The 141,704-nt window shown below is 52.5% G+C and overlaps 2 protein-coding genes across 2 annotated transcripts; one reads left to right on the top strand and one right to left on the bottom strand.

Annotated features, from left to right (window-relative positions):
• Positions 1 to 31,544: 31,544 nt before the first annotated feature.
• Positions 31,545 to 120,315, bottom strand: LOC136993786 (scavenger receptor cysteine-rich type 1 protein M130-like). Its single transcript, XM_067308732.1, has 18 exons — positions 120,260 to 120,315; positions 118,618 to 119,000; positions 116,897 to 117,205; positions 41,074 to 41,397; positions 39,569 to 39,877; positions 38,504 to 38,815; positions 38,008 to 38,013; positions 37,192 to 37,509; positions 36,797 to 37,111; positions 36,046 to 36,360; positions 35,290 to 35,352; positions 34,892 to 35,206; positions 34,490 to 34,525; positions 34,059 to 34,196; positions 33,235 to 33,330; positions 32,723 to 32,806; positions 32,056 to 32,208; positions 31,545 to 31,801 (listed from the first exon to the last, which is right to left on the bottom strand). The coding sequence occupies exons 1-18, from the start codon at positions 120,313 to 120,315 to the stop codon at positions 31,545 to 31,547; spliced, it is 3,789 nt and encodes a 1,262-aa protein (XP_067164833.1).
• On the top strand, positions 89,504 to 97,353 carry LOC136993741 (olfactory receptor 6C3-like). Its single transcript, XM_067308683.1, has 2 exons — positions 89,504 to 89,992; positions 97,180 to 97,353. The coding sequence occupies exons 1-2, from the start codon at positions 89,504 to 89,506 to the stop codon at positions 97,351 to 97,353; spliced, it is 663 nt and encodes a 220-aa protein (XP_067164784.1).
• Positions 120,316 to 141,704: the final 21,389 nt, after the last annotated feature.

Genomic DNA, 141,704 nt, shown 5'->3' with positions numbered 1-141,704 from the left:
TTTCTTTGCAGTTAAAAGAAAATCCTTCTGTGTCTGTTTGCAGCTAGTTGTCTAAGGAAAGCAGGTGGGAATTGGGGCATATGAGCTGTAACATTCAGCTGCAGACTTCAGTGGAATAAGGGTAGTGTTTAACCAGAGTGATGTAAGGCCCAGGTGGCTGATGAGAGAAATGGCAGGGTTGGGGAGATAGATGGGGAGGAAGATTGTCCATACAGTGTCTGACCTCTGGGACATTGCTTTTTCTACATGTCTATTCTTCATTAGGAGACACTCTGGATTGCTATCAGTTGGAGAATGTTGCTGTCACTTATTCTGAAAGCTGAATGATAATAATAAAAAACCTTTAAAAGCAGAAGTACTTGTATATTATTGAAGTCTCCACCTTTTGGCTACACTCCTGAAACCTCTCCAATTAGCCATGCAAGACTTGAAGAAAATTACAGGGAGAGATGTGTTTCATCAGGGCTTTTTGCATTTTAATGAGCCCCATGGTATATTTGGTGCTGAGTCCATGAATCTCAGCTACTGAGAGGAGACTGAACAAAACATCGAAGATATCAAAGTCAGAACTAAACCCCAAAGTTTCACAGAGCATGACTGAGTCCCACTGAGGGCCATTAGCAACAAAGGCTCCCCAGGGGCTAATTAGAGCAGAAAATTGTAATCACTGATTACAGGTAGGCATAGAAAATACTCAGGTGGCTCTGATGCCACATAAACCCTTCATGTGTTTTATCAAGGAAAACGGGCAAGCATGGACAGCGAACCCCTGGAAAGGGAGATCCTTTCCTTTGCACATTGCCCAGGGCTCTTCCTGGTGTCAGTGTGTGGCTGGGGGTGTGTAATGCTGAGTGCAGAGCAATGATGTGACACCTGTCAGGGTCCCCTGAAGGGGAAGGGGGAGAAAGGCCCTGGTGTCTCCTGGTAGGCCTTGGCGGCAGAAAAAACAGCCATAGCCAAAGGGACAAAGACCTCAGTTCTGTCGGAGCCCTTCAGCCTTGGCAGCACCCTCAGCCATCTCCACCACAGGCCGTCCTGTGCTGTCCCAAACCTGCTCCTGTGTCCCTGCAGACTGTAGGCCCCCAACCTGCTTCCCCACCTTGCTCTCACCCTGAGATCTCCCTCCTTTCACTGATTTCTCTCCATCCTCACTGGCTATTCCTTGAAACACAAAGCCAAGGGCTGATCACAGACTCCCTCTGGGTGGCCTGCTCCACCACAGCACTACCCTTCAAGTGATAGTTCTTCATCCCAATGTCCAGTCTGAACTTCCCAAGCTACAGTTTGGGGCTGTTTCCTCTTTTCATGCAGGTTCCCAGTACCAAGAAAAGCTCCTGGCAGCCCCCAAATAGGACACACTAGTGTTGAGTTGAGGGGGATAAGAACTCCCCTTGTCTGGGTGGCCACCTTCCTCCTAATGCAGCCCCATAGGCATCTGGCCTTATTTGCAGTGAGCATGTACCACTGGCTCATATGGCATCCCTCGTAACACCCAGGCCCTTCTCCTCAGGCCACTCCTGAGCTGGTCAGGTCCCAACCTGTCCTGATGCACAGGGTTATTCTTCCCCATGGGCAGGACTTGCCACTTCTCTTTGTAAAACTTCCTGAGGTTTCTGTTGGCTGAATCCCCAGGTTTCTCTAGGTCCCCCACAGTGAAGCTCATTGTGGCAGCTGTTAATGTGTGCATGGAGATGGCTCACCCTGACTTGCGATGCCTTTAACAAGACAACAGCATGAGGCATTGCAGGTCACCTCAAGTACTAAAAGGAGGTACTAGTTGAATGGAATTGCTGACCTAGGTAGGAATTACCATGGCAACCATCTCAGAAATGCCAGGTGAGGGTACAAAGCAAGCACAACCAGGTCCTATGAGGAAAGGGTAAAGAGAGGTGGGCTGTTTGTATGGAGGGTATGAGGATAGTAAGAGAGCAGAACTTGGAAGGAGTAAAGGGGAGAAAAAGTGAATAAAAGGTGAAGCAAAGGAGTGATCAGGGCTGTTCAGGGGAACCTGAGAAGCAGCCCTGCATCTGCACATCTCTGACTGGAGCAAGATAGGAAAGCTACTTGATCTGATCATACATGTGTGTGACTTACTTCCATGGTCAGCAGAACCGAGTGCTTTCCCTACCATCAGAGAGAGAAGACCCTTGGTGGAAGGAATGCAACAATGTTTGAGGCTGGATGGGACTTCATGTGACCTCTAGCACAACCTTGTGTTCCCTGCAGGGTCAGCTTTGGGGTGAGGCCACGTTGCTGAGGGCTTGATCCAGTCTTGAAAACCTCCAGGGATGGAAATGGCACAGCTCTCCCAGGCAACAGAGGCCCTGCAGTATCCAAGGCCAGAGAGAAACAGGGCTGGGCCGTGGAGCTATGGCAGGAGAGGTGTTTGGCTCCTGAGCTGACTCTGCAGCACCTTAGGGCCTGTGACAGAGATGACTGGATCTCCAGGAAAGACAAGTTGCCCCTGAGAAAGTCCCTGGGCCTGAACAGCCTGTGATCCTGCCACACTGTGGGTGAGCAAAGGTTTCGGGAGAGGAGAGCTAGTGGGGTTTGAAAGTGCAGGCATATGTGTGGAGACCTTGGTGTGATGTGCCTTCCATCTTGGCAGCATGCTCAAATGTAGATGGGATAGACTTTGCCTAAAGGCATTGGTGGGAATCCCTTGTTTGGGAACAGGTGGGAAACCCGAGATGCCCTGGGGTGTTTGTTCACCAGCCACTCCAAGAGGGCATGGTTTTCTTATTGATCCCATGCTCCATCTGCTAGAAAAATGGTGGTTGTGTCAGACGCCCCATGCATCTGACACGACCCTGCAGGCCTATTGTCATTGCATGAAATCAAGTGTCTGCACTGAATTACATAAACTATTTGCAGTGTCTGGATTTGCATAGGTCTGAGCTTCTTAGTGAGTGGAGCTCTAGGGGTGGTAGGCATCGAGGGTCATTTCAGATGGCCAAGGAGATTCTCCACCTGGTCCCCACCTGATGCTCTAGAAGGATGTGGGTCATAGTTGCTTCATCAGAGCAGGCAGACATTTGCACATGTGTTGGACCACCTCTGTCCCTTCTAAAGTCCCAAGGAGTGTGTATGTGTACAGCTGATTCCTTCCCTCCATCTCCACTGATTACAGTGGGAGCTTGGACAAGAAGCCCACATGCAGAAACCCATCCTGTGCACCCCAGAAGTTGGGCAAGAGGAAACCTCCTCTGAGTTTGTGGAGCGCACAGGAGGGAACTGAATCCCACTCCATCCCAGGAGCTTCTCAATGGGCATTAAATGTTTTGATTAACTCCTCTAAGTCAGTTTCTCAAGCACAAGTAAATGAACTCCCTTCTTGGCCCTGTCCAGGTGTCCTGTCTTCTTAAGAGATGGGAGCAGGACATTCCAGAGTGGGACATTTCCATCTCTCTTAGATAACTGTCCTCTGATGAGACCAACTGCAATGGTGGACTCAGTCGCTCTCCACTGTTTAGAGAGGGACCATCAGTGATTATTTTAGTCTACTTCAATGGACATTTCCCAGGGGTGACCCTGCTGCCTTTCAGGAACTGTCAGCCCTGGAGCCCTGGGAACACCTTGAGGGTGCAGAGGGGAAAGAAAATGTCATATCTTCAGCTGGGCCTCTGCTCCTGAGCTGGGCCTGGCTCCTGGGACTGCAGGAGCCCATGGCAACCTGGCAGGTGCTGCAGGGAGACAGCTCTGTCCAGGAGCAGCTCCTCTTAAAGGAGCAGCAAGAGTCGGGGCACTTCCTGCAGGCTCCAGGATGAGATGAGCGACTCAGAAGTTAAAGACAGTTGGGAGTGGGAGGACAGCTGAGAGCTCACTGCAGGGAGAAATCTTCACAGCCCTTCACACAGTAAGTCTCCGGCTGCAGGGCAACACTGCTGTGGTTCCTGGCGGGTTCTTCTAAGGCTGACACCTTCCACAGCTGATAGGGTCTGTCAGGGTGGCTCTCCCATGTTCTCCTGTTTGGAGCAGGTAGTGCTTAGAGCAGGGATTCCCAGCCACACCATCACAGGGACAGGGCATCATGGCTACCTTCTCCCAGGGATGGTGGAGGGGTGTGAAGCCAGGGAGTGCACCCAGGTCTGCATGGGCTGTAATTCAGAGCAGTGTCCCTGTGCCCCAGGGTGCTGTGTGCCTGGGACAGTGACTCTGTTGCCTGTGAAGTTCAGCACTCAGCCTGCCTGGGGAACTCCCCATGGTGCGGTGGGGAGAATCTCTGGGTGGAAGGAGTGACCCCCAGCAGGGCAGGTTCATTCTCCTGTTGAGAGGGTGCTGCATGGGGCAGAGCTGCTCTCAGCTCTAGTTCTCTCCCAGGACATTTTCTGAAGGGGACTTTTCAAGAGGAAGGTGTAGGCCGGTCGTACTTGCAAAGAGCAGAGCTTTCCTTCCTGAATCTGTGCCTAATCTACCCATCCTTTGACAGGGTTGGAATGGAAACAGTTGTTTACTTTAGACAAGTAACTGAGACCCCTAAACAGTTACACTGAGAGATCAAAATGTCTGCAAGGAACCTCAGCAAATCCCTTTAGCCATCCCTCAGCCTACACGCAGCACTAACAAAATGTTTATTAGCCTCCTCAGGGTTGGTCTTACCTGCTCCTTAGCACCTGCAAACATGGAGATAGTTGCCCCTGGCACAGTCCCAGGCAACAGTGGTATGATGCATGAAAGAGAGGAAACTTCTAACAAAAAAGGCTATGGGAGGGTGGTGGATTTGGGCAATTCCTTGACGGTTTCTGCAATGCAGATGCCTTCCTCTGAGCAAACCCCTGTGTCTCGTCTCCCAGCTAGCAGAGCCTCTGCCCTCAAGGCCACAGGATCCAGGGCATGAGACACCTCTGCAGTCCAACCTCCAGCAGAGCAGATGTGGGTCTCTCCTGTATGTGCCCATTTTACCACTGCCTGACAGAGTGGCTGAGAGCAAAACCTCATCTGTAGGGTGGTGTGCACAGCTGAGTAAGATGAAGGCTTTCCTGAGTGCCCATCTGGAGGTGTTTGCATGGGAGCAAGGGGTCCAAGCTCTCTTCTAGCCTGTGAGTCTTTGGGGAATGCATTCTGTAGGGCTGGGGAATGGGCCAAGTCTCGTGTTGCTGTTTGCTATCTCCATGTACCCAGTGTGGTACATGAGTTACACATGAGTTTCAAACATGAAAACTCCGTTTTGTTCTTTAGTCATGATTATGGTTTGGCTGGGTATCAGGGCTACGCCTGTGTGCACACCCAGAGCACTTAGGTCATTAGCTCCTTGCATAGTCCGAGAATTTCCTGGCCAGTCATCTGCACAGATGAGAAAATAGGTCGTCGTGAGACAATGGAGCAACTTGAAACTAGGTGATTGACTGGACCTAGGCAATTAGGTATTTGACTGATAGTTATGGCACCCCTCCAGGTGGCAATTTCTGAAGGTTCCAGAAATTCCCCAGTGACAAATCCTGCTGTGTCTAGTCCAATTTGTATGCTTAAAGGTGTTCATAACCATCCTGGCTGGAGTGTCCCAAAGTGTCCTTGCTGCTAAAGTGATCAGACTGTGCATAGGTTAGACATTTGTAAATAGTCAATACCAAGCATTCCTGCAATAATTGTCACATCCTATGAGGTTAAGCTGTATCCATTGCAATGAATTATGCATCTGCTGGGTGGTCATGTGGGCCTGGAGCCACCTGGATTACAACTCAGCAAAAGAGTGGTTCAGGAGTCTCACCTAACCTAGCTGACACCATTGCAAGGGCATTTTGTCACTGCACAATGACTGACCATCCTGTTTTGGAGATTTGATTCTGAGTGTCTGTGTAACAAGCTGCGCTGACTCCTCTGGAGCCCATGGACAGAGGACACTGCTCCTCATGGCAGACTCAGAAAGCACAAACTAGAGTACAAGTAAAGGAGCTGCAGGAAGGTCCTCCCAGTTAGGAGAAAGGAAATGTGGGGAGTTGCTAGGAGAAATGCTGTTGTGGGGTTTGTTCAAAGTAAGTCCTAACTCATAAATGTCTTTTCCTCCTTGGACAGTCCTCACAGCCCAGAGGAAGCAAATGTTCAACAGCAGCTCCCTCAATGAGTTCCTCCTCCTGGCATTCGCAGACACGCGACAGCTTCAGCTCTTGCACTTCTCCCTCTTCCTGGGCATCTACCTGGCTGCCCTCCTGGCCAACAGCCTCATCATCATAGCTGTAGCCTGTGACCACCGCCTCCACACCCCCATGTACTTCTTCCTCCTCAACCTCTCCCTCCTCGACCTTGGCTCCATCTCCACCACTGTCCCCAAATCCATGGCCAATTCCCTCTGGAACACCAGGGCCATTTCCTACTCAGGATGTGCTGCCCAGGTCTTTCTGTTTCTCTTCTTCTTCTCAGCAGAGTATTATCTTCTCACAGTCATGGCCTATGACCGCTACATTGCCATCCGCAAACCCCTGCACTATGGGACCCTCATGGGGAGCAGAGCTTGTGTCAAAATGGCAGCAGCTGCCTGGGGCACTGGTTTTCTCTATGCTGTTCTGCACTCTGCAAACACATTTTCAATACCACTCTGCCAAGGCAATGTCGTGGAGCAGTTCTTCTGTGAAATTCCCCAGATCCTCAGGCTCTCCTGTTCAGACTCCTACCTCAGGGTAGCTGGGGGTTTTTTGGTTAGTATTTGTTTAGCTTTTGGGTGTTTCATTTTCATTGTGCTGTCCTATGTGCAGATCTTCACAATTGTGCTGAGGATGCCCTCTGAGCAGGGCAGGCACAAAGCCTTTTCCATGTGCCTCCCTCACCTGACTGTCATCTCCTTGCTTGTAAGCACTATAGTGTTTGCCTACTTGAAGCCCCCCTCCATCTCCTCCCCAGCTCTGGATCTGGTGGTGGCAGTTCTGTACTCGGTGGTGCCTCCAGCAGTGAACCCCCTCATCTACAGCATGAGGAACACGGAGCTCAAGGATGCACTGAAGGAACTGATTCATTTGGTAAAAGTTCAGCATCAATAAGCTGCCCATCCCTCTTCACAAGCAATTTTTAATTTATCACAGATAACTCCTGTGCTTTGGACATTCTCTCTGTCATAATAATGCTTGTCAGAAGCATTTGATTTCATACCACTTCTCCAGAGGTGTTAACCCTGTCTTTCTGACCCACATGCCTTCTGTAAATGTTTCTATCACTGTGTCAGAGCTGGCATCTCTCTAATAAAAGGAGATTTCCTCAATGCTGTGCTTGAAAGTTGGTTTTTCCTTCTGAAGCTGGAGCCAAGATTGCACTCAAGGACTTTCACCCTGAAAGGGCCTTTTCCAGAGTTCTCTATGGGCTCAAGGCAATGAGTTCATGATGTGATGTGTTAGGGCATGACGGCTGGATTCAGCTCTCACTTGTGGGTGCCCAGTACTCCTGGAGATGGTGAATGGTCAAGCAGTATCTGCCTGGGACCATCTCATGTATGACAGGGTTGGTGACAGATGCCTGCAGTGTGGACCCTGCAGGCACAGGGAAGGGAGCCTGGAGAGTGATTCATGTCACTTCAATGGAAAACCGTGGTCTGGATCTGGCGACACACCTGAACAGAGCCTGAGCCATTTGAAATGCCCTGTGATTGCTCAGAGCATCGTCCACAGCCACAACCCCCTTGCTCGGGGCAATGATGTGCATCCAGCTGGGTCTGCTCCCCACCCCAACCACTATGGCCAGTGGGGAGTCACCTCAGGGCCCCGGGGCCCCACAGCCTGCTCGCTCCGCAGAGCAGCACCACCAGTTCAGGGCCCCGTGGGAAGCAGAGCGGAGGGTCCAGGAACGGCCAGCAGGCCAGCACTGATGCACTCACCATGGGGAAGGGCTCTCTGGGGAGCAGGGATGTCCCTGGAGAAGAGGAAAGGAGCAATTTTGTGCTTCCAAGGAGGAAAAAAATAGAAACATAAATCTGTTTCTCTGCATGTCAACTAAGGGCAGGCTGCTGTGTCCCTGGGGCAGCAGGAGCTGCCTGAGGAACCTCAGGGCAGGGACTCTTGTGCTGTCCTGGAGAGACAAGTGGCACAGGGGGCTGCAGGCAGTCTGGGGGTAGGGAATCTCCTGGACACAAGACCAAGGGACACAGAGTGTCACTGTCCTCTGTGTCCTGGTGCCACAGGGGCCAGTTCCAGCTTGGAGGCTGATGGGGCAGCTGACACACATCCCTGCATGCCGGAGCTGCTGTGCCCACAGTGGGACTTGGGTTGTGGTGTGAATGCCCAGAGTTCTGCAGCACCCTGTGGTGGCCACTGCTGCGGGGCGACCCCAGCCTGGGCTGCTGTGGTGGGTGGGCTGGGGAGAGGACGGGGGAGGTGGGGAGAGCCAGGGAGGGGCTGTTCTGGTCTGGAAAGGGCCCGGGAGAGGAAAATGCCAATATTAGCTAAGCTGTGTGAAGAGGCAGGGTGAGGACACAAACCAGTGGGTTTGTGGTGCAGAGCCAGGTCTCGTGGAGGGGAACCAAGACATGCCAGGCACAGAAGAGAGGAGACCAGTCTGTGCCCTTGGTTGCATGGACCATCTGGGAAGGTGTCCCAGGACATTCATCGTGGACCAGCTTCTCACATTGGCTGTTTCCAGCACTGGCTGTCCACCCCAGGTTTGTGGTGAATTTTGCTGCATGGCCAGCTCTGTCCTGCCAGGCTCAGGGCCTGTATCAAGGGGAACAGCCAGCCCTGCCCGACCTCTCTCCCAGCCCAAACCCTGGAGGACGGCAGTGTGCTCACCCCTGCCTGGGACACAGCTGGGGTTGGGCAGGCACCGTGCGCTGGGGGAGGCTGCCAAAGCAGGAGGGCTGTGGAGGGATGGGGCACCGAGGGCCCCATCATGGGGACCGCACTGGGGGGACGTTTCCCCAACCCAGAATGCACCTTGACCTATGCGGTGCCTGCACAGTCAGGCCATGGGCTGTATGTGGGGCAGGAAGGTTGAGTGGGCACAGGGACAGGACACAGATGGGAGCCATGATGCTCTTCACTGCTCCACTGCAAAAGAGAAAATCCCACGAGAGCTCTCCCAGCCCTGCCTGACAAGCTCTTGTCCCTGCACCAGCCATGCCAAAGCAGAGGCGAAGCACCAAGAGGTCCCTCAAGCAAAGCTGCGCCAGCCTTGGGGAGCTGCCCTGAGCACCAGGACAGACAGAGCACCCTCCTCGTATGTCTCTGTCCTGCTGGGAGGGTGGCACGGGCTCCAGGGAAATGGCCTGTTCCTGCCTGGGGTCAGTGCGGGACTTTTGCATGTGAGGTGAACACAACAGCTGCTGCACTGCAGAAACGCTGGCCATGACCCCTCATTGCAGCCCCTACTGCCCCCTGCCCCTCCCCTGCTGACCTGCTGCCACCCCTGTGCTGCCTTGCCCCCTGCCCCTCTCCCCACACTGCATGGACCAGCGGTGCAGCAGGAGCTGGCACAGCACCATAGCTGTTGCCTGGCCGCTCGCCCTCCCCACTTCCCTCCCAGACCTGGCCCTACAGGATGCAGCAGATTCTCTGGGAGGTGATGAGATGTCAAGGAAAAACAGGCAAATGGCAATCCAAACCTCAGTCACAGGGACAAGCACAGGAAGCTGTACAGCGCCTTTTTAGCCTGTAGGCTAACCACCCTGCCCAAGCAAACATCATTCCTTTGTGCATGAGGAACAACAAGATTTAGTAACTGAGGAGCAAATCACAACAGATTACAAGCTGGTTGTGCCTATGCGATGGAAGGCATCAGGCAGTCTTTTAGCGTATTTCAACCTCAGCCATCATTTTGATAAGTTTTAGAGTGAAAGAACAAGTCCTCAAACAGCTGTTTGTAAACAGCGTCCATTCAAATAATCACAAAAAGGCAATTCAGAGAATGCAGCATAAGATGCATACAACTTCTGACTGCTATTTCACATTTTCTGAGGAAGAAGATAGGTCCTCCTGCTCAGAGGATGCCTCTAGTATGGTCATACTTATCAATTTATAAGATATAATTAGAGAGGAAAAATAAAAGTTCTCTCAGACTGTGGCATTCTTTGGAAGTTATTTCAGTGAAATTAGCACTATTAATTTGCTGGGTGAAATATATTACTTACACAGAAAGAGTAAGATAAATAAATACTTACTTTCTCTGAATCACTGAACACCCCAAGATCTTCCCTCACCTTCATGTCATGCGCTGGTTTGCACTTAGCCAGGTTCTGAAAACCTTTTTAAAAAAAAAAAGTTCAAATGTTCCCTTTTGATAGAGATTTAAGAACAAGTGCTTGAGAATTCACAATCACACACTGCATTTAGGTTCATTCTTCCCTCCTGCTGAATGCAGTCAAAAATCCACTTTTGTAGGAGAAAAAGAGAAATTCTAAAGATCATAGTCAGATATTAGAAAGAAATTATGGTAGATTTTAACAGTACTTCAATTGCTCTGCATGATAGCAGTAAATCATTTACCGCTAACAGCCTTCCTCAGGTCCTTCCTCCTCTGCAGGGCCAATACAAAGTGGCACATGTAAGAGCAAGGAAAAGCAAGTGTGAAAAAAAGCTTTGAAACACTTGTCTGCTGGCAACACTGGAGCAGGCAGCTGCCCGAGAGAACTCCAGTTGCAGCTTTTGTTCCCAGACTTTTGTGCATGGTTACTTTCTACAGAGTTTCCTAGAAACACTTGTCACCCGCTCCAATTAATCTGGGCTTAAGTATGACCAACTCTGGGAAGCAGCACCAGACAAGAAGTGCAGGTGCTTTCAGAAAAACTGCGCCCTTCAAGGCTGAAAATCAGAGCCCAAACACAGACACTTCTGAGATGTGCAGCGCAGAGTCAGCAAAGAATTTGAAAAGGAAACTCACATACACTGTCAAGAGGTATTTTTCAACACACACTGCATGATGACACCACTATGCTGCAGCAAATGTTACCTCCTCCCAGAGCCAGCAAAGCTTCCTTAGCGCCTGGACGTCCTTAGGGGTGGCAGTGAAGTTAAAAGCACTGCTCATGGTCTCCTCCACCTTGCCTTCCTCAAATGCAGCAAGGACCCCTCTCACCATGGCCTGAAAAAACACAGTTACAGCGGAAAGGGCTCATGAGACATGGGAATGAGCACACGAACCTTTAAGCAGCAGGTAGCTAAACAAGGCTTGTCAAAGCCTGTTAAGTTAGAGCCCGGAAACAGCAGGAGTGTTTCAGAGCCCAGGATCACTGGCTCCCTCCGTTTGCTGCTCAGTGAGCCACAACAGCCTGGTTCCTTGTTTCAGAGTCCTAACTTTGAAGGGCAGGGTTGTTTCAATCTGCTCGCCCTTCAGAGGTAACAGGGGAAAGAGAGGAAGCGGACAGAAAACCCGAGGACTAGCAAACACAAGAAAGCAGCTCAGAAACGAACACAAGAACAGCAAACGCCTCCTGTGCCGCACCAGGCTGCAGCCCTCACAACGCTGAGGTTTCAGCCAGCCACAGCAGGCATTGCCCACACCAAGGCACCTAGGACAGGAGCCTGGAAGGCCTTGAAGGTGCTGAGCTTCAAAGGGAGCTGAGCTGACAACACAAGGGGAAACAGAGGACAACACTGGAGTCAGGCAATCGGAACACCGTGGTGTGCGTTTGACTGGCTGCAATATGGCTGTTGGCATCCAAGTGTGCTCAAGGAAGGCAAAGCGTTAAGAGAAAAAGCACGAGTCAACTTTCAAGGACAATTACATGTAGGGGGCTGACAGTTTATGGGGGACAGTGCAGACAGCTTCCTAACACTGACTGCTGAGCAGGAAGCCCAACTCTGACAAACAGGCCTTGCGAATATCATGTGAAAGTTCATGAGCACGGAAGCAAGGCAGCTACTAGGGGTTTAATGTCCAGACTCCACACCGGACCAAATTAGGCCCCTAATTCCAGCACCTGCTCAAAAATAATTACAAAACTCATATGTCTGCATAATCATGTCAGACATGCAAAAAGAAGTACACGTGAACTATTATTTAAATAACAAACAGGATAAAAAAACCCACAACTCTTTGGGGCAATAGTAAATATGTACACATGACATTCTTACAAACTGCAGGATACAGAAGAAAATGGTTTGTCAGCAAACCAGTTTAACCTGACCTCTCTGCAGGGCACAGTTCAGGACACCTTCCGAAGTTACATATCTCCAATTTTCTAGAGAAGGTCCAGAAAAGAAGCTGCCTTGATATAAGCAATGGAATGGGGCTTGTCCAGAAAAGATGTGATCTGCTTGCTTGGTTTGGAAGCTCTGCCATCATAAAACAAACAACCCCCCCCAAAAAAAACAAAGAAAAAAAATCATACACACCCCCCAAACCGTTATAAAGGGATTATTTAAGAATCTTGTCTAAACTCTACCTTAATTCAAGGAAAGGGCTCCTAAGGCTGCACAAGGAATTTATCTTCCACCATTACTGCAAATGGCAGGACACTACAAAGGTCACCCCTATTCCAACAGAGCTCAGTCTACCCCTCAGAAAGTCACTGACACACTGAAGGCTCTCATTCACTTTCAACATACATTTTCCCTTTCACAAAAACCTTACAAAGCCAATTCAGCCAGTAACTAGCCAGGAGGGCTTTTTCCCTCCTGTTTTTTTTCCCCTCTTCTTTCCAGAGAGAGCTTGTTTTCTTCCATAGCTTCCGACAGAAGCTATATTAGCACAAGTGCTCATTAAGACTTCCTCGACCAAAAGATCTTAGACTTTCAGCTGAAATGCTCTTGCCGCTGCCCATGGGGAGAGGCAAAGAATCAGAAAACATAAAACCCAAGAGCAAGAAGGCATATTCATTACCTGAATAAGGTGTAATTCCTGATTTTCTCTTCCCTGCTCGAGTCTGGCCAGGGTCCTCCACACGTGGCTCAATGCTGAGGAAAGAACAGGCACAACAGGGTTGGGCAGCCACAGGCAAGTCTCTCACAGACCGAGTGCCCTGCACAGGGCCCTGACTCCCAACATTACCTTTCAGCTCCCAAAGTTCTCCCCTCCAAGCACCTCGCGGATCATCTCCCACAGAAACATGGGAAGGTCTCTCCAGCAGCAGCTACTGCCACCGCTGCAGCATCTCAGCAACCCCACACACCTCGCCCAGGCAACAGCCCGCTCACACACAGCTACTTCTCCCACCACAGCGTCTTCAGCCTCTCTCTCACAGGCCTTCCAGTAACATCCCCTTCCAGCACCCAAGGTTGCTGGTGTTACTAGCAACAGCATACTGCCCCAGCCTAGACGTAAAGCTTGCTGCCTTCCTCAAGGAAAGCAACACACTAAAGATCACCAAGCCATCTCAGATCTGTAAGCTCCAGAAAAAGAAGATTCCACCTAGGACAGCAAATAAAAGACAGAAAAGCAACTCAGACACTCACTGAAATAACATCCTGCTAAAGCAGGGCTCAGGATCTAGGTCTTTCAGTAAGTTGCAGCTGCACACTTCCTCACCAGGCACAAGGCAACAGTCAGGTGAAAGATTTCGTCAGCTGATGCAAAGATGGAGTCTTGCAAGTAGTTCTGCTTCACAAACAGAGACTGAAAGCGGTTTCTAAGGTTTCTTCTAGTTGCTTTCAAAAAGACTAGGCAACACTGTAAGGATTCTGCAATCTGTGTTCAACAAAAAATCACTTCTTGTCAAATCTTTTGCTCCCAAACCCAGCCGGTACCATCACTACTGGACCATCTCCCTTTTGTGTCAGGTGCACAAAAACTTCCTACAACAGAACTGAGATCCTTCACTGCACCTTTCACTGAACACATTCTCCTTCAGCATGGTCTGGAATTTCAGAAGGTTAAACTCAAGCAGGCAAAACATTTCTGTATCCTCCAGTTCAACTTTTAGCAAGACAGAAGTTTCCGCCAAGCTGTCTTCACTCACAGCTTGCCAGCACCAACCTTCCAGCAGAGAGAAAGAACAAGTCAACATTCCCAATGTGACATTCAGAGAGAACTACAGTTTAAATACCTGGCTACAGTAACAATACCTGCTCTTAAACAGAAGCACATCCTGCTCCAGCTGCAGGAGAGTGCTCACCATCCATGAGGCTCTTCTTCTGTCCGTCTTTATCAAGCACTTGAGGGGTCAGAAGTAGTCTGATCACACAGGAAGATCCATTTTCTCTTCATAATTCAGAAATGAATGGGGAAAGCTTGGATTTGCTAAAGCAGCCAGAGCCAGGGAACATGAATGGACAGAAGGCAGAAGCAAGGAAAAAAAAATCAATTTATGCTTAGATACCTCCGTTCTCAACAGCAATGCACACCTCCATGAGAGGGTTACGTTCTGGCTTTACAATTTAGCTTCAGCCAAGGGCCTGCAAGAAAGCAATAAGGATGCTGGTGTCGAGGAATATTGGAAACAAACTGAAAAAGTGGGCCCTAACCTGTAAATCCTTTGAAAATGCTTCTAGCAAGGACAGTGCCCATCTGTGGCATCCTTTTACTTTCCTCCTTAGCAACTGCAGGAAGAAAGGAAGCTATCAAAAAAGCACCCGAACTCTGCAAAGACTTACCTAAGCTCAGGCCCTGCTTTTTTCACAGCCCTCGTTTCTCCCCATCCCTGGACCTGACACCTTGCTAATGTTCATAACTGAAAGCTGAAGAAAACAAGTCCAATTTCCACAGGTTAATCAAGAAAACTGAATGCTGCAATTCCCCGGCACAGCACAACAGCAGCTCAGGCCTATCGACTTCCCCCACCGCTTTCCCCACCCACACCCAGAGCGTTGCAGCTTCCCACCGCGGGAGGACACCAGGGGCAGCAGGAGCACAGAAAGCAGCTTCTCTGCTCCTCTCCCTCCTCACCTGCTGCCTGCGGTTTCACTAGTGATGGAGCTCGCACAGCTCAGGGCTCCTCTGCACCTGCCAGGCGGCAGCGCGGGCTGAAAACACCCCTGTGTCCCCAGGGTGCTCACAGGCAGCACCTGCCCCCACCTGCAGTGCAGAGCTTTCTCTCCCAGCCCGGCCCAGCCCGGCCCATCCTGTCCTGTCCCCTGGTGCAGACTCACCCAGGCCCCAGGGCAGAGCGGGGCCCTGTGGCAGCAGCGCCCCGGCAGCAGCGTTTCCCCGCCGACGCTCCCCTGCAGCACAACTCCCGCAGCCCAGGGCCAGCCCGGCGCCGCTCCCCCTCGCTCCCCGCCCTCCGCCCCGGCCCCGGCCGGCAGCAGCAGCCGCCGCAGGCTCCGCGCACACGAGCACACGCCGGGCCGCAGCGTCGCTCTGGGCTCCCTGCACAGCAGCCGCCAACACCCGCCGCTGCCGCAGCTGCTTCTCCGCGGCCTCGAGAGCGGCGCCGCAGTGGGGCCCGGCGGGGGCGGGGCCGGCGGCACCAGGGGCGGTGGCCATGGACACACAGGCCCCGCCCCCCACAGGGCCGGAAGTGCCGCCTCCTCCCTCGGAGCATGCGCACTGGCGCAGAGGAGGGCAGTGAGGGGCGGGGCAGGGGCGGGGCCGGGACTGCCCGGGCCCTGCAGGGAGGGAGGGAGGAGGCGAGAGGCGGCTGGTGCCGCGTGGGGCAGCGTCTCCCGGTGCGGGGCCGCCCGGAGCCTCGAGCCGCAGCGCCGGGAGCTGCCACGCCGGGGCCGAGGGCCGAGGGCCGCGGGCTGGGCAGAGCGAGCGGCTGTGCGTGCGGGGGCAGCCAGACGCGCCGCGGCCCGGTGTGTGCGAGCAGCTGCTGGGGAAGGCGCGGTGCGGCCTGGGCCGCCTCTGGCCCCGCGGGAGCCCCCGGCTCTTGTGCCCCTTCTCCTGTCAGGCCGGTGACGGCGCCAGCTGGGTTTGGGAGCATAACAGTGGCAAAGGAATGATTTTTTCGAAAAAAGACCAAAGTACCCTTCCAGTGTCTCCTATTCTTTTTGAAAGGACATAGAAAAAACCCTTAGAAAGTGCTTTTGCTCTCTGTTCCCGAAGTAGAGTTTTCCCAAGACTTTCTCTTTGCCTTAGCTGATCTAATACTTTGCCTCTTGCCTTCTGCTGAGTGGGGAAGTGTGCGGCTGAGAAGTTTTTACAGACCTAGTTGGTGAGCCCTCCTTTAGCAATAAGTTATTTAAGTGGGTGTATGAGTTGCTTTTCCATCTTTTATTTCCTCACCCCCTTAGACATTTCTACCCTAGATTTGAGTGTGTTCAGAGCAGAGGTCTGCGCAACACCTCTGAGTGTCTCTTGTTTCTTGGAGATGGTTCTTGCGGCATCTTTGTGAAATCTTCAGAGCTTGCGTTTAACCTGCTGCCAAGTGCCTGCAGCTGCTGCCTGCCTCTGCGAGGATCAGCCCCACATGTGGCTTCAGGGTCCCTGCGCTCCTCCAGTTCTGCTGGTTTAAGTGTTTGTGGGCTGGTGTGAGGAGGCCAATAGCTGGTGCAGGTGTGAGAGCAGTGCAGGCAGAGCAGTCTGTGATCCCTGTGTGTTTAGTGAGCTGGTGCCTGCAGCTCTGCTGGCGCTGCCTCTTCCCCTGTTCAGTCCCCATCCACGCCAGGCCCTGAGGTGCCGCAGTCACTAGGTCTCAAACACGTCTGCAGGTTAACAGTGCTGAACATTGGTTCCCTGCAAGTTTTCTGGAGAAGCTCACTGGCAAGGGAAGGACGCGCTGGTTCAAGCACCCAGAAGAAGGTTTTGGACGCTGCCAAGTCATTGCTGGGCGTTTTGGTGTGCTCAGATGTCAGCGCTTCCTCCCCTGGCGGCAGCAGCTGCCTGCGCTGTGTCGCCGTGGGGCGAGTGCGGTGCAGTGCCCGCTGCCCTCCCTCGCAGCCAGGTTTCACGCGCGGGAGCTGTGGCTGGGTGAGTGCAGCTGCAACACCCAGTCCGGCCGGAAACCCTGGCAGGGTTCTCCCTGTGGCCTGGCCTGCGTGGGGGCAGGGGCAGCCCCCAACCGCTCCGTGCAGTCCCTGCCCGCTGCAGGGCTGGCCCTGGCCGAGGCCCTGGGGGCGAGGGGGTCCGTGCCCCCTCTGTGACACAGGCTGTGGTCTCAGGGGACATCCCGTGTCACGGTGACAGCTGCCCTCTCCCACGTGGCCCTGGCCTCTCCGCACACGTCGTGGTGAGGCTGGGGGAGCCCAAGCACTGGGGCTGCTCTTGGCACCACTCTGCTGTGAGGAGCCGCCAACCCCGAGCGGGAGCCTGCGAGGGGAGGCTGGGCCAGATCGGGGCTGCAGTGACGTGTGGAGGAGGAGGAGGAGAGGAGCTGTTTCCTCATCACCTCCTGCTGCGGGGTGACCCAGGGCGAGGAGGACAAAGATGGAGCTCTGGGACACTGGCCACGGGACGCGGCATGGGCAGGTGGTGCCAATGCTCCCCACCCATGGTAAGGCTTTCAGGATCTCCTTCCCGGGAGCTGTCACAGAGACCATTAACTCTGAACATGGCTGTGGAAACCCTGGGTCGGGGGGAGGCTGGCTGGGGCTGGGGGCTGCAGCCAGATCCCCCACTGATGGTCCCCTCTGGCTCAGGTGCCATTGTGGCCAGCAGAACTCCTGGGTGCTGGCCCTGATGCCTGAAAAAGGCTGAGGGATCCTGCAGCTCCTGCTGGGCTCTGAAGAAGCAGATAGAATCACATGTGCTGGAAAGGAATCCTTAGACTTTTCTTCAGCTCAGCAAGACTTTCTGTCTGGGACCCCAAGCACTGCCTGTAATTCCTTCCCGCAGGCTTTGAGCTCCGGGACACATTGTGGATGTCCCGTGGTAGGATCTGCATGTCCTAATGCCTCTGTTTCAGCTGCAGACCCCTCGTGGGGGCAGATAAAGGTTGTAGCCTCAAGGCAGTGCCCACCTCAGCTGCTGAGCCCCTGTCAGGGATGGGGTGTGTTTGGGGAGGGGGATGCAGTTTGAATATGCTTGCACTTGTCATCTCCTTGGCTAGGCATGTGCTGAACAGCTGTGAGCTGGCCCCCCCAGAGCATGACGTGTCTTTCCCTTATTTTCCAGAGACCCTTGCTGTCTGGGAAGGTGTGTCTGACTACACTGTACGGCAGCTGATGCTGAACCAGGTGGGTCTGCCATCGTGGGCCTCCCCAGGAAAGCCTTCTTCTGGATCTGAGGGATCTGAGGGATGATTTCTCTGCTTTGACTTGTATTTTTGAGAGGGTGAAGGGGAGGGGGATGAAAACATCTGGAAAGTTCTTCAGAAGAACTTCTCCAAGGCTTCTCCAAAGCTTTTCTGAGTGCTTCGTCTGTCCCTTTTGTACAGCAGGATTGGGCAGGGCACTGAGCACCATCCCCATGCGCTGACAAGTCACCAGCCTGTTCACCTACCAGTCTCATAATTCTTCTTTTCCTTTGTGTTTTCAGGAAGTGAGAGTTATTCGACTTGAGACCTTTGGTGTTGTAACTGAACGAGCATGGTTTCCTGGCTGTTCGCAGACCCATGTTCCGTCTTTCGAAGACTATTGCAGAGGTTCACGGCCTCACCTATGATAAGGCCTATGCTCCTGGTAAGAAGACAGGCTGAAACTTTTGCTTTGCCTTAGGACATCTTTGGGGTGTGCATAACTGCTGTTCAGCAGTGACTGTTAGAAACCTAGAATTGCTTCCCCAGGTCCTGAGAACAGCTTCAATTTTTAGTTATCATGACATCGTAATGCGCATTACAATTATACTCCCTCTCTCCGTGACTTGTTTAACAGCTGGCTACATGCCAGATGTATTGGTGCTGCTGCTTCTCATCAGATTGATTTAAAACCTTTGGTCCATGTTTATGCCACACTGGAGCTTGTAAAGGTGAATAAGGGCATTCATGCTGGCTCTTCTATTCTCCTTCTACTTTGAAGTAGGTCAAAGGCATCTGTAGAGAGCTTTGAAATGGAGATCGGGACCATAGTATGTATGAAAACCCATCAGAGGCCATCTTTGCTGCGATTGCTGGTCATTCCTGTGAGCCCTGCATCTGTAGTGGACATCAGTGATGCCTGTGGGGCAGCAGGAGCTCCGAGTTGTGTTTGCAGTGGGTCTTTCCTTTCAAAGGACTCCACATGTTCTCTGTGATGTCAACATCCGTCTGGCACTTCTTAGAGCTGAGCCTCTGGCACCAAAAGCAGGGATGTTTGCTGTGCAGTTCTGAGGGTGCTGGGGGTGGCTGGAAGGATCTGAAGGGGAGTAGTGCAATGCTTGTGTTTGCCTTCTTTCTTTCATCCATGTGATGTGGCACAGCTAAATGTCTCCCAACCTGGAATGCACAGAGTGTGAGCACAAGTACCTGGCACCCACTCCGCCCTCTTGGGAACTGGCCCCCTTTCTCCTCTCCTTGTCCTGCCATCGTGCCTCATGTTCATAGGGGATGGCCAGGCCCTTTCTTTCAGTCTCTGTAGGGAAGAAAGCATTGCTGTACACTTGGCACATCCGGTTGTAGAGTGCTTTGAACTTCTCCTAGGGAGAGATGACATGAGATTCCTTCGGGAGCTTTACCAGATGTTAAAGAAGACAGCTCTATAGCAGTGTCTTGCTTGAAGACCTCAAAGCTGCCGATGCTCTGTTTTAGCCTGCTCCACTAGTGACTTTGTTCCTCTTTTTCTGCTTCCTAGGTCATAAGCTCTCTGAGCCCCTGAAGTATGCTTGCATAACCTCGGACATCTCTGTTCCTCGGAAAACAGTGGAGGCTTGCATGGAAGAGACCATGCGTCTTTTCTCCCGCTGCCTGGAGAGTGGGAAGAATGTTGCCCTTGTGTTGAAGGACATTGGCATGCTTGTTATTCAAGGAGTAGATGTGAAAATGAGATTTTACAGAGACTTTCTGAGAAGGCTGAATGGGACAGAGCAGCTGGTAGAAGTTCTTCTTGGGGTAAGTTTTCCATTTCTCCAGCACTACTTGTAGTCCTTTTCTAACTCACAAGTGACTGCAGTTCTATTAGCCTGCCATGACCTGTTTAAGCACATGGACAATCCTGGCCTAGAGTAATGCCAACTCCCTGGACAGTTTGTCTTGAGCATTCAGAGGATTTGGCAACAAAGACGACCCTGGGAATAGCTGTGCTGGGTCCACCCAAAGATTCATCCAGCCCAGGAGCCCTTTCCCATGTGCTCAGGGAAAAAAGTCCAAGGAAAGGGCAGGTCTTGTGTGTTTTTTCCAGGTAGACTTCCCTCCTTCCAGAAAGCCATGGTTTAGTGCCCTTTAGTGATGACATTTGAACCCATGCATCCTTTGGCTGTGCCTGGGATGGTAAGGCAGTGAGTTCAGCATTTTGCCCTTAAGCTGTGTAACAATATTTCTGTGTGTCCCTTTGGAAGCTTGGCCTGATCCCTTCATGGGATGCCCTTGAGCTCTGGTGTGGTGAGGAATAGTAATGGATCCCTCCTCCCCTTGCCTGGATCAGTGGAGATGTCAGACATCGCTGTGAAATCTCTGTTGACCTCAGTCCTCTCTCTTTGAAGCTGGAGGGCCTGAGTGTGTTTCATCTCTCCCAAATGGCAGCTGGTCAGAATATTTATCACTCTCATGCTCTTGCTCTGTAGCGTTTCTAGGTCTGTGTCTGTGTAGGTTTGTTTTTGCAGGGATCATTGCTGACCCCAGTCTCTGGGCAGGAAGCAGAGGCCCAGGCAGACCAAGGCCCATATGGGACCAGCCCCCTGTTGCTGCTGTTGCTGTGTTGGTCTAGTTGTGCTGACCAGCTCTTCCCAGTGCCCTGGAGTGTCACCAGCATGAAAGGGGTCTTTCTGTCCTAATGTGTGCATCTGCTCGCAGCGAGTGTGTCCCAGAGAGAATCGTTTGAGCCCAATGCCCTTCCCCAGGTCTCTAGTGCAGCTCTGTCCTTCATGCTGGTCTTTCAGGTGCTGCTGGAAAGGTGAGATGTGAAAGCAGGCTGAGGTGAGCCCCTCGAGGGTTAAGGCAGAGATGCAAGCAGGCTGTAGGCCAGCCCTGCTTCCCAGCTCTGTCTCTTCCTTCTGTCCTAGTGCGTGGTGTCTTTTCAGTCCATTCTCTGGGCCAGGGCCTTTTCTCCAGCCTTTGTTGCAGTGGGTCCCAGAGCAGCTGCCCCTTGAACACACCCCAGAGGTTTGTCCTTCCCAGTTGTTACCCGCTTTGCCTCTCCATTCCTCTATGGTGCAGAGGCAGTTGTCTGAATGTTAGGAGAGACTGTGGGGTTAACCCCACATCAAGCCGGCAGGGAAAATGCAGCCGCCAGGAATCCCAACTAGTGCAATGCCTTCTCGTGTGCTTGCCTCCATCAGCTTCTGCATTAGGAAAGACCTAGTCTCCTGACTGAGTCTCTGGATTCTCAGCCTTGCAAAAAGCCTGACAGTGTTCATACCCTCTCTCATTAATTTCTCTCCAGCTTCTGTGCTTCATAACTGAGGGACTGTTGAGAGGAGTGGAGAAATTCAGCATTTCAGTGAGGCAGCTTCTTCTCTGAGCAGTGGAAAAGTTTGCTGCCCTTGTGAGCACTGAGATAATTTTCTTGGCATCACCTCACACATGTCTGTCACTTTGCAGATGCCAGAGATGAGGGATTCAGTCCTCTCAGGCACCAAAACTGCTGCTTCTCAGACCCATTCTGGTCAGGTCATCATCTTTTCTGAGTGAGTATGTTTGCTTCTTAGCCCCTGGGTGGCCAAGCGAGCAGCTTCTCACGGCATGTTTGGTAGCATTGTGTTGCCAGTGCTTGTGAAGGCTGCTCAGAAACTCATCTGAGAGTAACTCTTTGAAATGTGCATCAAAGTGCAGGTCCGTACTAGTTGCTGGCTTGGGACATTTTCATATCTTCTGTGAGACCTGCATGAATCAAATGTGTCCTGAATGTGTTTTCTGGGGTCAAAAGTTTTTTTGTGGGAGGCCTATCTAGGCCAAAGTGAAGGCTGTGCCCAGGGGGGTTTGGCGAGCTTTGTCCTGGCTCCCATCATGCTCAGTGTTTTGTTCCATTACTTGTCTGGGAGATGGAGGTTCCTTTTTACAGATGGATGGACATGAGCTTGGGAGGGCCTGCAAGTGATTTGGAGGGTGAGACGGGAATTAGAAATGGTGCTGGAAAGCTGTAGGAAAGGAGATTATTGTGTTCTGCCTGGACATGAACATTGAACGGGAGATGGGAGATGGTCCCAACAGCAGCACAGAGGATCTGGGTTAAAATGAGCTTTCTCATAGGAAGGCTAGGAAAGCTCTCAAAGGGCCTGATGAGGAAGCTCATGCCCCTCTAGGTTCTCGAGGTCTTCACGATGTCACTCAGCTTGCTACTGCACTCCTCCAGCATCTGGCGTATTCTTCATATTCTGCTTTGGAAAAAGATGGACTTCCCAGTAGCTCCCAAATGCCCCTGTGTCCTCATTATTCACCCAAGGGGCAAAGGAAGTGTGGTGCCCTCCCTTTAGACTGGTGTCTTTTTCCTATTTCCAGGTACAAGTTTGAGAGTACAGCTAGAAAACCACCCGTGGCACCTGTGAAGCCGACCCGGGAAGAAGAGATGGGAAAAGATGGGTCCAGTGTCAAGAAAGGTAATGAAGCAGCTGGTTCCTGGCAGGGGTTTGTGTCTTCTCCCTCTGTCCTCTTTGGCAGGGCATTGGAGCCAAGGTGACAGTGGGATGGCTCAGGTAGCATGAGGCACTAGAGGTGATGCTGCTTACCCAATCTGGGAAATCTCAAGTGAGTCCTGCGGGAACAAGACCTCGGGGCAGCCCAACACTCCCACCTGCAGCTGATACCTCCAAGTTAAACTTTCCCCCATTTCCACAGGACTCAGTGCCCTGGCGTGCACTGCAAACTGCTCTTATTTTGAGGCGTTGGTGCAGAAGGGAGGCAAACTTGAGAACTGTCCTTGGGCAATGTGAATCCTAAATTGTGCCTGGAGCTGTATGTAATGGAGGGGCTGAGCTCTTTCATGGAATCAGTGTGTTTTCAAGTGGTGGGAAGAGTCACCTTGAGTAGATGGTACAAAGTCTGGTAACCTATGTCAAGACTTCCTTTCATTTTCAAAGCAAGGAGTTCTTACCTTTCTTTCCGAATTTCTCATAAACATCCCCAAAACAGTGCCTTTGGGTTGACTGTGTCACCAGAGGAACTGCAGGCATATGAGATCAGTAGACAGATCCAAGGATGTGCTCCCCTTGTGTGAAATTGTTGCCCCCAGAGAGACTCTGATCATTCACCAGTACATCCCAGCAAGCCTCCTTTTTCATAATGTGACTAGGATAGAATGTGAAAGAACAGAAAAAACAGTACCACAAGAAATGATGTTGCACAGTAAAAACTAAAAGAAAGAGAGAAGCCAGTGTCTGGAAGGGCTAAAGACCACCCAGGAAAGAAGACATAAAAGGAATCAGCTGGAGGCCTCACAGTTTTATCACAGGCTTGATCAGATCTGCATATCCTTCCTTTTCAAAAGGTCTCTGCAATTCTATCCTGAGGTGTTTTCTTGTCTCCTGCTTATAGGAAATCTTCCTGCCCAGCGCCTCCTCTTGAGAGAGAGACATCCTCCACCCAAAATTACAGCTCCGACTATGCAGAAAGGAAAGGGGAAGAAAGCTGAGGGCAAAGCGCCTCATGGCAGGTGAGACACTTGGAGGAATGGATGAGGGTGACCCTGGACCCTTGTGCTTGTTTGGGTGAGATGCTTCCTCTGGACACAAGATTCATAGCAGCTCTGAATGTCTTTTATCACATGTCACAGTGACTCCTGATCCCTTGATGGCAGGAATGCCTTTACACCCCTGACCACTTTCTCCTTCTTTGACACTGGGTGTCCAGGAACAATCAGTTTTCCATACCAAAACACACGGTAGCTGGGACCATCGAGCAGTGTTTAATACATTAGCCAGGACGTGTGTCTTAGAGGCTGTCTTTGTAAAGGACCCTACTCCTCTCCTTGCCGCATCAAGACAGAGCCTGTATCTGGGCATGCTGAGCATTCCTGCGGGCACATCATGCAGCCCTGGGCATTTCAGCTGGGGGTGATCTCTGTCTCTGCCCAGCTTGTGAGTACAGGACGGAGACCAAACTCCCCCTGTGCTCACACCACCTCCCCACAATGTGTATTTTCAGCGTGCTGCCACGCATCCAAGGGAGCTGCTCAAGGAAGGTGGAGCGAGGCAGGAGGAAGGGCAGTGCTGAAGTCATGCCGCCACCTGAGAAACTGGTTACAAGAATCCAGAGGTGGCCAGGAGAGGTACGTGCTACTGACTGAGGTCCTCCTTGTGCCATATGGACTTGTGGAAAAGCGCAGTTCTATGGGCAGTGAGTATGAAAGACTCCTTCCTGCGTGTTCATTTGGCCATTGACCGACCTTGTCTGAGCCTTGCTTTAAAAGGTGCGGGTCATGCTCTAGTTTTGCAATCCATTTGTCACTATTGCATTCTCAGGAATCACCTCAGAAGAACACCTCCCCTTTGGCCCTGTTTCTAGGGGGAATGTACCTGCTGGGCCTTTCAGGGATAGAAGATGGACGGTTTCTGTTTAGCTCAGTGATCATTTAGCTCATTGGTCCGAGCAAATGTGCGATTTGCAGACCTGCCAGTATTAGCTTAGGGGCATAAGAGCACTGACAGGAAGGCTCAAGACAAGGGGCAGAAGGGAGGATGAGAAATGACCTTTGCGCACTGGAAAATACCAGATGCCAGTAATAATCTTTGCTGTTTCTTTTCTGTGGCCCTCCAGGTGGAATATCACTTCAGAGTAATGGGGGAGGGGATTCTTGTCTTTCCTCCAATCTGAACCCCTGGGAAGATTTCCCTTTCCTGTGCCTTTTGCTGAAGAGACAAGCAAAGCAAGTGAAGAGAGAAGAGTACTTTTGGAGAACTCATCTGAAGAAACCCCAGTGCTTCCTCTGGAGCTGTTTTCCAGAAGCATCCGTAAGAGGCAAGGAACCATGAGAAAGGGGGCTTGTGGTCCAAGCGAAGTCCCGGTGTTTATTAAAGGCCCATAGTTGGGCTGCCAGCTGTTGGGGAAGCTCAAGTGAGGCCATGAACACTGATGCTGAGAGTAAAAGCTGAGGTCCTAAGGGGTGTTTGGGGTCATTTGATCTGACCTGCCAAACCTCCCAGTAGGGTTGCATTAAAAGTTCCTGCTCTGCCCATGGCAATTTCTTGCCCTCATTTGCGATGCTATGGGAGATGTCTGACTGAGATGGAGGGGTGAGTAGGCAGCCTGGCCCTTGCCCTCTGAGGGGCAGTGGGCCTGCGAGGGAGAAAGATTGGATTTGTGGAAAAGGGTGGGATTTGTAATGCAAGAGACAAAGCAGAGTGCAGAGTGGGGTCTGTCCTTGGCGTCCTGGCCCAGCAGATGTAGAGGGAGAAGCGCTGAATGCGAGTGGCAGGGAGGGGGCTGTTTAACCAGCTGCTCAGGGAGCAGGGACTTCAGTGTGAGGAAGAGCACAGAGGGACCTGTCTGGGACCCCTACTGAACATCCCTCTGCATCAGCTCCTTCCTGCTGAAAGGGCTCAAGGCAGGGCAGAAAGGCAGTGACTCCCCTGGGGTCTAGCAGGGAGGCTAAAAGCTGCCTGTAAAACCATGACTTCACAGCAGCCCCAGATCAAAGACTGGCAGTCAGTTTTGCTCTCCAAATTTACTTTATTATTATTATTTTTTTAAATATCTCCTGAACATTGCACACAGACTTGCTTTTGTGTTCTCTATCCCCTCAGGACCAGCTCACGGCACAAAAAACCCCCTTTCCTTACCCAAATGTACTCACCCATGAGGCTGCCCTGCCCAGCCCAGCTGCAGCACTTTGCAGCCCCCTGTCCCCGCAGAGAGGGAGAAGCCCTGCTCCTGCAGCCCCACATGCTGCGTTGGCCATCTTGGCAGCTCTTGCTGCTGCTGAACCCTGCTCTCCCATCAGGAGCTCAGCTGCGACTGCAACCCAGGACATCCCTCTCTGTCTCCAGACTCAGCCTCTCTCCAGCCAACAAGTCAGGCTAAGGATCAAGCACAGCCTGGATGGAGAGTGCTGTCCTCTACCCTGATGTTGTGCTTGGGGTAGATGAAGGACTGACCCTGCCACAGGGTGGGGGATCTCTGGCAGAGCTGTCTGCACTTCAGGCAGATGTGTGAATCACTCCCACGTCCCCACACAGTCTCTGGAGCGGGCACTCAGCTGGTCTCTTTCCCTGCCCCGTGGCACTTCACCCTCCCTTCTCCCCATTCAGCAATGAAATGTACAGACACAACCACCTGGCACTGACACACACTCTTCCCTCTTCTGTCCTTCCCATCAGGCAAGGGGATGGGACAAGTCAGCTCAGCTCAGGGTCAACAGGACACATGTATATCACATCCTCCGTGCTGCTCTCCAGCCTCTCTGGCCATCCCACATGGTCTAGAAAGGATGTCCCACTGCAAGATGCATGTCCCAGCCAGCAGCAGATCTGCTGTCCCAGAGCTGGGACATGGTGACTGTGAGCAAAACCCAGGGTGCTGGGCAGCACAATCCCCCAGGCACCCCACCAACAGGGCAACGTCCCTGGGTGGGGTTGAACCACCAACCTTTCAGTTAACAGCCGAATGCGCTACCTGCTGCGCCACAGAGACCCCCACCTGGTGCTCTCCTGGGGCAGCTCCAGTGTCCAGTTCCCGGTGCTGTGGGAATGGGAATGTTCCTGATCCCAGGCACATCCCCAGCCCCAGGGAAGGGGACACTGCCATTTGCCCACTGCCAGGTGCTGGTGGGCAGAGCGGTGCAGAGGGAGGCCTAATATGTGGGTGAGGGGCTGTGGGCAGCTCCCTGCCCAGGATCGGCTCTGCCTGCTTTCATGGCCCTTCCAATGCACAGCCCAGGGGGCAACTGGAGCTGTGGGCACATCACCCTGGGGAGGGCATTTCCCTCACCCCATTTGCTCCTGCTGCTGGCATCGAAGACAGGTGTGACACACACAGCAGTGCTGCACGGGGTGGCAGAGGTGACTCGGGGAAGGGGTTTGCTCCTCTCCATTGACCCTCCCTGGGAGGGCCAGAGTGTGGGAGCAGCACCTGCAGCAAGAGTCTCCTCCTGCCCCCATCAACTGCAGAGATGTTGAAGGGGCAGCAATCTATGGTGCAGCCCTGGTCCAGGACCAGCCCCAGCTGAGAGGGAATCTCAACTTCCCCCATCCCAGCCTGTGGCCCAGCAGGAGGGTTCAAATGCTGCTTTCTGCTGAGGCTCTCAGGGCACCAGGGGCCAACAGGGCTGTGCTTGTCAGGGGCACATCATGGGAGAAGAGTATGTCCCACCCCTCAGCAGGCTCTTAGGGGATGTAGCTCAGTGAAGAGCATCTACTTTGCATGCAGGAGGTCCTGGGTTCAATCCCCAGCATCTGCAGGGGAAGTTTTTGTCCTGAATCTCCATTCCCCCGCAACAAGGGTGAGGGCTGGGAACAGGATGCATTGCTCCTCTCCAGATTTTGCAGGCTTGTCCTCTGACAGACTGTCCTGTGGGAAGTGGAGCTCCCCATGTGGGAAGAGCCCAGGCAGATCATCAGAAAGCCTGCCCAGGTGAAATGACATCATTATGTTGCTACTATTGCAACAACCTGATTGGCCAGCAGTAGGCAAACAGGTGGGAGCTGAGAGGTCATCAAGTGCATTTCAGGAGAGATGGCAGCCCTGTGAGATAAGGATCAGTAGCATGCATGATGGTGAGAGGACTGGATGCTGGCTGGGAGGTTATTTCAGCTGCAGCAGCAGGATTGCCCTGGGCAGGCAGACAGGCACTGTGAGGACATCAGGCGCACCTGACCATGGGAGGTGAGAGCTCAGCAGGAGGGGAGAGAGGAGGCAGGTGGAGGTGATCACTGGGACATCACTGGTGAATCACTGCTGTCCCTGCACCTCCTAACCAGCAGCAGGTGAGCAGGCACTGGGGTCACCGCAGGCAACAGGAGCTGTGGGCAGGCATGTGAGGTCATCAAGGGCATGACAAAGCCCAGAAGGCAGCCATGAGAGCCTGGAGGGAGGAATGAGGGAGGGCAGGTGACTGTGACACCACTGGAATATTGATTGTGAGGTCACTTCTATGACTACAGCCTGATTGGCCAGCAGCAGGCAGGCAGGCACTGTGAGGTCATCAAGGGCAGGAGATAGCCCCCAGGAGAGAGGAGAGCTCCTGAAGAGGGGAGAGGCAGAGGCGGATAAAGGTGACATGGCTGGGACCTTCTTTGCAAGGTCACTCTATTGCAGCAATCTGATTGGGCAGCAAGCTGGCACTGTGAGGTCAGGAATCAGGTCAGAAAACATTCCCCATGGAGAGGAGATCTCGGGGGAGGGGAGAGGGAGAGGTGGGTCAGGGTGACGTGTCTGGGATGTTGACTGTGGAGTCAATTCCTTGCCTCAGCTGGATTGGCCATTAGCCCATAGGTCAGCAGGGAGGTGTAGTGAGGTCATCAAGAACAAAAGAAAACTCCCACCATCAGAAAGGAGAGCTCAGGGGGAGGGGAGAGGGACAGGCAGGTAAGGAGGGACAATGCTGGAATGAGGATGTCACTTCTTTTGCACTGTGGTAAGATCTTTGGAATTAAAGTTACAGCTATGATACAAGGATGATGTTCAGATTTGTCCGATATAGTCCTATATCAACAGAAATGGATCATGCATGCTCTGGAGTGGTCACATACGACCATGGGCCAGCCAGATTATAAGGATTCACTGGAAAAATCCCATTCAGGGATTCTCACCCAGTTTAGCTGAAGATACTGTTGCAAGGGCACCTGTGATAGAGACTACCATCAACATCTGGACAGCGACCAGCAATCCTCTTCAAGAGGTTTGGTTTCCGCACATGGGCATCACCCTAAGCAAAAGATCCCGAAGAATTAGACTTCTGTTTTAGACCAACACTCTGACCATGGATGTCTGTGAAGCACATGGATTGTTTTGATCCATCACCTTTTGGTTATGGACCCGGGCTCTTGTGCTGTGCCCCTCTACTCCTCTTGCAGGCTCTGCATGGAGCATCAGAGCAGGCACACAGTTTCCTATAGCCAAGGCAAGAGATTCGGTTGCAGGTCTGGTCTTGAGCCTGGCAAACATCTCCTGGGGATGCCGAAGACATCATCCTGACGATGGAACAGGGCCATGTCTTCAAGTTTTCACTCTTTGTCCATCTCTGGCCCATGTCCACGTGTGTCTGTGTGGTGACATTTCTGCAGCTGAGCAGAGGGGGTCCCTGTGCCAGACCTCGAGTTGAGCGTGTCCTTCAGGTGGGGGCTGAGCCTGGCCCCAGAGCCCCCAGGGTCACCCCATCCCTGCCCCACTGCTTCAGGGATGTACTGGTGACACCATCGTTGTCACCATCAGCAGCATTGGTTTTTTGTCCTCACGTCCACACTGGGGATCGAGTCCCTTCCCACAATTGCTTCCCAGCTCTGCATGCACAGCCCAGCCATCCTGCAAGGTCCCCAGCACCAGCGCTCTGGCCGGGAGAGGAGCAGAGATGTCCCCAGCCCCGGGCCATGCTGCTGCCCATGGAGGAGCTCCCAGTGGGGCACAGGGAAACACTGCCATGGGAGAGGGTGCTGGTGATAGCTGCTGGATCCCTCCTCTCCTCGAGGGCAGGATCCTGCTGTTTGCAGCACTACCGAGCTGTGGCTGTTCCCAGCAGGGAGCCCGGCTTTGCCCTGGCCCGGCTGGGGGGATGGAGGGGGCTCACACAGCCCCACTGCTGGGCTGCGGCTTGGCTCCTGGGACCCAGAGCTGAAAGCCTCCTGCGAAGCAGAGCCAGCGCTGGGCAGCACTGGGGCTGGGGATGTTATCCTCTGCCTCCCTGAGAGAGGCACCAGACCCTGGGCAGAGACATCTGATTTTGTCTCCCGGCCTGATGGTGCCTGTTGCAGGGGAGAGGCGAGCTGTGCTGGGGCAGCTGGGCAGGGAGAGCTGACAGCAGTCGCGTGGCCCCGTGCTTTCCTGTGTCTGCCAAGGCTGAAATCAGTAAATGAGTGGAAGATGGATGCGTAAGTGGTGGGGTGGGGGGATGACAAAAGGAAGGAAAGAGAAAAATGCAAGGGAAAAAGTAGGGAACATAAATAATTTCAGTGTAGGAAAGGAAAATTAAAGCAGGCAAAAAATGCTACTCTCAGAAACTGCCAGTTTAGTCACAGAATCCCAATGTTTTTTACATATAGGTATAGATCATATAGATTCAGACACAGGTACAGACACAGATGCATTTGGTGACTCCTCCCCATTCCAGGAGATCTCTCCGAGTAGCTCAGGTGTCAGCTCAGTGCAGGAAAGGAAATGAGCCAGGGCAAAGGCAGAATGTGTTTTTGTGCGCTTGGCCTTAGCCCCACTGCCTGTCAGTGTGTGGCATGGGGAACCCATCAGGAAGAGCCAGTGGAGTGTGGAGACCCCCCCTGGCTGGAGGAGGGAGGGCAGTTTGGGTGCCAGATGCTGCACAGCTGCTGAACCCTCCTCCCCACTCAGCTCCTGTGTGAGAAGTTTCTCACCTGTGGGTGCTGGGGCACAGTTGGTTAAAACCCGGCCTGGGACCAGGGATCTTCTCTCAGCTCCAATCAGCAACTGCTTTAGGAGTGGACATGAAATCTTCTCTCCATGGAAATATGCCCTTATGAGCATCCTCAGGGATGGGCCTGTCCCAAGGCCGGGGGCTGAACTGTGACTTTGGGCTGGAGGGCACATATTGTGGTGGACCCTTCTCCAGCCCACTGCCCTCTCCCTCTTCTGCCTCCCACCCTGCTGAAGGAAATGTCCTCTCCTGTCACTGACTGCTCCCGTCCCCTGCGTCTGCACACAGATATTCCCCTGCACAGAGCCAAACTGGTGCCCCAGCTGAGGTGGCTCCTTCTTCTGCCCTTGCAGCCCATCAGCGGGAGGGCAGAGGGGTGGGGGTGGATGGGAGCAGGAGAGGGGTCCCAGCACTGCCCGCAGCCCTGGTGCCTCACAGCCCCTTGCCAGGAAGGAGCCAGCTCTGGGCTGTGCCAGGAGTGCTCGGGGGTCCGTGAGGGCCATGGGAGCCAGGAGCAGCCCCTGGAAATGGGAGACCCTGTGGAGCCAGAGGAGGGGAAATCCCAGCCCCTGGCACCCCAACAAGCTGCTCTGCACCATGTGCAGGGTCAGTGGGAAGCAGAGCTGCCTCTCAAGCGCTGTGGGGAGGTGATCCCCAGGCAATGAGCCCCTCTGGGGCTGGCTGGGGTGTTCAGGGCTCTGCCGTCACCTCCAGGCTCTCTGCTGTGGGGCCACAGCCCAGGACCAACCCTGTCACTGCCTCTTGGTGGTGGCCTCCGTGCCTGGGACCAGGGTGGTCCAGGCAGAGGCCCTGGCAAAAGACCAAGCAGGGGCACTCCCGGGGTGAGGAGACTGGACCTCCCTGCCCAGAGGGGCATTACGGGACCCTGCAGAGAGACCCAGTTTGGCTGGAAGCTCTGCGTGTGGTTTGCAGGATGGAAATGTCTCTGCCAGCAGGAATATCCTCCAGCTGGACTGTTCACTATTCCCACACTCCAGGGTCTATGGGCACTTGCAGGCGCACAGCCTGTCTCAGAGCCCGCTGGTCCTGAGACATGCCCCTTCCCCACTGCTGGTTCTTAGTGCTTCGCCCTCCCTGATCAGCCTCGGGGAGACACCCCGACACCTGGGGAGGGAAGCACCAGCTCTGGATCAGACTCCCAAATGCTTTTAATCAGAACAAATACCAATGCATGGCATAGAAGTAGACGAATAAAAATAGACAAAATGCCCAGCTCTTTCTGCTACCAGTGGGAGAAGGGAGACTGGTCTCTGGCACTCACGGCTCTCCCAGCTGCACAGACCTCTCTTCCATCCCAGGTGCACCCAACCACATGGCAGGGGTGGGCTCTCCTGGCCCTGGGCTCAGGGACCTTTGGGCACCAGGGTCCAGTCTCTCAGCCTTGGTGTCCTCATGGGGATGTGTCAGAGACACCTCTTCAGCATCATCGTACCCCGTGTCTGTGGGGAGCGGGGATGGGGCGTCTCTCTTGGCTCCTGGGGCCCCATCACTTCCCCAGGAGTGCAGGCTCCCCTCTGGAAGCAGCAAGGCCGGTGCATTGCAGTTGGCCCCATGCACGTGCCCCTCCTGGGCTGTAAATCCCCTTCCTCTCCCTCCTCTTTCTGTCCCGAGATGTCCAGCCCCTTATCCCACCCCAGTTTCCCCACCAGGAAAACTCCTGGCGCAGGTTCCCTCCCTGTCCCGGGAGGTCGGGCTCTCAGTATGCAGTGACTCTCTGGGCACTGGGGACGGCACCCCAGGAGCCGGCAGCAATGCACTTCCCCCTCACCTCTCTGAGCCTCCCCAGGCCTGTTTCCCTCCTCTGCTTCCCTGGGCACTTCCCAGTCTCGCTGCCCAGGAACAACATCCTCCCCGGGGTCAGAGACTTCTCTGGCATCATCATAGCCATCTGCTGGGTCACCTCTGGGCAGGACAGGGACATCTGAAAGGAGAGGGGAGCTGGTGGCAATGAGAAGAGCCCTCCCGCAGAGCGGAGGAAGGAAGGACATGCAGGAATGAGGGGCTGAGACACTGGTGTTGGCAGGGCCACAGGAGACTCAGCATCTGTCCCACCTCCCCCAGGGTTGTGGGAGTGTGCATATGGCAGCGGGGATCCCTCTTGCCCAGCCACAGGGTCAGCAGTGCTGGGATCTGCACCGGAGCTGGCTGTGGAGACGCTGGTGCCTTGAGGCATGGCTCCTTGAGGTAAGCTCAGGGCCTGCTGGAGGCAGGGACAGGTTGAGCCTGGGAAGTCCCCCTGCGACCCCCCAGGGCACAGGGCTGCAGGCACCCAGCTCAGACGGGCATGTGTGACCCTCACATGCTCTGCATGGCTCTGGAGTCACTCCCGAGGGTGATTCCTCCCCACCCCAATGGCGACACTTAGTGACACCGCTGTTGGTCACACAGCTACAGGGAGGAGAGAGCAACCCTTCCTCTGCCTCACCCTCCATTACCTGGTGCTGACCCAGGACCGTCCTCCTCCTCGCCGTCCCCAGGCTCGGGCTGCAGCTTGGTCAGAGACCCCTCCAAAGAGGAGCCTGGCGAGAGGAGCAGCGGGTGTTATTGGGGTGAGCCCTGCTGACCCTGCTCACGGCCAGCACTGCTGGGGACGGGGACCCACACAGCAGGGACTGCGTGGGGAGGAGGGCTCGGGGCTCGTCCTGCTCCCATGGGACAAACCCCATCTCAAAGGGCCTTTCGGAGCTGCCCTGGGACAGCCCCTTCCCTCACCCACCAGGTACAACCCTGGACAGGCAGCCCGGCAGGCAGGGAGGAGCTGTGCCCTGGGCTGGGATGGGCAGAGCTGGTGGGGAGGAAGCTCCTTACTGGGCTGCTCTCCCCACAGATCCCGTGGCCCAGTGCTATGGGGACCACTGGCCTGGGGGCTGCCAAGGCCCTGTCCTGGGTCAGGGCTGGGGGAAAGGGCCCTGCAGACGTGCTCCCTCCAAAGTGGACCCACACCGACCTGAGCGACTGAACATCGCTTGCTTCTCCCATGTCAAGCTGTAGTCGATCTCCTGGTACACGGCCTCAGAGAAGGGCTCCAGAGACCTCCTGGAGCCTGGCGACAGAGGCAGGGTTGGCACAGGGACATGGAGACAGGAGACCTGACTCCGATGTGGTCACCCAGCCCTTCCCCCCAGACCACACCAGCACTGACCCCACAGCCCAGCCCCACTGCTCTGGCCAGGCACCACTGCCACGTCCCCAGTGACAGCAACATCCCTGTGGAGATGGTCTGGGACAATGTCACCCTCACCCTGTCCCTTCAGAGACAACCCCATGCCCCTTTTGGTCCCAAGTCTTGTCCCTGGTCTGACCCTGGAGCAGTTCCCGCAGCTTCTCTCCCAGGGGAGCTCCCCGCTCTCTGCCAGATGGGTCCATAACACGGCCCTGCCTTGCCATGGGTGGAAAGGGCTGGGCAGAGAGAGCAGCCTGGGGACCGGACACCCACACTGAGAGACCCCCTGCCCTGGGCTCCTCCCGGCACCGCTCCTGCCCCACAGCCTCCCCTCCAGCGCTGCCTAGAGCACAGCCAGCTGCTGCTCCCATCTCCGCCAGCCCCTCGCTGCCATTTCTCTCTTCACCCACCACCATCTCCTCCTGCATCTGAACTCTCTTCTCCCCTGGTTGCTGCTGTCCCACAGCCTAACAGTGGAGGGGCAGGGAATAGGGCAGGAGGCAGCACCCCCACCCCAGCTCCATCTGTGCCCCTCACAGACACCCCACAGCACCCGCGGGGCTGCCAAGAGGCATCACCCACCCTGGGACCGATGGGGAAGGACCCACCTCTGCGCTGAGCCCTGGCACTTCGCACTTGCCCCACCAGGAGGGCCAGCAGCAGGCAGAGCAGGGCCCCCAGGATGATGCAGATGACGACAGGCACCGAGATTCTCCCACTGTCCCTCGCACGGACCTGGGTGAGATCTGCATGGGCAGGGACATGGACAAGGCAGCCCCTGGCCTGGGGGAGGTGGGGGTCCAGGGACATCCCAGTCCTGACCCCCCAGACACATGGCAGCAGGGGGTGGGGGCGCAGGGTTGGGTCACCCGGCAGTTCCCACCCTGCTGGCTGAATCACAGCCCTCCCCAAAGACACCCACTCCCACCCCAGGGCCTCCTATCTGGGGCTTCACACCCCAGCACAGAGCCCCTTCCCTCGGGCTGCAGGTCACAACCTGGCCCCAGAGAGATCAACCCCAGGGAGGAGGGGAGGTTACCTGCTCGAGGAGGTGACGTTGTCGTCCTCGGTGCAGCTGCAGAGCAGAGAGAGAGATAGAGGGGTGTGTGTGTGTGTGTGTGTGTTTGTGCGCGCGCACGGACATCCCCTTAAAGTCCCATCTGAACTGTCCTTCTCTGGGTCCCCATGACAGGCCCAGGGTCCTCTGCTCTGGGCCATGGGGAGGACAGCACCAGCAGACCAGGGGATGCACTTACAGGGGTTGCAGGAGACCCACGGGCAGAGGCCTGAGGACACCCAGCCCCACAACAGCTGCTCCCCACCTGACACCAGACACCTGACCTCCCCAGGGGCATCCTTGCTCTGAGGAGCTCTGGGGCCTTGTGAGGACACAGCTGGGGAAACATGTCCTGGAACAAGGGGACGAAGCACTGCCACTCACCGGAGCAATTCACAGCAGCATCTTCCTTGTGCTGGCAGGCACCGCTGTCCCCAGGCTGGGCGCAGCAGTCCCAGAGAGATCGCTCCATCCCTCTGCACTCCACCCGCTCCAGCCAGATGGGACCTGTCCCCTTCCCAAATGCAGCCTCCCCCAGGGCAGACACAGCAGGGCCACAGCCCAGCTGCCTGCAGGCGACCTCGGCATCCTTCATGTCCCAGAAGTCATCGCACACCGTCCCCCAGGAGCCGCGGTGCCAAACCTCCACTCTGCCTGAGCACCCGTCCTCTCCTCCCACAGCACGAATCTTCTCCATCTCTGGAAAACGCAGAACCCCCCATGTCACTGGGGCAGCTGGGAGAGCCTGGCCAAGCGAGAAGGGCACATGGAGGAGCAGCTACCTGTGCAGCTCGTAGAGTTGGGGCATTCGGCCACCGGGGCTGGAGTGGCTTCTGGTCGTCTCCCTGCAGAAGGAAATGCTGCGGTGAAGGGGCTGCTTCATGGGAGTCATGTGGACAGGAGCAGGACTGACCTGTGCTTGAACCTCCCAGTGCCTCCTTGCTCATGGACACAGCTGGATCCCTGGTAATTCAGGGTAGAACAGCACAGCACTGAAGGCTTACCCCCGTCTGCTCACCCCCAAAGGTTCCCTGGTTAGCAGAGGAGCAGAAGGATGTTCCCAGAGGGGAGGCTTCTCTGAGCTCTGCTGCCAGCAGTGCCCTGCACGCTGCCTGTTTCCTACATAACCCTCAGCCACCAGGACTGGTTTCACTCTCCCCCTTCCCGTTCCCTCAGCAAACCACAGCCATGAGCAGGATGTTCTGCATGGACTTCCCAAGCTAAAAGGTGCTTGTCTGGGCCCTCTCTATGGGCAACAGAGAGCAACAGGCACCTCCAAGAGGTGTCCAAGGGGAGCTGGAGGAGACCCTGCCTGGAGGTGCTTCTGCCCCTCCTTGGGCTACGCAGGGAACTCAGGACAGCTATTGCTGATGGATATGTGTCACTCTGAGAGATGAAATCTTGTTTGTGTCACTGACAGCACAGTGGTCTGAAATGGAACATAAAAGCCACTCCAAGCTCTTTCTCTGCATTGCACCTCGCTGAACAGGGAGCAAGACCTGCTGTGAGCCTTTGTGCCAAGGTGGCTCCAGCCTTACCACTGCAGGTGATGTGAGTCTCTTCTCGTTGGTAATCACATGACTGCAGCTTCCAGGGAGCAGAGGGACACTGCCAAAAGGAGCTGTTCATCTTCCCACACTCAACACGATCCAGCCATGTGGAGCCAGATATCCTGCCATACGGCAGGTCTGCTTCAAGGAACCCTTCATCTCCACAGCCCAGCTCTTTGCACACCAGGGACATGGTGTCAGGAGTCATCGAGTTGGAGCAAACACTCCCCCACGTCCCATTGTAGAAAACCTGCAGGCGCCCAGAGCAGCTGTCGTTCTTCTCCAGCCTCAGGGCCGTGAACTCTGGAAGGAAAGGCACAAAGTGGGGGGGAACAAGCTGGTCCTGGGGTGAGGAGAGAGAAACCTGGAGCATCCCTGAAAATCCCCCAGGTTATTCTATGGCATCCATGGGCAGGAAGGCTTACTGCAAGGAGCAGGGACTCTTCTGGACACCCCAGGGCTCAGACAGGCAGAGGGCACTGCCAGCAAGTCACTGTTTCACCAAGGGAGCAGAGAGAAGTCCCCAACGTGCAGCACTACCCTCCCCTCTAAGCCCTGGGGACGTCTGTGCTCTCCCTATAACCCTGACTAGCTCCAGTGAGGACTGTGCACGGATGTCCCCAGGATGGGGGCAGGAAGGGGGCTCAGGGCAGCCAGGGGCAGGCTCGGCCATGCCCTGCTCTCCCTGCATCCCTATCTTCCTGGGCACCAGGCTCCCACCACTGCTCCCCACACAGACCTGAGCAGACGACTCCTGCGTCCTCTTTGTGCATGCAGTCGTGCTGCCCCCAGGCCTCGGCAGGGCAGTCCCAGAGAGCAGCTTCACCCCCGGAGCAGTTCACATCATCCAGCCAGATCTGCCCGGAGCCTTCCCCGTAACGAGCAGAGCCGGTCACCTCCACAGCCACCCCACAGCCCAGCTGGCGGCAAACAACGGTGGCGTCGGACAGGTCCCAGGAGTCGTCGCAGACGGTCCCCCAGGTGCCCTTGTAGTAGATCTCCACTCTCCCGGCACAGCGCCCTGCCCCGTTCACCAGCCGGACCCGCCGGCTCCCTGCAGCCGGGAGAAACCCCAGCTGTCAGCGGCTCCCGGCCCTGGGGAGTACAGTGTGTTGGGGACTGTCAGCGACTCACCTGAGCAAACCACTCCCACATCCTCCGCAATTCCTTCCGGCACTGCCTCAGGCAGGGAGGTGTTGCAGAGGGTCAGGCGAGTCTCCTTCCCTGCACACTGGACCCTTCTCAGCCCCACGGGGCCCGTCCCTCGCTCAGACTTTGGCGGGTTGTAGGCTCGCTCTGCCTCTCCGCACTGGAGCTGCCGGCACACCACGCTGGCATCGTTCACATCCCACTGGTCATCCAGGACTCTGCCCCATGTCCCGTGCAGCAGCATCTCCACTCGCCCGTCACAGCGGCTCCCTCCGCCCACCAGCCACAGGGATTCAGAGGATCCTGCTCGGAGACAGGCAAAGTGCCCTGGACCCTCTGTGACACCGGGGACACCTGCACCCTGCCATGTGTCTCCCATTTCTGATGCCCTGGGACACCCAGGCACTCACCCATCTGTAGCCGGCTCACAGTGAGGAACTTGAGGATGGAAGTTTTCCAAGTTTTTTTTTTTTCTTTTTTCCTCCAGTCACTAAACCCTGCTGACTACAAATGTCATTTCTCAGGAAGGGACAGGGATGGGGAAGCATGGGAGGTGAGGGCAAATCCCAGAGCCACCAGATATGTCCTTAATGATGAATGTGGAGCAGCTTCAGCAGGAGGAAGCACTGGCCTGTGCAATGGCCTGGGTGACGGACAGGATGAGCACAAGCCTTGCTCCATCTCAACGCTGGGACTGACCCCTGCTGAGACACCCAGGGGAGAGCCCACACGTCTCTACCCCTCTGCATCCCTAGGGATCAGGGATGTGGAGCTTGTGTCCTTGGCAGGAAGCAGAAGCACGAGGGCCTTTCTTACAAAACAGGATGAGTTTGGGGTTCATACTGACAAGAAGCAAGGGCAAATCCCAGCCCCGCTCTGCAGCTCGGCCTCAGGGATTGCTCCTGCTGGATGCGCCCACAGCAGCCCCTGCAGGCGGTGGGATCAGGGTCTGCAGGGCTCTCCGTGGTCTGGGACGGGGCTGTGTGCTGCAGGAGGGAGCGGGGGGTCCTTCACAGCTGCACTGAGTGGAGCTGTGTCCCACAGCCCCGTCCTGTGCCTGTGCTGCAGGAGGGCAGCAGAGGAGCCCAGGCCTGGCGGTGGTCTCCAAGACCTGAACCAGCTGCCCTGGGGAGGCAGAGACCTGAGCAGGCAAAGCCCTTTGAATCCCTCCATGGGAAGCCAGGGTTTCTCCAGGAAGAACATTCAGTTTGTCATTGCCATGGGCTCCCCAGTTTTGGGTTGCCGTGTCATACACAAGGGGCAAGTTTATTTAATCCTCCATTTTCCCTGAACTCACCTGAGCAAAAAACACCAGCAACGTTGTCATGTGAGCATGGGGAGGCCCCCAGGGCAGTCACAGGGCACTGTACCAAATGGGATTCGGTCCCATCACAGTGGAAGGTGTCTTTCCAGACAGGGCCGGTTCCTCTCCCAAAATGCCCTCCTCCAGGAACAGACTCGGCAAATCCACAGTTGAGGTGATGACAGAGAACATGGGCGTCGGAGATGTCCCAGTGAGAGTCACAGAGGGTTCCCCAGGTCCCCAGCACCTGGATCTCCACCCGCCCCGAACACCTGCTGCCATTCACCAGCCTGAATCCTGTGTACTCTGGGGAAAGAGGAGGAAAAGTGAAGATGGTGTTAAGAAAATTTTCACTATACTCCACTTTTGCAGAGAAAGAACATGCAAGGTCAGGGTGCCTTCCAAGCAGAACATCTTATCTGATCTTGCCTTAGCCCTGGTTTTTGTACAAAGTTGAAGATCTGCAAAGAAGCCACTAAAATCCAGCCAGCAGTACAAAAGTTGTTCAAAGGTAACACCAGAAGAGGCGCAAATAAGCTAATGAATAATTATAGGATAGACCATATAAGGCTGGCACAGAACTACCTTGTACTGTAACATGGGAAGGGGATTGGTAGACCTAAGAATCGTGGATAGATCTGGTTGGTTATGTAAACTGAAGTATTGAAAATGTAACAACTTACTATCGCTTAAAAGTTGTAATGAAAAGCTGCTCGGGTCCCTTCTTGGCCTCCCAGCCAAGAGGCACCTTATTGCTAGCAATAAAACTTTAAAAACTTTGAAATCTGACTCCTACTGCTCGTTACTGGTGCCCGTGAATGAACAAATGAGAACAGATAATTTTAACGTTGGCTTTGTGCTCTTGCACCCTCAGGTGTTGAAGGAGACCCCAAAGGGATAGCAGCCCTTTCTGCTCCTTCCACATCATTTTAAGATTACAGACAACAACTCCACCCCTCCTGCACTCACACCATGCTCAGCACGGTCACTTCCCTGCTCCCCTACCCCACAGTGCACAGCTCAGGGGAGGCATTTCACACCTCCTCCCTGAATGCTCACGTGTGCAGGTGACACCAGCGTCGTTCGCGTGGGTGCAGGTCTGGTTGCTGAGGGACATCCTGGGGCAGGAGGAGAGGAGGGATTCATTCCCCACACACTGCAGCTCTTTGTCCCAGATGGCACCAACTCCCTCTCCAAAGTGAGCTGCCCCGGGGATGGACAGGACTGTGCCACACTGCAGCTCCCTGCAGATAACCTCAGCAGCTTCGAGACCAAAGTGTGAGTCACAGACTGTTCTCCACTGGTCTCCATCTCTGATCTCCACACGTCCTGAGCAGGGGCTGGCCCCTCCAACCAGCTGGACAAATCCTGGAGAAAACACCAATGACAGGCAGTTCCCAGAGGCTTCCAGCAGTTACATACCTGCATCCCACATGATTCCCAAGGCAGCCACATCCAAAATGACCCATGAACACCCCAGCAGCAGCCGTCCGTGGGTGTTGATGACACAAACCCTTCAGGGCCCCTTGCACCTCCTCTCACACCTGCACTGCACTCCAGGGCTTGTGTCTATCCTGGACCCACAGCCACAGGCACTGCTCAGGGAAATGCTGCTGCCCCAGGAGCCCAGCGCTGCCCGGCACAGGCCCCCAGCACCACAGTACCTGGACCAGGGAAATGGGCCCAGGTGCTGCAGAGCTCAGAGCCAGGCTGGGGAATCGCCTCAGAGCAGCACAAAATGCTCCCTGTTCCTGGGGGTGTCCTGGGGTGTTGGGGTGTCTGTGAGGGGAGACACGTCCCAGGCACAGAAATGGTGCAGCTGTAACCAGGTCGGTGTCTGGGCCAGCTGTCTCCTCCGACACGTGCCTGGGGAGAGGTGTCCCCAGGCAGGGCCACAGAGCACTGCTGGGGCTGTGCACGTTGTGGCCAGCGACCGGGCAGAGGAACAGGAGATCCGCGTGCAGCCCTGGGCTGACACCGGCGCACGCTGCAAAAGCAGGCGCAGACGAGGGTCAGCAAGTGCTGGCAAAGCCCTGTGACACGGGGCAGCGTGGGGAGCCGAGGGCCGGCAGGAGCGGCTGGACAGCGGGACAGTGCTGCCTGCACAGGCCGCGTTCCCCGCGGGGCTGTGACAGCCCCAAGGACCCTGCAGGGCCTGTGCGTGCCGTGATGTGGGAGGGAGCAGCCAGGGGCCTTGCAGCCGCCAGGCCCCGAGCTTGCGTGAGGCTGGTCCTCATGGGGCGGTCCTGGGCACGGGGTGCAAGGTGCTGCCCGTCACCTTGCTCCTCTGCCCCAGGCCCTGCTCTTCTCCTCTCTGAAAAGCCCCTTCGGTTCAGCCTGAGGGTGGGCTGAGCCCCCGAGACCCTGATGGGGTCTGCACACCCGCGGTGGGCTCACCCGGGGCTTTCCCCAGGGACAGCAGCAGCAACAGTCCCAGCTCGGCAGCAAGAGCAGCCATGTCAGGGCCTGCTCCGGTACCCACGCATTTCTCCTTCAGGGCACAGCCCGGTTAGTCCCCGATCCCAGGACCCACCCCAATGGTGAGGAACTGGCTGACTCCTTACCTGAACAAACCACTCCAGCATCCCTAGCATGACTGCAGTAACGTTTACTCCAGTCAGCATGTTCGCACTCAGACAGGGCAGTCTCGGTGCCTTTACACTGAAGATAGCTCAGCCAAATCTGGCCAGATCCTGGCCCAAAAGGTGCACCTGAAAGAGCTTGGAGAGCAGATCCACAGTCCAGCTGCTTACAGACTACAGCAGCGTCTTTCATGTCCCAGCGATCATCACACACCGTCCCCCACTGGCCCTGGTGTTTCACCTCCACTCTCCCAGCACAGGGACTGCCTCCAGCCTCCAGCCTCACCTCTGCAGCACCTTCAAACACAGACATGGGGCTGGTTAGGAGAGTGCCGAGGCCCCGCGCTGCAGCTTTGCAGGGTCCTCTGCCCAGGGCCAAGTCCCAGGCATCGGGGGTGAGAGCCCTCTCCCCACTGGGCTGTCCCAGGGGCAGTGTCGGGGTCCCTTCTCTCTCTGCGGGCTGCACTGGGCTGGGCTGGGAGACGCCCAGCTCCAGCCCTTCTGGGTCATTCCCACCCCTGAGCCCTCAGCACCTCCTTGCACCCCGCATCCTGCCCATGTCCACCCAGACACCACACCAGGCTCTGCACAGGGCACCCGCTCCTCCCCAGCAAGGCACCTCAGGAGCAGCTCCAAACCCCCAGGCCTCCCCACACTCCTGCGTCCCCCACAACCCCAGCCCCCTGCCCACCACCCGCCCTGGGCACCACTCAAACCCACCCACCTCCCGCAGGGTTTCCAGGTCCCCAGGGAGCACCAAGATGACCCCACAATCCTTCCAACGCTCATTCCCTCCTTGCCCATGGTGATGAGCCCAGGGCCTGCTATTGGCCAGAACCCCTGGGAAGGACACCTCTCTGCCAGGCTGTGGATGAGATGGCCTCTTCCCTTCTCTCTGCAGGGAACAAACTGCCCCTCCTTGGGCCAGGCACACGCTGACAGCACAGCCAGGCACCAACTGCCATAAGCACACGAGCCCTGGAAGCACCAATACCCTTCTCCCACCCAGAGCAGCACAGGGTCAATGGACTTGAGAACCTTCTGACCCTTGTCTCACTGCTTTCTGGGATGAAACCCCTTTTCCAGAGGGATCCCCATGACTCCCCTGGTACCCATTGGCCCCAGGGCTGTGGAACAAGAAAGCAGGCACTTACCCCAGCAGAGCTGCACCCAGAGAAGCAGCCACAGCACCTGAGGGACAAGGAGTCCCTCTGCCTCCATCTGCAGCCTCCTGCCCTGACGGCACTGCCCTGATGCACCCCACTCCTTGCCACAGCCCCTGGGGACTCGCACAGGACAACAAAATGGGAGGCCAATATATATCTGCAGGTGCTGGCTCAGCTGCAGGAGGAGCCAATCGAAGCAGCAGGCACCTTTTTAGACATTATCAGGGCTTATCTCCCTTCTGACACAGCCCAGCCCTCCAATGAACTTCTCCAGCGCTCTTCATGACCATATATGAGGCACGGCTCCACTGCGGATGTCACGGTTGCTGCTCTGGGGCATCATCGTGGGGCCCATCCCAGTGGGACAGGGCAGATCATGGTGGGGAAATGGGTCTGTTGCCCCTTGTACCCCACTGCGGGGGACTGGGAGCTTTGGGCATGTCGTACGCTGTGTTTGCCCGAGTGCCCAAGGTGCGAGTGTCCAGCTGTCCCCGCACCATGGGAACCGTGGAGCTGGGATTGCCCCTGGGACGGGCTGTGTCAGGAAGGGAAGGAAACAGAAACAGCCCCTCACCCTGCTACAGCCCTGCTGTGCCGGGAGCAGCAGCGGTGAAAGGCCTCTTTGCCATGGCCAGAGCCCCATCCTGTGAGTGCGGGCTTGTCGATCCCTTCCTGGACAGCCCTGCGGTGGGTGCCCTGGTCAGGAGCAGGGAGCTGGGCCGTTTCACTCCTCTGACAGCACACAGGGCAGCCCAGGCATTCAGACCCCCCCGACTCTCAGCATGTTCACCCCACAGCCCGTTATTCCCTCGCAGGGGCTGATCGGGAGATCAAAGCCTCGCCTGCAGGTGCACAAACCACAGCCCACGTGACCTCGGCAGCCTGCGCCGCGCTCTCCCTGCAGCAGCACCTGAGCCAGGAAGACGGTGGTTTCTCTCTGGGCTTGCTTCCCCAAGCACTGTCACTGCATGGAGCCGCTGTGCCAGCTCCAGCCCCAAACCTGCTCCCAGGGATGGCGCTGCAGGGGCTGCTCCTGCTGCCTTTGCAGACACGGCTGCTGGGCACAGCTCCTAGAGGGGGATTTTTCCTCGCAAGTGACCAAACCACCCCCCGGGCCCTGCACTCAAGGCTGGGCAGGGGGACGGGTGTCCCCTGTGCAGCAGGGTCTCAGTGCTCACAGCTCACAGCACTACCACAGCCCAGGGCCATCGGCACTTGGCACCTCGCCATCTCTCTGTAACTCCCGTCCATCGCACACCACCACTTATGCAAAACAGCACACACATTTCACTGCAGTTTCTCATTAGTGATGCTGCATCTCACCCCACCCCACCATGCTGCTATTGCACACCTTCATGCATTTCAGTGCCATTAGACTTTCACGTACGGTCACGTATTTTACTTTTCCACTTACTCAGTGGTTTTCTATTCAGAAATGCTGGGGCATTGTATTAGGCTCTTTGAATATCATTGTGCCTTTCTTTTCTCACATTACTGCATTATGTTCCCCTTCCATGGGATGCTTCAGGAGCACTCTGCATTTAACTTATTCACCTTCCCTTCCCTTCCCAACAGGCACACGGCTTGGATACTGATTGTGAGGTCACTGCTGCCGGAGTGCCTGTTAGGCCAGCAGCAGGCACATGGGTGGGACATGTGCTTTTGAGGTCATTCCTGCTGCAGTAACTGATAGGCCAGCAGCAGGCACAGGGCTTGAATGTCGACTGTCAGGTCAGTGCTCCCTGAATAGCTCATAGGCCAGCGGCAGACACAGCGCTTGGATGTTGATTGTGAGGTCACTTCTCCCAGAGCCCCTGATAGGCCAGCAGCAGGCACGTAGCTTTGATGCTGCTTGTGAGGTCACTGCAGCTTGAATGCCTGATAGGCCAGCAGCAGGCACTTGGCTTGCATGGTGATGGTGAGGTCACTACTGACTGAGTCCCTCATAGGCAAGGAGCAAGCACATGGCTTGGTTGTTGACTGTGACATCACTTCTTCCCGAGTACCTGATTGGCCGGTAGAAGGCACATGGCTTGGATCTGGATTCTGAGGTCACTGCTGCCTTAGCGTGGTGCATCAGGGACACAGAGGGGACACGACTGAACATGGCAGCAGGCAGAGCTCCCCAAGGGCCTGAAAACACAGCAAGGCCAACTCTCCATCCCTGGAAGTTGCTTTTATTCCACCAAAGGCTTTGAAAATGGACTTTCTGGGAACATCCATTTTCAGCCCTGGTCATGTTCACTTCCCACCTCAAGGAAGCAGATGAAGTGGTTCCAAGGGGCTTCACTTGGCCAAATCTGTCCTCTCTCTTGTGCCTAATCTGCTGCCAAAAAGAGGCCTCTGTGGGGATTTTTCCTGTGCCCCTCTTCTGAGGTGACATTACCTCTGTCTCCCCCAAGAGCCTTTGCACCCAGTCTCCAATCAGAACATACATTCAGTACTACAGTTCCAAAGGTGATATTAAAGCAAATATTAAAACATGAAGAACAGAGACCCAGTACGGACCTTGCAGAAAAATCTCACAAGCTCCCTGCTGTTGGACAGGGGGAATTTCTACAGCACACAGACCCTGGAAATCAGAGATTACCAATGCTGCAGGTCTGTATGCTGCTGGGAAAGGAGCGACCTCAAAGTAGATTCCCAGCCATGCGCTTGCTGCTGGCCTATCAGGGACTCAGAAAGACATGACCTTACACTCACCTTCACAGCCATGTGCTTCTTACTGGCCTATAAGTCTCTGAGACAGACGTTACCTCACCATAACTTCCCCAGCCATGCACCAAATGCTGACCTATCAGCTGTGCAGGGAGAAGTGATCTCAAAAGCACAGATCCCAGCTGTGGACCTCCTGCTGCCCTATCAACCGCTCAGGCAGAAATGACCTCACAATCACCTTTCCAGACACATCTCTGCTGCTATCCAATCAGTTCATCACTCACAAGTGACCTCACAAGCAACAGAGAAGCCTTCTTCCTCCAGATGGCCTATCAGGTACTCAGGCAGAAGTGACCTCAGAATCAATAGCCGAGCCGTGTGCCTCCTGCTGGCCTGACAGCTACTTACAAAGAATTGATTTGACACTGCTGATTTTCTGGCATAGCTCTCATAGACAGTGGTGACTTCACTACCCACATCGCGGCCACACAGCTATTGCCACCTGCAGCTCCCCCTGCCTTCTCCCAAGACTGAGCCAGCTCCTGAACAGCCTCCTTGATTCACCTTGTGGCTCCACAATGCTCATAGTGAGCAAAACACCCATTACGTACCAGTTGCTACCCCAAAAAAGGATTAGTTTCTGCTCAGGTATTACCTACACCTAGTCTATGACACTCAGGAATTGGAGAACAGCCTGTAAGTAATTCTTAGCAACATTTTCTAATGGGAGGATGGCATAGGAGCAGTGATCATGAAACTGAAGACAGCAGGGCCTCCTGTCCCAGGCAGAGTCAGAAGCCTTCCCGCAACTCAGAAGTCTGGTTCCTTCCCCAATGCTGAACAAAACCAGCAAATCCTCCACACATCCAGGACAACAAGCATTCTCCTATTTCATGGTTTCACCTTCTGGAGCTACTGCAGCAAAGCAACCCCATCGCCGGTGTGAGGGCACCCGCCGCATTTGAACACGCCTGCAGCCCCCACCAAACCCACTCGCACCCGCTCTCTCTCCCACTCACTTCTCTCCTTTCCTCACTCTCCTCTTCCCCACCGGCTCCCAAGGGACCCGCTGCGGTTCAGGGCACGGCCTCCCTCTCCCCGGCGGTCGCTGCAGAGGTGCAGGCCTGGCTGCGGAGGAAGCTGCCCTGCTGGCTGCCGGTGCGGGGAGCTGCCTTGCTCCTGACGCCGCTGCCTGAGGGGGCTGTTTGCGCCCTGCCCCGAGTGACCGGCCCTGTGGGGCCACGGGGCGCTGCCGCTGCGTGGTTCTGCCCTGCTCTTGGCGCTGCCCTGCTCTCCTGCTCCTCCGCTCTCCTCTCCTCTCTGCCTTCCCTTTTGCTTCGCTCTTTCACGCCTTTTCCTCCCTCTCCCCCTCACTCCCTCTTTCTCTCCTCTCTCCCCTCTCCCCCAGGTCAGGCCCCACCCCTTCCTCCCCTCCCTGAGGGCCCCGCATACTGGATTCTGATTGGCTGACAGAGCCGTCAGTCTGAGGGAGCCCCGCCCTCCTCCTCTTCCCAGCCAACAGGAGGGCCGCACTGGGGGTGTTGCCACGGCAATGCCAGGGCCACGTGACCCAGCAGTGACCCCTCCCCTGGGTGGGACTGCGCCATCTTAGTGGTGGCTGCGGTGTGAGAGGCTCCTTCAGTGCTGATGAGCTGCTGTTCCGAGCTGATGCACATTGAAACACAGTTCGTGCATGGGGCAAGTCAGGACACGGAGGAAGAGGGGGCCGCAGCCCACTGAAGGAGTCCTGGTGTTTCTGCAGCTCTGCCTGCGGCCTCCTTCCCGACGTGGCCTTTGTGCAGCCCAGGCTGGCGTTGTCTCCTCGAGGATGTGCAGCGTGTCCCAGCCGTGGGGTGGCCTGTGTGACGGGTGCAACCATGGAAGAAACAACCACAGTTTGCACCACAGTTAAGAATAAAGAGTCGCTGTATCTGGGGAAGGTGTTAGCTGTGAATGACTTACTGCTACCATGCAGAGCAGTTGAAGTACTGTTAAAAGCTGCCATAATTTCTTTATAATATCTGACTCTGATCTTTAGAATTTCTGTTTTTCTCCTACAGAAGTGGATTTTTCACTGTATTCAGCAGGAGGGAAAAATGAACCTAAGTACAGAGTGTGACTGCAAATTCTCTAGCACTTGTTCTTAAATCTCTGTCAAAAGGGAACATTTGAACTATTATTTATTTATTTATTTTAGGTTTCAGGAACCTGGCTAAGTGTCAGTTTGACTCTGTCATTATGTGCATTCTATATTAAGATGCCCTACTGCTTATATTTATTTTTTCAAACCTTTTTTTCACACTTGCTTTTCTTTGCTCTTACAAGTGCAGCTCTGTATCGGTCCTGCAGAAGCAGTATTGCAAACCAGTGGATGACATGAGCATGATGGAAGATCTTGGGTTATTCAGCGATGCAGAAAAATCTACATATTCATTTATCTTTCTCTTTTTGTGTAAGTAATATATTCACACAGCAAAATAATACTTCTAATGAAGCTGAAGTAACTTCTTCCACAGAGTACCACAGTCTGAGAAAGCTTTTTTTTTCCTCTCTAATTATAACTTACATATTGATAGGTATGACCATACTAGAGGCATCCACTGAGCAGGGAGGACATATCTTCTTCCTCAGAAAATGTGAAATAGCAGTCACAAGTTGTATACATCTTATGCTGCATTCTCTGAACTGCCTTTTTGTGATTTTTTGAATGGACACTCTGTTTACAAACAGCTGTTTCAGGACTTGCTTTTTCACTCTAGAGCTTACCCAAAATAATGGCTGTGGTTGAAATATGCAAGAAGACTGTGTGATGCCTTCCATCGCATAGGCACAACTAAGCTGTTAATCTGTTGTACTTTTAGTCCTCAGTTACTAAATCTTGTTGTTCCTCATGCACAAAGGAATGATGTTTGCTTGGGCAGTGTGGTTAGCCTACAGGCTAAAAAGGTGCTGTACAGCTTCCTGTGCTTGTCCCAGTGACTGAGGTTTGGATTGCCGTTTGCCTGTTTTTCCTTGACATCTCATCACCTTCCAGAGAATCTCCTGGGTCTTGTAGTTTAGTCGCCTGTTAGAGGGAAAAGTGTCCTAGAATCGTTTTCATGAATGGACTTAAGCTCCCTTGTGATCTGCTCCCTTCATGGAGAGCCACTTCCAGAATTTCCTTTTCACAGATGTGAAGCCTCCTCAAATCCAGGCTGCATTTAGTGATGGCAACTCTTTGTGTATTTGTTCCTGTGCCAGCATTACCTGTGAGTGTAACTGGTTCTCTGTCCCTACAGCAACTTCTACCAACCATGTTTCCTCTCTCTCTGTTTTGCTCCATTAAATTAAATTCTCTCTGCTGGGTGCTTCCTGTGGGTACTACTGCCCTGTTCTTTGAGAACTCTAGGATAAAAAGCAAAGACAGATTCATGTACTTCAGGAATCCCTGTGGATGTCCTGCTTTTTGCTTTGCTAATCTCTCTCTCTCTTTTTTTTTTTTTTTTTTTTTAACATGTCCTGGTCCATGAGTCAACATGTTAACAGAGAGGCAAAGTAGGTCATGAACTAAATTTAAAAGTACTGTTTTTTTTCTTGTATTAAAATATGCATCCATTTTCTCATCTCTTTTTAGACTGACAGATACAGGCCTAAAATAGAATGGGCCTCTTGTGAAAACAAGTAGACCTTTATGGTTGTATTCCAGTGATCCTTCCTTGTTTTCTGCATCATAGAACTTCATGCTAATCTTTTGTGTACCTGCAGAGCCTTGATAAAGCTACTGTGTAGGCACCAAGTGTGCGCATCTCAGATTTTCTGCGTGTTTGTGGCTGATCCTTCTTGTTTCTTGTAATAAGGAAAACCTTGAGGCGTACTCCCAAGGAGGGAAGAACCAGAAAGAAACTTAAAGAACTGTTGATGAGATTGCTGACACTCAAGATGGCAGTGCAGGTTAGTTCTGGCTTTCAGTTTTCTTTACTGTGTTTTGGCCAAAAGTCTCCTCTGAAGCAACTGAAAGGAGCTGGACTACTGGCCATTTTTTATCTATTCACATTTCTGTATACCTTAGCGCTTACAAGCCATAGTCAGGGACTCCAGGGCCCTGCTAATAAGCTCCGGACAAAGAGTCAGGAAACAAAATTGGACCTTTTCCCAAATGCTTATAACCGAGCACAAGAGAAAAGGCAAGAGATAGCTGTTGACAGGTGAGAATACAAGGAAATGCACAGTGCTACTCTGAATGATGAGCACTGCTCTCACTGCAGCAGTAGCCTGACAGTTTTCATGGGTTTCGAGCAGCGCAGAGAGAATTTTCAGGAGGTAAGGTTGACTGCCAGGTGCATATGAAAACTTTCTCCCAAGCATAAAGGTGGCAGGTGAGAAGAGAACATGCTTCTGCATTTTTGTATTGAGGGGTTAGTCAGTGAGAGGTGCTGTCAGGGCCGGCTCAGACTTCAGAGCTGTTCTCTGGGCACTCAGTGGGAAATAATGTAAGAATGAGGGTAGTTCATGAAAGGCCTTAGCAACTCTGTTTGCTGTGAGAGAAGAAACTTGAAGGGTGTCAGGAGAATGCACTTTGTGATGAAGGGAATAAGTTCAGAAGATGATCTTCAGAGCAACTTTCTGAATGGATGTGAGTGGGGCAAGGCTGTATTTCAGGACAGAAGAGGATGTTGCAGTAGTTGAGCTGATCATGCCTTGAGGAAGAGATGTAATTATGCAATATGTTGTGAAGGCAGTACCTTGTCCATGTTCCGCAGCCTGTTCAAGACTTGAACGAGGGGAATAAAAACCTATAAAAAGGCTCAAGCCCAAACCTGTATGCATCATAATTATCATCCTGTATGCATCGTAATTAATTGAAGCTCTCTCAGGAGCTCCCTTCTTGACCTGTCCTGCTGTTTTTGGTAACAGCTGTGAACATGAAATTTAGGGGAAATCAGGTGGAATAGATTCAAAAATACGGTTACTTTGCAAGGCTTTACAGTTACTTTGCAAGGCTCTGGCATCTTCCATATGCCAAAGTCAAGCTGCATATAAGTACCATGTCCTTTTCTAGTCACTCACATGCCAATACTAGTTTCTTCTTGGATTATTTCTCTGTGGAAGTGCTCTTAAACAAGAAAAACTCCAGAAAGAAGTGTTAATGGCCATTGTGGTGAGAAAGGCTGTTTTGGATGCTGTAAGCACTCAGAGCTTGGAGAATGCTGTCTATTGCTTGATATAAACACTTTGTTTGGCAATCTTTAGAGCAGTCAGTTCAGGAAAGAAGAGGGGGCATCAGTTTTGGAAGACCGATGAGTAGATACGTATACGAATACGAGTAGATAAGAGTAGATACGTAATGCTCAGGGAAACTGGATGCTTTGTGTGTCAGAATGATCAGAGAAAATGAGCAAATTGTAGCTGAATTTTGGTTGTGAACTAGTTACACACTTTACCTTCCCAACAAAGATGGAATTTTGCTCTCACGAGGAAGAACATGTAATGCAGTTTAAAATCAGATGCAGGAGGAATACATATAATGGGCTGGAAACTTCACAGATCTCACAGTACCTTCTGGGGTAGACTGCACTTGATTTTTGATGTGACTTAGTGTGACCTAATCTTGTTTTTGTTATTGCCTTTGAAATGCTTGCAGATGGAAACATGCAGTCTACAGCAGTGATTCCCCATCCTCCGCTGATGATGATGAGCAACATTTTGCCCAGGAATCTACTGAAGAGGAGGAGCAGCTGCCTGACTGTGAAGTGTTCTCCTCCCTGCTCCTGCACAGAGTCTAAACGGTGGCAATATTTAATCCATTGGCATAATATGTAAGTTGTTAGCACTGGTGGCTCTTAAGTGGGCTCTCTACCATTGGACTTTTACAATTGATTCTTTAAGAGTAATTGGATTTCTTTGGAGAGGTTAGGCGTAAACTCTAACTATTTTAATGTAAAATTCTACTGCCCCTCTGCTTTACAGTAGGCTATTCAGAAAGAAACCCCCCCAACAGAAAATGTATATGTAGAGGCAAGGATGGGGTTTCTTTGACTTCCTTTAACCTAGATCGTGGGTTCTGTTGAATTTATTTTTAGGTAAACTGAGGCAGCAATACATTTGTGTGCTTGAAAAACTTCTGCCAATGTTGAGCTTTTATAGTAGCAGTAAAAAGTAATTTCTTAAGATTTGTTAAAATCCAGAATGTATGTAGATTCAAAGTAGAGGGAATTCCTTGCCATAGTTCAAGGCTTAGTGTCTTGTGTGATAAAAGGAAAGTACACTCAAAAGGTGTCCTGGTTTAAAAAGGTGGTTTGGGGGGTTTTGTTGTCTTTGAGTGTTTCATGTACATGTGACCTTGATTAGTATATAAGCAGGAGAGGTTTATCTGTTGGAAGTCAATTGTAATGTTTTGCTTGAAAGACCAGGTGTTTCCCTTTATGGGCACAATATTTGTAGATTTAATAGTTAGCTGTATGTATTCTCTATCAGCAAAACTCAGTTTACAGCATGATGAAATATAACTTTAAAATCTTGTCTTTCAGTAAGGTTAAAAGTACTGCAAAGAAGGAAACAAAAACCTTCAAATGTCTTGCTGCTTTCTTCATTGACATTCTCTTCTAAACAGCAGTAGGTTAGCTTTTCTAGTTGATATTTAAGTATTATCTGGAAATGCAGGTACCTTTTTCTTCCTGCCACCTTTAGACTTTCTCCTCAGCTATTGCCAACCAATTCTAGGAGACAAAAATCCAATAAGTTACAACTTTTAAAGAAGGAATGAAAGGCTTTTCTATCAAGTCCTGCCTGTCTATCTGGAGATAGATCAGATCCATGTATGAGGATCGACTAGAGGACTGAGTTTAGTGAACTGCTAAAGATATGAAGTGGAAATGAGAGGAGGCAGATGGACTGTGGGGAAGCAGCATTAGTTTGTGGAGAAGCTGCAAGGCTTTAGATAGCAGGACAGCATTAGTCATGATATTTGATGATATCATTTGAAGGAACTGCAAGAATGGTTTCAGGCAGAGGTTCAAATATGTCATTGTTTGAGGTAGTGCTTCTTGGGCTGAATGGCTTTGAACTCTTTGAGGAGGCCTACATTAACTATTATATCCTAAATCCATTTTCTCTCATCCTCTTTGGAAAAATGAGGTGGAACCTTTGCCCCCTGGCTACTGGACATCAGAGAGCTGATCCTGAGGAAATGGAGGACTGCTTCCAGGGCCAGCACTGACCCCTGACCTGGGGACTTAGCCCTGAACTGCTTGTGTCTTCTGTGAGAAAAGGGACCTGCTTTGATGCCAGAAACTGTTGACATGCTGGAATTTCAGTATTCAATTTTAGAAGGAATTTACCAACAGTAGCCAAGTTATGCACTTTCAAAGCATTTGATGGTAAATGCATCCAGTCAAGATTTTTGTAAGCAACTTGTAAGATCTTCAGGTAGGTGCCCTTGTGATAACAGTATCCAGTTGCTTGGGAAAGTGCAGTGGTCAGGTGCTTCAAGGGCACATAAATGAAACTGGAAAAGGAAAATGAAATGGAACTCAAAAATACACGTATCCATCCATCTGAAGTTGCAAGCAACAAAACTGGTGCATATGCTGGACTGTTCTGTAATAATGTGGTAATGTAGCTTCCCGTGAGACTCCAATATCCTCCCATTATACATGGACATGTGGAACATAAATGATAGTTGGTGCTGTCCTCTGGGCTTCCCACGTGCTGGTGAAAAGGAAGTTTGTGTGGGAATATTGAGCCATGTAGAACAGGCTGCTCTGTAACTAATAACTGTGTATCTATGCAAACTAACACATGTAAACACATGTAAACAGGATGTAAAATGTAAACTGATGAAAACTGTATCAACCAGATAGTACATAGGGACAAAGTGTCAGAACACACCTACCAGGACAAAACAATTACTTAATAATTTCTACTTCGATTAAATTACAGACCTAACTACACCGACAGAAATGGACCTTAACCTCTGCCTGACTTCAGAGCTACTGAGATGTAAGGTCACTCCTAAGGAGCCTCACAGCTCAATTCATGTGAGAGATTGCTTGAGAAAAGAAGCCGAGCCCTTCAGCAAGGTGGATGAGCCTGGGTGCACTGCTGCACCCCCGGGACTGCCGAGTTTTCAGGTCAGGATGGGCTTGTGCCCAGGTCAGTCTGGAGCGCAAGGCAGGAAAGGTGAGGGCAGGCACTGTCCTATTTGCCTGGTCATGAATCATAATTTCAAAGGTCATTTTGTCAGAGGTGACCAGCCTTCAAGCTGTCTGAAGAGCTCCCCAGCTCACAGGCTGCTGCCTCATTTCCAGAGGCTCCTTCAGACCAGGTTTCTTCAGCTAAAGGAAATGTTTATATTAACTGACAGGTGTCTTATAGTATTTCCTCCTCAGTACAACGACAGGAAAAAAAAAAGATTTGTTTGTGCAAAAAATCCTTGGTTGCATTACACCATTATAAAAAACAGTTAGAAAAAGTGCATGACATGCCATCAGGCTGATGGAGCTATTGGGAGCTCTACTGGGAGCTACAGAGTCTTTTAGAGGTGGTGAAAACCATGGTCTGAATCCCACTGACGTCAGCAGGAGTTCTGGCCATGGAGAGAGGTTTATGAGCAGTATTTTCCAGCTCCCTGAACTGCCAGCAACCTTCTGACTGTTTAATTGGGAATGGAAAATACGGCCATGCACAACATCCTTGCTCTATTTCATCCAATCTAAAAGAAATGTGGATTTTCAGGCGAAAATAACACAAAGGACATCAAAACCAGGCCACTTCCTTAACCATGAGTTCCACCTACCTCACTTGAGTCCATTAATCCAATGAGATTAAAGCAGTGAAGAGAGACCTGTGTGCATCTTTCTTCAGGGGATGTGGTGCTAAAAACCAGAGCTGACAGGTCCAGGGTATGAACTGCAAGCTTTTCCCGAGCACGTGTTCCTGCAGGCTCCAAGGGAGACCTTTGCCTGTATCCAGGCTCTCCAGATGTTTTGAACCCTGGCCTGTACTATGGTGGCTGGCAAGAAGCATTTCTAGAACAATATTTATCAAGCAAGAATTTTAAAAATAAAGTGACCAAGGAAGACAAAGATGTTAACGTTCTTGTCTTTTCTTTCCCCCTCCCCACCACTTTTTGTTGTTAATACTCTCCGTCCTCCAGCAAGAAATAAGCTGTTCAGTGGTCAGGACGACTCCTAAAGCCCATTTCCTTGCTGGCTCGTACCATCCGTCCCCTAAGCAATGCTGCCGCTCCCCACCATGTCTGCTGGTCCCCACCACGTTGGCTGGGCAAGTGATGGTTCTCCCATCACACGTGGGCACTGGCCAGCCAAATGCACGCAGGGCAAGGGGTCAGTTAGCTGATATGGGGGAGAATTTCAGCTTTCTCTCTCAGCACACACCTGACGGGTTCTTTTCACCACCCAGGCACTAGTTTTCGTGATGCCAGGAGTTCAAAAACTTTGAGATCTCTACATTTCTCAAGCTTAGCTGAAATTGGTCAACAGTTATCAAAGAAGGTGGGAAGGGAGAAAGGAGCATAATAACATTTTTAGGGGAAAAAAAGGGCATTGAAACACAGGAGCTGCATCTAAAGAATTGCAAATTGGATGGGTGAAGTTACAGCATTACCATAAGTGCACGTAAGATACTTATTTTGTTCAGCCATTCCACTGGTTTCATATTTCCTTGTGTGTTGATTACTTACCCAGACTGCAAATAAACTTTCTAGCTATCCTTTTTTAGTATTAGGAAATGCATTTGTGGGCAGCATTTGTATTTTTTGCCACCACAACACTGCAGTACCTTTACTGGCTCAAGTCAACAATCCTAGAGACTTAACTGAGTTCAGTAGGTCAGAAGATTTCCTGACTAGAACAGTAATAGAAATAGAGAAGAATGATTGAACCAACTGGGACAACCTAACATCACTTTTCAGCTGAGGGTTTAAATGACTTCCACATTGAAATATCAAAATATTAACATAAGCTTAGAGGCTTAAAGGTAACAAATGCTGACATTGTTTCAAGTTTATTCTGATGCTGTTTTAACAAACCCTTTCTCAATTTTGTTCTGGCTACAAAATTCACTGCTGTTTTAACAATTGTGGAAGCTACAAGGACAAAGATGGCTACACAAACCCATATAGGTTTTTTCCTAAAAGGATGGTCAGCACATTTCTTTGGTCTTCAGTCACTTAAGGAATACCGTGGATTAAATCAGCATGCCCTGATAGTCTGTGGATCTTTTTGGTGGAGAAAGAGGAGGCTGGGTCCTTCAATTTGATCAATAAGAACAACCTACTTTACTAGAACTCTAGTGATGTGTTTTATTTTTATGCTCATTTCTTGCATGTATTGATAGAACCCTCCCTCCCAGATAAACTTTTCTTTACTCCCTCCTCTACCTCACCTCACGCTTACAACCACCGAGACTGTTTACGAAGACCCAGCACTCTGAAGAGTTTGAATCGAAAGGACACAGGCTTTTCCCTGCTGTAGTCACGCAATGTTTCCTTTAGTGTCGTGTGCATTTGGTGAGATAATTCATCTGCAGAACCCTGAAGGCGACTCCTCATCACTATACAGTCCATCCTCTTTTAAAATATGATTTATACCATTTGGAAGACAAGAGATGCACAGCTTCTAAATAAGTGCTGAAGTACATTAAATTACAGTTCTTGATTTAATGCGAACATGCTATATTCTTAAGTCTTCATCCTACCACACAGCAAAAGAGACTGTACAAGTCTCTGCAAAGCTTTCCGAAATATCGTGATTTGCCTCAGTATATTTCTCCAGTGCTGAAAATGCCTGTTCTCCTAAGAATAAAAGTAGATGATGATCAGGAATGCATTCTGTAGTTCCTAGACACCTACACAATATATATAATGTATATATGTATATACATATATGTGTGTGTGTATATATTCATATATGCACATATATATACACACACACTTGTGTATATATACATATTTCATGACAGAGCACTTGCGTAGAACAACAGAGTCACCACACAACTGCATGAACTGTGTTTTCATAGGTCTTTTGTACTTGTTTTCAAAGGCAACAGCAGGCTCTTTCTTTCGGTGTGCAAAATATCCCAAACAAAGCAACCAAATCCCTGCTTGTGTGAACTCAGTGATGAGTCTGTTCAGTGGACTCCAGGCACCCTGCTGGATCCACGGCAGTGGGAGCCCGGCACAAGCCCCCTGCCCAGCGCAGCCTGGGGCGGCTCAGGCCTCCCTGGAGAGCCCCAGCCCAGCAGGGACCAGCCCTGCAAGGCCAGCACGTTTCTGGCCTGTCGTCTTCAGAGACAGCAGCGTCCTCACAAGCCATTTCACAGCCCTGTTCCTGCTGCTCAGCTGCTCAGGCAGCAGTGACCTCACAGCTGCTTTGCTGACGCTGTTCCTGCTGCTGGCCGATCCGGTGCACAGGCAGCAGTGACCTCACAGCTGCTTTGCTGACGCTGTTCCTGCTGCTGGCCAATCCGGTGCACAGGCAGCAGGGACCTCACAGTCTGCACTGAAGCCATCAACCTGCTTCTGGCCTGTCAGCAGCAGAGACAGAGGGGACTTTACAAGAAACCACAGCAACCGAGAGCCTGCTGATGGCAGACAGTCCACAGAGAAGGAAGTGACCTCACAATCAACATCTGAGCCATGTGCCTGCTGCTGGCCTATCAGGTACTGAGGCAGCAGTGACCTCACAATCAACATCAGAGCCATGTGCCTGCTGCTGGCCTATCAGGTACTGAGGCAGCAGTGACCTCACAATCAACATCAGAGCCATGTGCCTGCTGCTGGCCTATCAGGTACTGAGGCAGCAGTGACCTCACAATCAACATCCAAGCCAGGTCCCTGCTGCTTCACTTTTGCATACCGAGGCAAAAGTGGTGTCACAAGCAGCATCCAAGACATAAGTTTGCAATCACACAATTGCTCCTTTCCTCTTCTCCAGGGATGTCCCTGCTCCCCACAGAACCTTTCCCCAGTGGGTGCATTGGCGCTGGCCTGCCCAGCCGTTCCTGGACCCTCCCCTGTGCTCCCTGCAGGGCCCCGAACTGGCAGTGATGCTCTGCAGAGTGAGCGGGCTTTGGTGCCCTGGGGCCAGGGGGTGACTCTGCACTGGCCACGGTGATTAGGGTGGAAGCAGACCCAGCTGGACGGGCATCATTGCATCTGACAGTCTCCTGCCAAAGTGTTTGTGGCTATGGATGATGCTCTGAGCAATCACAGGGCATTTCAAATGGCTCAGGCTGTGTTCAGGTGTGTCCGTAGATCCATACCATGGTTTTTCATTGAAGGTGGCATAAACCACTCTCCAGGCTCCCTTCCCTGTGCCCACAGGGTCCCCACCGTGGGCATCTGTCATCAGCCCTGTCATACATGAGACAGTCCCAGGCAGATACCGCTTGACCATTCAGCACCTCCAGGAGCACTAGGCACTGATGAGAGCTGAATCTAGCCCTCATTCCCTAACACATCACCCCATGAGCTCATTGCTTTGAGCCCATAGAGAGCCCTGGAAAAGGCCCTTTCCAGGTGAAAGTCCTTGAGCACATTCTTGGCTCCAGCCTTGGAAGGAGAAACCAACTTTCAAGCACAGCATTGAGGAAATCCCCTTTTATTACAGAGGAGTCAGCTCTGAAACAGTGATAGACACATTTACAGAAGGTCTCTGGGTCAGAGAGAGTGGATTCATGCTGCAGGAGAAGTGGGATGAATTCAAACACTTCTGCATAAACATTATTATCACAGCGAGAATTCCCAAAGCACAAGAGTTGTCTGAGAAAAAATTAGAAGTCACTTGTGAAGAGGGATGGGCACCTCATTGCTGTTGAAATAGTACCAGCTGAATCAGTTTCTTCAGTGCCTCCTTGAGCTCCTTGTTCCTCATGCTGTAGATGAGAGGGTTCACTGCTGGAGGCAACACCGCGTACAGAACAGCCACCACCAGATCCAGAGCTGGGGAGGAGATGGAGGGGGGCTTCAAGTAGGCAAACACTATAGTGCTTACAAGCAAGGAGATGACAGTCAGGTGAGGGAGGCACATGGAAAAGGCTTTGTGCCTGCCCTGCTCAGAGGGGATTCTCAGCACGATTGTGAAGATCTGCACATAGGACAGCACAATGAAAACCAAACACCCAAAAGATAAACAAATACCAACCACAAGAACCCCAATTTCCCTGAGATAGGAGTCTGAGCAGGAGAGCTTCAGGATCTGGGGAATTTCACAGAAGAACTGTTCTACAACATTGCCTTGGCAGAGTGGTATTGAAAAGGTATTTGCAGTGTGCAGGCCAGCATAGAGAAAAGCAGTGCCCCAGGCAGCTGCTGCCATTTTGACACAAGCTCTGCCACCCATGAGTGTGCCATAGTGCAAGGGTCTGCAGATAGCAACAAAGCGGTCATACGCCATGATGGTAAGAAGGAAATATTCTGCTGAAATTAAGAAGAGAAACAGAAAGACCTGGGCAGCACATCCTGAGTAGGAAATAGCCCTTGTGTTCCAGAGAGAATTGGCCATGGATTTGGGGACAGTGGTGGAGATGGAGCCAAGGTCGAGGAGGGAGAGGTTGAGGAGGAAGAAGTACATGGGTGTGTGGAGGCGGTGGTCACAGGCTACAGCTGTGATGATGAGGCCGTTGGCCAGGAGAGCAGCCAGGTAGATGCCCAGGAAGAGGGAGAAGTGCAAGAGCTGCAGCTCCCGTGTGTCTGCAAATGCCAGGAGGAGGAACTCGTTTGGGGAGCTGCTGTTGAACATTTGCTTCCTCTGGGCTGTGAGGACTGTCCAAGGAGGAAAAGACATTTATGAGTTAGGACTTACTTTGAACAAACCCCACAACAGCATTTCTCCTAGCAACTCCCCACATTTCCTTTCTGCTAACTGGGAGGACCTTCCTGCAGCTCCTTTACTTGTACTCTAGTTTGTGCTTTCTGAGTCTGCCATGAGGAGCAGTGTCCTCTGTCCATGGGCTCCAGAGGAGTCAGCGCAGCTTGTTACACAGACACTCAGAATCAAATCTCGCAAACAGGATGGTCAGTCATTGTGCAGTGACAAAATGCCCTTGCAATGGTGTCAGCTAGGTTAGGTGAGACTCCTGAACCACTCTTTTGCTGAGTTGTAATCCAGGTGGCTCCAGACCCACATGACCACCCAGCAGATGCATAATTCATTGCAATGGATACAGCTTAACCTCATAGGATGTGACAATTACTGCAGGAGTGCTTGGTATTGACTATTTACAAATGTCTAACCTATGCACAGTCTGATCACTTTTGCAGCAAGGACACTTTGGGACACTCCAGCCAGGATGGTTATGAACACCTTTAAGCATACAAATTGGACTAGACACAGCAGGATTTGTCACTGGGGAATTTCTGGAACCTTCAGAAATTGCCACCTGGAGGGGTGCCATAACTATCAGTCAAATACCTAATTGCCTAGGTCCAGTCAATCACCTAGTTTCAAGTTGCTCCATTGTCTCATGACGACCTATTTTCTCATCTGTGCAGATGACTGGCCAGGTAATTCTCGGACTATGCAAGGAGCTAATGACCTAAGTGCTGTGGGTGTGCAGACAGGCGTAGCCCTGATACCCAGCCAAACCATAATCATGACTAAAGAACAAAACGGAGTTTTCATGTTTGAAACTCATGTGTAACTCATGTACCACACTGGGTACATGGAGATAGCAAACAGCAACACGAGACTTGGCCCATTCCCCAGCCCTACAGAATGCATTCCCCAAAGACTCACAGGCTAGAAGAGAGCTTGGACCCCTTGCTCCCATGCAAACACCTCCAGATGGGCACTCAGGAAAGCCTTCATCTTACTCAGCTGTGCACACCACCCTACAGATGAGGTTTTGCTCTCAGCCACTCTGTCAGGCAGTGGTAAAATGGGCACATACAGGAGAGACCCACATCTGCTCTGCTGGAGGTTGGACTGCAGAGGTGTCTCATGCCCTGGATCCTGTGGCCTTGAGGGCAGAGGCTCTGCTAGCTGGGAGACGAGACACAGGGGTTTGCTCAGAGGAAGGCATCTGCATTGCAGAAACCGTCAAGGAATTGCCCAAATCCACCACCCTCCCATAGCCTTTTTTGTTAGAAGTTTCCTCTCTTTCATGCATCATACCACTGTTGCCTGGGACTGTGCCAGGGGCAAATATCTCCATGTTTGCAGGTCCTAAGGAGCAGGTAAGACCAACCCTGAGGAGGCTAATAAACATTTTGTTAGTGCTGCGTGTAGGCTGAGGGATGGCTGAAGGGATTTGCTGAGGTTCCTTGCAGACATTTTGATCTCTCAGTGTAACTGTTTAGGGGTCTCAGTTACTTGTCTAAAGTAAACAATTCTGTTTCCATTCCAATGCTGTCAAAGGATGGGTAGATTAGGCACAGACTCAGGAAGGAAAGCTCTGCTCTTTGCAGGTATGACCGGCCTATACCTTCCTCTTGAAAATTCCCCTTCAGAAAATGTCCTGGGAGTGAGCTAGAGCTGAGAGCAGCCCTGCCCCATGCAGCACCCTCTCAACAGGAGAATGAACCTGCCCTGCCGGGGGTCACTCCTTCCACCCAGAGCTTCTCCCTGCAGCACTGTGGGGAGTTCCCCAGGCAGGCTGAGTGCTGAACTTCACAGGCAACAGAGTCACTGCCCCATGCACACAGCACCCTGGGGTGTAGGGACACTGCTCTGAATTACGGCCCATGCAGACTTGGCTGCACTCCCTGGCTTCACACCCCTCCACCATCCCTGGGAGAAGGTAGCTGTGATGCCCTGTCCCTCTGATGGTGTGGCTGGAAATCCCTGCTCTAAGCACTACCTGCTCCAAACAGGAGAACATGGGAGAGCCATCCTGACAGACCCTATCAGCTGTGGAAGGTGCCAGCTTCAGAAGAACCCTCCAGGAACCACAGCAGTGTTGCCCTGCAGCCGGAGACTTACTGTGTGAAGGGCTGTGAAGATTTCTCCCTGCAGTGAGCTCTCAGATGTCCTCCCACTCCCAACTGTCTTTAACCTCTGAGTCACTCATCTCATCCTGGTGCCTGCAGGCAGTGCCCTGAGTCTTGCTGCTCCTTTAAGAGGAGCTGCTCCTGGACAGAGCTGTCTCCCTGCAGCACGTGCCAGGTTGCCATGGGCTCCCGCAGTCCCAGGAGCCAGACCGAGCTCAGGAACACAGGCCCAGCTGAAGACATGACTTTCTCTGTCCCCTGTGCAGCTCTGAGATGTTCCCAGGGCTCCAGGGCTGACAGTTCCTGAAAGGCAGCAGGGTCACCCCTGGGAAATATCCACTGAAGTAGTCTAAAATGATCACTGATGGTCCCTCTCTAAACAGTGGAGAGAGACTGAATCCAGCATTGCAGTTGGTCTCATCAGAGGACGGTTATCTAAGAGAGATGGAAATGTCCCCCTCTAGAAAGCCCTTCTCCCATCTCTTAAGAAGACAGGACACCTGGACAGGGCCAAGAAGGGAGTTCATTTACTTGTGCTTCAGGAACTGATTTAGGGGAGTTAATCAAAACATTTAATGCCCATTGAGAAGCTCCTGAGATGGAGTGGGATTCAATTCCCTCCTGTGCGCTCCACAAACTCACAGGAGGTTTCCTCTTGCCCAAGTTTTGGGGTGCACAGAATGGGTTTCTGCATGTGGGCTTCTTGTCTAAGCTCCCACTGTAATCAGTGGAGATGGAGGGAAGGAATCAGCTGTACACACACACACTCCTTGGGACTTTAGAAGGGACAGAGGAGGTCCAACATATGTGCAAATGTCTGCTTGCTCTGATGAAGCAACTATGACCCACATCCTTCTAGAGCATCATCTGGGGACCAGGTGGAGAATCTCCTTGGCCATCTGAAATGACACTCGATGCCTACTACTCCTAGAGCTCCACTCTCTAAGAAGCTCAGACCTATGCAAATCCAGACATTGCAAATAGCTTATGTAATTCAGTGCAGACACTTGATTTCATGCAATGACAATAGGCCTGCAGGGCCATGTCACATGCATGGGGTGTCTGACACAACCACCATGTTTCTAGCAGATACAGCATGGGACTAACAAGAAAATCATGCCCTTTTGGAGTGGTTGCTTGCAAACACCCCAGGACATCTCAGATTTCCCACCTGTTCCCATACAAGGGATTCCCACCACTGCCTTTAGGCAAAGTCTATCCCATCTACATCTGAGCATGCTGCCAAGATGGAAGGCACATCACACCAAGGTCTCCACACATATGCCTACACTTTCAAACCTCACTAGCTCTCCTCTCCCGAAACCTTTGCTCACCCACAGCGTGGCAGGATCACAGGCTGTTCAGGCCCAGGGACTTTCTCAGGGGCAGCTTATCCTTCCTGGAGATCCACTCACCTCTGTCACAGGCCCTAAGGTGCTGCAGAGTCAGCTCAGGAGCCAAACACCTCTCCTGCCATAGCTGCATGGCCCAGCTCTGTTTCTCTCTGGCCTTGGATACTGCAGGGCCTCTGTTGCCCGGGGGAGCTGTGCCATCTCCATCCCAGGAGGTTTTCAAGACTGGATCAAGCCCTCAAAACCTGGCCTCGCCCCAAAGCTGACCCTGCAGGGAACACAAGGTTGGGCTAGAGGCCACATGAAGTCCCATCCAGCCTCAAACATTATTGCATTCCTTCCACCAAGGATCTTCTCTTGTCAGTGTTAGTGAAAGCACTCAATTCTCCTGACTGTGGAAGTAAGTCAGACACACGTATGATCAGATCAAGTAGCTTTCCTGTCCTGCTCCAGTCAGAGATGTGCAGATGCAGGGCTGCTTCGCAGGTTCCCCTGAATAACCCTGATCACTCCTTTGCTTCACCTTTTATTCTCTTTTTCTCCCCTTTACCCCTTCCAAGTTATACTCTCTTACTATCCTCATACTCTCCCATACAAACAGCCCACCTCTCTTTACCCTTTCCCCGTAGGACCTGGTTGTGCTTGCTTTGTACCCTCACCTGGCATTTCTGAGATGGTTGCCATGGTAATTCCTACCTAGGTCAGCAATTCCATTCAACTAGTACATCCTTTTAGCCCTTGAAGTGACCTGCAATGCCTCATGCTGTTGTCTTCTTAGAGGCACCACAAGTCAGGGTGAGCCATCTCCATGCACACATTAACAGCTGACACAATGAACTTCAGGCTGGAGACCTAGAGAAACTTGGAGATTCAGCCAAAAGAAACCACAGGAAGTTTTACAAGGGGAATAATGACCCCATGCATCAGGACAGGTTGGGACCTGACCAGCTCAGGAGTGGCCTGAGGAGAAGGGCCTGGGCGTTACAAGGGATGCCATATGAGCCAGTGGTACATGCTCACTGCAAATAAGGCCAGATGCCTATGGGGCTGCATTAGGAGGAAGGTGGCCACCCAGACAAGGGGAGTTATTATCCCCCTCAACTCAGCACTAGTGTGTCCTATTTGGGGGCTGCCAGGAGCTTTTCTTGGTACTGGGAACCTGCAAGAAAAGAGGAAACAGCCCCAAACTGTAGCTTGGGAAGTTCAGACTGGACATTAGGATGAAGAAATATCACTTGAAGGGTAGTGCTGTGGTGGAGCAGGCCACCCAGAGGGAGTCTGTGATCAGCCCTTGGCTTTGTGTTTCAAGGAATAGCCAGTGAGGATGGAGAGACATCAGTGAAGGGAGGGAGATCTCGGGGTGAGAGCAAGGTGAGGAAGCAGGTTGGGTGTCTGCAGGCTGCAGGGATACAGGAGCAGGTTTGGGACAGCACAGGACGGCCTGTGGTGGAGATGGCTGAGGGTGCTGCCAAGGCTGAAGGGCTCCGACAGAACTGAGGTCTTTGTCCCTTTGGCTATGGCTGTTTTTTCTGCCGCCAAGGCCTACCAGGAGACACCAGGGCCTTGCTCCCCCTTCCCCTTCAGGGGACCCCAGGAGGTGTCGTGTGTTTGTTCTGCACTCAGCATTGTACACCCCCAGCTGCACGCTGCCCCCAGGAAGAGCCCTGGGCAACACGCAAGGGAAAGGATCTCCCTTTCCAGGGGTTCGCTGTCCGTGCTTGGCTGTCTTCCTTGATCAAACACATGAAGGGTTTATGTGGCATCAGAGCCACCTGAGTATTTCCTTTGCCTACCTGTAATCAGTGATTACAATTTTCTGCTCTAATTAGCCCCTGGGGAGCCTTTGTTGCTAATGGCCCTCAGTGGGACCCAGTCCTGCTCTGTGAAACTTTGGGGTTTGCTTCTGACTTTGATTTCTTCGATGTTTTGTTCAGTCTCCTGGCAGTAGCTGAGATTCATGGACTCAGCACCAAATATACCATGGGGCTCATTAAAATGCAAAAAGCCCTGATGAACCAGGTCTCTCCGTGTAATTTTCTTCAAGTCTTGCATGGCTAATTGGAGAGGTTTCAGGAGTGTAGCTGAAAGGTGGAGACGTCAATAATATACAAGTACTTCTGCTTTTAAAGGGGTTTATTATTATTATTATCATTATTATTATTCAGCTACAGAATGAGTGACAGCAACATTCTCCAACTGATATCAATCCAGAGTGTCTCCCTTGAAGTCTGGACATGTAGGAAAAGCAGTGTCCCAGAGGTCAGGCACTGTATGGACAACCTTCCTCCCCATCTCCCCAACCCTGCCGTTTCTCTCAACAGCCACCTGGGCCTTACATCACTCTGGTTAAAAGCTACCCTTATTCCAGTGAAGTCTGCAACTGAATGTTACAGCTCATCTGCCCCAATTCCCACCTGCTTTCCTTAGACAACTAGCTGCAGATACAGCAGGATTTCTCTTAACTGCAAACAAAGAAAAATAAAATATGATATGGTTTATAAAAAATAAAATGCACTCCTCAACTGCATGCTGAGTCCCAGCTGCCTCCAGTGAGGTCCACTTTCCACAAGGGACAGCCTTAATAAAAATCTTTTTAATAGATAGGAAATGTTAGCTATAAACAGAATTTAGGACTTGGCTAAAGGGAGAGACTACTGAAAAGCAGAGCAAGTTTTAAACTCCCTGAAGTGCAAATCAGCAGCTAGGTTCGGCTTTGTCAATTTGAATGAACAAAGAGTTAGGGGAGGTGTCACAATGTTGTAATGTTGCAATGTCCAGATAATGTGCTCTAAAGGTGATGTTAGACACTGTCAATTTAATCAGGGCATGTGGAAATGGAAGTGAGAGCCATACAGCTCCTGGGGGTCCTGCGCCATGCTGGGGGGCCATGCTGCTCTTGGGGATCCCGGACCAGGCTGTGTTTCTGTACAAAAGTCTGGAAAAGCCTTGGTGCAAGCCCTAGAGAAGAGGGATTTCCCTGGGTGCTCAGAGCAACCCAGGCAGAAATTTGGGTTGCCGCAAGAAACCCATCCCACCCACCCCCAAACCCACTGCTCTCCCTGGAGACCTTCCTGGACCCTCAGGCTGAGAGCAGGAGGGGGTGTGGGGGCACAGCTGTATCCCAGACTAGCCTCCATCAAGCCTTCAGCTCCACAACATCTCACAGCTTCAAGTGAGCTCTCTATAGCAACACTTGCCATGCCCCTGGTGTGCAGAGAAGAGTGAGTAGACACAGAGGAGACAGGGGAGAGAAAGGGCAGAGACACCAGGGTGCAGAGCAGGGCTCACAGTGCCATAGACGGAATGCCAGACACTGAATAAGCAACCAAAAGAAATGAGTAAACGCATCCTTCCCTTTGCAGTGACTTGGAAAGCCACATCTCTGACAGTATTCAAGGGGATGGAGTCTCCCTTCTGCAAGATTTGCCCCAGGACTGTGCAGAGACTAGGAAGAGCATGAAGGTTGGTTGCAGGGATGCTCTCAAGCTTCAGCAGCTGCAGAGCTGGGAGCTGGTCATCTCACCAACTTCTGAATGAGTCAAAATGCAGGTCCTGAGACATTTCGCTGCCTCATAGACTCTGCACCGGAGCCTGGACAGCAGCACTGCACTGTGTGGGCATGTCCTGAGAAGCCCAGGGTCAAAACTGTGGGAGATCCAGGGTACCAGGGCTGCACAACTCCCAGGGGTGTCCAGGGTGCCAGGGAGTGTACCCAGGGAGAAGCACTGCCCCAAGGTGACACTGAAAAGCACAAGGACCAACTGAAGCTCAGAGATGAGAATTGTCTTTCCGCAAACTCAGCCAGAAGGAAAGCTGGGAAAAATTCATGGGAAATGAGAAAACTTGCCCAGACTTGCTCCTTGGCCTCACCATGGCTTTGGAGCCTGGCAGAGATCAGGGTCCTGGATAAAGCCCTCTGGATGATGTGTCTTAGGGGCATGTTTGCTTTTTTCTGGCAGATCATCTCTATCTTAAGCACTGCAGACTGAGAAACCTTGTTGAGGACTTTTAAAAGCAGAGTGTGGCTTTAGTGTCTGAAAGAGGAAGGCTACATCCTGTCCCAGATTGTCCTACATCCTACTTCTACAAAAACAGTGACCCACAGCAGAAACCAGTTTTGAGGCTCACCAAAGCATCTCAGCCCGTGGCCACACTTTGTGATGTTTCATCCCATGTGACTTTGATCTCAGCTTTGAAAAATGCCAAACCCCAGACTAATCCCAAAGCCCAGGCTTCCCACACAGGTCTGCCCAGCGCAGAGACCTGTCAGTGCAGGGGTGCAGAATCGACTTCTCCAGTGCCCCATTTGAGATATTTCACAGTCTTTGACACCATCTGGAGACATTCCTGAAGGATTTATCAGCAAGTTTTGGAAAATAACTGTGGTGAAGGGAGGTGACTGCTTCCAGGATGTGAGGGGAAATCTCTCTGCTCTCTCCCTGGCTGGGCCATCTCCATGGCAGTGACCTACTGAGCCCCCAGATGACACGAGCTGAGGTCACGGTGGGATGTGCTGCATCACAGGGAGGTCTCCCTGGTCCTGCAGTGGTGCCTTCAGTTCCCTGCAAGGCCCAGTTGCTGCTGGGCACTGCTGATGCCCTCCCCACTGCTGCCCTTTGGAGCCATGCCATGGTAAGGAGGAGGGACGGGAGCCACATTGGGACCTTCACTGACAGGCAGAGGAGCAGGGACATGTCAGAGAGGTGTTTTGGGTGATGAGACGGGAAGAGTGTCCTTCCTCCTTCGCTGGAGAGGTGAGCCGAGGGCAGGGGGGCAAGCAAGATGGAAGGTTGCTGGATGGACACCATCAGCCTGGACCGCAGTTCCTTGTTCCCAGAGCTCCTGCGGCTCTCCACCAAGGGTAAGGGCTTCAGGAGCTCCTTCCCAAGGTGTCGCACTGAGACTGTTAACTGTAAAAACTGCTGTGGATCCCAGGCTGTGGGGGTGGCTGGTCAGGGCTGCGGGCTGCCGCGAGAGCCCTGCCTGAGGGTCCTGACAGGGCAGGAGGGGCAAGACGACACTGCCTTGCCCTGCCCTGCCTTGCCCTGCCCTGGGGGCAGCAGGACACTGCCTGCAGGCTCCCACGCCCCCGCCAGCCCCAGGGCCCCCATGCCGGCGCCACGGCTGCCACCAGCACAGGCCCCAGCACTGCCCCCCCGCTCCCTGCATGGCTCCCAGGGCGCAGGGCAGCCAGCAGCCCCGCGGGGACCCTGCCGCAGAGCCCAGCCACACCGGGGCAGCAGCCGTGCCCCGGAGCCCCGCACTGCCCACCCACACAACGCCGCGCTGCCCCCAGGCCCCGCCACGCCCTGTGCTGCCGCCCACAACATGGCGCCTGACCGCGGGGGACGGGGCAGAGCTGGCTGCCGGGGAGGAGGGCCCAGCTTTGCCATGGCATCGCCCCAGTGCAGCCCTCCTATTGGCTGGAAGGAGAAGGAGGGCGGGCATCGATTTCACTGATGGCTCTGTCAGCCAATTGCAGTCCAACATGGGGAAAAAAAAAGATGTCAAAGAAACAGGTGAAAGAGGAGCGGGAGCAAAACAGGCGAGAAGGGATCGGGAGAGAGAGCAGGTGCGAGTGGGTTTGGTGGGGGCTGCGGGCGCGTTCAAATGGCGGCGGGTGCCCTCCCGCCGGGGCGGGGCAGCGGTGCTGGCGACGGGGCTGCTTTGCTGCAGGAGCTGCAGCAGGGGCTGGTGGGGCCGTGAGCAGGGGCCAGAGGGACCTGGGCCAGAGGGGGGAGCTGCCCTGCAGCCAGACGTGGCGGCCTGCCGCGAGCAGCTGGGCCGGGGCGGCTCGGTGGGGTTTGGGGGCAGGAACCTTTGCCCCTGCCTTGCGTCAGTCAGGGGTAGTGAGGTCACCACTGTCTATGAGAGCTATGCCAGAAAATCACCAGTGTCAAATCAATTCTTTGTAAGTAGCTGACAGGCCAGCAGGAGGCACATGGCTCGGCTGTTGATGATGAGGTCACTTCTGCCTGAGTGGTTGATAGGGCAGCAGCAGATCCATGTCTGGGATCTGTGTTTCTGAGATCATTTCTGCCTGAGGAGCAGCTGATAAGGCAGGATTTCTCTCATGGCTGGGGCAGTTATAGTGAGGTAATTTCTGTCTCAGAGGCTTCTAGGCCAGTGACAGAGACGTGGCTGTGAAGGTGAGTGTTTGGTGATGTCTTTCTGAGTCCCTGCTAGGCCAGCAGCAGGCAGTTAGGCATGGGTGTTGCTTGAGAGGTCTCTTTTGTGAGAGTAGCTGCTAGGCCAGCAGTAGTTGATGGCTGGGGAAGTTATTTGGAGGAAAGTTCTGTCTCTGAAGCCTGTAGGCCAGCAGCAGGCACCTGGCAGCTTTATGCACTTGTGAGGTCACCTCTATGTGAGCAGCTGAGAGGTGAGGAGAAGACAGATGTCTTGGCTGTTGGTGGTGAGGTCACTTTTGGGTTTGTTGCGTGTGCTCAGAGGAGGGATTGACGACTGCAGAGCTCTACAGCGATACAGAAATGCAATTACTTAATCAAGCAGAAGTCGATGTTCCACACCATCTGACACACATTTTATTCCACTTTGTCATCATGAATTAGTACCACTACATTTCAAATGTGGATGATGTTCTGTGGTGAACATGGACATGGAGTATGCCTTTCCACTTGTTGCTAAGTAGAAGCTTGCAGCCTCATCCTGGTCATCTAGGGAGTCCACCTAGACTTTTGTGGCTGCTAAATGAATCTAGTGCTGGTGTGAGCAGTGGTGTTAGTAATCTCTTACTCCCAGCATGTGTGTGCTTTAGAACTTGCCCCTGTCAAAACAGCAGGGAGCTTGTGAGATTTTCCTGCAAGGTCCGAATGCTGTCTCTGTCTTTCAGGTGTCCACCTGCTTTTATGACACATTTGGAGATGTAACCCGTTTGAGGTCTCTGATTTTTCCATTCACGTATGCAGTCATTGTAGAATGGGTGCAAAGGCTGTTGGAGGAGACAGAAGGAATGTCACCCCCCCAAAAAAAAGGTATGGTCCACATTTTGAAAGAGATTTCTTGTTCAGAGAAGTTGAGGCACAAGCGAGAGGCAAGAGCTGGCCCAATCAGCCCCTGTGAGAGCACTTGCTTTCTGCGTCCTTGAGGTGGGAAGTGAGCAGGCCTCGGGCTGTGAGTGGCTGTTTAGAGGCATTGCCTGTTGCAAGGCTTTGGAGGCCTAGAAGGGAATAGAAGGGCTGGAGAGTTGGGCTTTGTGTGTTTTGGGGCACTTGTGGGTGCCCTGTGTGCTGCCGTGTGTGGTGCTGTGCCCTGTGTGTCGCTGATGCAGAGGCACATGTTCGCTGCCAACCCTCTGTGAGGTGCGGGGGTAGCAGCATGTTTACAGTGCGAGATGCCCTGTGGTGGAGCCAGATGTTGGCGCCAGTGTTTTGCTGCTCAGCCTGGGAGTAGGTGGGTGGAGAGAGCAGTGCTCTGCTCCCAGAGCCCAGCCTGCCATCAAAGAGTCCTTCTGGGAGACCTGGGTGAGGACTGTTGATGACCATGTTCCCTGCTTGGAGCATCGTGGTGCGAGGCAGGGATGCTTGCAGTGTGATGGTTTCTGTCAGCTGAGGTTCAGGCTTGCAGTTTGGGAAGGACTTGATGCTTCCGTGAGTCTTTGGGCTTTTACTGACTGCCCTGGAGAAAGTTATCTTCTCCTTCCTTAAAGGCTTTCTATTGAAGCTGGACCCTCATTGCATCTTCCCATCTCAGACGCTAATCCATTCCGATCCCTCAGAGAGATAATCAAAGCAGTCATTGCCATTTCTCGACTTTGTTCCTACGCAGACCCTTGCAGAGAGGGGAGGTGCCCCCTCACAAGAAGTCAGGCCTGTGAGGGCGATGGGTGGCTCTGAGACACCTGTCCTTGATCAGTGGTGGAGGTGGCATTTCCAAAGCCACTGATCCCTTTGGCAAGAGTCTCAGAATAGCAGATTCCTTGAGACTGCAATGAGGGAGGCATCTGGAGGTAGGGCTCCAACACCCTGGTCAAAGCAGGTGCCAGTAGAGGAGGTATCTTGGGGCCTTTTCCAGTGAAGTTTTGATTATCTCCAAGGATGGAGATGTGAGAACCTCTCTGGATCCCTGTGACACAGCTCGGCCACCCTCACGGAGAAAAAGGTTTCTTCTTAACATCTCAGAAGAATTTTCCATTGTCCAATATGTCCCTGTTTCCTCTCTTGCTCTTAGTGTGCACCTCCAAGAAAATCTGGCTCCATCTTCTCTGTGCCCTCCATAAGGTAGCTGTGCACAGCATGAAGATCCCCCTTGGCCTTCTCTTGTCTAGGCTGAACAAACCCAGCTCTTGCAGCCTCTCCTTATGTGCCCCACACTGCAGCCCCTGACCATCTTGGTGTCCCTGTGCTGGACTCCCTGCTGTGTGTTAGTGCCTTTGCAGAACTGGAGAGCCCAAACAGGAGCCGGTATACAGACATGGTGTCACCTGTGCCAAAAAGAGGGGTAAAAGGTCTTGGTGGCCCTGCTGGGTGTACTCTCACCAATACAGCTCAGCACAGAGGGGAGACATTTGCCCCTGACTGTTGCAAGTATTTAAGGCCAGCAGAACTGCCAGTAACACTCCGATTCTTTCTTTCTTTCTAGGTTGCTCCACTCTTAGAGGTTTCCAGTGCAGTCCTAGAGCCCCTGAGGGTGGAGGCAGGATGCCAGGGTGTGTCCCTGTGCCTGTCAACATCTTTGCCAACATCGTGAGCCCTCTGTGAAAGCAGCTGCAAGTGACTAAGAAGGGTCTGCGTATGGATGCAAAAGCTTCCATGAATGCACCTGGCTTGCCTGGGTGACTTGGGGTGTGGGTTCACCTCCTGGTACATCTGCTGTGCTGCAAATTCTGCATCCTACAACTGCTGTTACTGCCAGCCGAATCAGCAAATGCTATTGTGCCCCCTCCTTTTCCTCGAAGGTTGTGGTGCCGTATAGGATGAGTGCAAGACCCTTATACTAAATGCCAGCATCTCCTGAGTGCCTTTGTGTGAGTGGGCAGGCCGCAAGAACATTGCAGCTGTTGTGCTTCTGAGCTCACTTCTGCCTCAGTACGTAGTAGTGCAACAGTAGGAGCATGGTTTTGGGGCGTATTGTGAGGTCCCTTCTCCCTGAGTACCTCGGAGGCCAGCAGCAGGGACACAGCTGCTCTTTGTGCTTGTGAGGTCACATTTTCCTGAGTACGTTACAGGCGAGCAGCTAGCTGATAGCTTCAAGGCTGATAGTGAGGTCATTTGTGCCTCATTACTGGATACCCAAGCAGCTTGTGAGGTCATTTGTGACTCAGACACTTGTAGGGCAGGTTCAGGCATACGGCTTTGGAATTGACTGTGAGATAACTATTGCATCAATACTCGATAGACCAGAAGCAGGAATTGGCTGCTGCTTGTGGTTGCGAGGTCACTTGTGGCTCAGTGCCTGATAGGTTGCTGTTAGGCCCATGGATGCTGTTTGTGGTTTGTGAAGGCTGGAAATTCCACCTGAAGGCTGGAAATGCATCCTTACAGGAGTACAAATAATTATTGGTACAGGGAACGTGCACCCTACCAGAGCTGCAAGTGGTCTAGCAAGCAGTGCTGGTTTGAACCAGTGGCTTGCTACTTTCCCAGAGAAATACAACCTGACAATGGATCACATCTGAAGAATAAAGAAGTGCAAACCTGGTGTGCTTCAAATGGAGTTCGGCAGACTTTCCACCTATTGTATTGATCTCAATGTAGTGGGGTAGTAGAAAGATGGAAAGGACAACGGAAACAACAGCTACACCAGAGTAACTCTTCTCTCGTAGAACACTTCTAAGTGGGGATCCCGGTTGTGGGAGGTTGGCTAAATAAGTGACAAACGCCCATGGGAAGTCTCATAGATAAGGCGTTTGTGTCATGAATTCCTGTTGAAACAGAAGTGAAACTCTCTCAAAGTTCTGGAGATGAAATTGTGGTTAAACACCCAACTCAGGGATCAATCTGGGTGACCCTGCTGTTTTACAGAGCAAAAGGGGTATGGGATGCTGTAGACACTAAAGGAAGCAAGTGAACCATAAGCAAGGCTTGGCTGATGTCCAAGACCTAAGTGTCTTCTCTTGCAGTGAAGTGTGGTGTTACCTTCTCACTGTGGGAACACTGATAACTGCAACAGACACCTGAAACCTGTCTCTCACAGGTTCTGCCTTTTCACATGGCCCATGGGAGAACTCGAGTATTGAAGGTAGGTCGCAACCCATCTTTAAAACTATGGTAACAAGAGGAATACCAGCTGTAATAGCACGAGGTCAAGGACTGAGAGGAGGCAATAATGTTACACTAAGTTATGTCTATATATGTAACTATATGTAATAACACACTGGACGGGAAGCTGCACACGGTTTTGCAGTAGAGTGAAATGGGTACTACAGACATGAAAAGCAGCATTTGCCATAGTAATGTGACTTATATTTTTGACCAAATCGCCAGGCAGACTTACTGGTTAACTTCTCACTTGACTGAACAGAGGATGTGTTATTTTTGCACCATTTAATACATCAGTAACACTTGGAGTAACCTTCCCTCAACTCAACAACTTTGGCAAACAAAACACCAAGGTTACTCAACATCTGTCTAAAACGGGAACATGCTTAGAAGAAAGAAAAGGAACAATGATATATGATAATAATGAGCACATTCTGTTAGTAAAAGTGGAAAGCGGCCTTACTGAACATCACAAGTACGATATCTTTAAAGGTTTTTCCCCCAAAGCTACCAGTGTATTGCAACTGATGTTATGTCCTATGCTCATACTGTTAATGATCCCTGTATTGATCCCCACCTGTCCTTATGCCAGGGATCCAGCCCCAGCCTGGCAGTGGGACACTGGCGTCCCCCCAGCCTGTTACCCCGGTGCCCCTTCCCCCTCTTGGGGGGCTGGAGGTGCCCCAGCCCAGGGCAGCTGGCCAGCACCAGGGCTGGGACAGGGCATGGAGGGGACAGGAGTGTGGAGGGCAGTGAGAGAAGGCAAGCAGGCCTGCTTGGGCTGGGGAGGGCTGAGGCCTCGGGCTGGCCGGGCTCCAGATGCTGCTTCAATGTCAGCTCTGTGCTGGGAACATCGGGGTTTCTGCCCTTTGCAGAGGAGCACCCTGCGGTGGAGGCCCCTCCATCCAGCACTTGTGAGCCGCATGTGGAGTGCTATGTCCAGTTGTGGCTCCCCAGGCAAGAAGGACAGTGAGAGATGGGAGTGAGAGCAGCAGAGGCCAGAATGATGGTTTGGGCCTGGAGCCCATCAGGCATTAAGAGATGGTGAGAGACCTGGGTGTGTTGAGCCTGGAGAAGGGAAGGCTCAGGGGAGACATTATTGCTGTTTACAGTGATCAGCTGGGAGGGTGTAGAGAAATCAGAGGCAGGCTCTGCTAGAAGATGCCCAGTGGAAGGACGACAGGCAACAGGCACAAGCGGGAGCAGAGGGAATTCCACTTGACAGAAGGAAAAACATTTTCTCCTTAAGGGATCAAACCAGTCCAGCCTGTCCCCGGCTCTCCCCACCTCCCCTGCCCTCTCCCCAGCGCAGCCTAGCAGAGCAGCCCAGGCTGGGGGTGGAACCACAGCAGCACCCACCACAGGGTGCTGCAGTGCTCTGGGCACTCACAGCACAGCCGCAGCCCCCCCGAAGGGCACAGCAGCTCCTGGGGGGCACCCTGAGGAGAGGGTTATCACCCTGTCTCCACTGCTGCCTTGTCTGGGAGACCTTAACCCAGACTACATGCAGCTGCTCTGTGCTAGCCCTTCTCCCCAGGAGGGCACAAGAGTCCTGGCCCCAGGGCTCCTCAAGCAACTCCAGTTGCTCCAGCAGTGGAGCCGCCTGCCCTGAGTTGACACACGTAGAAAGAAGTTTTCATTTATTCTTCCCTGCAAGCGGACAATTGCTCCTTTACTATTCTCCAGACATGGGATGAATTCAAACCTTTGAGTACAAACACGATTATCACAGACAGACCGCCCAAAGCACAAGAGCTGAGTAAAGAGAGGTGGGCAGCTTATTGCTGCTGAAATAGTACCAGCTGGATCAGTTTCTTCAGTGCCTCCTTGAGCTCCTTGTTCCTCATGCTGTAGATGAGGGGGTTCACTACTGGAGGCAACACCGAGTACAGAATTGCCACCACCAGATCCAGAGCTGGGGAGGAGATGGAGGGGGGCTTCAGGTAGGCAAACGAGCCTGTGCTGATGAACAGGGAGACCACGGCCAGGTGAGGGAGGCACGTGGAAAAGGCTTTGTGTCGTCCCTGCTCAGAGGGGATTCTCAGCACAGCTGTGAAGATCTGCACATAGGACAGTACAATGAAAACCAAACACCCAAAAGCTAAACAAATACTAACCACAAGAACCCCAGCTACCCTGAGGTAGGAGTCTGAGCAGGAGAGCTTGAGGATCTGGGGAATTTCACAGAAGAACTGGTCCACAACATTGCCTTGGCAGAGTGGTATTGAAAATGTGTTTGCAGTATGCAGAACAGCATTGAGAAAACCACTGGCCCAGGCAGCTGCTGCCATTTTGACACAGGTTCTGGTGTCCATGATGGTCCCGTAGTGCAGGGGTCTGCAGATGGCAACAAAGCGGTCGTAGGCCATGACAGTGAGAAGAGAACACTCAGCTGACAACGGGAAGAGAGACAGAAAGACCTGGGCAGCACATCCTGAGTAGGAAATGGACCTGGTGTCCCACAGGGAATTGGCCATGGATTTGGGGACAGTGGTGGAGATGGTGCCAAGGTCGAGGAGGGAGAGGTTGAGGAGGAAGAAGTACATGGGGGTGTGGAGGCGGTGGTCACAGGCTACAGCTGTGATGATGAGGCCGTTGGCCAGGAGAGCAGCCAGGTAGATGCCCAGGAAGAGTGAGAAGTGCAAGAACTGCAACTGTCGCGTGTCTGCAAATGCCAAGAGGAGAAACTCGTTGAGGGAGCTGCTGTTGAACATTTGCTCCCCCTGGGCATGTGAGTCTATCCAAGGAGGAAAAGACAGTGCCAGGTTAGAGCAGGCTTCTCTGAGCCAAACCCATTCCATTTCTCATAGTACCCCCACATTTCCTCTGTCCTTCACCTTCTTTCAGAATCCTTGCTTCAGCTCTGTTTGTGCTGGCTGTGTGTGCCACGCTGAGCAGGGGCCGCTGCCTGTGGTCTCCAGAAGAGCCCATTCTGCTCTGCTGGGGGTGTAAATGGAGGTGTCAAACAGTGCCAATTATTCGGTGGGATACCTGGGGATCGGTGCCGTGAGCTCAGCAGAGGGAACTTGGTGCAATGACCCAGTGGGACTGTTCTCTATTTGCCATAATGAGAGGTGAATACAGCACTCATGCCAGCTGTCTCGGAAAGAGAAGACCCTTGTGAGGGCTTCATCTCCCCCAGCCTTGCCCTCTTGAACAGAGGTGTCTGTAGCTGAACCAGTCACACCGTTGCTCACTCTGACAAGGGAGAGAAGCAGTCAAGTGAAGGCAGGGGGTGACCTCACACTTTCTAGACATCTCTGTTCCAATGAGATAGACTCTGTCCTCATGTCAATTTACCGTCCGCACCCTTCCTCCAGGCACCACAGTGGGAATGGGAAGTGAGTAGCTCTGATGCACACATCCTGCAGCAGATTACGTCCACTCCTTATGTGAAAGGGCTGTTCAGCATTTTGCTATGACTTTGTACAGAGTCACAGGATCTGGTCTGTCAATAAGTTTTTCCCCTCACTTTGTTGCATTTGCACCTCCCTCAGCTAAAGGACAATCACACTCACAGGTTCCTCTGAGAAAGAAAGCGGACTGAGCTGAGAGTGGAGGAGTTCAGTTTCACAGTGAAGATTTCCAAATTCTTCTCTCTCAGCCCAGAGATGGAGAGAGTGAAGAGTGTGCCAGGGTATTTGACCACTCACATGACCAGACTCTCACATAGCACAGAAATGCTAGAGGGAAGCTGTGCTGTGCTGGAGAGCCGCTTCCAAGTTGGCAGGACACCCCAGAGAAACAGTCAAGGGTCCAAAGGTGGACTCTCCTTAAAGGAGAGTCAGCTGATTACCCAACCTGATGAAATGCATTGCCAGGAGCCTCATGGGTTGGAAAGGGACTGGCGCTTCTCACTACCATGAAGACCACACCACGCAGGACACACAGGGTCGGTGTCTTAACTGCAGCTGAATACCCCCATCATTTTGACAGATCAAAAAGACTGAGAGAAACCGCAGCAAGTCCCTTCATCTCCACCTCAGCCTACAGACAGCATTAGCATCACCTTCTCCGGCCTCATGAGGGTTTGTCTGACCTGCTCCTTAGGACCTGCAAACACAGAGATGCCCCTGGACAGTGCCCTGCCTGTGGGAGCTTTCTTTAGGGCAGAACCAAGTGCACAGAGCATGGGATGGGGGTCTGTAACACCAACCAGGAAAAAGACATTGGGACAGAGAAAGAGCTCCCAGCAGGGGCAGCTCCAGGCACCAGAGCTGGGCAGTGAATGAGAGGGAACTGCTTCTAGAAACATCATGGGAGGATGGATTTGGGCAAGTCATGGTCAGGCCCTGCAATGCCCACACCTTCCCCAGTGGGCTCACTTCTGCCCTGCAGAAACCTCCCAGGGGCAGGGCACTGTCCAGGGTCATTCCCATTTTTGGAGGTGCTAAGGAGCAGGGCAGATAAACGCTGCTGAGGCCAGCAAAGGGGAAGCTGGTGCTGTCTACAGACTAAGGGATGGGTGCAGAGACTTTCAGAAGTTCCTAGCAGACCCATTGAGTGCTCATTGAAACTGTTAAGGAGTTTCAGTCCTTTGTTCAAAGCTGACAGTTCCATTTCCATTTTCCCCTTGCCAGGTGGTAGGAAAGTTAAAGCACCATCTCAGGAAATTGGCTTCTCTTTCAGGAAATCCCCGTCTTTGCCTTCCTCTTGAAAAGTCCCCTCTGAAATGTCCTGTGCATGAGCTAGAGTTGTGAGCAGCCCGGACCCATGCAAAACCCTCTCAATGGGAGAATGAACTTGCTCTGCTGGGGTCGATTGTCCCTGTAGCACCGTGGGGAGTTCCCTGGGCAGGCTGAGTGCTGACCCTTGCAGGTGGCAGAGTCACTGCCCCAGGCTCACAGCACCCTGGGGTGCAGGGACACTGCTCTGAACTACAGCCCATGCAGACCTGGGTGCACTCCGTGGCTTCACACCCCTGCAGCATCCCGGCAAGAAGGTAGCAGGATGCCCTGTCCCTCTGATGGTGTGTCTGGGAATCCCTGCTTTAGAAGCACCTCCTTCTCCTCTGCACTCAAGAAGACAGCAGAGACATCCTAAAGAACCGAGCAGTCATGGGATGCAATGGGTTTAGAAGACCCCTCCAGGAACTCCAGTGGTATTGCTCTACAGCCAGAGACTTACTGTGTCAGGGGCTGTGAAGATTTGTCCCTCCGTGAGCTCTCCTCTCTCCTCCCACTCCACACTGCCTTTTGCTTCTCTCCGTCTTGTCTCATCTCATGTCAGCAAGAGCAGGCAGTGCCTGGAGCTCTGCTGCTCTTTGCAGAGGAGCTGCTCTTGCACAGAGCTGTCTCTTGGCAGGGCTGCCAGGTTGCCATGAGCTCCCTCTGTCCCAGTAGACTGGCCCCACTTGGGAACAGTGGCCTAGCTGAAGGTGTGACTTCATTTCTCCTTTGTACTCCCTCCTCTTGGGAAATGTTCACTGAGGTGGACTAAAATAATCATCTATGATGTCTCTCTCTAAACAGTGAAGAGAGACTGGTCCCAGCATTGCAATTTGTCTCATCAGAGGATGGTTATCTACAAGAGGTGGAAACATCCCGCTCCGGAAGACCCTATTCCCATTTCTTGACTAGGCAGGACACCTAGAGAGGGACAAGAAGAGAGTTCATTTACCTATGGTTCAGGTGTTAATTCAGATGAGACAATCTGGACATCTCATGCCAGGTTAGAAACCCCTGGGCTGGAGTGGGATTCAGATCCCTCCCCTGAATTCCACAAACACACAGGAGGTGGGATTGCCCTTGCCAAAGCTGAAGGGTGCCCAACAGATATGTCTGCATGCGAGCGCCTTGTCTAAGCTCCCATTGTAATCAGTGGAGATGGAGGATGGGAGTCAGTTGCTCACACACAAACACCTGGTGACATTTGAAGAGACAGAGGTGGTGCAAGGCATGTGCCAGTGTCTGCTTGCTCTGATGGAGCAACTAGGAGACCCACATCCTTCTAGAGCATGAGGTTGGGACCAGGTGGGGAATTTTCTTGGCCATCTGAAATGACACTGGGTGCCTACCACTGCTCCTAGAGCTCCACTCACTAGGAAGCTGAGACTCATGCACATCTCTGCATTGCAAACAGTTCATGTAATTCAGCGCAGAGCCTTGATTTAATGCCGTAAAAACAGGCCATAGGCAGGGCCATGTCAGCTGCCTGGGGTGTCCAGCACAACCACAGGTCTCTAGCAGATCCAGCATGGGACCTACAGGAAAGCCATGCCCTTTTGGAGTGGTTGCTGGGCAAGTGCCCCAGGGCCTCTCCTGTTTCCTACCTGTGCCCAAATAACTGAATGCCACCACTGCCTTTAGGCAAAGTCCATCCCATCTGCATCCAAGCAGCTGCATAAATGGGAGACACATCACACCAAGGCCTTCGCTGTAGTTTCTGCACTCTCAAACCCTTCAAGCTCTCCTCCTGAAGCTCTTCTCATCCCAGATGATAAAAAGAGGGACTGTGCTAATGATCTCCACAGGATGGCTGCATCACAGGCTGTCCAGGCCCAGGGACTTCTTCACTGGCACCTTGTCCTTCCTGGAGATCAGTTCACCTCTGTCACAGGCCCTGTGTTGCTACAAAGTCAGCTCAGGCAGCAAAGTCCTCTCCTGCCATTTCTGCACAGCCCAGCTCTGTTTCTCCTTGGCCTCAGGTACTGCAGGCTTTGCTCCCTTAGTGGGAACCTCCTTTCACCATTACATTGCCACCTGCTATCTATGCCAGCACATCTCTGTTCTGCAGTGGGGCCATTGCATGTAGTGTCCTTGACTCTTGGTAACATGGTTCACCATGATCAGTCTGCGCTCTGTGCCACAGCTGAGGCTCTGCAGCCCAAATGTGTGCAAATGCATGCAGCCTGGGGCACAGACAGGAGCAGATGGAGATGCACAAGCTGTCACAGTACTGAAACATTGCTGGAATAAGTGAGATGTGGTGGGACCACTCACATAGCTAGAGGGCTGTGTTGGCAGGGTACAAGCTCTTCGGGAGAGACCATCAAGGGAGATGAGGAGGGAGGATGCCCTTTGTGTGAAGGGGCAGCTCAGATGTATGGAGCTCTTCCCTGGGATGGACAAGGAGCTGTGTGAGAGCTTGTTGGTGAGCATGAGAGTAAAGGTGACATCGTGATGGGAGCTACAGACCTTGGGTGAGGAGGTGGATGCAATCTCCTTTAAGCAAGCTGAGGAAGTCTGTGGGTCACGGGCCCTGGTCCTTATGGGGAGACCTTAATGGCCCTAACATTCACTGGAAGGGAAAACAACAGAGTGCAAGGAGACCAGTGGTTTCTGCAGGGTGTCAGGAACAACTTCTTAGAACAGCTAAGACTGCTCAGTAATGGTGATGCTTTCCTGGATGTGGAAATTGCAAATAAAGAGGAACTGAGCAGGGATGGGATAGTCAGTGTCTGCCTTGCCTACAGTGACCAATAGTGTAGTCCCAGATCCTGAAGGGATTGAGGAAGGACAGCAGCAGAGTACAGACTCTGGACTTCAGAGGAGCAGACTTGGGCCTCCTCAGGGGCCTGGTAGAGAATCCCATGGGAGGCAGCTCTGAAGAGCCCAGGAAAGCCAGCAGGCCTTTAAGGACAGCAGCCACCAAGCACAAGAATGGTCCATCCCAATACTCAGTAAAGCTAGCAGACATGTCAGGGGACCAGCTTGTCTAAACAGGGAACTCACGCCTGAACTCCAGGGTAGTAAGGCAGCGAATGGAAATGGGAAGGAGGGAGAGGCTGCAAAGGAGGAATTTAGAAATATTGCCCAGCGAAACAGAGATGTTGTTAGGGAAGACAAAGCTCCCCTAGGACTTACCCTTGCAGGGGATGTGAAGGGCATGAAAATGAGTTGCTACTGCTTCAGTAACAATCAAAGAAGGAAAAAGAAAGGTTGGGCTCACTGCTGAATGGGGCAGGGAATCTAGTAACAGCAGACACAGACGGGTCTGAGGAACTCAGCTCCTTGTTAGCTTCAGTTTTCACAAACAAGGTCTCCCAGGCTGTTGTGCTTTGGTGTCACAACTCCAGAGGAGAAAAACAACCAACAGTGGATGAGGGTTGAGGATGAGGGTTAATGAGGGGTTACTTGTGAGAACTCAAACCATACAAGTCAAGGGGGTTAGATGGGCTGTGTATGAGGATGCTGTGAGAGATGACTGCTGTCATAGCAAGGCCACTCGCTATCATCTTTAAAAGATTGTGGAGACTGGGCGAGGTCCCAATGACTGGAGAAAGGCAAATGTTACATCCATCTTCAAAAAAGGCCAAGAGGACAACCTGGGGAGCTGCAGGCAGTTCAGCCTCACTTTGGTGAGGAGTGTGTCATGAAGTGAATCCTCTTGCATCACATTTCTGAGCACACGAATAATCGAGGAGCTGGAACACTTGCTCTGTGAAGATACAGGGCTTGTTCAATCCAGAGAAGAGATGGCTTTGGAGGGATCTCATGGCAGCCTTGAAATGGCTACAAGGAGGTCATCAAGAAGGTGGAGCCAGGCTCTACACCACAGTACATGAGGGGAGGATGTTTATGCAGGAGATAAGGAAAAGTTTTTCTGCTAAGAAGATGGTCAAGCATCGGAACTGGCTGTCCAGAGACACTGTGCAGTCTCCTCCCTTGGAGGAAACTTGTGTGATCTGGACAACAGGCACTTCATGAAGATTTACAAGAGAAGTGTCAAGTCCTGCACCTAGTGGGGAATAATCGCGCCTAGGAGGAGAGGTTGAGGGACCTGGGCTGCTTTGTCCTGCTGAAGTGGAGGTGAAGGGCAGTAGAGTAGGAGCCTGTGAGTGCTTGAAAAGTGATTTCAGAGATGATGGAAAGTGAGAAACAGTGTGAGAAGGGGAAACAGCCACAAACTGCAGCTTGTGGAGTTCAGATGTGACTTCAGGAAAAGGAAGTGTCACTTGAAGGGTAGAGCTGTGGTGCTACAGGTCACCCAGAGGGAGTCTGTGATCAGCTACTAGCTTTGTGTCTCAAGGAAAAGCAAGTGAGGGCAGAGAGACATCAGTAAAGACAGGGAGATCCTGGGGTGGGAGTGCACACCCCCACATTCACACTGCCCCAGGAAGAGCCCTGAGCACAGTGTGAGGGAAAGGATCATCCTACCCAGGGCCTGGGTGTCACTGCCTGGCCATTCTTCTTGACAAAACTCATCCAGGTTTACTTGGCATCAGAGTCACCTACACATTGGCTTTGCCTACTTGCAATCAGTGCCTCCAGCTTTGTGCTGTAATCAGCCTCTGGGGAGGCTTTGTGAGTAACGACCCTCAGTGGGACCCATTAACACTCCAAGAAACTTTGGCATTTGCTTCTGACTTTAACTTCTTGAGAGGCTTGTTCAATCTCCTCCCAGTATCTGAGGTTCATGGACTCAGCACCAAATACACCAGAGGCACCATTAACATGCAGAAAGCCCTAACAACCAGTCTCACTCCCCCTAATTTTCTTCAGTTCTTCAATTCTCGTAGGGCTAATTGGAGAGGATTCAGGAGTTTATTTACAAGAGCAAGATTTCAGTGAGCACCTGAAAAGAAAGGATTTCCGCTTTTTAAGCTGTCTTTATTTTTCAGCTTACAGAATAAGTGATATCCACACTCTCCAATTCATACTGACCCAGAGGGACTCTACCATAATGAAGTCTGAACATGCAGGAAAAGCAGTATTTTCGATATGACACCTTTAAGGACAACTTTCCTCCTCACCTCCCCAACCCTGCCATTTCTCTCATCAGCCACTGGGTACTTACCTCACTGCTGTTAAAATCTAACTTTTTTCCACTTGAGTCTGTAGCTGAATGTTACAGCTCCTACACACCAATTCCCACCTGCTTTCCTTGGACAACTAGCTGCAGACACAAGAGGATTTTTCTTAATTGCAAACAAGCAAAAATAAAAAATGATACAGTTTAATAAAAAGTCAAATACACTCCTCAACTGTATGTTAAATCCAAGCTGCCTCCAGTGAGGGCCACTTTCCACAAGGAATAACCTTCCTTGAACTGTTTCTGACTGATAGATAGGAATGGATAGACAGAAACACAACTAAGGAATTGTCTAAAGAGACCATCAGACTCCTGAAAGACGAGGCAAGCTTCAGACTCCCTGAAGCTCAGAGCAGCAACTGGAGAGTTGAGAGGTATCAGATGGATAAAGAGCAAGCGGAGGAGGAAGACTGGAAAATTACAGAAAGTTTTCCAGATAGTCCAGATAGTCTGATATAAAGGAAACTTTATAAATGATCACTTTAATGAGAACAGATGAAAATATGTGAAAGATTAGTGAGACTACATCCACAGCGTAATAGACAGAGCAGTGGTAATGCGAAGCCAGGGGCAGGTCACTATTTCTCCTGAGATTCATACCTTTCCTGAAATTCCATTATTTTTTTCATGGGAAAATGTTGACATTTTATTAAAAATATTCCACCATTGCAGCTAAGGAAAAGGTGCTCCTATTTTTCCTTTAAATGTTGAAAACTCTTCTTTACCTTTTCAGGCAGAGCTCTGTTCTAACCACAAGCATCCAGTGGCACTTGGAGAGGTCCTGGTGGATCTGAGGTACCTGCCTGGGCCTGGCAGCTCTCACAGGGGACCTGCGGGACACCAGAGCCCCTTGGAGCTGCAGATGGAGGCTGGGCAGAGGGGACCAGGGAACCTGCAATGGCACCAGACATCAGTGACCCTGTGATTACATCCCACCCAATTCTGAAAACTGCTTTGCTTAAAAAAAAAGAAAAGAAAAGAAAAAAACTTTCAAAAGACCAGTAATATTTCTGTTACAATCAGGCCTGCACCATTAAAAAATATATTTCCATGTCTCTCACAGAGTCCAGTGGTCCAAAACCACTCATGGCCCAGGGCTCTCCATGCCACTCCTCACCCTCTGTACAGAGCGAGTGGCACTCACCAGAGACAGGAGTGACCACCAAACATACATCCAAGCCCTGTGCCTGTTGGCGGTCTATCAGGTACGCAGGCAGACAGGACTTTACAAACCCTTATCCCAGACAGGAGTCAAGTGCTGGCCTATCGGCTTCACCCCCAGAAGTGACCTCACAGCCACTTTCCCACCCATGTGCCTGCTCCTGGTCCATCACCTGCAGAGAAAGTAGTGACCTCATTTTCACCTTTATGGTCATGGGCCTCCTACTATCCAAGGAGCTTCTGAGAAACAACTAATCTCATAAAAATGTCCCCAGCCATCAGCTTCCTGGTGGCCTACCAGCTGATCAGACACAACTGACCTCATAATCACCCACCAAGCCAATGGGCCTGCTGCTGGTCTTTCACCTGCCCTTATGGAAATCACCTCAGCATGGTCTTGGCTTCCATCCAGTCAGGTATTCATGCAGCAATGACCTCACAATCATCACCCGAGCCATGGGCCTGCTGCTGGCCTATCAGAGGCTGAGATAGAGGTGACCTCACAGTCACCATCCAAGCCATGTAACTGTTTCTGGCCTGTCAGCTGCTCAGTTCTGAATGACCTCACAATCAACATCCTAGCCCTGTGCTGCTTGGAGGCCTATCAGGTCCTCAGGCAGAAGTGACCTCACAAACAATTACCTTAGGCATGAGCCAAAGGCTGACCTATCAGCTGCTCAGATGGAGGTGACCTAACAATCATCTATCAAGCCCACACACCTGCTGATGGCCTTTCCTCTTCTCTGATGGACAAGGCTTGTGTTCTTGCTTGGGAGGTCACTTCTGACTCAGCCTGTGATACGCTAGCAGCAGCCTCATGGCTGGGCCATGTGCATGTGAGGTCACTCCTGCCTTAGCAGCTCATAGACCAGCAGCAGGCACATGGCTTGGATGATGATGGTGAAGTCAGTTGTATGTGCTCAGCTGAACGCGGGGGTTGAGTTAGTTAGCATCCTGGCTGGAGATCCTGGCAAGAATCTCAGAAACTGCAGGCCTCCAAGAACCTAGTGACACATTGCAAAATGTGCTCAGCTGGGAGGGACACCTGAATTGTCAGGCTAGAAATGACTCCCTTAGAGAAGAGAGGAGAATGCGTAAAGGTGAAGACCATAATACTGAAGGGTCTTGCAGAGTTATTTGCATAAAACCACTTCAACTTTGCAAGCTGATTCTCAGCTATGACCCTTCATATATTTCCTGCCAGCTTACAGGAAAGTGTTTGAGCATCAGGTGATGATTCTTAGGGTCCAAAAGCAATGTTGCGATTTGCTTCATTTTCAGCACAAAAAATAAGCTCTCAGCCCTTGAAACATCACTCACTTTATTATGCACATCTGGGAGTAGTGGTTGCAAGAGGCCAATTATTTTCTGAAGAAATACTCTGTCTTTGGAAGTTTTCCTTATTTGCCCATTTTGAAAGGTAATGACTGTGGCACTGCTGCTCAAAAGAGGACCTCTGAGTGCTCCGTCATGGCAAGACCATTTCCTTGTTAACTATGCCAGAGAAAAAAGTCCCACCATGTCAAAGCTGCTCTCTGAGGCCTCCTCCTGGAAGTCAGCCCTGGATGTCCTGTTTCAGGGCCCGGGGCAGTGTGTGGTCTGCAGGTTACAGCAGAGATCCCCAAGGTAGAGAGCCACTTGGCAGGGAGACATTAGGACCCTGCCCTCCCCTCCCCCATCTGCCCCCTTATTTCACTGGATTGGGGGGTTAATTGGATGGTTAATTAAGAGCAAAGAGTTTCTAGGATACTGCCATGTTAGAAGAAAAGAGAGTCCGCACCAATTATGCTTATTGGTAGTACCCCCCCAATAAGACTTTATTAGCAGGAGATAGAGGCAGCTACTATGCCTCTAGTCTAAGCAAACTTGGGATTCGACAGATCTCAGAAGTGTTACCTTCAAGAAACTCCTCCAAGGAAGCCTTTCTGAAAGATGACCTCTTCTAATCCAAATACTCTAAGCTGCATATTTATATGTATTTCACAAGAGATCTGGGATATCTTATAGCTTTGGTTAAACATGGGACAGGAAAGCCCAAATCAAATAAGGGATGGAATTCATGGAGAATATATATTAAAAAAAAAAAAAGAAAAAAAAAGAAAGGAACAAAAAGAAAAGACAAAGCATTCTGTAAACATTGAAATTTATTTCACTCTGCTTTGTATTTCCCAGCACCTGTGAATTACCTTTGATATTAGTTTCCATGGGTTTTCTTTCTCAGATAGCCTGTATTTCAACTGCAGAAGATGGTGCTTCTGAGCCCTTGCTTTTATGCCTTCCAATTTTACCTGTATAAAGAAGTTACCATTGAACAGAAATGCATGGGGTTTTTTGCTTCATACACTGTCATTCTAAAAGTGGTGCAGACTCACATTGACTCTGGTTCAGTGTACTATAGTAATCAGAGATGTTGCTTTTCCGTTTTTCATTTCTTTTCATCCAAAAGGGTGTATTTGATATTATGAAGTGCATTTATGAATATTTGGGAAAAGACACATCTGTTTCCTTTCTGAAGTATATCTGAAAAATTAGAAGTGGTGAATGAATATTTGGGATGGCAATATCTGGGACCCCGATGAACTCCCCGGGTCGGAGTCAGACACTGATCATGAGGGGGAGGCAGCTGCCCGGCCGGTGGCAGAGCAGCGGCTCACCAGACCGAATGCAGCCAGTTTGAAGGGACCACAACTCCTGGAGATTTTAAAGCATCGGAACTGCAGGATACTCAGGGACGCTACAGGCAGCAGCCCCGCGAAGGGTTGTCAGAGTGGCTGTAAAGGCTGTGGGACGATGGGGCAGATGCAGTTCATTTTACTAGAGAGGAGCTCGGTCGGATGGAGGCTCTGCCCCAGGGTCCCAGGCTGCACAACACTCTCTGCACCCTGCACCAGCAAAACCAAAACGTTTCCCCTCCCTAACAGAGTGGGTGCTAGGTGCGGTTGTTTAACCTGGCCGACTGCCACGGTCATCGATGGTGGGCTCACCGCGTGGACTACTGTCGCAGCAGGGTTAAACCAGCTGTGGCAATTAGGAATGTTGTCTGGAATTTATTCCCCCTGAGTTTACGGGACCGGATCAGATCCCCATGAGCAAAACCATCCAGACTAAGATGCTGCAAACTGCCCCTCCCCATTCTGCACAGGACTCCGTCCCACCAAGGAGGCTCAGTAACCATGAGTGGCCTCAGTGGGGACAATGTGCAAGACTCGCCTATGCAATTAAAACTGGCGATGAGCAAAGCAGACCCCATTAGGGTTTTTGCATTGGTGGTCCTAATCTGAGAGTTTCCTGAATATGTTACATACTTCTGGGGGTTTGACCACAGGTGTGAAACTGGTGGTGGCTGACATCACGATCTTTTCACGATACAAAAAACATCAACATTTATTTCATGGCATTGGATATAAACAAAGAGAAAATGAGAATCCCTTGTGCAGTTCTGGTCTCCCACCTCAAGAAAGAAAAGTAGGACTAGGAAAAGGGAAGGGAAAGTTGATGAAGGCAGCAAGATGAATTTCACCATGCATGACATTAGTTACTCCTGTCACACCTTCAACTGACCACGTTCTGAAATGGATCCTCCCAACCATACCATAGCGGGAAAATTCTTCCTGAAGGCCTTTTCAGTCACTCCTCAAATGCAAATCCTCTTCTTCATGCTGCCATGGGTGATTTATCTGCTCACTGCCATGGGGAATATGGTCATGATAGCCATCATTTGGCTCAACCAGTTCCACACCTAGCATATCTCTTCCCCAGCAGCTTCTCCTTCCCAGATATTTGGTTCCCTTTGCCCCTAAAAGGTTTGTCGGCCTCATCTTGGAGATTAAGACCATCCCATGGCTGCTTGCCGGTTCCAGACTTTCCTTTCCATCCTCCTGGGCACAGCTGAGTTCAACCTGCTTGTTGTGATGTCTTTTGATTGCTGTGGGGCCATTTGCAACCCATCGCACTGTATCATCTTTATGAAGCCCTGGCTGTGCTCCACACTCATCTTTATCCATTGGGTGATGGCATCTCTATTCTTGCTCAGCTCCACCATCTTATATTCCAAGGTACCCTGTGTCCCCAGTAAAGAGACTCTTTCTTCTGTGGCCTCATCCCTTTGAGGAGAGCAACCTGCATGGGCACCAGCTACCTTCAAACATGTGCTTTGCTCTCTCCTCTGCTATTTTGCTGAGCTCCTTCACACTGACCCCTGTGTCTTATGCCTGCGCTAGATGCACTGTCCTGAGAATACCCTCTGGGAAAGCCATAAGAAGCCTTCTTCACCTGCATATCTCACACTGCCATAGTCACTGCTGCATAGGGTAGCTCCATTTTTGGCTACGTGGGACCTGAATACAGCAAATCCTTTGCGCCAACCAAAGCCTGATAAAAGGGTTCACCAGAGGGTTACCTCTGTGGTGAGCAGAGAAGCTGATTTGCTGTAAGCTCTCAGCAGCTTTGCAGGTTCCTCTAAGAAAGCACATTCAGGAGAAGCATGATTTTAGGTGACAGCCAGCAGACTAAGAACACAGTCTGTGGAGAAGCTCTGTTTCACTGCTTAAAACCCATCATCTCCTCCTCCTGCCCTTGCACTCTTGAAGCATCCTATTTGTGGAGTCATCTGCTCCTTTCCTTTATATGTCTAAAACCAAATGCAAAGGTGGATGGATAATGTCAGCATTTATTGCCTATGTTTTCCTTGGGCTTCCTTCTGTTGGACATGTTCTTTTTTTTTGAAAAAGAAATTAGCTACTACATTAATTAAGAGGGTGGAGACAGAAATAGTGAGTTTCATTGACTTCATTAGAGGTGTCTGTGAGCAGCTGGTGCCTGTACTCGTTTTCCCTTGGTCTCTATATAGTCAACAAAGAGAGAGCTCTAGAGGCTGGGTCCTCCCAGACTGTAATTGACAGGTGAAAGAAGTGTTACCAGTCTCTTCCAGACACTCCTCTCCCCCTCTCCCCCTCTCCCCCTCTCCCCCTCTCCCCCTCTCCCCCTCTCCCCCTCTCCCCCTCTCCCCCTCTCTCTTTCTCTCTGCACTGACAAGATGGGAGGAAGCTAACTTGCTCAAACCAAAGTGCCCAACTTCTAAAATATAACCCTGCTTAGTATTTTGTTGTTGTTCCAGACCCTTCCTATTTCAAATAATCAAAAGGACAGCCTTTAAGTTCTTTAAGATGAGAAGATTTCCCCTTCCCCTAAAGGGAAAGCGAGGCATTTAGGACAGGACATTTAATAAAAATGTTTCCTCAGTGCTTCTGGAGAAACAGAGAGGAAGAAGATGTGGAAGAAAGCAGGGGATTGCAGAAGAGATGCTCAGTACTGGCTTGTTTTGAAAGCAACAGCCTCACAGAAGTTCCAAGTCAAAAAAGGCAAGGACTGAAAAGTAGAAGGAATAACTTTCAACATACTTGTCTACATGGATGGACTGGCAACTGCAGGTACTAGTAAGTACTTTTGCTGGGAGATTAGGTTGGCTTTTGAAACACAGATGTGATGGATGTTTGCAATAGGTCAAAGTGAACAGGGAATTTCCCAGGCATGGCATGAAATAGTTCACAACCTCTTTACAATACTGTGCTTGTGAGAAAGAATCCTTTGTGAGTGGTTGGAAAAGGTAGAAAGAAGACAGTAAAATCTCTGAGGCCTCTCAGTGAAATGTGAAGCAGAGAAATCAGGGTGTGATGAATGGCTGAGAGGAATATTTCTGTCTGTGTTACATAGGAAGCAAGCAAGGGAGCAAAGAAGGAAGGATCTACCCTCCCGTCGAGACTGTGAAATTCTTACACTTGCTTCTTCATGCTCCTGTCTCAGCAGGACGTACTGAAATTGGGCATGGGAGCAGGAAATGAAACTGTGGTTGCTGAGTTCACCCTGGAGGGTTTCTCAGGGCTTGACCAAAGGCTACAGCTGCTTCTCTCCCTGATCCTTCTACTCATATACCTGACAACAGTGACGGGGAACACAACGATCATTTTCCTTGTGTGTGTGGCTCACCGCCTGCAAACCCCCATGTACTTTTTCATCAGCAATCTGGCATTCCTGGAAATCTGGTTCACATCCTCCACAACCATCAAACTGTTGGTGATTCTGAGCTCTGGTAGGAGAACAATCTCATTAAGCAGCTGCTTTACCCAGTCCTATTTCTATGTTGCCCTGGGTTGTACAGAGTTTGCTCTCCTTGTTGTCATGTCCTTTGACCGCTATGTTGCCATCTGCCAACCTTTGCATTATGCTGCCATCATGAAGCAGCAGCTCTGCTCCCACCTGGTTGGTGCTGGGTGGGTCATTGGCTTCATACTCTCGAGTTACCACCTGGTCCTCCTCTCAAAGCTGACCTTCTGTGGCCCCAACAAGATCCAGCATTTTTTTTGTGACAGCTCCCCCTTATTCAAACTGTCCTGCTCTGACACCAACCTGCTTTGGAAAGCAGACTCTGTTTTCCTATCATTTGTAGTGCTGGGTTCCTTATGTTTAATCCTGGTGTCCTACATGTGCATCTTCCACTGTATTCTGCACATGCCATCAGCATCTGGGAGGAAGAAAGCTTTTGCTACATGTTCTTCCCATCTCACTGCCTTAGCCATTGTCTATGGAAGCTGTATTGTTCTCTATGCACAGCCCTCAGAAAGGGTTTCCTTGGAGACTAACACAATTGTAGCTTTGCTGAACACTGTCCTGTACCCATTCTTAAACCCCTTCATCTACAGTTTCAGAAACAAGACTGTGAAGGTGGCCCTGAAGGAAGCCCTTGGCCGTGCAAAGGTTTGGCTTTTCCCCCAGTCATGATGCTTTTCATGACAGCAATTCTAATTATGTATCATGTATTGTATCACACACACATATATATAGCTATTAAATACAGGTGCCTCAGAGATTTGTTTTCTCGTTAGATTGTAGTGTTGAAAGAAAGGAATGTGAATTGCGAGTCTTGGTTACAGAGGGTTATTATAAACAAAATCTAAAAAATATTAATAAAACATTGAACTCACACAGGACTAGGACACAGACTGCCAGTGCATGCTGACACAAGGAAGGTTTCATAAGTCATCTCAGGGAATTTAGCTGAAAACTCTGGGGACAACGTCCAAGGGTTGTTGAGGAAAGCGCAAAACACTTTCTCTCCCTGAATAACAGAAGATACTAAACATGAAAATTAAGCTCAGACATTACAATGGGTTCAAATTCATTGGGTTCAAATCCATAAAACACTTCTCAGTTTCATTAGTGTGATGAAGACAGCATCATTGATTTGTCAATGATAGCATGCAGATGATAGTTTTATTATTCACTTTGGAGGGAGTTTTCTTAAAAAATCATATTTTCGTAACATACTGTCAGTTTGTCCACTATTAAAAGCCTTGCTTTATCTCCACTGATGACTCCAGGATGCCTTCTCCTGAAGGATGAAAAAAAAGAATGTATTTCTTCTTGGATAATTAGGCATTTTCTACCTTCTTTTTCTTTGTTAAAGGAGTATTTCATGATTGAGATTTATTTCAAACAAACTATGTATGTTTCTATCACACTTTTTTCTTCTTGTCCATCAATGAAATTATATATTCCCACCTTATTTTACACTTCTGTCTCCATCCATATCTTTACATGGCAAAGGGATGGGCAGAAGCATGTACAATTCATAAAAGGAAACATCTGTTAGAGAAATAATCAGCACACAGAGATCCCTTTTCTCCTTTTATTTTGCAGTCCACAGGGAAAAACAAAGCACAGGGGAAGGGAAAGCATTGCCATTGCTTTACTCCTTGGCAGTTGTTTCTAATCAGCATTTCATTTTGTTAGGGCTTCTGAGGAGCAGAATTGCTGTTAACAGCTCTTTTAAACTTTGTGTGTGAGCATCCCATTTCCAAAGGGAATTCTACAAGGGTGAACTCTTTTTAGGAAAACTGGGTCCAGTTCATCTCTGCAGCCCATCTCCTCACATGGGACCCCAGGGAAGCTATGGCGTTTTGGGTGACCAAAGCTCAGCCCAGTAGAGCACCTGGGCGCTCTTGGGCAGCTCAGTCATCTTGCTGCAAGCTGGGTCTTTGTGCATCACAGTGAAGGATGTGGTGGCCCTGGGTCTCCCCATCCAGGCCCACAGCTCCACTGGCAACACAGGGTTAGGGTATGCAGGCAGACGCCTAGGCTCTGCCTCGGGGTTGAGATAACTGAACAGGGTGTGAGAAACTAGTGGCTATGAGAAATCATTGGACACTGCAGGCAACAGAATGAGACCCTGCCAAGTTCCAGACAGCACGGTGAGGGATGGCTGGATTTCAGCGGTGGTTAAGGGAGAGTTATATGAGAAAAGGACAAGCGTCACACTTAACTGGCGTATTGGGGAATCCTCCGGGAAGTAGACTCTTGCAGCACCAGCAGTACCAAGGTAACGATATCAGAAGCACCATATGAGCCAGGGGTTATCTAGCTAACAGGACCAGAAATATTAAACTTGAGTACATAGGCAGTAAAACTGGCACCAATGAAAGAAAAATACTTAGAGATGGGCTGTTTATTTCAAAGGGGATAAAGCTGGAGAAAGGGAGGGATCAGGCTGCATCATGTGAGAAGCAGCATGGGAAAATGGAGGCAGAGGGAATAAAAGGGGCCAGTCATGTGTAAGCAAGCTGCTGGCAGGGACACTTGTCTGGCCAGGCTGTGTACCTGCTCTCTGCGGTGTAGCCTATCATTGTATTAAATCCTTTTCCTAGCTCTTTTCTGGGTGAGCGTGCTCGCTGTTCTGCGTGAGTGCATGTGTGGAAGGCTTGCAGACGTCAAGGCAGCCAGCTACCAGAGACACCCGTGCGAGGGTGCGTGTGAGGTCTCCTGCAAGCTCTGAGTCTGATTAGCTGGTGAGCAAGAACAGGACCAGGCCGTTTGCATTATTCATGTTTATGAGTGCTGCTCGTGTCTCCGTGGTGCCTGTAAAGGTACTGTGCCCCTGCTGGAGGTGATTTTTTGGTGGTTGACCATGTCCGTACAGAGTGTGTGTATGCCTCTTGAAAGTACATGCCCAGCCTCCCTGCTGGCAGGACCAGGGAACAGAGAACTGCAGTAGTCTCCCTTCCAGCAGACCAGGAAGGAGGAATCCGTTTATTCAAAAATCCACTGGATCAAGCGTCCTTTAACAGTGCAGGCCTTGGAGGTGCTGCAGCCACTTGGTCTTGATGTCGAGGTCCCGCTTCTCCATCACCTTGTGGTTCCCAAAGGGCACAGAGGCTTAGGCTTTGGGGGTGCAGTGTGAAGGACCAACTTTGGCACACATCCTTCTAGTTCCCCACTATTGATTTAAGCAATACAAATACAGAGATTTTATAAGCGTTTGGGTCAGTGATCCCCTAGAGTCAAAGGCAGTTTTGTTTTGTTTTGTTTTCTGATCAGACTTTCCATCTGCCAACCTTTACCATAAAAGTGGCTGGGGTTGGACAGGCAGTGCCATATGATCTACCCTCCATTTCTAAACCATCCACAGAAAGTAGCACTACTTAGTCAATCTAAATAGCAGGGGCAATGGCCACTGTTTTGTTGGTGGTCCATAAACAGGACAGTTGCTTTGAGCAAAACTCCATTGTCTGAGGATCTGCTACACATTACTAAAAACATCTTCATCATGTCCAAGGGTAAAAAAAGGCTGGGGGATATTTAAGCCAAATAACTATCTCAAATATCTCAAGACCTGTTCCCTCCTTTTACACGACAAACATTATTCTCATGTTAAGGATGGCAGGAAGGTATTTGAGTTGAGAGACTTTTTTTAGCTTTGTCAGGCATTGCACAAACATCTCCATAGCTGCATTATTGCCATTTCTGCCTGCTGCGAGACTGCAGATAACATGGGCACAAGAAGAAGGTGCCCTAGCTGCAAGCTGACATGTAGATCTGGGCCAGCACAAGGCCCTGGCTGTTAGTCTTTAAATGGTTTGTCCAGGATTTTGTGAGAGAGGTGCCCAGTCTGCATGGAAAAGCATCACAAATGTAAAAGCTGGGAATGCTTTTTGTACCGTGAAAAGATCTTGAACGTCAGCCAGCACCAGCGTTTCACACCTGTGGTCGAACCCCAGAAACAGGGAAGGGCTGTATTTGCTGTGATACGTAACACGTGCAGGAAACTGGGACAAATCATGTTTCTCTCCTGGAGGTAGCACTGGAAGTAGCGTGGGATGAAGAAGGGGTGGAAAGGAAAGCGCGGTGAGAAGGGGAGTTCAGGAGGGTCACGAGTCTCGGGGACTTTCTGGGGTTGGCTCCGCCAGCGCCAGCTCCATGGTCTCTGCGGCAGGGGACAGTCTGCGACACACCATGGCACATCTCTATGGTCACCTGGAGGGGACAGCCCATCTCTATGGTCAGGTGGCTCCTCTGGGCCGGCCTCCAGTGCTTCTCTATGCTCTCCCGGCAGAGGGACACTCTGGGATCCCCCCTCCAGCCCCTTTCTTGGGCTGCCGATGGAGACAAAATGTCAGGGCCACCTGCTCATGGCAGATAACGCCAAAGGCTGCGATGGCCCCTGGGTTGTTCACCCACTTCTGAACAAAAGGCTGCGGCCTCCCGGGGCTCCCGTCATGTGCGCGTGCGTCCCCTCATGCAGACTCGCCCAGGCCCCGGGGCAGAGCGGGGCCCTGTGGCAGCAGCGCCCTGGCAGCAGCGTTTCCCCGCCGATGCTCCCCTGCAGCACAACTCCCGCAGCCCAGGGCCAGCCCGGCGCTGCTCCCCCTCGCTCCCTGCCCTCCACTCTGGCCCCGGCCCCGGCCCCGGCCCCAGGCGGCAGCAGCCGCCGCAGGCTCCGCACACACAAGCACACGCCGGGCCACAGCGTCACTCCGGGCTCCCTGCGCAGCAGCTGCCAACACCCGCCGCTGCCGCAGCTGCTTCTCCGCGGCCTCGAGAGCGGCGCCGCGGCGGGGCCCAGCGGCGGCGGGGCCGGCGGCACCAGGGCGGTGGCCATGGACACACAGGCCCCGCCCCCACAGGGCCGGAAGTGCCGCCTCCTCCCTCGGAGCATGCGCACTGGCGCAGAGGAGGGCGGAGAGGGGCGGGGCAGGGGCGGGGCTGCCCGGGCCCTTCGGGGAGGGAGGGGGCGAGAAGCGGCTGGTCCCGCGCGGGGCAGTGTCTCCCGGCGCGGAGCCGCCCGGAGCCTCGAGCTGCAGCGCTGGGAGCTGCCACACCGGGGCCGAGGGCCGAGGGCCGAGGGCCGTGGGCTGGGCAGAGCGAGCGGCTGTGCGTGCGGGGGCAGCCGGAGGCACCGTGGCCTGGTGTGTGTGAGCAGCTGCTGGGGAAGGTGCGGCCCGGCCTGGGCCACCTCCGGCCCTGCGGGAGCCCCCGGCTCTTGCGCCCCTTCTCCTGTCAGGCCAGTGATGGCACCAGCTGGGTTTGGGAGCATAACAGTGGCAAAGGAATGATTTTTTCGAAAAAAGACCAAAGTACCCTTCCAGTGTCTCCTATTCTTTTTGAAGGGACATAGAAAAAACCCTTTAGAAAGTACTTTTGCTCTCTGTTCCTGAAATAGAAGTTTTCCCAAGACTTTCTCTTTGCCTTAGCTGATCTAATACTTTGCCTCTTGCCTTCTGCTGAGTGGGGAAGTGTGCGGCTGAGAAGTTTTTACAGACCTAGTTGGTGAGCCCTGCTTTAGCGTTAAGTTATTTAAGTGGGTGTATGAGTTGCTTTTCCATTTTTTATTTCCTCACCCCCTTAGACATTTCTACCCTAGATTTGAGTGTGTTCAAAGCAGAGGTCTGCGCAACACCTCTGAGTGTCTCTTGTTTCTTGGAGATGGTTCTTGCGGCATCTTTGTGAAATCTTCAGAGCTTGCGTTTAACCTGCTGCCAAGTCCCTGCAGCTGCTGCCTGCCTCTGCGAGGGTCAGCCCCACATGTGGCTTCAGGGTCCCCGCGCTCCTCCAGTTCTGCTGGTTTAAGTGTTTGTGGGCTGGTGTGAGGAGGCCAATAGCTGGTGCAGGTGTGAGAGCAGTGCAGGCAGAGCAGTCTGTGATCCCCGTGTGTTTAGTGAGCTGGTGCCTGCAGCTCTGCTGGCGCTGCCTCTTCCCCTGTTCAGTCCCCGTCCATGCCAGGCCCTGAGGTGCCGCAGTCACTAGGTCTCAAACACGTCTGCAGGTTAACAGTGCTGAACAGCAGTTCCCTGCAAGTTTTCTGGAGAAGCTGACTGGCAAGGGAAGGACCCGCTGGTTCAAGCGCCCAATAGAAGGTTTTGGTTGCTGCCAAGCAATTGCTGGGTGTTTTGGTGCGCTCAGTTGTCAGCGCTTCCTCCCCTGGCGGCAGCAGCTGCCTGCGCTGTGTCGCCGTGGGGCGAGCGCGGTGCAGTGCCCGCTGCCCTCCCTTGCAGCCAGGTTTCACGCGCAGGAGCTGTGGCTGGGTGAGCGCAGCCACAGCACCCAGCCCGGCCGTGACCCCCGGTGGGGTTCTCCCTGCGGCCCGGCCTGCGTGGGGGCAGGGCAGCCCCCGACCGCTCCGTGCAGCCCCTGCCTGCTGCAGGGCTGGCCCTGGCCGGGGCGAGGGGGGCGAGGGGCGCCATGCCCCCTCTGTGACACAGGCTGTGGTCACAGGGGACATCCCGTGTCATGGCAACAGCTGCTCTCTCCCGCGCGGCCCCGGCCTCTCCCCACACATCGCGGTGAGGCCGGGGGAGCCCAGGCACTGGGGCTGCTCTCGGCACCACTCTGCTGCGAGGAGCTACCAACCCTGAGCGGGAGCCAGCGAGGGGAGGCTGGGGCAGCGCAGGGCTGCAGTGACGTGTGGAGGAGGAGGAGGAGAGGAGCTGTTTCCTTGTCACCTCCTGCTGCGGGGTGACCCAGGGCAAGGAGGACAAAGATGGAGCTCTGGGACGCTGGCCACGGGACGCAGCGTGGGCAGGTGGTGCCAACGCTCCCCACCCATGGTAAGGCCTTCAGGATCTCCTTCCCAAGAGCTGTCGCAGAGACCATTAACTCTGAACATGGCTGTGGAAACCCTGGGCCGGGGGGAGGCTGGACAGGGCTGGGGGCTGCAGCCAGGTCCCCCACTGATGGTCCCCTCTGGCTCAGGTGCCACTGTGGCCAGCAGAACTCCTGGGTGCTGGCCCTGATGTCTAAAAAAGGCTGAGGGCTCCTGCAGCTCCTGCTGGGCTCTGAAGAAGCAGATAGAATCACACGGGCTGGAAAGGAATCCTTAGACTTTTCCTCAGTTCAGCAAGTCTTTCTGTCTGGGACCGTGAGCACTGCCTCTAATTCCTTCCCGCAGACTTTGAGCTCAGGGACACATTGTGGATGTCCCGTGGTAGGATCTGTATGTCCTAATGTTTCTGTTTCAGCTGCAGACCCCTCGTGGGGGCAGATAAAGGTTGTAGCCTCAAGGCAGTGCCCACCTCAGCTGCTGAGCCCCTGTCAGGGATGGGGTATGTTTGGGGAGGGGGATGCAGTTTGAATATGCTTGCACTTGTCATCTCCTTGGCTAGGCATGTGCTGAACAGCTGTGAGCTGCCCCCCCAGAGCATGACGTGTCTTTCCCTTATTTTCCAGAGACCCTTGCTGTCTGGGAAGGTGTGTCTGACTACATTGTACAGCAGCTGATGCTGAACCAGGTGGGTCTGCCATCGTGGGCCTGCCCAGGAAAGCCTTCTTCTGGATCTGAGGGATCTGGGGGATGATTTCTCTGCTTTGACTTGTATTTTTGAGAGGGTGAAGAGGAGGGGGATGAAAACATCTGGAAAGTTCTTCAGAAGAACTTCTCCAAGGCTTCTCCAAAGCTTTTCTGAGTGCTTCATCTGTTCCTTTTGCATGGCAGGAGAAGGCAGGGCACTGAGCACCATCCCCATGCACTGACAAGTCACCAGCCTGTCCACCTACCAGTCTCATGATTCTTCTCTTTGTGTTTTCAGGGAGTGAGAGTTATTCAGCTTGGGACCTTTGGTGTTGTAACTGAACAAGTTGGTGTTGGGAAGCATGGTTTCCTGACTGTTCGCAGACCCGTGTTCCGTCTTTCGAAGACTATTGCAGAGGTTCATGGCCTCACCTATGATAAGGCCTATGCTCCTGGTAAGAAGACAGGCTGAAACTTTTGCTTTGCCTTAGGACATCTTTGGGGTGTGCATAACTGCTGTTCAGCAGTGACTGCTTGAGCAGGGGGGTTGGACTAGATGATCTCCAGAGGTCCCTTCCAACCTCAGTGATTCTGTGATTCTGTGATTCTGTGACTGTTAGAAACCTAGAATTGCTTCCCCAGGTCCTGAGAACAGCTTCAGTTTTTAATTATCATGTCATCGTAATGCACATTACAATTATGCTCCCTCTCTCCCTGACTTGTTTAATAGCTGGCTACATGCCAGATGTATTGGGGCTGCTGCTTCTCATCAAATTGATTTAAAAACAGTGGTCCATGTTTATGCCACACTGGAGCTTGTAAAGTTGAATAAGGGCATTCATGCTGGCTCTTCCATTCTCCTTCTACTTTGAAGTAGGTCAAAGGCAGCTGTAGAGAGCCTTGAAATGGAGATGGGGACAATAGTGTGTATGAAAACCCATCAGAGGCCATCTTTGCTGTGATTGCTGATCATCCCTGTGAGCCCTGCATTTGTAGAGGATATTGGTGATGCCTGTGGGGCAGCAGGAGCTCCAAGCTGTGTTTTGGGGTGTGTCTTTCCTTTGAAAGGACTCACTATCTTCTCTGTGATGTCAACATCAGTGTGGCGCTTCTTGGAGCTGGGCCTCTGGCACCAAAAGCAGGGATGTTTGCTGTGCAGTTCTGAGGGTGCTGGGGGTGGCTGGAAGGATCTGAAGGGGTGTAGTGCAATGCTTGTGTTTTCCTTCTTTCTTTCACCATGTGATGTGGCACAGCTAAATGTCTCCCAACCTGGAATGCATGGAGTGTGAGCACAAGTACCTGCCACCCACTCTGCCCTTTTGGGAACTGGCCCCCTTTCTCCTCTCCTTGTCCTGCCATCGTGCCCCATGTTCATACGAGATGGCCAGGCCCTTCCTTTCGATCTCTGTAGGGAAGAAAGCATTGCTGTACACTTGGCACATCCATTTGCAGAGTGCTTTGAACTTCTCCTAGGGAGAGATGACATGGGATTCCTTCAGGAGCTTTACCAGATGTTAAAGAAGACAGCTCTGTAGCAGTGTCTTGCTTGAAGACCTCAAAGCTGCCAATGCTCTGTTTTAGCCTGCTCCGCTAGTGACTTTGTTCCTCTTTTTCTGCTTCCTAGGTCATAAGCTCTCCGAGCCCCTGAAGTATGCTCGCATAGCCTCGGACATCTCTGTTCCTCGGAAAACAGTGGAGGCTTGCATAGAAGAGACCATGCGTCTTTTCTCCCGCTGCCTGGAGAGTGGGAAGAATGTTGCCCTTGTGTTGAAGGACATTGGCATGCTTGTTATTCAAGGGGTAGATGTGAAAATGAGATTTTACAGAGACTTTCTGAGAAGGCTGAATGGGACAGAGCAGCTGGTAGAAGTTCTTCTTGGGGTAAGTTTTCCATTTCTCCAGCACTACTTGTAGTCCTTTTTTAAATCACGAGTGACTGCAGTTCTATTAGCCTGCCATGACCTGTTTAGGCACATGGATGGTCCTGGCCTAGAGTAATGCCAACTCCCTAGACAGTTTGTCTTGAGCGTTCAGAGGATTTGGCAACAAAGACGACCCTGGGAATAACTGTGCTGGGTCCACCCAAAGATTCATCCAGCCCAGGAGCCCTTTCCCATGTGCTCAGGGAAAAAAGTCCAAGGAAAGGGCAGGTCTTGTGTGTTTTTTCCCAATAGACCTCCCTCCTTCCAGAAAGCCATGGTTTAGTGCCCTTTAGTGATGACATTTGAACCCATGTGTCCTTTGGCTGTGCCTGGGATGGTAAGGCAGTGAGTTCAGCAGTTTGCCCTTAAGCTGTGTAACAATATTTCTGTGTGTCCCTTTGGAAGCTTGGCCTGATCCCTTCATGGGACACCCTTGAGCTCTGCTGTGGTGAGGAATAGTAATGGATCCCTCCTCCCCTTGCCTGGACCAGTGGGGATGTCAGACCGCTGTGAACTCTCTGTTGACCTCAGTCCTCTCTCTTTGCAGCTGGAGGGCCTGAGTGTGTTTCATCTCTCTCATATGGCAGCTGGTCAGAATATTTATCACCCTCATGCTCTTGCTCTGTAGCGTTTCTAGGTCTGTGTCTGTGTAGGTTTGTTTTTGCAGGGATCATTGCTGACCCCAGTCTCTGGGCAGGAAGCAGAGGCCCAGGCAGACAAAGGCCCATATGGGACCAGCCTCCTGTTGCTGCTGTTGCTATGTTGGTCTAGTTGTGCTGACCAGCTCTTCCCAGTGCCCTGGAGTGTCACCAGCATGAAGGGGGTCTTTCTGTCCTTATGTGTTCATCTGCACGCTGGCAGTTGTGGTTGCAGCATGTCGCAGAGAGAATCATTTGAGCCCAATGTCCTTCCCCAGGTCTCTTGTGCAGCCCTGTCCTTCATGCTGGTCTTTCAGGTGCCGCTGGAAAGGTGAGATGTGAAAGCAGGCTGAGGTGAGCCCCTCGAGGGTTAAGGCAGAGATGCAAGCAGGCTGTAGGCCAGCGCTGCTTCCCAGCTCTGTCTCTTCCTTCTGTCCTAGTGCGTGGTGTCTTTTCAGTCCATTCTCTGGGCCAGGGCCTTTTCTCCAGCCTTTGTTGCAGTGGGTCCCAGAGCAGCTGCCCCTTGAACACACCCCAGAAGTTTGGCCCTCCCAGTTGTTACCCGCTTTGCCTCTCCATTCCTCTATGGTGCAGAGGCAGTTGTCTGAATGTTAGGAGAGACTGTGGGGTTAACCCCACATCAAGCCGGCAGGGAAAACGCAGCCGCCAGGAACCCCAGCTAGTGCAATGCCTTCTCGTGTGCTTGCCTCCATCAGGTTCTGCATTAGGAAAGACCTAGTCTCCTGACTGAGTCTCTGGATTCTCAGCCTTGCAAAAAGCCTGACAGTGTTCTTACCCTTTCTCATTTATTTCCCTCCAGCTTCTGTGCTGCATAACTGAGGGACTGTTGAGAGGAATGGAAAAATTCAGCATTTCAGTGAGGCAGCTTCTTCTCTGAGCAGTGGAAAAGTTTGCTGCCCTTGTGAGCACTGAGATAATTTTCTTGGCATCACCTCACACGTGTCTGTCACCTTGCAGATGCCAGAGATGAGGGATTCAGTCCTCTCAGGCACCAAAACTGCTGCTTCTCAGACCCATTCTGGTCAGGTCATCATCTTTCCTGAGTGAGTATGTTTGCTTCTTAGCCCCTGGGTGGCCAAGCGAGCAGCTTCTCACGGCATGTTTGGTAGCATTGTGTTGCCAGTGCTTGTGAAGGCTGCTCAGAAATTCATCTGAGAGTAACTCTTTGAAATGTGCATCAAAGTGCAGGTCCCCACTAGTTGCTGGCTTGGGACATTTTCATATCTTCTGTGAGACCTGTGTGAATCAAATGTGTCCTGAATGTGTTTTCTGGGGTCAAAAGTTTTTTTGTGGGAGGCCTATCTAGGCCAAAGTGAAGCGTGTGCCCAGTGGGGTTTTGGCGAGCTTTGTCCTGGCTCCCATCATGCTCAGTGTTTTGTTCCATTACTTGTCTGGGAGATGGAGGTTCCTTTTTACAGATGGATGGACATGAGCTTGGGAGGGCCTGCAAGTGATTTGGAGGGTGAGACGGGAATTAGAAATGGTGCTGGAAAGCTGTAGGAAAGGAGACTATTGTGTTCTGCCTGGACATGAACATTGAACAGGAGATGGGAGATGGTCCCAACGGCAGCACAGAGGATCTGGGTTAAAATGAGCTTTCTCATAGGAAGGCTAGGAAAGCTCTCAAAGGGCCTGATGAGGAATCTCATGCCCCTCTAGGTTCTGGAGGTCTTCACGATGTCACTCAGCTTGCTAATGCACTCCTCCAGCATCTGGCGTATTCTCCTTATTCTGCTTTGGAAAAAGATGGACTTCCCAGTAGCTCCCAAATGCCCCTGTGTCCTCATTATTCACCCAAGGGGCAAAGGAAGTGTGGTGCCCTCCCTTTAGACTGGTGTCTTTTTCCTGTTTGCAGGTACAAGTTTGAGAGTACAGCTAGAAAACCACCCGTGGCACCTGTGAAGCCGACCCGGGAAGAAGAGATGGGAAAAGATGAGTCCAGTGGCAAGAAAGGTAATGAAGCAGCTGGTTCCTGGCAGGGGTTTGTGTCTTCTCCCTCTGTCCTCTTTGTCAGGCCATTGGAGCCAAGGTGACAGTGGGATGTCTCAGGTAGCATGAGGCACTAGAGGAGATGCTGCTTACCCAATATGGGAAATCTCAAGTGACTCCTGAGGGAACAAGACCTTGGGGCAGCCCAACACTCCTACCTGCAGTTGATACCTCCAAGTTAAACTTTCCCCCATTTCCACAGGACTCAGTGCCCTGGTGTGCACTGCAAACTGCTCTTGCTTTTGAGGCATTGGTGCAGAAGAGAGGCAAACTGGAGGACTGTCCTTGGGCAATGTGAATCCTAAATTGTGCCTGGAGCTGTATGTAATGGAGGGGCTGAGCTATTTCATGGAATCAGTGTGTTTTCAACTGATGGGAAGAGTCACCTTGAGTAGATGGTACAAAGTCTGGTAACCTATGCCAAGACTTCCTTTCATTTTCAAAGCAAGGAGTTCTAAGCTTTCTTTCTGCATTTCTCATAAACATCCCCAAAACTGCCTTTGGGTTGACTGTGTCACCAGAGGAACTGCAGGCATATGAGATCAGTAGACAGATCCAAGGATGTGTTCCCCTTGTGTGAAATTGTTGCCCCCAGAGAGACTCTGATCATTCACCAGTACATCCCAGCAAGCCTCCTTTTTCATAATGTGACTAGGATAGAATGTGAAAGAACAGAAAAAACAGTACCACAAGAAATAATGTTGCACAGTAAAAACTAAAAGACAGAGAGAAGCCAGTGTCTGGAAGGGCCAAAGACCACCCAGGAAAGAAGACATAAAAGGGATCAGCTGGAGGCCTCACAGTTTTATCACAGGCTTGATCAGATCTGCATATCCTTCCTTTTCAAAAGGTCTCTGCAATTCTATCCTGAGGTGTTTTCTTGTCTCCTGCTTATAGGAAATCTTCCTGCCCAGCGCCTCCTCTTGAGAGAGAGACATCCTCCACCCAAAATTACAGCTCCGACTATGCAGAAAGGAAAGGGGAAGAAAGCTGAGGGCAAAGCGCCTCATGGCAGGTGAGACACTTGGAGGAATGGATGAGGGTGACCCTGGACCCTTGTGCTTGTTTGGGTGAGATGTTTCCTCTGGACACCAGGTTCATAGCAGCTCTGAATATCTTTTATCACATGTCACAGTGACTCCTGATCCCTTGATGGCAGGAATGCCTTTACACCCCTGACCACTTTCTCCTTCTTTGACACTGGGTGTCCAGGAACAATCAGTTTTCCATACCAAAACACACGGTAGCTGGGACCATTGAGCAGTGTTTAATACATTAGCCAGGACGTGTGTCTTAGAGGCTGTCTTTGTAAAGGACCCTACTCCTCTCCTTGCCGCATCAAGACAGAGCCTGTATCTGGGCATGCTGAGCATTCCTGCAGGCACATCATGCAGCCCTGGGCATTTCAGCTGGGGGTGATCTCTGTCTCTGCCCAGCTTGTGAGTACAGGACGGAGACTAAACTCGCCCTGTGCTCACACCACCTCCCCACAATGTGTATTTTCAGCGTGCTCGCAGGCATCCAAGGGAGCTGCTCAAGGAAGGTGGAGCGAGGCAGGAGGAAGGGCAGTGCTGAAGGCATGCCGCCACCTGAGAAACTGGTTACAAGAATCCAGAGGTGGCCATGAGAGGTACGTGCTACTGACTGAGGTCCTCCTTGTGCCATATGGACTTGTGGAAAAGCACAGTTCTATGGGCAGTGAGTATGAAAGACCCCTTTCTGCGTGTTCATTTGGCCATTGACCGACCTTGTCTGAGCCTTGCTTTAAAAGGTGCAGGTCATGCTGTAGTTTTGCAATGCATTTGTCACTATTGCATTCTCAGGAATCACCTCAGAAGAACACCTCCCCTTTGGCCCTGTTTCTAGTGGGAATGTACCTGCTGGGCCTTTCAGGGATAGGGGATGGACAGTTTCTGTTTAGCTCAGTGATCATTTAGCTCATTGGTCAGATCAAAAATGCAATTTGCAGACCTGCCAGTATTAGCTTAGGGGCATAAGAGCACTGACAGGAAAGCTCAAGACAAGGGGCAGAAAGGAGGATGAGAAATGACCTTCACGCACTGGAAAATACCAGATGCCAGTAATAATCTTTGCTGTTTCTTTTCTGTGGCCCTCCAGGTGGAATATCACTTCTGAGTAATGGGGGAGGGGATTCTTGTCTTTCCTCTGATCTGAAGCCCTGGGAAGGTTTCCCTTTCCTGTGCCTTTTGCTGAAGCAAGGTAAGTGAAGAGAGAAGAGCACTTTTGGAGAACTCATTTGAAGAAACCCCAGTATTTCCTCTGGAGCTTTTTTCCAGAAGCATCTGTAAGAGGCAAGGAACCATGAGGAAGGGGGCTTGTGGTCCAAGCGAAGTCCCAGCGTTATTAAAGTCCCATAGTTGGGCTGCCAGCTGTTGGGGAAGCTCAAGTGAGGCCATGAACACTGATGCTGAGAGTAAAAGCTGAGTTCCTAAGGGGTGTTTGGGGTCATTTGATCTGACCTGCCAAACCTCCCAGTAGGGTTTCAATAAAAGTTCCTGCTCTGCCCATGGCAATTTCTTCCCCTCATTTGCGATGCTATGGGAGATGTCCGACTGAGATGGAGGGGTGAGTAGGCAGCCTGGCCCTTGCCCTCCGAAGGGCAGTGGGCCTGCGAGGGAGAAAGATTGGATTTGTGGAAAGGGTGGGATTTGTATGGCAAGAGACAAAGCAGAGTGCAGAGTGGGGTCTGTCCTTGGCGTCCTGGCCCAGCAGATGTAGAGGGAGAAGCACTGAATGCGAGTGGCAGGGAGGGGGCTGTTTAACCAGCTGCGCAGGGAGCAGGGACTTCAGTGTGAGGAAGAGCACGGAGGGACCTGTCTGGGACCCCTACTGAACATCCCTCTGCATCAGCTCCTTCCTGCTGAAAGGGCGCAAGATAGGGCAGAAAGGCAGTGACTCCCCTGGGGTCTAGCAGGGAGGCTAAAAGCTGCCTGTAAAACCATGACTTCACAACAGCCCCAGATCAAAGACTGGCAGTCAGTTTTGCTCTCCAAATTTACTTTCTTTTTTTTTTAATATCTCCTGAACATTGCACACAGACTTGCTTTTGTGTTCTCTATCCCCTCAGTACCAGCTCATGGCACAAAAAAAACCCCTTTCCTTACCCAAATGTACTCACCCATGAGGCTGCCCTGCCCAGCCCAGCTGCAGCACCTTGCAGCCCCCTGTCCCTGCACAGAGGGAGAAGGCCTGCTCCTGCAGCCCCACATGCTGCGTTGGCCATCTTGGCAGCTCTTGCTGCTGCTGAACCCTGCTGTCCCATCACGAGCTCAGCTGCGACTGCGACCCAGGACATCCCTCTCTGTCTCCAGACTCAGCCTCTCTCCAGGCAACAAGTCAGGCTAAGGATCAAGCACAGCCTGGATGGAGAGCGCTGTCCTCTACCCCAATGTTGTGCTTGGGGTAGATGAAGGACTGACCCTGCCACAGGGTGGGGGAATCTCTGGCAGAGCTGTCTGCACATCAGGCAGATGTCTGAATCACTCCCACGTCCCCACACAGTCTCTGGAGCAGGGACTCAGCTGGGCTCTTTCCCTGCCCCATGGCACTGCACCCTCCCTTCTCCCCACTCAGTAATGAGATGTACAGACACGACCACCTGGCACTGACACACACTCTTCCCTCTTCTGTCCTTCCCATCAGGCAAGGGGATGGGACAACTCAGCTCAGCTCAGGGTCAGCCAAAAGAAGAGCTCAGGGAAAGGGGAGAGGGAAGGCAGGTAAAGGGGAACAACACTGGGATGAGGATGTCACTTCTTTTGCAGTGTGGCAAGATCTTTGGATTTGAAGTTATGCCTGTGATACAAGGATGACATTCAAATTTATCCGATATAGTCCTATATCAATGGGAGTGGATCGTGCATGCTCTGGAGTGGTTATGTGGGACCACAGGCCAGCTGGATTATCAGGATTCATTGAAACAACCCCCCTGAGGGACTGTCACCTGACCCAGGTGAAGATGCTATTGCAAGGACACTTGTGACAGAGAATAGCATCAACGGCTGAACAGCAACCAACCAATCTTGTTCAAGAGGTATGGAATCCCCAAATGAGCATTATCTTAGCAAAAGAGCCAAATCTTTTTTTTTTTTTTTTTAAACAAACACTTTGTCTATGAATGTCTGTGAAGCAAACAAACCATTTTGATCCATCGTCTTCTGGTTATGGACCCAGGTACTTGTGCTGTGCCCCTCTGCCCCTGCTGTGGGCTCTGCATGGAGCTTCAGAGCAGGCGTGCCATTTCCTGCAGCCAAGGTGAGAGATTTGGACTGGCAAACAACATCTGGGCATGCCCAAAACATCATCCGAGGGATGGAACAGGCATGTCTTTATTTTGTCACTCTTCGTCCATCTCTGGCCCATGTCCATGTGTGTGAGTGTAGTGACATTTCTGCAGCTGAGCAGAGAGGTCCCTGCACCAGATGTTGGGGAGAGTGTGTCCTTCATGTGAGGGCTGAGCCCAGTCCCTCATGTCCCTGTGGGGAAGGGCAGGGCCTGACACAGCCCCAGGACTGGCTGAGTGGGTGCTAACCCCATGGTGGAGGGGCCATGGGGCTGAGCAGAGCTGGCACCACTTGTCTCCAAACACCCTGTGGGAAGCCCATGGGAGAAGGGTGTTCACAGAGTGAGACCCCCATGGAGGTGAGTAATGCACATGGGCGCTGCAAACCCAACCCCCGTCCCCATGGGAAAACCCCACTCCCACTGGACTCAGGCTTGAGCCCTGCATCTCCCACAGGGAGAGATGGGCCAGGGGCTGGGGAGGGAGGGGGCTGTCTCAGGGCAGGGGCTGCCAGCAGGGAGGCTCCAGGTCCTGGGGACAGAGGTGGTACCTGAGCCCCAGCTCCCCCCAGAGCCCCCAGGGTCACCCCTGCCCTGCCCCACCACCCTGGGGCTGTGCTGGTGACACCATGGGTGTCCCTGGCAGAGAGCAGTGCATGTGGGGCCAGAGCCAGGCTGAGCAGGGCTGTGTTCCCGGGAAGGGGCAGGAGGGCAGGGCAGACCCTGAGCGGGGCTGGCACAGCCCAGCTCTCCTGCAGCACAGCCGAAGGCTGGACATGGCACCAAGCGCCAGCTGAGCCCTGCGCTCCTTGCAGCTACGCAAGTCCCAGAGCCCAGGGCTCGTGCAGGGCCCCTGCCCAGCCCCAAGGGGAGAGCGGCTGGTCTGGGAGCAGCGAGGGGAGGGAGCAGGATCCAGCCCTTGCTCGCACTTCGCTATGGTCCTGAGGTGTAAATCTCGGTCTTTGCCACAGCTCGGTGTGGGCAGAGCTCCAGGGCAGAAGAGGCTGGTTAGGGGCACCTGGCGCAGGACAAGGTCCCTGCAGAGCGGGTGCTCCAGCATGGAGGTGTCTGCCCCAGAGCAAGAGCCCCTCTGTGCCCTAGTGTCCCCCTACCCTGGCACATGCAGTGCTGCTGGGGCTGAGCCCTGAGGTCAGTGGGACAGAGATGTCTGAGACCCCTCGCTGAGCAGTGCTGGTACTTTTCCCTCCCACCTACACTGTGGGTCCAGGCTCCTCTCGCGATCCCTTCTCAGCTCTGCACACACGGCCCTGCCATTCTGCAAGGTCCCCAGCACCAGCACTCTGTCCTGGAGAGAAGCCAAGATGTCCCCAGCCCTGGGACATGCTGCTGCCCACAGAGGGTCAGTACAGGGCCTGGGGCTGGAGGAGCTCCCAGCACGACACGGGGAAACGCTGCCATGGGAGAGGGTGCTGGTGACAGCTGCTGGCTCCCTCCTCTCCTGGAGGGCAGGGTCCTGCTGTTTGCAGCACTACCGAGCTGTGGCTGTTCCCAGCAGGGAGCCTGGCTTTGCCCTGCCCTGGCTGGGGGGATGGAGGGGGCTCACACAGCCCCACTGGCAGGCTGTGGCTTGGCTGCTGGGGCAGAGGAGTGCTGCCCTTCCTGGGAGCCAGAGCTGAAACCCTCCTGTGAAGCAGAGCCAGCACTGGGCAGCACTGGGGCTGGGGACGTTATCCTCTGCCTCCCCGAGAGAGGCAGTAGACCCTGGGCAGAGACATCTGATTTTGTCTCCCGGCCTGATGGTGCCCGTTGCGGGGGAGAGGCGAGCTGTGCTAGGGCAGCTGGGCAGGGAGGGCTGATGGCAGTCGCGTGGCCCCATGCTTTCCTGTGCCTGCCAAGGCTGAAATCAGTAAATGAGTGGAGGATGGATGCATAAGTGGTGGGTGGGGGGATGATAAAAGGAAGGAAAGAGAAAAATGCAAGGGAAAAAAGTAAGGAACATAAAATTTCAGTGTAGGAAAGGAAAATTAAAGCAGGCAAAAATGCTACTATCGGAAACTGCCAGTTTAGTCACAGAATCCCAATTTTTTTACATATAGGTATAGATCATATAGATTCAGACACAGATGCATTTGGTGACTCCTCCCCATGCCAGGAGATCTCTCTGAGTAGCTCAGGTGTCAGCTCAGTGCAGGAAAGGAAATGAGCCAGGGCAAAGGCAGAATGTGTTTTTGTGCGCTTGGCCTTAGCCCCACTGCCCGTCGGTGTGTGGCATGGGGAATCCATCAGGAAGAGCCAGTGGAGTGTGGAGACCCCCCCCGGCTGGAGGAGGGAGGGCAGTTTGGGTGCCAGATGCTGCACAGCTGTCGAACCCTCCTCCCCACTCAGCTCCTGTGTGAGGGGTTTCTCACCTGTGGGCGCTTGGGCACAGTTGGTTAAAACCCGGCCTAGGACCAGGGATCCTGTCTCAGCTCCCATCAGCAACTGCTTTAGGAGTGGGCATGAAATCTTCTCTCCATGGAAATATGCCCTTGTGAGCATCCTCAGGGATGGGCCTGTCCCAAGGCCAGGGGTTGAATCGTGACTTTGGGCTGGAGCCCGCATATTGTGGTGGTCCCTTCTCCAGCCCACTGCCCTCTCCCTCTTCAGCCTCCCACCCTGATGAAGGAAATGTCCTCTCCTGTCACTGACTGCTCCCGTCTCCTGCGTCTGCACGCAGATATTTCCCTGCACAGACCCGAACTGGTACCCCAGATGAGGCAGCTCCTTCTTCTGCCCTTGCAGCCCATCAGCTGGAGCCCTGAGCCCTGGTGCCTCACAGCCCCTGCCAGGAAGAAGCCAGCTCTGGGCTGTGCCAGGAGTGCTCGGGGGTCCGTGAGGGCCACGGGAGCCAGGAGCAGCCCCTGGAAATGGGAGACCCCGCGGAGCCAGAGGAGGGGAAATCCCAGCCCCGGGCACCCCAACAAGCTGCTCTGCACCATGTGCAGGGTCAGTGGGAAGCAGAGCTGCCTCTCAACTGCTGTGGGGAGATGATCTCCAGGCAATGAGCCCGTCCGGGGCTGGCTGGGGTGTTCAGGGCTCTGCTGTCACCTCCAGGATCACTGCTGTGGGGCCACAGCCCAGGACCAACCCTGTCACTGCCTCTTGGTGGTGGCATCCGTGCCTGGGACCAGGGTGGTCCAGGCAGAGGTCCTGGGAAAAGAGCAAGCAGGGGCATTCCTGGGGTGACGAGACTGGACCTCCCTGCCCAGGGGGGCATTACGGGACCCTGCAGAGAGACCCAGTTTGGCTGGAAGCTCTGCGTGTGGTTTGCAGGATGGAAATGTCTCTGCCAGCAGGAATATCCTCCAGCTGGACTGTTCACTATTCCCACACTCCAGGGTCCACGGGCACTTGCAGGCGCACAGCCTGTCTCAGAGCCTGCTGGTCCCGAGACGTGCCCCTTCCCCACTGCTGGTTCTTGGTGCTTCACCCTCCCTGATCAGCCTTGGGGAGACACCCTGACACCTGGAGAGGGAAGCACCAGCTCTGGATCAAACTCCCAAATGCTTTTAATAAGAACAAATACCAATGCATGGCATAGAAGTAGATGAATAAAAATAGACAAAATGCCCAGCTCTTTCTGCTACCAGTGGGAGAAGGGAGACTGGTCTCTGGCACTCACGGCTCTCCCAGCTGCACAGAACTCTCTTCCATCCCAGGTGCACCCAACCACATGGCAGGGGTGGGCTCTTCTGGCCCCGGGCTCAGGGACCTTTGGGCACCAGGGTCCAGTCTCACAGCCTTGGTGTCCTCATGGGGATGTGTCAGAGACGCCTCTTCAGCATCATCGTACCCCGTGTCTGCGGGAAGCAGGGATGGGGCATCTCTCTTGGCTCCTGGGGCCCCGTCACTTCCCCAGGAGTGCAGACTCCCCTCTGGAAGCAGCAAGGCCGGTGCATTGCAGTTGGCCCCATGCACGTGCCCCTCCTGGGCTGTAAATCCCCTTCCTCTCCCTCCTCTTACTGTCCCGAGATGTCCAGCCCCTTATCCCACCCCAGTTTCCATAGCAGGAAAACTCCTGGCGCAGGTTCCCTCCCCGTCCTGGGAGGTCGGGCTCTCAGAATGCAGTGACTCTCTGGGCACTGGGGACGGCACCCCAGGAGCCGGCAGCACTGCACTTCCCCCTCACCTCTCTGAGCCTCCCCAGGCCTGTTTCCCTCCTCTGCTTCCCTGGGCACTTCCCAGTCTCGCTGCCCAGAAACAACATCCTCCCCGGGGTCAGAGACTTCTCTGGCATCATCATAGCCATCTGCTGGGTCACCTCTGGGCAGGACGGGGACATCTGAAAGGAGAGGGGAGCTGGTGGCAATGAGAAGAGCCCTCCTGCAGAGCGGAGGAAGGAAGGCCGTGCAGGAATGAGGGGCTGAGACACTGGTGTTGGCAGGGCCACAGGAGACTCAGCATCCGTCCCACCTCCCCCGGGGTTGTGGGAGCGTGCATATGGCAGCAGGGATCCCTCTTGCCCAGCTGCAGGGTCAGCAGTGCTGGGATCTGCACTGGAGCCGGCTATGGAGACTCCCTGTGTGCTCAAGGAGATGTCAGTGCCTCAGGGTGAGCTTGGGGCCTGCCGGAGGCAGGGACAGGTTGAGCCTGGGAAGTCCCCCTGTGAACCCGCAGGGCTCAGGGCTGCAGGCACCCAGCTCAGATGGGCATGTGAGACCCTCACATGCTCTGCATGGCTCTGGAGTCACTCCCGAGGGTGATTCCTCCCCACCCTGATGGTGACACTCAGTGACACCGCTCTTGGTCACACAGCTACAGGGAGGAGAGACCAACCCTTCCTCTGCCTCACCCTCCATTACCTGGTGCTGACCCAGGACCATCCTCCTCCTCGCTGTCCCCAGGCTCGGGCTGCAGCTTGGTCAGGGACCCCTCCAAAGAGGAGCCTGGTGAGAGGAGCAGCAGGTGTCATTGGGGTGAACCCTGCTGACCCTGCTCATGGCCAGCACTGCTGGGGACAGGGACCCACACAGCAGGGACTGCGCGGGGAGGAGGGCTCGGGGCTCGTCCTGCTCCCATGGGACAAACCCCGTCTCAAAGGGCCTTTCGGAGCTGCCCTGGGACAGCCCCTTCCCTCACCCACCAGGTACAACCCTGGACAGGCAGCCCGGCAGGCAGGGAGGAGCTGTGCCCTGGGCTGGGATGGGCAGAGCTGGTGGGGAGGAAGGTCCTCACTGGGCTGCTCTCCCCACAGACCCCGTGGCCCAGTGCTATGGGGACCACTGGTCTGGGTGCTGCCAAGGTCCTGTCCTGGGTCAGGGCTGGGGGAAAGGGCCCTGCAGACGTGCTCCCTCCAAAGTGGACCCACACTGACCTGAGCGACCGAACCTCGCCTGCTTCTCCCAAGTCAGGCCGTAGTCGATATCCTGGTACATGGCCTCAGAGAAGGGCTCCAGAGACCTCCTGAAGCCTGGCAACAGAGGCAGGGTCAGCACAGGGACATGGAGACAGGAGACCAGACTCCGATGTGGTCACCCAGCCCTTCCCCCCAGACCAGACCAGCACTGACCCCACAGCCCAGCCCCACTGCTCTGTCCAGGCACCACTGCCACGTCCCCAGTGACAGCAACGTCCCTGTGGAGATGGTCTGGGACAACGTCACCCTCACCCTGTCCCTTCAGAGACAGCCCCATGACCCTTTTAGCCCTGAGTCCGGTCCGTGGTCTGACCCTGGAGCAGCTCCCACAGCTCCTCTCCCCGGGGAGCTCCCCGCTCTCTGCCAGATGGGTCCATAAGACGGCCCTGCCCTGCCATGGGTGGGCAGGGCTGGGCAGAGAGAGCAGCCTGGGGACCGGACACCCGCACTGAGAGACCCCCTGCCCTGGGCTCCTCCTGGCATCGCTCCTGCCCCACAGCCTCCCCTCCAACGCTGCCCAGAGCACATCCAGCAGCATCCTCAGATGTCTCCTGCTGCTCCCGTCTCCCCCGGCCTCTTGCTGCCATTTCTCTCCTCACCCACCACCATCTCCTCCTGCATCTGAACTCTCTCCTCCCCTGGTTGCTGCTGTCCCACAGATAGACAGTGGAGGGGCAGGGAATAGGGTAGGAGGCAGCACCCCCACCCCAGCTCCATCTGTGCCCCTCACAGAAACCCCACAGCACCCGCGGGGCTGTCAAGAGGCATCGCCCACCCTGGGACCGATGGGGAAGGACCCACCTCTGCGCTGAGCCCTGGCACTTCGCACTTGCCCCACCAGGAGGGCCAGCAGCAGGCAGAGCAGGGCCCCCAGGATGATGCAGATGACGACAGGCACCGAGATTCTCCTGCTGTCCCTCGCACGGCCCTGGGTGAGATCTGCATGGGCGGGGACATGGACGAGGCAGCCCCTGGCCTGGGGGATGTGGGGGTCCAGGGACATCCCAGTCCTGACCCCCGCCCCCACTCACACGGCAGCAGGGGGTGGGGGCACAGGGTTGGGTCATGGGGCAGTTCCCACCCTGCTGACTGAATCACAGCCCTCCCCAAAGACACCCGCTCCCACTCCAGGGCCTCCTATCCGGGGCTTCACACCCCAGCACAGAGCCCCTTCCCTCGGGCTGCAGGTCACAACCTGGCCCCAGAGAGATCAACCCCAGGGAGGAGGGGAGGTTACCTGCTCGAGGAGGTGACGTTGTTGTCCTCGGTGCAGCTGCAGAGCAGAGAGAGAGATAGAGGGGTGTGTGTGTGTGTGTGTGTGTGCGTGCATGGACATCCCCTTAAAGTCCCATCTGAACTGTCCTTCTCTGGGTCCCCGTGACAGGCCCAGGGTCCTCTGCTCTGGGCCATGGGGAGGACAGCACTGGCAGACCAGGGGATGCACTTACAGGGGTTGCAGGAGTCCCACGGGCAGAGGCCTGAGGACACCCAGCCCCACAACAGCTGCTCCCCACCTGACACCAGACACCTGACCTCCCCAGGGACGTCCTTGCTCTGAGGAGCTCTGGGGCCTTGTGAGGACCCAGCTGGGGAAACATGTCCTGGAACAAGGGGACGAAGCACTGCTACTCACCGGAGCAATTCACAGCAGCATCTTCCTTGTGCTGGCAGGCCCCACTGTCCCCAGGCTGGGCACAGCAGTCCCAGAGAGATCGCTCCGTCCCTCTGCACTCCACCTGCTCCAGCCAGATGGGACCTGTCCCCTTCCCAAATGCAGCCTTCCGCAGGGCAGACACTGCAGGGCCACAGCCCAGCTGCCTGCAGGCAACCTCAGCATCCTTCATGTCCCAGGAGCCATCGCACACCGTCCCCCAGGAGCCGCAGTGCCAAACCTCCACTCTGCCTGAGCACCCGTCCTCTCCTCCCACAGCACGAATCTTCTCCATCTCTGGAAAAGGCAGAACCCCCCATGTCACTGGGGCAGCTGGGAGAGCCTGGCCAAGCGAGAAGGGCACATGGAGGAGCAGCTACCTGTGCAGCTCGTAGAGTTGGGGCATTCGGCCACCGGGGCTGGAGTGGCTTCTGGTCGTCTCCCTGCAGAAGGAAATGCTGCGGTGAAGGGGCTGCTTCATGGGAGTCATGTGGACAGGAGCAGGACTGACCTGTGCTTGAACCTCCCAGTGCCTCCTTGCTCATGGACACAGCTGGATCCCTGGTAATTCAGGGTAGAACAGCACAGCACTGAAGGCTTACCCCTGGCTGCTCACCCCCAAAGGCTCCCTGGTTAGCAGAGGAGCAGAAGGATGTTCCCAGAGGGGAGGCTTCTCTGAGCTCTGCTGCCAGCAGTGCCCTGCACGCTGCCTGTTTCCTACATAACCCTCAGCCACCAGGACTGGTTTCACTCTCCCCCTTCCCGTTCCCTCAGCAAAACACAGCCATGAGCAGGATGCTCTGCATGGACTTCCCAAGCTAAAAGGTGGTTGTCTGGGCCCTCTCTATGGGCAACAGAGAGCAACAGGCACCTCCAAGAGGTGTCCAAGGGGAGCTGGAGGAGACCCTGCCTGGAGGTGCCTCTGCCCCTCCTTGGGCTACGCAGGGAACTCAGGACAGCTATTGCTGATGGACACGTGTCACTCTGAGAGATGAAGTCTTGTTTGTGTCACTGACAGCACAGTGGTCCAAAATGGAACGTAAAAGCCACTCCAAGCTCTTTCTCTGCATTGCACCTTGCTGAACAGGGAGCAGGACCTGCTGTGAGCCTTTGTGCCCAGGTGGCTCCAGCCTTACCACTGCAGGTGATGTGAGTCTCTTCTCGTTGGTCATCACATGACTGCAGCTTCCAGGGAGCAGAGGGGCACTGCCAAAAGGAGCTGTTCATCTTCCCACACTGAACACGATCCAGCCATGCGGGGCCAGATACCCTGCCATATGGCAGGACTGTTTCAATGAACCCTTCATCTCCACAGCCCAGCTGTTTGCACACCAGGGATGCGGTGTCAAGAGTCATTGAGTTGGAGCAAACACTCCCCCATGTCCCATTGTAGAAAACCTGCAGGCGCCCAGAGCAGCCGTCGCTCTTCTCCAGCCTCAGGGCTGTGAACTCTGGAAGGAAAGGCACAAAGTGGGGGGAACAAGCTGGTCCTGGGGTGAGGAGAGAGAAACCTGAAGCATCCCTGAAAATCCCCCAGGTTATTCTATGGCATCCATGGGCAGGAAGGCTTACTGCAAGGAGCAGGAACTCTTCTGGACACCCCAGGGCTCAGACAGGCAGAGGGCACTGCCAGCAAGTCACTGTTTCACCAAGGGAGCAGAGAGAAGTCCCCAACGTGCAGCACTACCCTCCCCTCTAAGTCCTGGGGACGTCTGTGCTCTCCCTATAACCCTGACTAGCTCCAGTGAGGACTGTGCACGGATGTTCCCAGGATGGGGGCAGGAAGGGGGCTCAGGGCAGCCAGGGGCAGGCTCGGCCATGCCCTGCTCTCCCTGTATCCCTATCTTCCTGGGCACCAGGCTCCCACCACTGCTCCCCACACAGACCTGAGCAGACGACTCCTGCATCCTCTTTGTTTATGCAGTCGTGCTGCCCCCAGGCCTCGGCAGGGCAGTCCCAGAGAGCAGCTTCACCCCCGGAGCAGTTCACGTCGTCCAGCCAGATCTTCCCGGAGCCTTCCCCGTAATGAGCAGAGCCGGCCGCCTCCACAGCCACCCCACAGCCCAGCTGGCGGCAAACAACGGTGGCGTCGGACAGGTCCCAGGAGTCGTCGCAGACGGTCCCCCAGGTGCCCTTGTAGTAGATCTCCACTCTCCCGGCACAGCGCCCTGCCCCGTTCACCAGCCGGACCCGCCGGCTCCCTGCAGCCGGGAGAAACCCCAGCTGTCAGGGGCTCCCGGCCCTGGGGAGCACAGTGTGTTGGGGACTGTCAGCGACTCACCTGAGCAAACCACTCCCACATCCTCCGCAATTCCTTCCGGCACTGCCTCAGGCAGGGAGATGTTGCAGAGGGTCAGGCGAGTCTCCTTCCCTGCACACTGGACCCTTCTCAGCCCCACGGGGCCCGTCCCTCGCTCAGACTTTGGCGGGTTGTAGGCTCGCTCTGCCTCTCCGCACTGGAGCTGCCGGCACACCACGCTGGCATCGTTCACATCCCACTGGTCATCCAGGACTCTGCCCCACGTCCCGTGCAGCAGCATCTCCACTCGCCCGTCACAGCGGCTCCCTCCACCCACCAGCCACAGGGATTCAGAGGATCCTGCTCAGAGACAGGCAAAATGCCCTGGACCCTCTGTGACACCAGGGACCCCTGCACCCTGCCATGTGTCTCCCATTTCTCATGCCTTGGGACACTCGGGGGCTTACCCATCTGTAGCCGGCTCACAGTGAGGAACTTGAGGATGGAAGTTTTCCAAGGTTTTTTTTTTTCCCTCCAGTCACTAAACCTTGCTGACTACAAATGTCATTTCTCAGGAAGGGACAGGGATGGGGAAGCATGGGAGGTGAGGGCAAATCCCAGAGCCACCAGATATGCCCTTAATGATGAATGTGGAGCAGCTTCAGCAGGAGGAAGCAGTGGCCTGTGCAATGGCCTGGGTGATGGACAGGATGAGCACAAGCCTTGCTCCATCTCCACGCTGGGACTGGCCCCTGATGAGACACCCAGGGGAGAGCCCACAAGTCTCTACCCCTCTGCATCCCTATGGATCAGGGATGTGGAGCTTGTGTCCTGGGCAGGAAGCAGAAGCACGAAGGCCTTTCTTACAAAACAGGACAAGTTTGGGGTTCATACTGACAAGAAGCAAGGGCAAATCCCAGCCCCGCTCTGCAGCTCGGCCTCAGGGATTGCTCCTGCTGGACGCGCCCACAGCAGCCCCTGCAGGCGGTGGGATCAGGGTCTGCAGGGCTCTCTGTGGTCTGGGACGGGGCTGTGTGCTGCAGGAGGGAGCGGGGGGTCCTTCACAGCTGCACTGAGTGGAGCTGTGTCCCACAGCCCCATCCTGTGCCTGTGCTGCAGGAGGGGAGCGGAGGAGCCCAGGCCTGGCGGCAGTCTCTGAGACCTGAACCAGCTGCCCTGGGGAGGCAGAGACCTGAGCAGGCAAAGCCCTTTGAACCCCTCCATGGGAAGCCAGGGTTTCTCCAGGAAGAACATTCAGCTTGTCATTGCCATGGGCTCCCCAGTTTTGGGTTGCCATGTCACACACAAGGGGCAAGTTTAGTTAATCCTCCATTTTCCCTGCACTCACCTGAGCAAAAAACACCAGCAACGTTGTCATGTGAGCATGGGGAGGCCCCCAGGGCAGTCACAGGGCACTGTACCAAATGGGATTCGGTCCCCTCGCAGTGGAAGGTGTCTCTCCAGACAGGGCCGGTTCCTCTCCCAAAATACCCTCCTCCAGGAACAGACTCAGCAAATCCACAGTTGAGGTGATGACAGAGAACGTGGGCGTCGGAGATGTCCCAGTGAGAGTCACAGAGGGTTCCCCAGGTCCCCAGCACCTGGATCTCCACCCGCCCTGAACACACCGTGCTGCCATTCACCAGCCTGAATCCTGTGTACTCTGGGGAAAGAGGAGAAAAAGTGAGGATGGCTTTGTGCTCTTGCACCCTCAGGTGTTGAAGGAGATGCCAAAGGGATAGCAGCCCTTTCTGCTCCTTCCACATCATTTTAAGATTACGAACAACTCCACCCCTCCCGCACTCACACCATGCTCAGCACCATCACTCCCCTGCTCCCCTACCCCGCAGTGCACAGCTCACAGGAGGCATTTCACACCTCCTCCCTGAATGCTCACGTGCGCAGGTGACACCAGCGTCGTTCGCGTGGGTGCAGGTCTGGTTGCTGAGGGACATCCTGGGGCAGAAGGAGAGGAGGGATTCATTCCCCACACACTGCAGCTCTTCGTCCCAGATGGCACCGACCCCCTCTCCAAAGTGAGCTGCCCCGGGGATGGACAGGACTGTGCCACACTGCAGCTCCCTGCAGATAACGTCAGCGGCTTTGACACCAAAGTGTGAGTCACAGACTGTTCTCCTCAGGTCTCCATCTCTGATCTCCACACGTCCTGAGCAGGGGCTGGCCCCTCCAACCAGCTGGACAAATCCTGGAGAAAACACCAATGACAGGCAGTTCCCAGAGGCTTCCAGCAGTTACATACCTGCATCCCACATGATTTCCAAGGCAGCCACATCCAAAATGACCTCTGAACATCCCAGCAGCAGCCGTCAGTGGGTGTTGATGACACAAACCTTTCAGGGCTCCCACCTGCATCTTCTCTCACACCCACACAGCACTCCAGAGCTTGTGTCTATCCTGGACCCACAGCCACAGGCACTGCTCAGGCAAATGCTGCTGCCCCAGAAGCCTGGCACTGCCCGGCACAGGCCCCCAGCACCACAGTGCCTGGACCAGGGAAACAGGCCCAGGCGCTGCGGAGCTCAGAGCCAGGCTGGGGAATCACCTCAGAGCAGCCCAAAATGCTCCCTGTTCCTGGGGGTGTCCTGGGGTGTTGGGGTGTCTGTGAGGGGAGACACGTCCCAGGCACAGAAATGGTGCAGCTGTAACTGTGTTGGTTTGGGGGCCAGATCCCCCCTCCAACATGTTCCCAGGGAGTGGTGTCCCCAGGCAAGGCCACAGCACACTGCTGGGGGTGTGCACATCTCAGGCCAGTGACTGGGCAGAGGAGCAGGAGATCCGCGTGCAGCCCTGGGCCAACGCTGGCATGCACTGCAAAAGCAGGCACAGACGAGGGTCAGCAAGTTCTGGCAAAGCCCTGTGGCATGGGGTAGCACAGGGAGCCGAGGGCCGGCAGGAGCAGCTGGACAGTGGGTCAGTGCTGCCTGGACAGGCTGAGTTCCCACAGGGCTGTTTCAGACCCAGGGACCCGGCAGGGCCAACCTGAGCATGCGGTGATGTGGGAGGGAGCAGTCTGCAGCCCTGCAGATGCCAAGCCCCAAGCCTGCATGGGGCTGGTCCTCGCAGGGAGGCACTGGGCATGGCGTGCGAGGTGCTGCATGTCGCCCTGCTCCTCCACCGCAGGCCCTGCTTTTTTACTCTCTGACAAGCCCCTTCGGTTCAGCCAGAGACTCCTGTCTGTGAGGGGAATGACCTGAGGGGCCCTGGCCATCTTGTGCTGTTCCCCTGGCTGTTGGGTACTGAGCAAGTCGTCCCCGGTGTCTGGGTTACGGGGACCCCCAGCATTGCCAGCCGGGTCCTGGCAGAACAGGAGGAGATTGATAGAGACCAAGAGGCAAGGTGGGGGATTCATCTCCCAGCCTGAGGCACTGCCTGAGGGTGGCTGGGCCCCCGGGACCCTGATGGGGTCTGCACACCGCTGCAGTGGGCTCACCCGGGGCTTTCCCCAGGGACAGCAGCAGCAACAGTCCCAGCTCGGCTGTGAGAGTAGCCACGTCAGGGCCTGCTCCGGTACCCACGTATTTGTCCTTCAGGGCACAGCCCAGTTAGTCCCTGATCCCAGGACCCGCCCCAAAGGTGAGGAATTGGCTGACTCCTTACCTGAACAAATCACTCCAGCATCCCAAGCATGAACGCAGTCATGTCCACCCCAACCAGCATGTTTGCACTCAGACAGAGCAGTCTCGGTGCCAGTGCAGCGAAGCCAGCTAAGCCAAATCGGGCCAGATCCTGGCCCAAAATATCCATACTGAGGAACTTTGAGAGCAGATCCACAGCCCAGCTGCTTACAAACTACAGCAGCGTCTTTTATGTCCCAGCCCAAACCACACACCGTCCCCCACTGGTCCTGGTGTTTCACCTCCACTCTCCCAGCACAGGGAGAGTCTCCAGCCTCCAGCCTCACCTCCGCAGCACCTTCAAACACAGACACGGGGATGGTTAGGAGAGTGCCGAGGCCCCGCGCTGCGGCTGTGCAGGATCCCCTGCCCAGGGCCGAGTCCCAGGCACTGGGGGTTTGAGCCCTCACCCTTCTGGGCTGTCCCAGGGGCAGTGTCGGGGTCCCTCCTCTCCCTGCAGGCTGCACTGGGCTGGGCTGGGGGATGCCCAGCTCTGGCCCTGCCGGGTCATTCCCACCCCAGAACCCTTGGCACCTCCTGGCTCCCCATCAGCCCCCCTGCACCTTGCACATGTCCACGGAGACACCACACCAGGCTCTGCACAGGGCACCTGCTCCTCCCCAGTCCAGTTCTCTGTGAGAAGCCCCAAATCCCCAGGCTGCTCTCCCCAGGACGCCAGCCCCCTGCCCACCACCTGCCCTGGGCACCACCCAAACCCACCCACCTCCCACAAGGCTTTCTGTGTCCCCAGAGAGCACCGAGATGATCTCCACGATCCCTCCCAACCCATATCCCCTCCTCACCCACGGGGATGAGCCCAGCCCCTGCCCTTGGCCAGGGCCGCTGCAAAGGACATCTCTCTGCTGTGCTGTGGATGCAGATCCCCTTGTTCCCTTCTCTCTGCAGGGCACAAATTGCCCCTCCTTGGGCCAGGCACACCCTGACCCCAGGGCAGCGAACAGCACAGAAACCCTCCTGGGCACCCTGAGGGTTGGCTGTGTCCTGGGGATCGCTGAGTTCTGCAGCCACCAGCTGACCCACTGCCAGCTCTGGGGCACAGCACTGGGGGAACAGGGATCCCCAAAGGGTGCCCAAGGACAAGGTGTCTATAAGCACACCCAGGCACTGACTGCCATAAGCACACGAGCCCTGGAAGCACCAATACCCTTCTCCCACCCAGAGAGGCACAGGGTCAATGGATTTGAGCATCCTTCTGACCCATGTCTCACTGCTTTCTGGGATGAAACCCCTTTTCCAGAGGGATCCCCATGACCCCACTGGTGCCCATTGGACCCAGGGCTGTGGGACAAGAAAGCAGCACTTACCCCAGCAGAGCTGCACCCAGAGGAGCAGCCACAGCACCCGACGGACCAGGAGTCCCTCTGCCTCCATCCGCAGCCTCCTGCCCTGACAGCACTGCCCTGATGCACCTCACTCCCTGACACAGCTCCTGAGGACTCGCACAGGACAACAAAGGCGGGAGGCCAATATATATCTGCAGGTGCTGGCTCAGCTGCAGGAAGAGCCAATCGAAGCAGCAGGCACCTTTTTAGACATTATCAGGGCTTATCTCCCTTCTGACACAGCCCAGCCCTCCAATGAACTTCTCCAGCGCTCTTCATGACCATATATGAGGCACGGCTCCACTGCGGATGTCACGGTCGCTGCTCTGGGGCATCATCGTGGGGCCCAGCCCAGTGGGACAGGGCAGATCATGGTGGGGAAATGGGTCTGTCGCCCCTTGTACCCCACTGTGGGGATGGGGAGCTTTGGGCATGTCGTACGCTGTGTTTGCCTGAGTGCCCAAGGTGCAAGTGCCCAGCTGTCTCCACACCATGGGAACTGTGGAGCTGGGACTGCCCCTGGGACGGGCTGTGTCAGGAAGGGAAGGAAACAGAAACAGCCCCTCACCCTGCTACAGCCCTGCTGTGCCGGGAGCAGCAGCGGTGAAAGGCCTCTTTGCCATGGCCAGAGCCCCATCCCGTGAGTGCGGGTTTGTCGATCCCTTCCTGGACAGCCCCGCGGTGGGTGCCCTGGTCAGGAGCAGGGAGCTGGGCCGTTTCACTCCTCTGACAGCACACAGGCCAGCCCAGGCATTCAGACCCCCCTGACTCTCAGCATGTTCACCCCACAGCCCGTTATTCCCTCGCAGGGGCTGATCGGGAGATCAAAGCCTTGCCTGCAGGTGCACAAACCACAGCCCACGTGACCTCGGCAGCCTGCGCCGCGCTCTCCCTGCAGCAGCACCCGAGCCAGGAAGACGGTGGTTTCTCTCTGGGCTTGCTTCCCCAAGCACTGTCACTGCATGGAGCCGCTGTGCCAGCTCCAGACCCAAACCTGCTCCCAGGGATGGCGCTGCAGGGGCTGCTCCTGCTGCCTTTGCAGACATGGCTGCTGGGCACAGCTCCTAGAGGGGGATTTTTCCTCGCAGGTGACCAAACCACTCCCGGGGCCCTGCACTCAAGGCTGGGCAGGGGGACGGGTGTCCCCTGTGCAGCAGGGTCTCAGTGCTCACAGCTCACAGCACTACCACAGCCCAGGGCCATCGGCACTTGGCACCTCGCCATCTCTCTGTAACTCCTGTCCATCGCACACCATCATTTATGCAAAACAGCAAACACATTTCACTGCAGTTTCTCATTAGTGACGCTGCATCTCACACCACCCCACCATGCTGCTATTGCACACCTTCATGCATTCCAGTGCCATTAGACTTTCACGTATGGTCACGTATTTTACTTTTCCACTTACTCAGTGGTTTTCTATTCAGAAATGCTGCGGCATTGTGTTAGGCTCTTTGAATATCATTGTGCCTTTCTTTTTTCACATTACTGCATTATGTTCCCCTTCCATGGGATGCTGTCCTTATCCTCTCAGGAGCACTTTGCATTTAACTTATTCACCTTCCCTTCCCTTCCCAACAGGCACACGGCTTGGATACTGATTGTGAGGTCACCGCTGCTGGAGTGCCTGTTAGGCCAGCAGCAGGCACATGGGTGGGACATGTGCTTTTGAGGTCATTCCTGCTGCAGTAACTGATAGGCCAGCAGCAGGCACATGGGTGGGACATGTGCTTTTGAGGTCATTCCTGCTGCAGTAACTGATAGGCCAGCAGCAGGCACAGGGCTTGAACGTCGACTGTCAGGTCAGTGCTCCCGGAATAGCTCATAGGCTAGTGGCAGACACAGCGCTTGGATGTTGATTGTGAGGTCACTTCTCCCAGAGCCCCTGATAGGCCAGCAGCAGGCACGAAGCTTTGATGCTGATTGTGAGGTCACTGCAGCTTGAATGCCTGATAGGCCAGCAGCAGGCACTTGGCTTGAATGTCGATTGTGAGGTCACTACTGCCTGAGTCCCTCATAGGCAAGGAGCAAGCACATGGCTTGGTTGTTGACTGTGACATCACTTCTTCCTGAGTACCTGATAGGCCAGTAGAAGGCACATGGCTTGGATCTGGATTCTGAGGTCACTGCTGCCTTAGCATGGTGCATCAGGGACACAGAGGGGACACAACTAGACATGGCACCAAGCAGGGCCCCCCAAGGGCCTGAAAACACAGCAAGGCCAACTCTCCATCCCTGGAAGTTCCTTTTACTCCCCCAAAAGGCTTTGAAAAGGGACTTTCTCGGAACATCCATTTTCAGCCCTGCTCATGTTCACTTCCCACCTCAAGGAAGCAGATGAAGTGGTCCCAAGGGGCTTCACCTGGCCAAATCTTCCCTCTCTCTTGTGCCCAATCTGCTGCCAAAGAGAGGCCTCTGTGGGGATTTTTCTCATGCCTTTCTTTGGGGCTCACATTACCTCTGTCTCCTCCAAGAGCCTTTGCACCCAGCCTCCAATGAGAACATACTTGGACAGAGAATCGGAGACCTCTAACATGTGACAGCCCCGAAGGCGATATTAAAGCAGGTGTACACATGAAGAACAGAGACCCAGTACAGACCTTGCAGGAAAATCTCACAAGCTCCCTGCTGTTGGACAGGGGGAATTTCTACAGCACACAGACCCTGGAAATCAGACTTTACTAATGCTGCAGACCAATAGGCTGCTGGGACAGGAGTGACCTCAAAGTAGATTCCCAGTCATGTGCTTGCTGCTGGCCTTTCAGGGACTCAGAAAGACATGACCTCACAGTCACCTGCAGAACAGTGTTTCTGTCACTGGCCTATAAGCCTCTGAGACAGAAGTGATCTCAAAAGCTCATACCCCAGCCATGGACCTGCTGCGGCCCTATCAATTGCTCAGGTAGAAATGACCTCACAATCACCTTTCAGGCCACATCTCTGCTGCTATCCAATCCGTTCATCAGTCAGAAGTGACCTCACAAGCAACAGCCAAGTCTTCTTCCTCCAGATGGCCTATCAGGTACTCAGGCAGAAGTGACCTTATCATCAGTAGCTGAGCCATGTGCCTCCTCCAGGCCTGTCAGCTACTCACAAAGACTTGATTTGACACTGGTGACTTTCTGGCATAGCTCTCATAGACAGTGGTGACCTCACTACCCACACCCTGACCATGGGGCTCTTGCCACCTGCAGCTCCCCCTGCCTTCCCCCAAGGCTGAGCCAGCTCCTCAACGGCCTCCCTGATTCACCTCGTGGCTTCACAATGCTCATAGTGAGCAAAACACCCATTACATACCAGTTACTACCCCAAAAAAGCATGAGCTTCTGCCTAGGTATTACCTACATCTAGCCTATGACACTTAGGAATTGGAGAACAGCCTGTAAGGAATTCCTGGCAACATTTTCTAATGGGAGGATTGCATGGGAGCAGCGACCATGAACCTGAAGACAGCAGGGCCTCACATCCCAGGCAGAGGGAGAAGCCTTCCCACAACTCAGAAGTCTGGTTCCTTCCCCAATACTGAACAAACCCAGAAAATCCTCCACACATCCAGGACAACAAACATTCTCCTATTTCATGGTTTCACCTTCTGGAGCTACCTGGAGGAAAGCAGCCCAGGCACCAGCACCACTGCCCCCACCCCGGCGGGAGGGCACCCGCTGCCATTTGAACGCACCTGCAGCCCCCACCAAACCCACTCGCACCCGCTCTCTCTCCCACTTGCTTCTCTCCTTTCCTCCCTCTCCTCTTCCCCACCGGCTCCCAAGGGACCCACCGCATGGCCTCCCTCTCCCCAGGGGTCGCTGCAGAGCAGCGCAGCGCCCTGCTCCAGGCGCAGGCCTGGCTGTGGAGGAAGCTGCCCTGCCGGCTGCTGGTGCAGGGAGCTGCCTCGCTCCTGACGCCCTGCCTGAGGGGGCTGTTTGCGCCCTGCCCTGAGCGACCGGCCCTGTGGGGCTGCAGGGCGCCACAGCTGCGTGGTTCTGCCCTGCTCTCAGCGCTGCCCTGCTTTCCCGCTCCTCCGCTCTCCTCTCCCCTCTCCTCTCCTCCTTCCCTTTTGCTCTGCTCTGTCACACCTTTTCCTCCCTCTCCCCCTCGCTCCCTCTTTCTCTCCTCTCTCTCCTCTCCCCCAGGTCAGGCCCCACCCCTTCCTCCCCTCCCTGAGGGCCCTGCATTCTGGACTCTGATTGGCTGAAATAGACATCAGTCTGAGGGAGCCCCGCCCTCCTCCTCTTGCCAGCCAACAGGAGGGCTGCACTGGGGGCATTGCCATGGCAATGCCATGGCCACGTGACACAGTGGCGACCCCTCCCCCGGGCGGGACTGCGCCATCTTAGTGGTGGCTGCGGTGTGAGAGGCTCCTTCAGCGCTGATGAGCTGCTGTTCTGGGCTGACGCACATTGAAACACGGTTCGTGCGAGGGGCGAGTCAGGACACGGAGGAAGAGGGGGCCGCAGCCCACCTGAAGGAGTCCTGGCGTTTCTGCAGCTCTGCCTGCGGCCTCCTTCCTGACGTGGCCTTTGCGCAGCCCAGGCTGGCATTGTCTCCTCGAGGATTTGCAGCATGTCCCAGCCGTGGGGTGGCCTGTGTGACGGGTGCAACTGTGGAAGAAACGCCCGCAGTTTGCGCAACAGTTAAGAATAAAGAGTCGCTATATCTGGGGAAGGTGTTAGCTGTGAATGACTTACTGCTACCATGCAGAGCAGTTGAAGTACTGTTAAAAGCTACCATAATTTCTTTCTAATATCTGACTATGATCTTTAGAGTTTCTGTTTTTCTCCTACAAAAGTGGATTTCTCACTGCATTCAGGAGGAGGGAAAAATGAACCTAAGTGCAGAGTGTGATTGCAAATTCTCTAGCACTTGTTCTTAAATCTCTGTCAAAAGGGAACATTTGAACTATTATTTATTTATTTATTTTAGGTTTCAGGAACCTGGCTAAGTGTCAGTTTGACTCTGTCATTATGTGCATTCTATATTAAGATGCCCTACTGCTTATATTAATTTTTTCAAACCTTTTTTCGCACTTGCTTTTCTTTGCTCTTACAAGTGCAGCTCTGTATCGGTCCTGCAGAAGCAGTATTGCAAACCAGCACATGACGTGAAGATGATGGAAGATCTTGGGTTATTCAGCGATGCAGAAAAATCTACATATTCATTTATCTTTCTCTTTTTGTGTAAGTAATATATTTCACACAGCAAAATAATACTTCTAATGTAGCTGAAGTAACTTCTTCCACAGAGTACCACAGTCTGAGAAAGCTTTTTTTTTTCTTCTCTAATTATAACTTACATATTGATAGGTATGACCATACTAGAGGCATCCACTGAGCAGGGAGGACATATCTTCTTCCTCAGAAAATGTGAAATAGCTGTCACAAGTTGTATACATCTTATGCTGCATTCTCTGAATTGCCTTTTTGTGATTTTTTGAATGGACACTCTGTTTACAAACAGCTGTTTGAGGACTTGCTTTTTCACTCTAAAACTTACCCAAAATAATGGCTGGGGTTGAAATATGCAAAAAGACTGTGTGATGCCTTCCATCGCATAGGCACAACTAAGCTGTTAATCTGTTGTGCTTTTAGTCCTCAGTTACTAAATCTTGTTGTTCCTCATGCACAAAGGAATGATGTTTGCTTGGGCAGGGTGGTTAGCCTATGGGCTAAAAAGGCGCTGTACAGCTTCCTGTGCTTGTCCCAGTGACTGAGGTTTGGATTGCCGTTTGCCTGTTTTTCCTTGACATCTCATCACCTCCCAGAGAATCTCCTGGGTCTTGTAGTTTAGTCACCTGTTAGAGGGAAATGTGTCCTAGAATCATTTTCATAAATGGACTTAAGCTCCCTTGTGAACTGCTCCCTTCATGGAGAGCCACTTCCAGAATTTCCTTTTCACAGATGTGAAGCCTCCTCAAATCCAGGCTGCATTTAGTGATGGCAACTCTTTGTGTATTTGTTCCTGTGCCAGCATTACCTGTGAGTGTAACTGGTTCTCTGTCCCTAGAGCAACTTCTACCAACCATGTTTCCTCTGTCTTTGTTTTGCTCCGTTAAATTAAATTCTCTCTGCTGGGTGCTTCCTGTGGGTACTACTGCCCTGTTCTTTGAGAACTCTGGGATAAAAAGCAAAGATAGATTCATGTACTTCAGGAATCCCTGTGGATGTCCTGCTTTTTACTCTGCTGATCTCTTTTTTTCTTTTTTTTTTACCATGTCCTGGGCCATGAATCAACATGTTAACAGAGAGGCAAAGTAGGCCATGAACTAAATTTAAAAGTACTGTTTTTTTTCTTGTATTAAAATATGCATCCATTTTCTGATCTCTTTTTAGACTGACAGATACAGGCCTAAAATAGAATGGGCCTCTTGTGAAAACAAGTAGACCTTTATGGTTGGATTCCAGTGATCCTTCCTTGTTTTCTGCATCGTAGAACTGCATGCTAATCTTTTGTGTACATGCAGAGCCTTTGTAAAGTTATTGCGCGGGCATCAAGTGTGCGCATGTCAGATTTTCTGCGTGTTTGTGACTGATCCTTCTTGTTTCTTGTCATTAGGAAAACCTTGAGGCGTACTCCCAAGGAGGGAAGAACCAGAAAGAAACTTAAAGAACTTAAAGAATGATGAATTGCTGACACTCAAGATGGCAACTCAGGTTAGTTCTGGCTTTCAATTTTCTTTACTGTGTTCTGGCCAAAAGTCTCCTCTGAAACACCTGAAAGGAGCTGAACCACTGGCCATTTTTTAATCTATTCACATTTCTGTATACCTTAGCGCTTACAAACCGTAGTCAGGGACTCCAGGGCCCTTCTAGTAAGCTCAGGACAGAGAAGTCAGCAAACAAAACTAGACCTTTTCCCAAATGCTTATAACCGAGCACAAGAGAAAAGGCAAGAGATGGCTGTTGACAGGTGGGAATACAAGGAAATGCACAGTGCTACTCTGAATGATGAGCACTGCGCTCACTGCAGCAGTAACCTGACAGTTTTCATGGGTTTTGAGCAGCCCAGCAAGAGTTTTCTGGAGGTAAGGAAGACTGCCAGGTGCATATGAAAACCTTCTCCCGAGCGTGAAGATGGCAGGTGAGAAGAGAACATGCTTCTGCATTTTTGTATTGAGGGGTCAGTCAGTGAGAGGTGCCTCAGGGCTGGCTCAGAATTCAGAGTTTTCCTCTGGGCACTCAGTGGGAAATAATGTAGGAATGAGGGTAAGTCGTGAAAGGCCTTAGTCACTTTGTTTGCTGTGAGAGAAGAAACTTGAAGGCTGTCAGGAGCATGCCCTTTGTGATGAAGGGAATAAGTTCAGAAGACGATCTTTAGAGCAACTTTCTGAATGGATGTGAGTGGGTCAAGGCTGTGTTTCAGGACAGAAGAGGATGTTGCAGTAGTTGAGCTGATCATGCCTTGAGGAAGAGATGTAATTATGCAGTACCTCGTGAAGGCAGTACCTTGCCCATGTTCCGCAGCCTGTGCAAGACTTGAACAAGGGGAATAAAAACCTATAAAAAGGTTCAAGCCAAAACTTGTATGCATCATAATTATCATCCTGTATACATCGTAATTAATTGAAGCTCTCTCAGGAGCCCCCTTCTTGACTTGTCCTGCTGTTTTTGGTAACAGCTGTGAACATGAAATTTAGGGGAAATCAGGTGGAATAGATTCAAAAATACGGTTACTTTGCAAGGCTTTACAGTTACTTTGCAAGGCTCTGGCATCTTGCATATGCCAAAGTCAAGCTGCATATAAGTACCATGTACTTTATTTTTTTTTAACCTTCCCAACAAAGACAGAATTTTGCTCTCACAAGGAAGAACATGTAATGCAGTTTGAAATCAGATGCATGAGGTATACATATAATGGGCTGGAAACTTCACAGATCTCACAGTACCTTCTGGGGTAGACTGCACTTGATTTTTGATGTGACTTAGTGTGACCTAATCTTGTTTTTGTTATTGCCTTTGAAATGCTTGCAGATGGAAACATGCAGTCTACAGCAGTGATTCCCCATCCTCCGCTGATGATGATGAGCAACATTTTGCCCAGGAATCTACTGAAGAGGAGGAACAGCTGCCTGACTGTGAAGTGTTCTCCTCCCTGCTCTTGTGCAGACTCTAAATGGTGGCATTACTTAATCCATTGACATAATATATAAGTAGTTGGCACTGGTGGCTCTTAACTGGGCTCTCTGCCATTGGACTTTTACAATTGATTCTTTAAGAGTAATTGGATTTCTTTGGAGAGGTTAGGCATAAAGTATTTTAATGTAAAATTCTACTGTCCCTCTGCTTTACAGTAGGCTATTCAGAAAGACAACCCCCATAACAGAAAATGTATAAATAGAGGCAAGGATGGGGTTTCTTTGACTTCCTTTAACCTAGAACGTGGGGTCTGTTGAATTTATCTTTAGGTAAACTGAGGCATCAATACATTTGTGTGCTTGAAAAACTTCTGCCAATAATGAGCTTTTATAGTAGCAGTAAAAAGTAATTTCTTAAGATTTGTTAAAATCCAGAATGTATGTAGATTCAAAGTAGAGGGAATTCCTTGCCATAGTTCAAGGCTTAGGGTCTGGTGTGAAAAAAGGAAAGTATACTCAAAAGGTGTCCTTGTTTAAAAAGGTGGTTTGGGGTTTTGTTGTCTTTGAGTGTTTCATGTACACATGACCTTGATGAGATTATAAGCAGGAGAGGTTTATCTGTTGGAAGTCAGTTGTAATGTTTTGCTTGAAAGACCAGGTGTTTCCCTTTATGAGCACAATATCTGAAGATTTAAGAGTTAGCTGTATATATTCTCTATCAGCAAAACTCAGCTCACAGCATGATGAAATATAACTTTAAAATCTTGTCTTTCAATAAGGTTAAAAGTACTGCCAAGAAGGAAGCAAAAACCTTCAAATGTTTTGCTGCTTTCTGCATTGACATTCTCTTCTAAACAACAGTAGGTTAGCTTTGCTAGTTGGTATTTAAGTATTATCTGGAAATGCAGAATACATTTTTCTTCCTGCCACCTTTAGACTTTCTCCTCAGCTATTGCCAACCAATTCTAGGAGACAAAAATCCAATAACTTGCAACTTTTTAAGGAGGAATGAAAGGCTTTCCTATCAAGTCCTGCCTGTCTATCTGGAGATAGATGAGATACATGGACTAGTAGACTGAGTTTAGTGAACTGCTAAAGATATGAAGTGGAAATGGGAGGAGGCAGATGGACTGTGGGGAAGCAGCAATAGTTTGTGGAGAAGCTGCAAGGCTTTAGCTAGCAGGACAGCATTAGTCATGATATTTGATGGTATCATCTGAAGGAACTGCAAGAATGGCTTCAGGTAGAGACTCAAAGATGTGTAGTGTTAGAGGTAGTATTACCTCAAACTGAAGGGCTTTGAACTCTTTGAGGAGACCTATGTTAACTGTTATATCCGAAATCCATTTTTTTCTCATCTTCCTTGGAAAGGTAAGGTGAAACCTTTGCCCCCTGGCTACTGGACATCAGAGAGAGCGACAGGGCTTCCCCCATCCTGAGGAAAGGGAGGACCGTTTCCAGGGCCAGCACTGACCCCTGACCTGGGGACTTAGCCCTGAACTACTGGAGTCTTCTGTGAGAAGATGGACCTGCTTTGATGCCAGAAGCTGTTGACATGCTGGAATTTCAGTATTCAGGTTTAGAAGGAATTTACCAACAGTATCCAAGTTATGCACTTTCAAAGCATTTGCTGGTAAACACAAACAGTTAGGGTTTTTGTTTCCATACTCAGGAAGACATCATCAACTGGAGAGTAACCTGTTTCATCTTTTAAACACCTTCCTTTAAGGCCAACTCTCAGAAGCCTGGAAAGTGAAGGCTGTACTCCTCCTGACGTCTGCTGATGGAAATCGAGGTAGTTGTCTTCCTAAAGTCACTGAAACACAAGATGGGATTTAGCTTCACAATTTTTCAAGCTTTGGCCTTTGCGAAGAAAGAACTGACATTGTAGTTAAGGCGTTGAACTGCTCAGTTGATTTCTCTGATGAACAGTGTAGCACCTACACTTTGCAGTGGCAGACTGTGGGAAGGTATGCTTTTAGTGAACACATCTTGGTTGCCTTTTACATTGCACGCTTTGCATACACTGGACTCAGGATATAAATAGCCATCTCAAAGTCACTGTAATGATTCTCCTAGGCAAACTTAGAGATCTGTCTAAGAAGCCTGTGTGTGTGGGAAGCAGGGGAAGGCTGGGTCCAAGTGAATCTCTTGACTCAGAAAACAGTTTAGACAAATGTTTTCAGTCTTGTTTTCTGCATAAGCAAATTGTAAGATCTTCAGGTAGGTGCCCTCATGATAACAATACGCAGTTACTTGGGAAAGCACAGCATTTGGGTGCTTCAGGGGCACATAAATGAAAATGAAACTGGAAAAAGAAGATGAAATGAAACTCAAAAATATACCTATCCATCAATCTGAAGTTGCAAGCAAAAAACCTAGTGCCTATGTTGGACTGTTCTGTAATAATGTGGTAATGTAGCTTCCGGTGAGACTCCAACATCCTCCCACCTTACATGGACATGTGGAACATAAATGATAGTTGGTGCTGTCCCCTGGGCTTCCCGCGTGCTGGTGAAAAGGAATTTTGTGTGGGAATATTGAGCCATGTAGAACAGGCTGCTGTGTAACCAATAACTATGTATCTATGCAAACTAACACATGTAAACACATGTAAACAGGATGTAAAAATGTAAACTGTATCAACCAGATAGTAGAGACAAAGAGACAAAGTGTCAGAACACACCTACCAGGACAAAACAATTACTTAATAATTTCTACTTCGATTAAATTACAGACATAGCGACACAGACAGAAATGGACCTTAACTTCTGCCTGACTTCAGAGCTACTGAGATGTAAGGTCACTGCTAAGGAGCCTCACAGCTTGGTTTGTGTGGGGCGTGCTTGAGAAAAGAAGCCGAGCCCTTCAGCAAGGTGGATGAGCCTGGCTGCACTGCTGCACCCCCGGGACTGCTGAGTTTTCAGGTCAGGATGGGCTTGTGTCCAAGTCAGTCTGGAGTACAAGGCAGGAAAGGTGAGGGCAGGCACTGTGCTATTCGCCTGGTCATGAATCATAATTTCAAAGGTCATTTTGTCAGAGGTGACCAGCCTTCAAGCTGTCTGAAGAGCTCCCCAGCTCACAGGCTGCTGCCTCATTTCCAGAGGCTCCTTCAGACCAGGTTTCTTGCTCAGGAACATCACAAGCCGTTGCCTGTACGTGATGCCTCAAGCACATTAGTGCATGCTGCTGGTGTATGTGGGCAGTGACTAGACATTATTGGTAGATGACCACAGGGACAACCATCACATAACCCAAATGGAGATCTTCCTCTTATGTGACAGATGAGCCCTCAACCATGTAACATGTCTGTCCATACTGTCACAGCTCCCAAATGCTTCTACTGAAGCTCCAGATGCTGTAATACAGGGATGGGAAACAACAGAATGGATTTCCTGCCTAAAAGTAAAAAGGAACAAAGCAGCACTAAGTCTGTTTAGGCTTTTTCTCTTTAAGAAAAAGACACACATTTGCAGATAGAAGTGTTCTGAGAGTTGAAATGCTGTTAGTGCCTACAATGCAGCATTACAGGCTGCGGCATTGTCTGTGCTTGGTAAATGTACTCAACTAAAGGAAATGCTTATATTAACTGACAGGTGTGTTATAATATTTCCTCCTCAGTACAACGACAGGAAAAAAAAAAAACAGATTTGTTTGCACAAAAAAATCCTTGGTTGCATTACACCATTATAAAAAGAAGCTAGAAAAACAGTATGACATACCATCAGGCTGATGGAGCTGTTGGGAGCTCTACTGGGAGCTACAGAGTCTTTCAGAGGTGATGAGAACCACAGTCTGAATCCCACTGAGGTCAGCAGGAATTCTGGCCATGGAGAGAATTTTATGAGCAGCGTTTTCCAGCTCCCTGAGCTGCCAGCAACCTTCTGACTGTTTAATTGGGAATGGAAAATATGGCCATGCACAACATCCTTGCTCTATTTCATTCAAGCTAACAGAAATGTGGGTTTTCAGGCAAAAATAACACAAAGGACATTAACACCAGGCCACTTCCTTAGCCATGAGTCAATTGAGTCAATTAATCCTATGAGATTAAAGAAGTGAAATGAGACCTGTGTGCATCTTTCTTCAGGGGATGTGGTGCTAAAAACCAGAGCTGACAGGTCCAGTGTGTGAAGTGCATACATTTCCTGAGCACGTATTCCTGCAGGCTCCAAGGGAGACCTTGGCCCGTATCCTGGCTCTCCAGATATTTTGAACCCTGGCCTGTACTATGGTGGCTGGCAATAGGCATTTCTAGAATAATAGTTATCAAGCAAGAATTTTAAAAATAAAGTGACCAAGGAAGACAAAGATGTTAACGTTCTTGTCTTTTCTTTCCCTCTCACCACCACTTTTTGTTGTTGTTGTTGTTAATACTCTCCATCCTCCAGCAAGGAATACGCTGTTCAGTGATCAGGACGACTCCCAAAGCCCATTTCCTTGCTGGCTTGTACCATCCCTCCCCTAAGCAATGCTGCCGCTCCCCACCATGTCTGCTGGTCCCCACCATGTTGGCTGGGCAAGTGATGGTTCTCCCATCACACGTGGGCACTGGCCAGCCAAATGCACGCAGCGCAAGGGGTCAGTTAGCTGCTATGGAGGAGAATTTCAGCTTTCTCTCTCAGCACACACCTGACGGGTTCTCTTCACCACCCAGGCACTAATTTTCATGATGCCAGGACTTCAAAAACATTGCAATCTCTACATTTGTCATGTTCAGCTGAAATTGGTCAACAGTTACCAAAGAAGGTGGGAGGTGAAGAAGGAGCAGAATAACATTTTTAGAAAAAAGCATCAGCATTGAAACACAGGAGCTGTATCTAAAGAATTGCAAATTGGATGGGTGAAGTTACAGCATTACCATAAGTGCATGAAAGATACTTATTTTGTTCAGCCATTCCACTGGTTTCAACTTTTCTTGTGTGTTGATTACTAATCCAGACTGCAAATAAACTTTCTAGCTATGCTGCTTTAGTATCAGGAAATACATTTGTGGGCAGCATTTCTTTGTGCCACCACAGCGCTGCACTACCTTTACTGGCTCAAGTCAAAGATCCTAGAGACATAACTGAGTTCAGTAGGTCAGAGGATTTCCTGACCAGCACAGTAACAGAAATGGAGATAAACGATTGACCCAACTGGGACAACCCAACCTCACATTTCAACTGTGGGTTTAAATGACTTCCACATTGAAATATCAAAAAATTAACATAAGCTTAGAGGCTTAAAGGTAACAAATGCCAACATTGTTTCAAGCTATTTCTTATGCTGTTTTAACAAACTCTTTCTCAATTTTGTTCCCACTACATAATTCATTGCTGTTTTAACAATCCTAGAAAGGCAGAGATGGCTACACAAACTCGTATGTTTTTTTAATCTAAAAGGCTAGACAACACGTTTCTCTGGTCTTGAGTCACTGAAGGAATACTATGGATTAAATCAGCATGTCCTCATGATACCTGAATAGTCCATATCCCCCACTTGCACTAGTACACCTTCTCAATTAGTGCTGAAATACATTCTCTTGCATTTCTTGATTTAATGGGAACACACTATATTCTGAAGTCTTCATCCTACCACACAGCAAAAGAGGCTTTACAAGTCTCTGCAAAGCTCTCCTAAATACCATGATTTGCCTCTATATTTCTCCAGTGCTGAAAATGCCTGTTCTCCTAAGAATAAAAGTAGATGATGATCAGGAATGCATTCTGTAGTTCCTAGACCCCTACACAATATATATAATGTGTATATGTATATACATGTATGTGTGTGTGTATATTTATATATACATCTATATACACATGTGTATATATACATATTTCATGACAGAGCACTTGTGTAGAACAACAGAGTCACCACACAACTGCATGAACTGTGTTTTCATAGGTCTTTTGTACAGGCTGATAAATACTTGTTTTTAAAGGCAACAGCAGGCTCTTTCTTTTGGCATGCAAAATATCCCAAACAAAGCAACCAAATCCCTGCTTGCGTGAACTCGGTGATGAGTCTGTTCAGTGGACTCCAGGCACCCTGCTGGATCCACAGCAGCGGGAGCCCAGCACAAGCCCCCTGCCCAGCGCAGCCTGGGGCGGCTCAGGCCTCCCTGGAGAGCCCCAGCCCAGCAGGGACCAGCCCTGCAAGGCCAGCGTGTTTCTGGCCTGTCATCTTCAGAGACAGCAGCGTCCTCACAAGCCATTTCACAGCCCTGTTGCTGCTGCTCAGCTGCTTGGGCTGAAGTGACCTCACAGCTGCTTTGCTGACGCTGTTCCTGCTGCTGGCCGATCCGGTGCACAGGCAGCAGTGACCTCACAGCTGCTTTGCTGACGCTGTTCCTGCTGCTGGCCGATCCGGTGCACAGGCAGCAGTGACCTCGCAGCTGCTTTGCTGACGCTGTTCCTGCTGCTGGCCGATCCGGTGCACAGGCAGCAGTGACCTTGCAGCTGCTTTGCTGACGCTGTTCCTGCTGCTGGCCGATCCGGTGCACAGGCAGCAGGGACCTCACAGCTGCTTTGCTGACGCTGTTCCTGCTGCTGGCCAATCCGGTGCACAGGCAGCAGCGACCTCACAGTCTGCACTGAAGCCATCAACCTGCTTCTGGCCTGTCAGCAGCAGAGACAGAGGGGACTTTACAAGAAACCACAGCGACTGAGAGCCTGCTGATGGCAGACAGTCTACAGAGAAGGAAGTGACCTCACAATCAACATCTGAGCCATGTGCCTGCTGCTGGCCTATCACATACTCAGGCAGCAGTGACCTCATAATCAACATCCTAGCATGAAGCCTGTTTCTGGCCTATCAGCAGCAGAGACTGAAGTGACATCTGAAGAACCTACATGAGCCAAGGGCCCCCTGTTGACCTATCAGCTCCAGGGAATAAGTGACCTCACAATCAGCATTGAAGCCATGTGCCTGCTGCTGGCCTATCAGGTGCTGAGGCAGCAGTGACCTCACAGGTCCATAGCTGAGCATGTGCCTGGCACTGGCCTATCATTTCCTTGGGCAGAAGGGACCCCACAAGCACAAACCCCAGTCATCTCCCTGCTGCTGGTCTGTCATGTTCTCACACGCAAGTGTCCCTGTCATTGGCTCCCAGGAACATGGGAAAGGTTGTTCTCTGGGATTTGCTTGCTTCTGCAGTGGCTTCCCAGCAGCTGGGAGAGGCCTAGGAGGTTGCAGGGCCTTGGCCCCAGGCCTGTGTCAGCACCTTCACCTCGTGAGTCACGGAACCTGTCCCACCTCCCCTCAGTCCTCTCGGCAGCCAGCTCCTCTCCAACAGGGTACCAAGAACCTGAGGTCTCCTTGCCCACCCAGAGGGCATGGTGCTGATGGACTCCCATAAGCACTGCCAGCTGCTTGTCCCCAAGCGCCTGGCCCAGGAAGCTTTTGCAGGAGGGGGCTGGTCAGTTATCACAGCCACAGGCAATGCAGTTCCATGAGGATCCCTCCAGGCCTGTTCTTCCAGCACTTCCTCGAATGACATGCTTGGGAAGAGCAGGAAGGGCCAGGTCCCATCTGTGCCTGTCCAGCTGCCTGCAGGGGGGACCTGGCCACTGTTCCCATAGCTCTGCCACTCCATGTGTCCAGGCTGGCTGCAGCCAGTGAGCCCCTTCGTCCCCAGAGCCTGGAACAGAAAAGGAGACAATCACAGAGAAAGCCATGCAGCCAGCGGGCACTGGTCCCAGGGCCTCTTTTCCTCCCTGACCCCAGGCCAGGTGGTGGTGAGCGGAGGCATTTCTATGCCTGCCCTGAACAGGCTCCCTCCCACCTGCAGCCCATTTTCCTGGACTGGAGAAAAGTGTGGACACACAGAGAGTTACACTGCAGAGCTGGTCACCTGGGGACTTGGTTTAGTTCAACAGAATGAAAATGTGAGTGTAGCATCAGGACTGGCAGGCACTGGTGCCTTCCCCACCGGTCCAGGAGCCGAGTCTTCTCCCCAGTGCTAAGGAGCTAAAGAGAAAGTTTTAGGTGCAGGGAGAAAGGCAGAGAAATGCAGCAGGTCTCGTTCAGGCCAGATGTTATGGGCTCTGCTTCTGGGGGCATTTCAGTGGTGGCTGTGATGTGACTCAGGTCACTTGTGCATCACACATTGGAGTCATCTCGTAGTCTTCAGCCACCCAGGACTTTAAGGTCCCAGACTGAAAGCTTTGCTTGAGTGCCCAGCAACTCCCTCTTGGCTCAAATCCTGCTGCCCTCCATTCCAGAAGGAGTGTCAGGAAAAAACCCTCCTTCCACCAAGTGCTGCTGGTCATGGAAGAAACAGCCTTGCCAGAGAGGGGGGTATAGCCCACCTGTATTTGGAGATGTTTACTGGTGAGACTCCTGGCCTTTGTTCCCCCTCTTTTGATTCTTTTCTGCTTTCTTCCTCCACCTTTCCCACAGAAATTTATCTGACACTGTGAGGTGTTTCTTCAGCCCATGTTAGGGGCAATCAGAGGAGAACGTATCCAGCCCTGCGGCTCAGGGATTGGGATCCTTGGCACCTTGGGAGGGTCACTGCTGCTCGGCTTTTCCAGGCCTTTCCTGTGAGCTTTCATGCGCACACTTACTCTTCCAGTGGGCTCCCCAGGCTGTCCAGATTATCGGCATGTTGTTTCCCTGAACTCAGTTCTTTCTGCACAGTTCTGATCTGTTATGCAAGGGAAAAATTAGAGTGCATTGTAGACTGAGGAGTGACCAGAAGATGTATCACTAGAAAGCACAGAAGGCATCAAGTAGTTTATAGTCACCTGCAGGACATTCAGCCTCATCTTTTCTCTTTCAAACCAAATTCAGGCTTCATCCCACAGCCCCTGGAGCCAATGGAAATGGTGTTGTTTACTTCCCCCCCCCCCATTGGTGTGCTTGAGCATTTGTTCTAAGGCTTTAATTGAAAAGCTAGACTTGCAAAAACATGTTCTGTCACTAACAATGATAATCCTGTCCATGCGGTTAGAGATAGAGTAAATAAGAAGTGCCCCCGGAGCTCTCATCCCTAAGCAAGTCTGAGTACATCTGGCTCCAGCCACTTGGCAACAGGCTGAGATGCCTTTTTTCTGATTGTTTTAAAATGTTTGCAGTACCTGGGCACTCCGTTGATCCTACTGCTCTCTCCAACATTGGTAGTCTGCTAATTCTGCCCTTTCCTTATTTTCCCTCTCTTTGGTCAATGCTATCAGGATATTTCACCTGTCCCACTGCACTCGCCCTGCTGGCTGCACTCTTGCTAATGCAACCCAGGATAAGGGTGGCCATCTCTGCTACAAGAGCACCCTGTTGATTTGTTGTCAACTTGGTGTCCGCCAAGACCCCCGGGCCCTTTTCCGTAAAGCTGATTTCCAGCCAGTCAGCCCCAGCTTGTCCTGCTGCATGCGGTTATCTCATCCCAGGGACAGGACTTGCTTGAACTCCCCGTGTCCCTGGCAGCCTGTATCACCAGCCTGTCACTGCCCCTCTGCTTAGCAGCCCTGACCTGCAGCATGTCAACCACTCACCCCAATTTGGTATCATCCATGAACTGACTGAGAGTGCACTCCATCCCATCATCTAAATCATTCCTAAAGACAAACAGCATTGGCAGTGTATCGACCCCTGAAGAACATCACTGGTAACCTTTGCACCACTGTTCTCCATTCTTTCAGCCAGGCGGCCTCCAGCTAATTTCCCACACCCTCCATTGCTTACTCCTCCATCCCGCATCTCGCCAGTTTGGCTACAAAGATGTTATGGAAGGGCATGTCAAAGGCCTTCCTAAATCCAAGGTATACAGCATGCAGTGCACTCCCCTTGTCCCCACAGCCAGTCATCCCATCACACAGGAAGCAATCAGGTTGGTCAGGCACAATTTGCCTTCGATGACTTCACACTGGCTGTTCCCAATTCCTCCATGTGATTGGAATGAGCTTCCAGGAAGATTTTCTTTCCAGGCACTGAGGTGACGCTGATCAGCCCATCATTCCCCAGATCCTCTTTTCTCTCCTTCTTGAAGATGGATGCAATGTTTGGGAGGTAGGTGGGGATGCTGGTGGGCCAGGCAACAGCTATGGTGCTGTGCCAGCTCCTGCTGCACCGCTGGTCCCTGCAGTGTGGGAAGAGGGGCAGGGGACAAGGCAGCACAGGGGTGGCAGCAGGTCAGCAGGGGCAGGGGGAGGTAGGGGTTGCAGTGGTGGTTGTGGCTGGTGGTTTTGCAGCGCAGCGGCTGTCGTGTTCACCTCACATGCAAAAGTCCCTCACTGACCCCAGGCAGAAACAGGCCATTTCCCTGGAGCCCGTGCCACCCTCCCAGCAGGACAGGGACATACAAGGAGGGTGCTCTGTCTGTCCCGGTGCTCAGGGCAGCTCCCCGAGGCTGGTACAGCTTTGCTTGAGGGACCTCTTGGTCCTTGGCCTCTGCTTTGGCATGGCTGGCGCAGGGACAAGAGCTCGTCAGGCAGGGCTGGGAGAGCTCTCCTGAGATGTTTCTCTTTCGCAGTGGAGCAGTGAGGAGCGTCATGGCTCCCATGTGTGTCCCATCCCTGTGCCCACTCAACCTTCCTGCCCCAAATACAGCCCCATGGCCTGACTGTGCAGGCACCGCATAGGACAGGGTGCATTCTGGGTTAGGGAAACATCCCCCCAGTGTGGTCCCCATGACGGGGCCCTCGGTGCCCCATCCCTCCACAGCCCTCTTGCTCTGGCAGCCTCCCCCAGCACCCGTGCCTGCCCATCCCGGCCGTGTCCCAGGCAGGGGTGAGCACAGTGCCGTCCTCCAGGGTCTGCCGGGGTCTGGACTGGGAGAGAGGTTGGGCAGGGCTGGCTGTTCCCCTTGATACAGGCCCTGAGCCCAGCAGGACAGAGCTGTCCAGGCAGCAAAACTCACCATAAACCTGGGGTGCGCAGCCAGTGCTGGAAACGGCCAATGTGAGAAGCTGGTCCCCGATGAATGTCCTGGGACACCTTCCCAGATGGTCCATGCAACCAAGGGCACAGACTGGTCTCCTCTCTTCTGTGCCTGGCATGTCTTGGTTCCCCTCCACGAGACCTGGCTCTGCACCACAAACCCACCGCTGTGTGTCCTCATCCTGCACGTTCACACAGCTGAGCTGACATTGGCATTTTCCTCTCCTAGGCCCTTTCCAGCACAGAACAGCCCCTCCCTGGCTCTCCCCACCTCCCCTGCCCTCTCCCCAGCCCACCCAGCACAGCAGCCCTGGCTGGGGTGGCCCCGCAGCAGTGCCCAACGCAGGGTGCTGCAGAGCTCGGGGCACTCACACCATAACCCAAGCCCCACTGTGGGCACAGCAGCTCCGGGGGGCAGGGATGTGTGTCAGCTGCCCCATCAGCCTCCAAGCTGGAACTGGCCTCTGTGGCACAAGAACCCAGAGGACAGTGACACTCTGTGTCCCTTGGTCTTGTGTCCAGGAAATTCCCTACTCCCAGACTGCCTGCAGCCCCCCGTGCCACTTGTCTCTCCAGGACAGCACAAGAGTTCCTGCCCTGAGGTTCCTCAGGCAGCTCCTGCTGCCCCAGGGACACAGCAGCCTGCCCTTAGTTGACATGCAGAGAAACAGATTTATGTTTCTATCTGTTTCCTCCTTGGAAGCACACAATTGCTCCTTTCCTCTTCTCCAGGGATGTCCCTGCTCCCTGAAGAGCCTTTCCCCATGGTGAGTGCATCAGTGCTGGCTTGCCGGCTGTTCCTGGACCCTCCCCTGTGCTTCCCAGGGGGTCCTGAACTGGTGGTGCTGCTCTGCAGAGCGAGCAGGCTGTGGGGCCCCGGGGCCCTGAGGTGACTCCACACTGGCCATAGTGGTCGGGGTGGGGAGCAGACCCAGCTGGATGCACATCATTGCACATGACAAGCCCCTAGCAAGGGGGTTGTGGCTGTGGACGATGCTCTGAGCAATCACAGGGCATTTCAAATGGCTCAGGCTGTGGTCAGGTGTGTCCCTAGATCCAGACCATGGTTTTTAATTGAAGGTGACATGAATCACTCTCTAGGCTCCCTTCCCTGTGCCTGCAGGGTCCACACAGCAGGCATCAGTCACCAGCCCTGTCATACATGAGACAGTCCCAGGCAGATACCGCTTGACCATTCACCATCTCCAGGAGCACTGGGCACCCACAAGTGAGAGCTGAATCCAGCCCTCATGCCCTAACACATCACCCCATGAGCTCATTGCCTTGGGCCCATGGAGAGCCCCGGAAAAGCAACAGACCCTTTCAGGGTGAAAGTCCTTGAGTGCAATCTTGACTCCAGCTTTGGAACAAGAGCCCAACCGTCAAGTACTACAGTGAGGAAATCCCTTTTTATTACAGTGATGCCACCTCTGACACAGCGATGGAAACATTTACAGAAGGCGTCTGGGTCAGAAAGACAGGGTTAACACCTCTGGAGAAGTGGGATGAAATCAAACACTTCTGCACAAACATCACTATCACAGCGAGAATGTCCAAAGCACAGGAGTTATCTGCGATAAATTAAAAATTGCTTGTGAAGAGGGATGGGCAGCTTATTGATGCTGATCTTTTACCAAATGAATCAGTTCCTTCAGTGCATCCTTGAGCTCCTTGTTCCTCATGCTGTAGATGAGAGGGTTCACTGTTGGAGGCAGCACCGAATACAGAACGGCCATCACCAGATCCAGAGCTGGGGAGGAGAGGGAGGAAGGCTTCAGGTAGGCAAACACTATAGTGCTGACAAACAGGGAGACCACAGTCAGGTGAGGGAGGCACGTGGAAAAGGCTTTGTGCCGTCCCTGCTCAGAGGGCATCCTCAGCACAATTGTGAAGATCTGCACATAGGACAGCAGAATGAAAATGAAACACCCAAAGGCTAAACAGACACTAACCAAAACAACCCCAGCTTCCCTGAGGTAGGAGTCAGAGCAGGAGAGCTTAAGGATCTGGGGAATTTCACAGAAGAACTGCTCCACAACATTGCCTTGGCAGAGTGGTATTGAAAATGTGTTCCCAGTGTGCAGGGCAGCATTGAGAAAACCACTGGCCCAGGCAGTTGCTGCCATTTTGGCACAAGCTCTGGTGCCCATGAGTGTGCTGTAGTGCAGGGGTTTGCAGATGGCAACAAAGCGGTCATAGGCCATGACAGTGAGAAGATAATACTCTGCTGAGAAGAAGAAGAGAAACAGAAAGACCTGGGCAGCACATCCTGAGTAGGAAATGGCCCTGGTGTTCCAGAGGGAATTGGCCATGGATTTGGGGACAGTGGTGGAGATGGAGCCAAGGTCGAGGAGGGAGAGGTTGAGGAGGAAGAAGTACATGGGAGTGTGGAGGCGGTGGTTGCAGGCTACAGCTGTGATAATGAGGCTGTTGCCCAGGAGGGCAGCCAGGTAGATGCCCAGGAAGAGCGAGAAGTGCAAGAGCTGCAGCTCCCGCGTGTCTGCGAATGCCAGGAGCAGGAACTCATTGAAGGAGCTGCTGTTGGACATTGGTTCCCTCTCAGCTTAGGCACTGTCCAAGGAGGAAAAGGCATTGACAAGTTAGAGCAGGCTTCTCTGAGCAAATCCCATTCCCCTCCTCATAGTACCCTCCACACTGCCTCTCTCCTTTGCCTCCATTCAGCTCCCTTTCCTGAACTCTGGTTTGTGCTGAGTGTGCCATGCAGAGCAGGGGCCTCTGCCCATCAGCTCCAGAGGAGTCAGTCCAGCTCTACTGGGTGTGTAAATGGAGGTGTCAAAC

Source organism: Apteryx mantelli, chromosome 20 (genome assembly GCF_036417845.1).
Source record: "Apteryx mantelli isolate bAptMan1 chromosome 20, bAptMan1.hap1, whole genome shotgun sequence".
Taxonomy (NCBI): domain Eukaryota; kingdom Metazoa; phylum Chordata; class Aves; order Apterygiformes; family Apterygidae; genus Apteryx; species Apteryx mantelli.
The sequence above is the reverse complement of the archived record's forward strand: the minus strand, read 5'-3'. Positions and strand labels throughout refer to the sequence as shown.

Coding starts and splice junctions, on each gene's coding strand:
- LOC136993786 (XM_067308732.1), bottom strand. CDS start 120,315: ATGATGCCCCAGAGCAGCGACCGTGACATCCGCAGTGGAGCCGTGCCT. Junction 36,361..36,796: donor CGCAGGAGTCGTCTGCTCAG/GTCTGTGTGGGG, acceptor CTTTCCTTCCAG/AGTTCACGGCCCTGAGGCTG. Junction 31,802..32,055: donor GCCTGGGGAGGCTCAGAGAG/GTGAGGGGGAAG, acceptor TGCTGCTTCCAG/AGGGGAGCCTGCACTCCTGG.
- LOC136993741 (XM_067308683.1), top strand. CDS start 89,504: ATGTCCTTTGACCGCTATGTTGCCATCTGCCAACCTTTGCATTATGCT. Junction 89,993..97,179: donor TAGCTTTGCTGAACACTGTC/CTGTACCCATTC, acceptor TTGTGTTTTCAG/GGAGTGAGAGTTATTCAGCT.